This window comes from Pongo abelii, chromosome 11 (genome assembly GCF_028885655.2).
Source record: "Pongo abelii isolate AG06213 chromosome 11, NHGRI_mPonAbe1-v2.0_pri, whole genome shotgun sequence".
Lineage (NCBI taxonomy): Eukaryota > Metazoa > Chordata > Mammalia > Primates > Hominidae > Pongo > Pongo abelii.
Window position 1 is genome coordinate 59,991,464 of NC_071996.2, and position 144,179 is coordinate 60,135,642.

The window sequence follows — 144,179 nt, forward strand, 5'->3', positions numbered from 1 at the left end:
ACTTAGGGGAAAGTATAGTCTTTAACCATTAGGTATAACTGTAGGTTTTTCATAGATTTGCTGTGATTTACAGAAAACAATGTAAGATTCAAATATACACATGCTTATTTATTTATCCCAATTATTCATCTGAGTTTAAGGGAAATAATCAAAGTGAAGGTCCTCATTTTGGCTGCACTAGCTTTGCACCTCCCAAGTAAACCATCAACACCTAGACCCTTCCTCAGACTCTCTTTCTAGAAAATTCCGATTAAGACAGGTACCTACATCAAGAATGAATTAGTGAAATAACATTCAAAAGAAGATCATGTTTAAACTGAGCCTGATGAGAAATAAAAGTGAATCATGTGAGTTAGACAGAGACAGGGAAATTCCAGAAAGATGGAAAAATAATTACATGAAATCCTAGAATCACAGATGCACATGCAGTGTTTATAGCATTGCCAGTAGATCTAGTTGACAGGTATATTAGAGAAAGAGGTGAGGGATTAGCTGAGGGAGGAGAAAAGGAAGGAAATTGAGTTGCTATGAAATTCTATTTTTGTCCAGAAATAAACAGACAGTTTCAAATTAAGATTTAAAAATATTTTAAAGAGGAAAATAAGGTGATTATACTTATAATTTAGAACAATCACTAGTAGTTATCTGAAAGAGAGTAAATTAATAGGAGTGGAAATGGAGACACAATATGAGAAAAGACCATGGCAGACACCAAAGTAACAACTGGTAGGGGCCTGAAGTGAGACAGTGGTATGGTGGCATACAGATGAAGAGGAAGGATAGATATATTAAGGAAGAAGGGACAATAGGACTGGGTTGTTGGGTTGAACAAGAGGGATCACAGGCAGGGAAACAGGTTTGTCATGAAAAAAATGACTTGATATTTGTCAAATATTTGTATCCAGAATCCATAAAGTACACTTACAACTCAGTAATAAGAAAACAAACAACCAGTAAAAAAGTGGGCAAAATATTTTGATGTACTCCAAATACACAAAGTCAGTATTTGTAGGAAAAGAAGCTAAATATTATTAGTGATCACAGAAGTTCAATTTAAAATAACAATGAGATACTACTGCACCTCACCAGAAAAGCTACAATGAAAAACTCTGGAGCAACTATTACTCTCATATACTGATAGTGAGTATAAAATGGTACATACACTTTATACCCCTAAGTATTTACCTAATTCTACTTGTAAGTATTTACACTCCAGCAATTATAGTGTTAGGTATTTACTCAAGAGAATTGAAAACACATATCCACAAAAACACTTAAACGTCAATGTTCACAGCAGATTTATTCATAGTAGCCCCAAACCGGAAACAACCCAAATGTTCAACAGGTGAATGCATAAACAAATTGTGGTATGTTAATAGAATACAACTGTACCCAGCAATGTAAAAGAACAAGTTGCTGATACATTTAACAACATGACTGAATGTCAAAAACAGTATGCTAAGCAAAAGAAGTCAGACACAAAAAATTACATTTTGACATTGGAATCAGAAGTGACTATGTTATAACCAAGTGGATACATAAAGAAGAGGCTGGACATTAGGGCCTGGATCTTAGAAGAGAAGTCTGGGACAAATATGCAGGTTTGAACATCACCAGCCTTATTAAAGACAAAAGAGTAGATGAGATCACCAAGGAGGAGTGTTTAGGACAGCCAAAGCTAGACACAGGTAAATATTAGCATTGTAGGGACACAAAGAAAGGAAAATACCGTCCAGGCGCAGTGGCTCACACCTGTGATCCCAGCACTTTGGGAGGCCAAGGCGGGCGGGCGGATCGTTTGAGCCCAGGAGTTTGAGACCAGCCTGGGTAACATGGTGAAACCTTGTCTCTACAAATAATAGAAAAATTAGCCAGGTTTACTGGCACACGCCTGGTCCCAGCTACTGGGAAAGCTGAGGTAGGTGGATCACTTGAGCCTGGAAAGGTCGATGCTGCAATGGGCTGTGATCATGCCACTGCACGCCAGTTTGAGTAACAGAGTGAGACTCCGTTTCAAAAAAACAAAAAAACAAAAAAAAAGAAGAAGAAGAAGATGAAGTGCAGAATGCGGGGGAAAAGAAGAGGTAGGGGGAGGACAATCAAGCAAAGGAAAATAATTATGGGAGAGGACAGTCTGTTGCAAAGGCCAGAGGGGAACAAAGGAAGAAAAGGGTAAATATCCTTGCACTAGACTACTACAAAATACTTAGCACAGAGGAGGTCATTTTATAGGAAGAGTCAAAAGTTCCATTGTAGTGGGTCAAGGAGTGAATGGGCAGAAAGAAAATGGGGACAGAGAATGAAACCTACACTTACAAAAGTTTGCTTTGGAAAGGAAAGAACTACAAAGTCTATGTCTTTGCAAATGTCATATTTCCACCCAATTGTAAATTTTTGGTTATTTCACAAATACCTCACAGTGACTAAATTCTCAGTAAGATGTTTATGGTATCACCCATGTATTTCTGATAAAGGAAAAGCTGACATAGAGAAAAGTGCATTTTATGAACTAGTTCATGTATTATATAAAAGTGAAGATCCAGATTGCAGTAGAAAAATGAAATGTGTTTTGCAAATTCTTGCTTTTGCTCTATACAGAAATCCTAGGCTGTATTTCCCCTGTTCCGCTTCACTTATATCTTATATGATTGTCACCTTGTGTTTCTCCATTTAAAAATAAAAGGCAAACTCAGCAGTTCCTTTTTCTTAAACTGCTTCAGTAACCAGCAGTTGCCACATTAAAAGCTTTAGCTGCAGGACTATAAAAATAGTCTAATGCTCCCTAGCAAGTAGCTACATTTCAGCCAGTTCTCTTTTCAGGGATGTAGCAAGGTCAAATCTAATGGCCAGGGAAGGACAGGCTATGAGAGAGAAGGGAAAGCCAGTTGACATTCACAGAGCAAAAGTGCATTGTGCTTGGAATTTTTTGTGTAAATGTTAAACAGTGCCCACATTTAACCACCTGCTTGTTGTTTAGAAGGGTTCAAATGAACAATTTCAAGCACAATTGAATAACACTCAAAAGAAAATCAAGTGTAATTTCCTGAGTTGCTGAAGCAAGGATTCTTCTATGAAACACCATTAGTATTTCTAAATCTGATTTGATTATATTTGAAATTTAATGCATACAGTTCAGTGGCACCTAGAAATTTCTTTGTGCAAAGATGGAATTACAAGGTAGACCTTTATAAATGATTGTTTCTTTCTGTGTATGTATTTTTAAAATTCTTTGTGTCATAATTGTAATAAAACTAAATGTTAAAGATTAAATGTCATTTATTTTTTGGCTTCCTTATGACAATATTTTGCTTTGCATTTAAGATACATTAAAAAGTAGGGAAAATATACCACATAAAAACACTCACATCATACTGCTTGTATAGCTCATCTTGAAATTCTTCACCTGTGTACTATCTCTAAATATTTATCACTTAGGGAAGAAAGGGTATGTTGTAATCTTCAGGTTACTTTGATAAATCTCTTAAGAGGATAATTCTTTTACTGCCTTTATTAAATGCCACTTCACATGATCACTGCTGCTTTAAAACCTTCAGAGTTTCCCTCAATGACAGGATCAAGTTTAAATGCTGTAATCTAATCCTTACAGAATCCCTCAATCCCAGTTCTGTAGGTTACTCACTGCCATGAGCATCAGCCCTTGTTTTAGACACGTTTCCAACCAGTGACAACCTCTTCCTTGTATTCTACTTAAACAAATCTTTCCCATCCCACAAGCTTCAACATGTCAATTTTCTTGCAGCAATGTTTGATAAAGATTTGTTAACTAATATTTGAAGGAAAAAGAATATTAACTTCTTTTAAATATAAAAGTGATTGTAATTACAAGTTTGTTACATACATCATTAACAAGACACAAACAAAAAAAAACTTAAAGCAGTCTGTGGGAAAATGTTTCTAATAAATAGATTTCAAAGAAACTATTCAAATCAATGTTTTAATAACTCTCTGCCAAAATATGTATATTTCTTCTAAAAGTCACAGAGCATTTCTTGAAAATCACTTCCAGAACACTCCATAAAACAGCCTGGATTCAGTAATCCCCTAATCTCCAGGAATTTATCCTGATGCAAAAAAGTAACTATCCAATTTTATGTTCACACTGTAGGTAAACTGTTGCATCAATGTGAACATTTGCCAAAGTTTGCACATATTAGTGTTTTAAAATTAAGATGCTGAAATTGCAGAATTACAATTGAAGGAAGAAAACGCTATTGCTAATGCCACTGAAACTAAAGCATTCATTTTATTTCATGCATAGGTTTCACAATCTACACTGATATGAAATAAATATTTTGCCTTTCTCCGCAACTCCAAGCAGCAGCTAATAATGAAGCAGTTAAGAACTTGACTTAATGATTGTTAACCAAGAATATTTGGCTAGTGAAGCTGGTTAGTACTGACTTAATGCAAAATATTCAGGACACTTATTAACAAACAAACGAAACTGCCCCCAAAATGGAAAAAAAAAAAAAGATAAGCAAAAGAAGTTAAGAATCTATACCAAAAGTAAAACCAATTCGGTGTTCTGCCTCTTACGCTAAGTCTCAGAAAACACCAACTTTGTAGGGTTCAGAATAGAAACCAAACACCTAATCTTCTCATAATGTCATTCTGAAACAGCCATCATGAAGTAGAAATTAACCTGAACTATTCTTGACTGGGTAAGAAACACAATCCTAACGTTTATTGCAGATATTGGGGTGTGAATAATGAGTTTCATAGAGTATTTTTTTACTGTCCCAAACAATACATTACTCTTAATATTTTAAAACTATATCTTCAAACATAAGTGAAATGATCCCTAATTCCCAATTCCAGTGCTCAAGGATTTAGTCATTATGATACTACATACAAGCAGATATATAATTGAATGCCGATTAATGCTAAATGCTGTAAAGAAAAAATTACACAGGGGAAATGGGTAGTGAATGTCAAAATGTGCTACTTTTGAAAGGGTAGCAAGAAAGGTTAATTTGGTGTGATGGCATTCTTACAGAGACCTTTAACATTCCAGGAAGAACAAACAGTGGGAGCAAAGCCCCGGGACAGGCATGTGTTTGGCAAGTTCAGGAAACAACATGAAGCCAGGGTCTGGAGAACAGGTGGGGATGAATGTGGGGACACTGGAAATGAAGGTAGAGCAGTTGTCTGGTTCCGTGTCTGAAAAGGCTTGTAGACCACGTGCTTGTGATTTTAAGTGTAATGGGAGCTATTTTAGGTTTGAGAGCAGGTCAACTCAGCAGTCATTTAGTAATTGTCTAAAAAGTGCAAAAAAACAGTTGCTTGGTAGAAAAAAAGAAACAAAAACTATTGTCCTAAATGCCATGTAGAGAAATGGCTATTGAAGAAGTATCCCTTCCAGCTCTGAAATTCTAGAATTCTATAACTCCTTGGTTGAAAGGAATGAAGGAAGTAAAATTTCAGTGCCCATTGGAGCCAACATTTAAGTCTCCAACACCCTCCGCAGACACTGCATACAAATAAAACACAATTTAAAAATAATAGAACATAATTATATAAAAACCAAAATACGACACATCTTCCTTTATTTAAAATAGAGTTCTATATGCTTCACAGAAACAAGTGCAAGAAGTGCTTGATTTATTATCTTTCCCACTTTACAAAACAATACATTTTCAGAAAATGCATACATAAAAATATAACATTTAGGCAGATAATTATTTACATCTGAAGACAGATGAAAGTTACACGATAATATTAAAAAGCTTTAAAATAAATACTTTTATGACTTGCTGTTGGTAAAGTTAAACATTTTGGTATAAAGGCTATCACTGAGTTTTTAATAAATTCTAAAACACTATTATTTCTAAATAAAATAAGTCTATACATATTACTATAAAATGCATATTTTCAGACTAGAAATTAAATTAATGAAACATCTGAATATCATTCATTTCTCTTTGGAGTTTGAAATTCTCTTCACCTTCAACATTTAAATTAGAACTACTAAAATCCATCTACATATTTTTGATACAGTTTATTGCCCAATTCCTATTTTAAAACCTAATTTATTTTTTCATATTCCTTCCTTATATACATTCCTTTGGGCCTGTCGGCTGAAAGACAATCTTTTTACATACTTAAGAGTATCAGCTAGCTTACAAAAAGTCTTTACAACGGTGATTCTTTTCACAGTAGTTCAAGAGTTCAAGGCATGTTTTGCAATGTCAAAATGCAACGGTTTTGACATTTGTAATATGTTCTTAGGTATAAGAAGAGTCACACTACCAAAAGAAAAGTATAATTAGTATTAGTACTTTGAAAGTCAATCCAAAATTCCTTTTTTGAGATCTGAATCTAATTTTCTGTTTTTAGGACATTTAAAAACCTGAAACACAGATCAAGTTTGAATAATCTTCTCCAGTCTAGAATCAGAAGAGTACATGAGCTTGACACTAGTCATTGCGGAAATGTACTAGAATTTAATATTTTGGCTCAGATACTCTCATTTTGTATAAAGAGAAAAAAGGGCTGGGTCCTTAAAAATACTTAGTTACTATTATTTAGCCTATGGAAGAAATAGAAATATTAGTAAATTTCATTCTATGCTTGCATTTGTTAGACAAAATTTAGGCGCACAATCCTTTCTTTACAGGCAAAGTCAGTAATTAGCTCCATGCATAGAATGAAAACTGTATGGACGATATCAAAATTAGGGTCCATGTGCCTTGCTGCAGATTGTCTGGGTTGAAAAATTAAACCAACATGATAAACAATCAATTTCTCTTCTCTAAGGAATGCCAGGATGAAAAGATAAAGTATTATTTCTTCTAAGTTCTTTGTTCAATTTGCAGATGTCCAGAATTATTTTGACTTTTTAATTCTCATTTTCTGAAGATGTATAAGCCAGACCATTCTTTAAACATATATAAGCCAATAAGATGCTTCTCTGTAAAATATAAAATTATGTCTGGGAGCCAATTGCAGTTGGATTTTAGCCCGCACCTGCCCCTCAGCTGGGAAGATTTGTATAGAGCACAACAGGCCTGACTGGATGTGATGGCAGTGGGTATAAGGGTAATCTCCTAAAGCACTCAGATTCTTAGTGGCCCTATTAAAATTCAGATTAACATAACCCACAGTAAACTCTTGCAGTTAAAACTGTTAAGTCTGGAGAGAAAAATTTCTTTTAGGATAACTTGGACCAATGATCAGGAAATACAGTCACATTTGAAAATATTAAAATCTAGGATGAAATAGAGCTCATATTTTCTCAAATGTATTCATCTACAACTGAAAGAGAAAAGTATGCTGGCAGTTCTATTATTGTTAGGGGAATTTTAAAATAGGGATTGTTACCTAATTTTGCTGTAGTATTATATTCCAAACTAATAGCATAATGGCTTAGTTTGTCAAAAGCAAAACAAAGCAATGGTATGGAACAGCAGAAATAAATTTAACAATCACACTATGGGGCATATATTTCAAATTGTCTTTCCCAGTCACTATTTCTCAAGTGGAATTTAGCATTAAAGCAAAAGTAGACATTATATGTTAGCTAAAAGCTAGAATACAAATAACAGCTAGTCTTTTTAGGTTTGAAAAGAAAAATCATCTCTGCCATTAACAAATACTCTATAGTGCCAAATGAAGGATTACTGGAGAAGTTATGAGGTGAAACCTCTTATACAGAGAACTTAAAATCTTGTTAAGAAGTTCATTGTGTAGAAGTTTGGACAGGTTAAATGATAACTAAAGAAATACAGGAATTATAGAGTGACTTGGGATTGATGAGATCTGCCAAACATTTTTTAATGCACTAAAAGAAGATGAATGCCAAAGACAAACTAATGAGAAACTGAGGGGGAAAAAAAGAGAAAGAGAGAAAAGTTAGATAATATCCCACTGGACATAGTCCCAAATTCAGCTATCAAATCACCTTTCACCCCCATTCCAAGGTACAAAGAGAAAGAACAATCCTTACAGAAAGGGTGGGGGATGTCAGGAAGCTTCTCTAATCATTACTTGCACTAAGAAATTCTATACTCTCACGGTTCCTAAATTTTATACATTAATTTGTCAGCACCCCAGTGGTGGCCTACTTAGCTCAACAACCATTCTACAACTCTTTCTTAGCCTAGTTTAGTTTTTCTCATTGACCTCACCCTGAGTGAGTAAATTATTTTAGTAGAAACACAAAGAGAAGTGGGATTTTATCATCATCATTGAATGGCACATTACGTTAGTGTGCATTCAAGGTAGGTTTAGATGCATGTGGATTAATTTTTAATCAGTAAAAGTTGGGGATATGGCAGGGAACAGTGCTGGGTGTCACCACCAGGCTTACATAAGAGTTCTGCTAGTAACTAGTAGTCATTTAATCTCTGATCCTTGGTTTCGTCATCTAAACAAAATTGGAATAAAGTTATATAATCTCTGAGAGTACTAAGGGGTTCTCTTTCATTAGAAGGATAAATTCCAGATGGTTAAGTTAAATAATAGTTATTTTTAAAATTAGGAACTAATAATAATGTTGAAAGATACTGAGGGAATATTAAGAAAAAAAGTGAGAAAAATAATGAAATATAAAGCAAGGCTAGATGGAAAAAAGAAAGTCAAATATCTATATATTTTCATCAAAATGTTTTGAAAAATGCCCGTATTATAAAAATTCTATTTAATATTAACATTTTTTAAAAACATATTCCAATTGACTTTTTTGTTATTTAGAAGCAGCTCTCAAGATAAAAGAATTACTGTTTTCACTAAAATAGCAGAAAAACTCCATGTAGGTATCAGCACACAGAGCTAGAACAAAGCATTGCCAAACAGAAATGGTATGTTTCACAAAAGATGTTTAAAATATCTTTGAAAACCACAATGGTGCCATTTTAAGATACGAATACTAAACATTTCTAAGTAGCTTGTAATGATGTGTTTGTGATTTATTTTAAAGGAATGATTATTGAAGACATCAACTGCCAGCTTTTATTCATTTGGTACTGTTACTTTCTTAATTTTCCAGTGGGAAATAAAATTTGTATATTTTAAATACATTTATTTAGCCAAATACATTCTCATACTTATTTCAATCAAAGACTATGCCCTAACAAGCAATTTTAAGTTGTTTACTCAAACTTCGTATAATGGCAAACATCAGCTCCCTGTTTTCAGATGATTTGCTAAGCAGGTTCCCTGGTACTTTTGCACAGACTCAAAGATAACCCTGAGTTTTCTCTGCCCCAATAAGTCACACGGTGGCAAAATTCCAGGAAAATAGAAGTAGTTTTGTTTTGTTTTATTAGTAATTCTACAATAGTAGGTGTAATAAAATAATAAATTATTCTGGAACTTCTAACCTAATGAATCTATTGTAGATTTTCATTTTTAAATAAAAGCTAATTTTAATTTTTTCAGATACTGCAACCAGGTTACTATTTTCATACAATCATGGAAATTTAAAATGCAAAGTTAATTGAAAGTATAAAGATGAAAAGCAAGTGCTATGCCTAAAATAGTGCACGACAGTCATGTTTCACTTAACTCTCAAGTCAGAACATAAATTAAGAAATCTAGATATGACATGCCAAATATTTTAGACATAGAAGAAAGCATACAACAGAATCTGTACCAATTACAAACTTAAAGGCAAAATTTACAAGGCAACAAGTTCATGCTGAAATACTGACAACAAATAATGTTTCTCTTATTTTCAGAAAGTGATGCTGCATTTAAATCCCATCACCACTTTATACAGTACTGAAAATTCGTAATAGTGTTTTCCCAAGTCTTGTATTATACCCCAAAGCCAAAATATCTGTAAGGAGTAAAGAACACTGATACTCTGAACCTAACCTAAGGAGAATTTTTTTTTTTTTTTGCTTATAACAAAATGTAAAAGAAATAAATATTACACAATGGGACTCCATTAAAAACAATATAACATTTGACAGCATAAGTATATACAAGAAGCCTGCCTTATGCTCTAAACTTCATCATCCTATTTTTGTAAGTGAGCATGTTCTATATATAATCCTGTTAAGAGTAAAGGAAATATTACAACTTTTAACATTTTCCTTATCATTTTTGCTGCTCTATTCCCTTTCTTAAAAAATGTATTTTGTAATTGAAATATAAGACTACTCAGTTAGGAGTCATAGTTAACCAACACAAGAACAAGAAAAATACCTCAAAATGTACAAACATACGGATTTCTTCAGAGTGAAAGTTGAACCAATAAAATACGAAATTATATTTAGACACCCTCAAATAAGCTATAAAACATAATGACAAGAAAAATGGAGATGTTAAAAAATCCTCTCTTAAAAATTCAATAAGCATATTTACCCAACATAAGTAAATAAAACAGGAAATATCATTCTTGTTTATTTGAGGCACGTACAACCATAGTAAATAAATAATTTCGTTCTTATATATGCAGAAAAACAATCTATGAGAAATTAGTAACAAGCACAAGCAAGATTACCCCTTCACATAGACTCTTTTTAAAAATCACTTCACATAGGCACTTTTAAAAACTGATGATATATTTAGATTGTCTGTAATATCCAAATAAAGCTACTTTCTAAATGTGTTGCAAATGAAAGCAATTTTCAGACCTATCCTAGAAACCCACTGTCATGCAGAACTCAAGACATCCCACTTCGTATTTTATCTGTCAATTTATTTTCTTCCCCCACACACTCACATCCCTATTCCCATTCCCAAATTAGACTTTAAAATCCCTGAGGGCAGGACCTATCTATCTTTGTATTCCCTCTTGTACCCGATATTGTGGCAAGCAAGATATGGGTGCTCTACGATTATTTAATAAGTGGATGAGAGCATTAACGAGTATGGAAGTACACGCAAACTCCATAGCTGTCAGTTTTTTGCCTTCCTTATTTCAACTCAGTAAAATGAAGATAGATTCAGTAACATATTTCCATAATGAAATGAAGCATAATCACTAAATTGTACTCTATGAGAAAATACAGAAGTATATCCTTCAGAACGCTATTACCCAAGCTGTGCTTTGCTTTACAGAACAGTTAAATATGGGATAGTAAAAGTTTCCCCTTCTCTTAATAAAAGGGTTCCACCATGATCAGGTAATCTGAGCAACCCAGTGTTAAAAAAAAATCAAGTAGCATTTCTTTACTGTTATTAGTTTTTTTTTTTTACTGTTATCAATAGCATTTACTTCACTCTTCAAAATACATTATATGCTAACATGTACTATCACTTTATAAGCAAGTATCAAAGAACACTTTGGTCTTGGATCATCTCAGTAGAAGAATGTTCTAAGGAATGGAGTTTGAAAAAAGATGTTTTAGGAGCATAAAAGACATCATGTTAAATCTCGTTTACCAAAGTAGCATTACATATTTGAAGGGCATATTTGATGTCCCATTAAATATTCATTACTCTGTGTCCACAGAAAGTAGAATGAAGGCAAAACTATCATGAGCATTCTTCTGTACTCACTCACTCATTGTGAAAGGGTAGAGGAATATCTATTTGCTGTTTCTGATACCGTCTGTAGGGTTTGGTTGTTACACTTCATTGAAGAGTTTTCTTAATTCTTCTCAATATATTCTCAAAATATTTCCTTCCTTCCTCTTCCTTTTCTGTCTTTTCTTTCTAAGTGTGTATGTACAAAGGAAATAGGGACCTCTGAATTGTATCTTAAAGACATTTTCAGACAATGAATATTTATGTTTGATTAATCTTTGGAAGTGTTCAGAAAACATTAATGCTCATTAACAAATGGGGTAACCATGATATTTCTATGAGAAAAAATGTCAACAGATATGGTTCTGAGATTTCGTGCGGGTCCATTATGATTCTGCAAATTAACTCAATATGCCTTCTGCATGACTAAACCACAAATATCACAATAAAAGATATTACATAGGGAGAAAAGCACTATTCAAGGGAAAGTAGGAAGCTAGCTAACCCTATGGTGTTCATTATCACAAGATTTGGACCTAGTGCCAGTTCTGCCATTAGCTGTGTGACTTTACGACATTTCTCAGTGTCTCAGGATGTCAGGTATCGCTTTTGTAAATGAAAGGAACAAGTTTAGTGGTTCAGGGACTGATGCAGTAGTGGATTATGAAGAACAGAACAGCAGAAGGGGAGACCAAGCACGTGGGACACCCACCTCACTTACATCTTCCACTGAGCAGCTCCACTTTCACATGTTTGATATATTAAAGTTTAGAGCAATATTTATTTTTAAAAGGTCCTGCTAACTTAAAAAGGGGGAAACAGATTGCATGACCTAAACTTCTATTTAAGATAGCATGCTTTAATTTGCATGTTTAATTAATATGTTTTCATCTCAGAAAAAAATGTTTTTACATCTTTTCCTGTTCATTCATGTGCTCTTGGTTCAAGTAAAATAAAAACTTAATGACTATATCATTTTTATAGAGCTTATTTTATACTTTTGTAATATATTTCTTCCTTATTAAACAAAAAGATGAGTTGGGGTGTTGCTTTCAAAATAAAATTAAATATAACTTAGAGATTGGATGAAGTCAACTCCTGCCCATGCTTAACTTTAGAGTTATCTTTTCATGCTGCCTTATGGGCACTTAAATACTGTACTGTCTCATCTTTGAGGTAGAACAAAAAAAAATGGCAAAAACATTCACATAAAGGGGAAAATGGAAAAGAAAGCTATGAGAGATTTCTTTTTAACGTAATTATCATCATTAGGCTTTGCAGTCTTCTTTGACACAAAGTTGAGATATAGTCTTCTTAATACGAAGAGCAGTTAGGCGGGCCGCTCCGTTGGCATACCAACACTCACGCATTATTCTCCCCATGACTCGGAGTGCCTTTAAGAGAGAAAAAAAAATATCAAAGACTTTAGCTACTCTACATAAAACAGAGCACAAAAGAAGTAAAGCCATAAATCCAGGAATTGATGCTAAGCTTATTTATTTATTTTTTTTTAAGAGATGGGGTCTTGCTATGTTCCCCAGGCTGGAGTGCAATGGCTATTCACAGGTGCAAGCATAACACACTACAGCCTCAAACTCTTGTGCTCAAGCGATATTCCTGCTTAATCTTCCAAGTAGCTGGGACACAGGCATGCACCACTGTACCTGCCATTGATGCTAACTAAGTTTTGATGAAGAAATAGTAAATTTAAAACAATATAAGAAGATTAGGGTCAAACCCCTTCAAAAACTCTACCAAAACTCAAATACTAACCTTGTAGAGACTAACTAAAAAATGTTTCAATCCACTGATTTCTGGGAATATGGGACATGAAAAACATCAAGGGATATGGGAAGGCTTGAAAATTCCCTGTATCTTGATGTTGGTGATGAGTACACAAGTGTAAACATACGAAAAAAATTCATCAATCTGTATACTAAGATTTGTGAGTTTTACCAAATGTAAATTATACTACAATAAAAATTATGATCCAAGTATAAATATCAAAAATCTTGGACTTTAAAAATGAACTAGCAAAGAGATAAGACAAATACTAAGAGGGGAAAACAATGAAAATGCATGAAACCAGAGAAATACAGGAAACCGCTGAAGCAAGTGGCTGCCATAGGGGTATCTGCTACTCTCATGGTCTAGAACTTCGGAATTGATGGATCGCATGTAATAGAGAGTACAGCCCAGAGCACACAGAAAGTTTCAGATCAAGATGCCAGCCAGGTGCAGTGTCTCATGCCTGTAATTCAAGCACTTTGGTAGGCCGAGGTGAGAGGATTGCTTAAGCCCAGGAGTTCAAGACCAACCTAGGTAACACAGGGAGACCCTGTCTCTACAAAAAATTTTAAAAACTTAGCCAGGTGTGGTGGTCCCAGCTATGCAGGAGGCTGAGGTGAGAGGATTGCTTAGGCCCGGAAGTTCAAGGCTGCAGTGTGCCATGATCACACCACTACACTCTAGCCTGGGTGACAGTGCAAGACTCTGTCCAAAAAAAAAAAAAAAAAAAAAAATGCTTAGAAAGCCCTCAATTTAAGGATGACTATTTCCCTGAAATCTTCTAAGGCAAATTGCCTAAGTCCTTCTAACGGAAATTGCCTAAGTCTTGGCTCTTGGTGAAGGAAAAAGCAAGCCCATGCCTTTAAACATTGCTGAGCTCATAACGAAAATTCACAAACACATGAGGAAAAAAGGTACCATAACCAAGAGTCCATTGTAAATAGTAGTTTTGGCCCATAAAAACATTAGATGCTAGAATTAAATGATATAAGTATATAAAATATGTTTTTAAAAGGAAAGAGAAATACAAAATATGAGTAAAAATGAGAATGTTTTAGAAAGTGAAAAAGTACCAATAAAATATCTTGATATCAAAAATATAACAATTGGCCAGGTGCGGTGGCTCACACCTGTAATTCCAACACTTTGAGAGGCCGAGGTGGGTGGATCACCTGAAGTCACGAGTTTGAGACCAGCCTGGCCAACATGGTGGCGCATGCCTGTAATCCCAGCTACTCCTGAGGCTGAGGCAAGAGAATCACTTGAACCTGGGAGGCGGAGGTAGCAGTAAGCTGAGATCATGCCACTGTACTCCAGCCTGGGCAACAGAGCAAGATTCTGTCTCAAAAAAATAAATAAATACAGTAGCTATGCAGGACCATGGACTAGAGTTCAGGAGAGCATGAATTCTGCCTCCAGTTTTAAGCAACATATACGTTGTTCACTTCTCTGCCCTGACTCCTCATTATCCTCTAAGTTCCGTGATGACAGGATTGTGGTCCCCTCATCGGCATATCCCTATGGACTGAGCCAGGCTTGGCACATACAAAGAGTCTAAATGCTCTAAGATAGAGGTTCAAAAATAAATAAATAAAGTAGAAAACTCAATGGAGGAGTAAAATGGCAAATTAGACATATCTGAAGGCAGAATTAAAGAACTGAAAAAGAAATCTTGAGAGATACATACCATAATGACACAAATATAGAAAATATGAGTGAATAAAAAAAGCAAAGTGTAATGAAATCTCTAACATGCATCTAATGAGTTCTCCAAAACTGAGTAATAGAAACAATGAGAGAAAAAACTATTTGAAGAAATATGACTCCAAATTTTCCAGAACTGAGGAAAGCCACAAACCACTAGAATTAGATAGTCCAAATATTCCAAGCAAGATTAACCAAGAGACATCTATACTGAAGACATCTTAGAGAAACTGCAGAATGCTGAAGACAGAGAAGTTCTTAAAAGTAGTCATAAAGAAAAGATAAATTAACCAAAAATTTATTGATTGATTATTGCTGACTTCTCAATAGCAATAATGGAAGATAGGTAATAGTGGAATAATAACTTTAATGTGTTTAGAGAAAATAACTGTTAACCTAAATTTCTATGGTTAGACAAACTATTTGTTCAAGATTGAGGACAAAATAAAGACATTTTGGATATCCCCAAACTGAAAAATCTTACAACCACTAGGCCTTCTCTAAAAAAATTAAATAAAATACTTTTAAAGGATTCACATCAGGAAGTCAGAAAATGATTTGAAAGGTAAGAAGAAATTTTGAGCAAAGAAAATGATAAACATGTGAATAAGTCTAAATAATGATGGTATAAAATGAGGCCAATATCTATTACATGAGATTGACATAAAACAAGACAGAAACAAAATACTGGACAAAAAATGCATATATCAGGAATGTACAAAATTGATCACACTAAAATGACTATGTTGGGTCTATTCCAAGAATGTATATTTAGTTTAACACTGGAAAATCTATAAATGTAAGTCATTGCATTAAAAAACTAAAGCAAAATGCTGTATCATCACCTCATAGATATAGCACATGCTTCTATTGTATGGAATACTACACAGCAATGAAAATGGACAGGTTATAGCTACACATATATAATGGAGAGTAAAAACATTTTGAAAAGAATATCTACAGGAAGTTTCAATCATGTAAGTTTCACAAATATGCAAAAGTAAACAACATATTGTTATTCTGGATATACGTATATATTCTAAAAAAAAAAGTATAGTAAAATTCAAAAGCAAAGCAAGAAAATAGTAAAGAAATAATTGATTATGAATAATGCGGCAATAAACATACGTGTGCATGTGTCTTTATAGCAGCATGATTTATAGTCCTTTGGGTATATACCCAGTAATGGGATGGCTGGGTCGAATGGAATTTCTAGTTCTAGATCCCTGAGGAATCGCCACACTGACTTCCACAAGGGTTGAACTAGTTTACAGTCCCACCAACAGTGTAAAAGTGTTCCTATTTCTCCACATCCTCTCCAGCACCCAACAATGATAGACTGGATTAAGAAAATGTGGCACATCTACACCATGGAATACTATGCAGACATAAGAAATGATGAGTTCATGTCCTTTGTAGGGACATGGATGAAATTGGAAATTATCATTCTCAGTAAACTATCGCAAGAACAAAAAACCAAACACCGCATATTCTCACTCATAGGTGGGAATTGAACAATGAGAACACATGGACACAGGAAGGGGAACATCACACTTCAGGGACTGTTGTGGGTTGGGGGGAGGGGGGAGGGATAACATTGGGAGATATACCTAATGCTAGATGACGAGTTGGTGGGTGCAGTGCACCAGCATGGCACATGTATACATATGTAACTTACTGCACATTGGGCACATGTACCATAAAACCTAAAGTATAATAATAATAATAATAATAATAATTACAATAAAAGAAAAAAAAATAAAATTAAATTAAAAAAGTAAAAAAAAAAAAAAAAAAAGAAATAATTGATTATAATATAAGTAACCTCTCAGAGGGGTAAGGAATCTTCAAAGGTATTGAAAATGTTCTATTTTTCCAACCTGGTAGTGGATTCACTAGTTTTCATTCTATTATACTTTAAACACTGTAAGTTTATATTGTGTCATGTACATAAATTATTAATATTAGAAAAATTTTAATTTAATTTCAATTAAATTATAAATGCTTCAAAATTTGCTTCTCAAGTATGTAGGTAAGGCATCTACACAAAATACAAAAATAACAAAACACAAATCTTGTGTTTTGAATTAGAAATTAGAAAAAGGGTTGAGAAACATGATTAAATTAGAAAAGGGTTGAGAAACATGAAGGAACAGAAAAATGAGGCAAAAAGGCAAATATATAAAATATTCCCTAAAACAAAGCCAGGCTAAAAGACATCACCTAAAAAATATCTCATTCATTACATTAAAATATGGCACAAAAAATAGACAGCAATAACTGAAATGAGAGAGATTAAAGTATCAGAATGGTTCTGGAACTAGTTAGATGATTTAGAGTCTTTTTCCCACCTTCTACTCTTTTTCCTTGTAAGAGCTAGAAAAAATCTCTATCTTCACATAAGGCATAACAAGCATTGCAATAACCATTTACTATTTGTCTAGTACATTATGGTTAAATACTGGTTTGCTGGAGATGACAAGATAAATGACAATGGAGTCTGATGTGAGGGAGCTTTTCTAATGAGAGAATAAGTTCAAACTTTAGCAGGTTAGAGATGAGGTATAACTTATTGAATGTAAAGATGATTGGAATTGTAATATTCTGTGTGGCAGAGACATTAACTACCCACTGAGTCTACCCATGTTCCCTGCAGTTCCTAGACCCCCTGCAGTTTGGTGGAACCATGTGACAAGTTCTGGTAGGAGCCATGAGTGGAAGAGATGTGTGTCACCTGATGCCAAAGCATTAAAGAGTCAGTGTGTGATCCTCCAGCTCCTCTCTTCACCTGACCTAGAGATCTGGAAACTATGTGTCCAAGGATCAAATCAGAGTGATTACTGAGTTACTACAATGAGAACAGGTGCCATGGAGAGTTGCCTAACCTGCAGAGCAGTTTGTGTAAGCAAGAAATAAAGTCTTGTGGAAAGTCACTGAGATTTCAGGATTTGCTACTGTCACGTAACCTAGCATTATGCATGCACAGCACTAAAGGGGAAAAAAATCCTTCTGAAGACTTATAAAAAGACATATGTCTACATATATGGAATGAATTGGAAAAACTATATGGTCTCTGAAAAGTCTCCCTGATATTCACCTCAAAAATTTAATAAGAAAAATATAGATAAAAACATGGCCTTACTTCACAACTGTGCCACTGGTTTGGGATACTTGGTCGAAACTTCTGGTCACAAACAACCTTTCTCATTTCCTCTATCGAGGGATCTGAAGGCACCATGTCATAATAAGGCAATTGGTACTCCTCAACAATTCCTGTAAGAAATTTGTATAATAAATTTCCATATGCAAATAATAAACAAAGATATCTATTTTAAGTAATACCAATTAAGTTTTCTAGGCACAAGTGACACCCCAGGGAACTGGAAAGTCAAGTTTATTAAAATAATGTGTCACTATAAAATCAGATATAAGTTTAAATCACCCAGTTGAATAGTTACATAAAGTTAAATTTTGTATTATAAATGTTTTCATAAATGTAAAATTTATATAAGATTATATAAAATTACAATATATAAAAACATAATTTAATAATTATATAATATATAACATTTCTATTTTATAATTATATAAAATAAATTTTATATTTTTCTATTATCAAAATTATGTAAATTTTTATTCAATTAAAATGCCATTATACAATTTAAAAGTAATGCCTACTTTCTTCTGATTATGAAATTTGTAGCACAGCTTCATTGCTTTGTGAATGAAGTACATATATTTTCCCATCAGATAACTTTTTCAAAACAAAACAGCTTTCTCTCTTTGAAAACTTTTAGGCAATCTTTTTAACGTTGGGTTTCTTACATTTAGACTTTAGAACTACTGAACCTGAGAATGTTCTGGAGAAGAAGCCAAAGGTAGTTGAAGATAGACAGTTCAACATGAAGATTAATATTTAAAGAGTCTCAAAGACAAAGAAGACCTCAATTATTAGAATACTACTTAAATTCCAGGAAATCCCTTATAAAATCTTTTTAATTAACTGCAGTGCTTTTAACTTAAAATATGTAAGACATGCCATAATACTAGACAACTAACTATAATTCATGTCTGCTAAATTACTATTTTTACAGTTGAAGAAAAGTTAAGGAAAAATCTAAAAGCAAATCTAGACTAATATCAATATGAAATTTTTACAAAAAATTATTAACATGTTTGAAATCTTGCTATTTGCCATGCATTGCCTTAAGGCCTTTACAGGTTTTAACTAATCAGTCCTCAAAACTACTGACTAAAGAAGGTACAACATTATTTCTGTTTTATAGACGAGGAAACTGAAGCACAGAATGTTATGAATTTTTTCAGAGACATAAGAGCTAGTAAGTGGCAAATCTGAATTCAAACCCTAGTGTCCATGTTCGGCACCACTATAATTCTATTGCTTCTATAAACAGTTTTAGATCCCTGAATGTTTTATAATATCATCTATGAATAAAAGAGAAAAAGTATGTATGTTTGCTCATTCAGACATAATTTTAACCTTAGAAGCTTTTCATAAAGTCTGCAAGGTTTTTTAAAAAATGAGATTAATGTAATGCAAAATGACATCAATACAAAATGAAAAAAAAGACAATAGTTTAATAATGGCAGGTCTTTAATCGAATGTTTACTGTGAACAGGCTCTGTACTAAAAGCTTCACATGAATTAATTCATTAAATCCTTAAAGCCCAAGGGATCAGTTTTTGTATTATCTTCATTTTCAGATGAGGAAATTACAACTAAGTAACTTGCCTGAAGTCGGACATTCAAGGAATTGCTAAACCAACGCTTAGTCCTAAGTCTGTCTCACTTGAAAGTGGAAACTCGAAATCATTTTCTACCAGCATTTAACTTTTTCTCCACTGATGCAACTGTTTCATCAGACATATTTACAGGGCTTCCCCCTCCCTAATTCTTCATTATTAAGTACCTTTTTTTTTGAGACAGAGTTTCGCTCTTGTTGCCCAGGCTGGAGTGCAATGGCGCAATCTCAGCTCATGAGCCACCATGCCCAGCATGCCCAGCTAATTTTGTATTTTTAGTAGAGACGTGTTTCTCCACGTTGGTCAGGCTGGTCTCGAACTCCCGACCTCAGTGATCTGCCTGCCTCAGCCTCCCAAAGTGTTGGGATTACAGGCATGAGTCACCGCGCCCAGGTGCATTATTAAGTTCTAAACTGCTGGGAGCAGTAAAGGTAGGAAGTTTGTCTTTGCCCACCTCTTCCCATACCTTTATCCAACCCCACAGTATTTATCATATCACAGGGAAGAAAAAGACAAGAAAAGCTTAAGAAACTGAACCCTTCAAGTCCTATTGCCTCAGCAAATCATTTAACTTATTTGGGATATAAGTTAGGAATACCAGCTTACAGCTTACAAACTCAAATAATTTTCAAGTACTTCATAAAGTGTCATATGGAAATAAAAATTATCAGGAGAACTGTCACCCCGCTAAGCAGTAATCACAATATAAAATCTCCATTATATGCAAGATATCCCACTTTTGCCACTGGAAATATATCACCAAAAGGTATTCTCTTAAATACTAAGAAACTGATTGAATATAGTGCTTGGGGAAAAAAGATAGAATATCACATCTTGTATTCAGAGTATCAAGGAAAGGCAAACACAAAGGATATTTCCAAAATTTTACCTCCGACTGAACACCTCCGGGCTATTTCCCAGTAAACCAGACCAACAGAATAGATGTCAGCTCGTTTGAAGGACTCAAAGATATTCACATTCATTGTATCATCAAGCATTTCAGGAGCCATATACCTTCAAAAACATGTACATTTCAGATTCTGTGTATGACTTTATAGCAGTCCAGTAAAACAATCTTAATAAATTAAGATAGCTTATGCCATTTTAAAAGGCAGATTTGAGGCACTATAATAGAATAAAATTAAAGAATACATTATTGACTCAACCATCAAGTGTGCTCAGCAGCACTCCACCCATACTTTCTCTCAGTGAACAATTTTATTACACATTGGCTCCAAAAAAATATAGCCATGTTTGAACAAGAGTCAGTATAAGAAATCTACAGTCCATGGGCCTGACTGAGCCTTGCTGTACTAGGGAGATTTTGGAGATTTCCCAGAATATTGAAGTGAGGATGCAACACCCTCCCAAGTTCTTGAAAGGGTGTGAGATCCTCTGAAGGAATCCAGCAGCCAAAGCTTCCCTGAAGGTTCCTGATGTGGGGATAATCAGATGGGCAAGGTACGGCTTTTCTTGTACAGGGAAAAGAAGTTCCTTAGGGCTGCCCAGTGTGAATAAACTGCCCGGAAGTGTTCCTGGGGCTTATGAAAGTCTCCCAGTGAATCACAAGAGGCATTCACAGGCACTGTCCTGGAATCTCAAATACGGCTTGAAGGCCAGCTATAGCAACTTAGAATTTCTCTACTCTCAAGGGCCTTTAACAACTCCAAGAAAATATTTTGGTTGTTTCTAATTTCAAGGTCAAGAACTCTGGAATTTTGCCAAAGTAATGTAGAGCCTGAAATTCAAGTAAAAAGAATTGGAACTAGGCTGGACATATGGCCACAGGCTGGCTATAACAAGAAAAATACCAGAAATCCCATTCCTAATGGGCCTGACCTGACACATGTGTGGTATATGTTGTTACTTCATGCTCATTCTTAATCTTCAGAGATTCTGTTCCTCGGAAGTGGGAATTGTATCCAAATTTATATTATCTTAATACATATCAATTTGGGAGATTTAATAATAAGTAAAAGTATAGGTAATACATAAATTGTTATATAATATATTTAAAGAATAAGGGAATATAGTAGCACATAAGTGTATTCAGCATATAGAATCCCTACCTATCTATTTCAACATATTGATTCTGTGTCTGTTGTATAGAACCTGAGTATATAGAACTAGTCCTGAGTTTCAGTTCATTTATGGGATATAAAGGCTTTGGAGGAGCTACATACTGCTGACATTTTTTTCTTATCTGTAGGAAAATGCATTCTCAGAAAATGGCACACTAAAAATAATACACCACTATCTCTTCCATCATTTCTCTCCACTGGACTCTGTACCTAAATGGCTGCAATCCATATGGCCCAAAATGCCAGCTGTCCTTGCTTTATAACCATTGCACCCACTAACTTCTCAGCGACCCAGAGAAGACTTCTGGATTTCTTGGGCCCAGTGGTTTCCTGTTTGGACCTCAGCCTCCTCCACACACATGAGGACATTCATGCTTATTGGGTACTCTCACATCTTACTATGCTACCCAAGTCAGTCATCTTACCTCTTGGTTCCCACTTTAGGATTCTGAGGTATGTCAATAGTGTTCAGTATTGAATCATGCTTCACAGCCAACCCTAAGTCCGCTATGGCACAAGTTTCACACTTTTTCACTAAGATATTCTTTGATTTTATGTCTCGATGAGCAATAGCAGGTTTACCTATGAAGCAAAGAAGAACATATTCGTTTTTTTCTTTACCGGAGACTGTTCAAGAGAAATCATCCTGAAGACTTAGCTCAAAATGAGCTAATTCAAAAACAGTTTTCTTCAAAGCTCTTGTCACTATCTAAATTATCTTGTTTATTTATGTACATGCTGAATCATCTGTCTCTCCCAAGTAAACTGTAAACTGAATAAGGACAGTAGCTGTTTTGTTCATCACCATGCCTCTATTGCTTAGAGCACTAGATGACTAGATCACTAATAAACATTTTTTAACAGATGGGGAAAGAATTAGTACTGCTATGTGCTCATAAGAACATGGCAAATATTCTTTTACAAAATAAGTCTGAAAACTTCTATTACCCCGCACCAGCAGTTCTCAATTGTAGCCAAAAGATCCCCAAGGTCCTTGCAACTCTTTTCTAACTACGCATCTGTGTGACGCCATCTTTTCTTCACATATTTCAACCAAAACAACATATGAGAACAGACGGAATGAAGAACAGGTATGAAAATCCAGACATTAAAACAGACATTAAAGGGATTTGCAACAATGTAAAACAAAACCATTATTTTCACTTAATCAGTTTTAGCATTAAAAAAATGTTGTTATATTTAAAATATTTATATTAACATTTAATTGGTTATTTTAAGCAAATTAATAAGTACTTTTAAATTCCTCAATTTTAATTTCTAATATTGTAAATAGTAATAGATATAAGCTACATACACAAAAACCTTTGTAGTCCTCAATAATTTTAAGAGTGTAAAGAGATCATGAGTTCAAATGTGAGAACCACTGCCCTGTCTAGAATAATTGACTCTCTAGAGCCAACCTCTTAACTCAACAAATAGAAATGGCGGTAGGTACTATTTAGCTTCAAGTACATGATATACAAATATTTTTTTCAAAATCATATTATACTTTCCAATTACTTTTTAAATTATCAAAGGTAAACATTTAAATTATTTGTATTCTCTGGATATAGGACATTTGCCACTAAAGCAAGATCTCTGGGTACATATGCTAAATGGCAAAGATAGAACCACTAGGAATAAATTTTTTAAAATATTATTATGGATAAGATACAAAATAGTGAGCAACTGATGAGAGTTGGCTGTATCATGACAACACCTTTAGCTTTAAAAATTACCTTTATTGTTTATTTATTTATTTATTATTTTTTTTTTTTTTGAGATAGGGTCTCGCTCTGTCACCCAAACTAGAGTGCAGTGGTGCAATCGTAACTCATTGCAGCCTGGACCTTTCAGGCTCAAGTGATCCTCCCACCTCAGCCTCCCAAGTGGCTGGGACTAAAGGCACATGCCACCACAACCAGATTTTTTTTTTTTTTTTTTTTGGTAGAGATGGAGATCTCACTATGTTGCCCAGGCTGGTCTCAAATTCCTGGCCTCAAGTGATCCTCTCACCTAGACTACCAAAATGCCGGGATTATGGGTATAAGCCACCATGCCCAGCCTAAAGAAATAATAATTAATTATTCCTAATAAATTAAAATATAACTAAGTACTTCTATCCTTATATTCAAAGTGGAAAAAAAATGAAAAGGAAATACATACCTTGTGTACCAACAATCTCCATATGAAGGTGTGCCAGACCACTAGCAATTGAGAGCGCCAGCTTGATCATTCCAGCCACGGTCACTATATTTCTATTCAAATAGTCATATAAAGAGCCCTGTTCATGATATTCAGATACCAGCCAAAGTTGGGTCCAAGTTCCATTATCTAACAAGAAAACATAATTTTGTTGTTGTAAATACATATTGAGAAAGAAGCCAAAAGCTTTTAACAAATATCAGTGTTTAATCTGTATTGTTAACAAAGCAAAGTTAATTGCTTCAGTGGTAATGCTTACAGTCCAAGTTAGTAAACAAAAAATTCTCAATGAATTCCTGAAGATACTGATATGTTGGAACTTGTTATATGTGCCCACCATAAAAATAGAAAGTTGTGAGGTTGTGATTGATTCTAACAACTGAACAACTCCTTTCTTATTTCCTCTCTATCAGTACCTGCTGGCAATAGTAACCACATTATAGGAGAAACCACTGAGAGATGCATTTAGGCTCAGTGTGTGTTATAAACTACTCTGAGCTTTTAAGAAAAATTATACCAATAAAGATCAGAAATATAACAAATTTATGCAAAGTATTATTTCTATCATAAAAGCTCTAACATTCTAAAAATGTTGATGTTATTCACCTTTCAAAATACAGAGTTGATTATTTTCCCCAAAAGCTTATAGTAAGAGCCAAACACAATTACTAGACATTTTCAAATAATTTATCTCATTTAGCCAAAACCTAATCCAGCTTGTAAAAGACTTCTAGAAAAGAAATTACCCTAAAACTTTTCTACATATTAGTAGAGTGAGCTTTAGCTTTTGAAATAAAATGTCTACAGTAACTCTGAGCAGTCCTGACCAGTTCTGACACTCAGGGAAAGGATCTATAATGAACATTTGCTAAGGACCTATCTGGCCAGATGCTGTATGTACAACAGCTCTTTGTTATCCAAATATTTAATTTCCAAATCTGGGTAGTGATAAAATTTCCTAAGAATTTAAAAGTCAACATAACATGGTAAAGCTCATTAATATACAACATATAAAAATAACCCTTACTCACACCTCTCTCCCTGATTGACACAAGTGGCTATCTTGCCCTCTCACATCAATGCTTTTGTCAGACAGTTGACTAAAGAGTGAAACTGTCAATGGTGCAAAAGGTAAAGGAATTAAAAAATGAAAGTGAAGTTAGAGATCATTTGGAATCATGCAAAAAGCCACTGACAAGTTAAGAGATGATAGAGGTAGACCAGTTAAACTCAAGAAGAGAAAACCAAGGATAATATGTCTTGTGCATATTATTATTATTATTATTTTATTTTTATTTATTCATTTTTTTGAGACAGAATATCGCTCTGTCGCTTAGGCTGGAGTGCAGTGGTGCAATCTCGGCTCACTGCAACCTCTGCCTCCTGGGTTCAAGCAATTCTCCTGCCTCCACCTCCTGAGTAGCTGGGATTACAGGCGTCTGCCACCAAGCCCAGCTAATTTTTTTTTTTTTAATTTTTAGTAGAAATGGGGTTTCACCATGTTGGCCAGGCTAATATCGAACTCCTGACCTCAGGTGATCCGCCCACCTTGGCCTCCCAAAGTGCTGGGATTACAGGTGTGAGCCACCGTGCCTAGCCAATGCATATTATTTTATAATCCAATAAACATCATGATTAAACTAGCCCATGAAGATGATCCATGTACAATCATAACTGCTTTGACAGCATTGCTGATTAATCCAACCAGTAGGCAGTTCAGCTCAAGATTAGGAGGGAAAAGAAAACATTCTTAACAGCTAAATGAGAAATGTCTCATCCTCAGTGATCTGGATATAGTTTCAAAGTATATGTAGTTACAAATTTGGAAAGAACTTTTTTTGTTAGCCATCTTGCCTTTACCCTATTTCTCCTTAGCAAATCAGAAATGGCAAATCATCAGTAAACATAATTATGGCCAAAAGGTATGCTAAATGCTAAGCCTCTCTTTTTCCATCCAATTAATAATGGATACTTTTATGATTAAGTTTATATTAGATAAAATTAACTATAGGTTCTTAATTTTCACAGGCAATGGTGGATCCTTGACATTCATAGATAATTTGTCTTAACCCTTTTTTAGATTGGGGTTACAATCTTGACTCTACCAAAGTTCTTCATGAGTATTACTAACTGGAGCTAAAGTTTAAAAGTTGACTGAATCAAGTTTTCCTCACTTTTGTTACCTATTAGGGGCACTAATGAACAGTTAGATGAGTAACAATTTTGTAAAAAAGAAGAGAAAAAGCATAGATAATCAATGAATTTTATATCAAATCTGTGATTACACAAGCATGGGTACAATATTTTATGAGTACTTATTTTAAATATCAGAAAGCTGATGCTCTGACTTGCTCTATGAAACTCAAAAAATAACAAACGCTACTTGGCACCGTTAATGGCGGCCTCAAGATACAAATCGTGCTCAAAGTAACATTAATAGAAAAGTTCACTAAAATTGTCTCACTTGCCAGCATTCTAATACAATCAAAAGAGATAATATTTTCAGAAAATTTGAGTCTTGAAGATGAAGGCTGTTATACGGATGAAAAATACAGCCCTAACAAAGCTGAACATTCAGCTAGTATTAATTGGTATGTCTGTATTGGTTATTAAAATATTGAAATATTTCTGTCTTGGTTGGTAAATAGCTGCTATTCAAAACTCCCGGGCCAGGCGGGGTGGCTCAAGCCTGTAAATCCAGCACTTTAGGAGGCCGAGGGGGGCGGATAACGAGGTCAGGAGTTCAAGACCAGACTGGCCAACATAGTGAAAACCCTGTCTCTACTGAAAATACAAACATTAGCCAGGCGTGGTGGCAGGCACCTGTAGTTCCAGCTACTTGGGACTACTTGGGAGGCTGAGGCAGGAGAATCGCTTGAACCCAGGAGGCGGAGGTTGCAATGAGCTGAGATCGTGCCACTGCACTCCAGCCTGGGCAACATAGCGAGACTCTGTCTCAATAAAACAAATAAAAACTCCCAATGATACTCCTTTGCCCTAGACACCCAGATGCCTCCATATCTCTTCATGACCAAGCAGCAACTAATGGGTAAACCTGGCGTGGCAGAGTTCTCCAGGATTCTGTTGCAGTTGAGGCTTTTGTTCTGATTAGTTGGTTCCTGCACCAAACCAGTCAGCAAACATTTTAAGCACCGCCCTGGCTATCTGGACATCATGATTTCCCATCACTCATTTGCCCTGCTTCATTGTATGGTTATGTACATTTATCCGTGAGAAAGAGGAAAGGACTTTATATAAATTAGACTTTCATATAGACTTTCTTAAAACGAAGAGATGGGCCGGGCGCGGTGGCTCACGCCTGTAATCCCAGCACTTTGGGAGGCCGAGGCGGGTGGATCACGAGGTCAGGAGATCAAGACCATCCTGGCTAACACAGTGAAACCCCATCTCTACTAAAAATACAAAAAAAAAAAAAAAAAAAAAACCAAAAAAAACATTAGCCGGGCGTAGTGGCGGGCGCCTGTAGTCCCAGCTACTCTGGAGGCTGAGGCAGGAGAATGGCGTGAACCCGGGAGGCGGAGCTCGCAGTGAGCCAAGATTGCGCCGCTGCACTCCAGCCTGGGCGACAGAGCCAGATTACGTCTCAAAAAAAAAACAAAAAGAAAACGAAGAAGAGATGAATTTATTTTTTCTTATCTGATACTAGACAACATTTTTTTTTGAGACAGATTCTCGCTCTAGACAACATTTTTTACTTGTTGAACACAATTAGATTAGAAATACCTTTGTTGTCAGCAGCAATGAAACCAAGGATGTTTTCATGTCGCAGCATGACCGTCTGGTAAATTTCTGCCTCACGAAACCAAGATCTTTCATCTCTGGAGGAGAATATTTTCACAGCCACGTCTTCCCCACACCATCTTCCATGCCACACCTCACCAAATCTACCTTTTCCGACTATTTCCTGAAGCACAATCGTCCTTGCAATTGTCCTTTGAACCAACAGAGGTAGACCTAGCCAAAGAAAAGATGGAATTGATGATTAAACACAAATGCCAGAAAAGAACTCTCATAATAATCACTGTTTCAAGATTTTAAAAAAGCAAACATTTAAGTGCTTTAATAATTTTATCTATTTTGAAGGAATAAGTACCACTATAGCAAACTTAATGTCAAAGCATGCTGAAAAAAATACTTCAACTTATGAATATGAATTTGTCTTCTTGTATTCACAAGTAAAAATTTTTTGAACATAGCCTGCTGCTGCAGATATCTGATTTCCAAGAATTGCTGCAAATCTCCTTCATTTGCCCATCAAAGCCAGTCAGGTTTACTAAGTACACAAGAGTAAAAGCAAAAAAAAAAAAAAAGAAGTGTTAGCCTCTAAAATAAAATGTATGGTTCCTGGTACAACTGGAAGAGCAAAATAATTATTTGTGAATTTTTTCAAAACCAAGCTGAAATTGGAAAGTGAAGAATCAAATACAATGATCATGTGAGATAATGACATTACACTAAAAGCAAGATATAGTCAAATAAGATATCAAATGAATATTTTCTGTGGAACAAAAAAAAAATTTCAAAGAAAATATATCCTGAATGTAGGTATAATGCTTATATTCTTTGAACTACTAACTCCACCTCTAGAATTCTGTCGCAAATACTTAATGCAAAATGTGGAAAAATGTATGTCAAGATGTTTAATATGTTATTATTATTTATAGGAATAAAATAAGTAAAAGTGTCAGGTAATGGAATAATTGTGAAATAAAGTGCAGAAATTAAGAGCACAGGCGGGTTCAGATTTCAGCTCTGCCACCTGGTAATCATGCGCAAGTTATTTTACGTGTCTGCGCTTCAGCTTCTTCATCTGAAAAACTGGGGATAATCAATATTACACATCTCATAGAGATGATATGAGAATTAATAAGCATGTTCAGCACCTAGCACAGTATCTGGCATATTACATGTTCAATAATGGTTAACATTATGTTAATCTTAGGATGGCATACTCAGAGCCAATAATAATGATGATGCTTATGAAGAAGTATTTAATAACATGAAAAAATACTTTTGCTATAATATTAAATAAAATCAGCATAGTACATTTTATTCTTATAAATATAAGTGTATCTAGCTATTCAAAATATGCACAGAAAATAAGACTCAAAAGGAAACATGCTAAATGTTATGATGGTTATTTCTCTTGGTGAAACTGGGGTGAGTTATGATAGTCTTCTTTCTAATTTTCCACATTTTCTTAATTTCCACAATTGATATTTATTACTCTTAAAATCAAAGGAAAAATAGTTAAAGAGGTTACAGTCTACGTCTATTCTGAAAAGTCACATTTAGTTACTGTTTTTGTACTCAGACAGCTAGGGAGCCCTCATAGCAATGACCCTGTCTTGCGGGGGCTTTGGTCCCTGCACCTAAAATGAGTCATTGTTCATTCATATGTTCTCATATGAACATATAAGCACAGGCTAAATAAGCACAGACTACAAATCTGCTGTTACGGATCTCAACAATTAGTCACAAAACCCTACAGGCAGAAAGTTCTTTTGAAATTATCTGGTTCAACCCTATCATTTTAGAGATGGCAAAACTGAGGCCCCTCGATAATCGAAGTCTTTCCCAGGATTATGCTGCTAGTGAGAGGCAGACCTAGAACTAAAACACTGATCTTCAGTGCAAACTCTTCCTCTCTAGAAGCAAACTATAAGACTGTTTTTGTTTGTTCATTTGTTTTTGTTTTTGTTTTTTTGTTTTTTGAGATGGAGTCTTGCTCTGTCAGGCTGGAGTGCAGTGGCATGATCTCAGCTCACTACTATCTCCACCTCCCAGGTTCAAGCGATTCTCCCACATGAGCCTCCTGAGTAGCTAGGACTACAGGTGTGCACCACCATACCTGGCTAATTTTTGTATTTTTAGTACAGGAGAGGTTTCACCATGTTGGCCAGGCTGGTCTCGAACTCCTGACCTCAAGTGATCCACCTGCCTTGGCCTCCCAAAGTGCTGGGATTACAGGCGTGAGCCACTGAGCCCAGCCTGGACTGTTTTTGCAGGCAACAATCAATTTTATTACTTGACCACACACTAAAAGTTATGCTAACAATTATTAGGCCAAATCTCAATCTCAGTCTCTCCCTTCCTCCTGCTAACCTCTAGTCTTATCCACACACATACATGCACACTCACAGAAACATCACTACCACCAACCAGCACTACCCAAAACACAACAAATGGATGGAGAGCTAGATAAGCTTATGCTTTCAAACTGCAAATTAATCAAGTACATAATCAGTGGTGCAGATCAGGAACAAAGACAACAATATATAAAGTACTTGAGACAGCAATTAAATTGAGACATTAAAACTCAATAAAACTTGCTTTGGTATCTTTCAAAGCAACCACCAAAATGAATCTAATTCTTCTGTTATGCACCTAGACATTTCATTTGAAGATACATGGATTTCTGCTTCTCCCTGTAGGTTCATTTCAATCTTTTAACCAGGGGTTGTAGAAGGTTAGCTTTCAATAATGTCACCATCAGTCAGAATTGTTACACCACAAGAGAAAAGCAGCAACCTACCCAGTTTCTTGGAAGCCATCTGAGACACCATCCTTTCTCATCAATCCATTTTCCCCTCTTGCAGGCATTATGCATGTCTTTGAAATTTGCCCCTGACCCGGTCAAGAATACACTTCACAGTTTTTGTTTCTCAGCATCTGACAAAACTGTCTTACATTTAAAGTTACTGGCCAATTAAGAAAAGCAGAGGGAATCAGACTCCCCACTCCTCCAATCCCCTCCCTACAGGTGAGCTTTTATGACTGAAGCCTCACTGCGGATACACCCATTCTCTGATTATCAAAGGCAGGGAGGCCTTCTGTTACTTTCAGCCACTGGTCACTGCCAAACGTATGCAACTGGCTTCAGGGGAAAAAATGCCTAAAGCTCTTTCAGATTGGTATTTAAAGAAATCATCCATGCTTGGACACATTTACTACTTTTTTTTTTTTTTTTTTAATGAGAGATCTTAGAATAATCTGAAAACGAGAGAATCCAGAATCAGTAATTCCAGATTTAGGTTTAAACATGTAAAAAACACCAGAAAATGTAACATTAATTTTTGATTTATGCCCTAGCCCATGACTACTTTCTCAAACTAAATCCCAATCTCTAGTATTAAAATCTGAATTACTTTCATTTGAAAGGAAAATCTTTGGTTATCTTAAATGTATTTAAGGAATAGCTCCAAAATGCACGTTTTTATCTAACATCTTCAGATAAATTAAAATGTTTTTGGGGATGGGGATTAAGCAGAGAGTTATTTAACCTCTTGAACCTTATAAAGAAATTATATAAGGTTTCAAGAAACTTGTCATAAATCAGTGGTCTCTGTGCCTAGAATGTTGTCAATATTCAAGAAATCAGGGCACAGTGGGCCTCAAAGTGTCAGAGTCAAAGAAGGAAACAATATTGAATATCAACAAGTTTTCATTTTAAAGAAAAATGTGGCCGGGTGCAGTGGCTCACACCTGTAATCTCAGCACTTTGGGTGGCCGAGGCAGGCAGATCACTTGAGTTCAGGAGTTTGAGACCAGCCTGGCCAACATGGTGAAACCCCATCTCTGCTAAAAATGCAAAAATTAGCCAGGTGTAGTGAGGCACACCTGTAATTCTAGCTACTTAGGAGGCTCAGGTAGGAGAATCACTTGAATCCAGGAGGGAGAGGTTGCAGTGAGCCAAGATACCGCCACTGCACTCCAGCCTAGGTAACAGGGTGAGAATCTGGGGAAAAAAAAAAAGAAGAAGAAAGAAAGAAAGAAAGAGAGAGAGAAAGAAAGAGAAAGAAAGAAAGAAAAAGAAAGAAAGAGAAAGAAAGAAAGAAAGAAAGAAAGAAAGAAAGAAAGAAAGAAAGAAAGAAAGAAAGAAAGAAAGAAGGAAGGAAGGAAGGAAGGAAGGAAGGAAGGGAGGAAAGAAAGAAAGAAAGAAAGGAGGGAGGGAGGGTGGGAAGGAAGGAGACGAAGGAAGGAAGGAAGGAGACAAAGGAAGGAAGGAAGGGAGGAGACAAAGGAAGGAAGGAAGGAGACAAAGGAAGGAAGGAAGGTGCCAGTCATCTAGCCAATAATTTAATTTAATTTAAATTCCGGTTTTTAAAACTTTGCAGTTTGGGGGTTTTCTTACCAGTATTCTTCCTTTGAAAGATGCTACCTAATGTGTACAGTGATGGTGTAAACATTTAGACTTCGTCAGTGGGAGGCCAGGTGATTTTGCCCCAGAAGGAGCGAACTATCTGTGTTTGATTATGCTTTTCTTTTCTGATGAATCCAAAGCAGCTTCATGCTAAATATAGATGCACATAGAGATGTTATCACCCCTCTGTCGCCTACCTCTGTTAATTGTTACTGCCTGGATTTTCCCAAAAGCCATTGGCAAGGGAGTTCTTCAAAATGTTGGGCTACTATCTTAATGATCCTTCCAAAACAAGAAGAGATGCAGGGGCCTCTGAAGTGGCTCACCTAGGGTTACTCTTGTTCATATTTCCGTAAACCATGAGCTGGCAGGATTTCTGGATATATATATATATGGAATCCCCTACCATTTTAGGGAGTTTCTTATTCTGGGGAAAACTGTCCCCCCACTCCCCCAACCTCCTGCCAAAAGATAAAAAAATAAAAAATAAAAATAAAAATAAAAAACCTTCAAATGCTTTGTGTTGTGAGAAAGGCTCATTTAGGCTATAATACAGCCTGGTACTTTGAATGCTTTACCGGGGGTTCTGGAGTTCCATTAAAGAGGAAGACAGTCATGTATGTAACCATTGCCAGCAAAAGCCAGCACAGGAATGCTGCACTGCTCTCTTTAATCTTCTGTTTCTTTGCTTTAAGAACATATTCTTGATTTAATTTCAGGTGAGTTCCCTGTTAGCTTCACACACATCTCAGGGCATGTCTATAGATTCTGAAAATCCTCATAACCACAAGCAAAAGTGCTCAAAGAACACTACTTTGTATAACCAACATCTTTCCCTCAGAACTCAACACCCTAATTACTACAACCCTAACCCTTTTGTGTCCATAAAACATTATCAAGAAAGCAACAGTGATTGTTCGTAACCATAATGGGGGGAAGTAGGGAGTAGAGAAGGGAAATTGCTTTTTTGCTTCAGAAATAAATTCTGAAGGAAAGTGAATGTAAGAATCTGAACACCTAAAGCTATAAAAAGCAACTGAGAAGACTTAATTCTATAGGCCACGATGGTTTTTCTCTTCCTCAGGTACTAAAAGCAGTTCCTATACCAGAGCTCACCGTGTATCCTTTCAAGATGGAATTCATAATATTTGGGCCCTTTTTGTTAAAAAGTTTTTCTTTACTTTTAAATAAAGAGTTTTCTTATTTTAAAAAAAAAATGGACAATGGTAACATACCAGAGCCAGATCCAGAGGCGGTCACATCATAAATCAGATCTTTCAGGGTTTTTCCAGCATTTACCAGATTGCACTCAGAGAGTGGTTCCTCCACATTCGGTCTCTTTTTCTTCCTGTAGGAGCACTGTCGACCCTGGCATGCCCATATTGTCAGCATTGCAGCTATGGACAGGAGGCAAACAGGCACAGTAATAATGATGGCCAGCTCCATGGGTCCAAGTTTTGGGGCATTTGGTGATGCTACAGTTTAAAGAAGAAAGAACATGACCATAAATCAACCCATTTTAAGTATTTTTGGAATTGGAATTGCAATCACCAAAATTTCACATCCAGAATATTCAGCTACACAGTATGCACTTACATTCATTGGTAAAGGCTCTCTGTGGTATAAGCAAAGATGGAGAAAAAGAAATAAGATTAGGCTGCAGCTAGGAATGGTTATGGCAGGTGACAATAAGAAATATGATTATGATAATGGAAACCAGCACATGGGATCTGTTTTAGGATCTCTGAAGCATTTCACCCTTTTCTGTCTACTATTTTCCCTCCATTATTCAGCAGTACACTTTTTTTTTTTTTTTTTTTTTTTTTTTTTGAGATGAAGTCTCACTCTATCACCCAGGCTGGAGTGCAGTGGTGCGATCTGGGCTCACTGCAACCTCCACCTCCCAGGTTCAAGCCATTCTCCTGCCTCAGCCTCCTGAGTAGCTGAGATTACAGGTGCCCACCACCATGCCCGGCTAATTTTTCTATTTTTATAGAGACAGGGTTTCACCATGTTAGCCAGGCTGGTCTCAAACTCCTGACCTCAGGTGATCCACCCACCTCAGCCTCCCAAAGTGCTGGGATTACCGGCGTGAGCCACCGTGCCTGGCCACAGCAGTCCACTTTTAAAGCATGTACATTCACTCTTTCATGCCAAAATAATTATTGGGCTCTTGCAATGTGTTGCTGCTATTCCAGGTGTTGGAGACACAATGGTGAGGAAAGAGCCCAAATTCCTGTTCTTGAGTCATATATGTTCTCATTCATCTACTAAACAGATGTTTAACACAAAAGCAAGAAAGAATGGTGCTACAGAAAAAAAAATGAAGCAGGAAAGAGAGAGGGAGTGATGATGGTGAGATGAAAAGGATTAAGGAAAGGACTGTGAATTTTATTTTAAAAAGTTGTTTCAGGGTTTGGTAGGTAAGAGACACGATCTAATTTTTATTCTGAGTGGCTGCTGTGTGAATAGACACTAGAGAAGCAAGAATAAAAGTGAATAGGTCAATCAGAAACCTAATGCAAGAAACCAGTTGGGAGACCGTGGTGTTGGCTGACAACCTTACCTAAAATAGCACTTCTTTCCCATTCCCTGTACACTCTCAAGACCCTTGTCCTGCTTGATTTTAATTCCTAGCTCTGATCACCACCTGACACATATACTCATTTATTGATTACCCAATTCCCTCCAGAGGACATCAGCTTCGGGAGAGGAAGAAGTTTGCCTGCTTTGTTCCCAGCCATATGTCCAGTGTTTACAATGATGCCTGACACATAGTAGATGATCAGTAAATAGTTCTTAAAGACAGAATCACTAAAAGTTCTACTAGTGGTATTCCTATAAGAGACAAGACTTTTCATTTTAGAAAAATAAATGTGATCATTGAAACCAAGTAACATAAGGATATAATTAAATTTGTGATTCTAATTTTAAAAACACATGAAGCCAATTTTTTTGCTTAAACTTCATCTTGCATTTAAGAAATCTTTTTTTAATTTAGAAAAAAAGTGATACATGAAAAATCTATGATGACAGATAATTTCCTGTGTTTTTCAAAGAAGTTATTTTGACACTTGAAACTGACACATTGTTCATTTCCTTTTCGTTGACTAAAGATAGCCTCTGCATCAATCCCATTTCATCCCCTTGTCCTACTACTGTGGTGTTGATTTTTGTTTTTAATAAATCTTAGAGCATATTTGATAGACTATGGGAGCAGAATTGAGGAGACTTAGGTTCTCAAACATCAAGGAGAAGGAGAGGAATCCAGGTTCTAGAGAGAGAGAAACCAGTTCCACCTGTGGGCTACCATCTTCTTGCTGTGAACCTTTGGCAAACTGCCTCCCCGGATGATTCTTCACAGGACAGAGAAAGAATGGGAGACTATGCTTGGAAAGCAATAGCCTGACACCAGCACCTTAGCATCTAAACAAATTGCAATGATAATGGGCCTTGATAGTTTCGCCATTCCCCAGATGTCCTCTTTGCACTGACGATGCTAAAGAGCTTAATATCTTAGACGTTCTTGCACTTCACCTACAATGTGTCAAAAAATACATGACTATCATTTGAAAACAAATATTATTTAATTCTGAAGGAAAAAGAATCAAATTCCTCACAAATGTGTTCATAGAAATTTCACTATAATGCCAAAGATAGTAGTTTATCTACTATCAGTAAGTAAAAGATTTAAAATTATTAAGTGAACTTCAGAAACAATCATAATCTGTGCTGTTCTACTACTTTGCCAGATGAATTTTAACTGATTACCAACTTTTCTTCCCCTGAGTGTTTCAGAATTCCTCTGAAATCATTAGTAGTTATACAGGTGCATATGAGGAGAAATTGGCCTAGAGTGTTCTTAGAATAGGTACTAAAAGAATTATCTGACTTGACTTTGCTTTAGTAATCATTAGCCATGGTACTTCCAACTTCTGAAGTTTGCTGTTATAAAATGATTTTATTGTGTATTTCACAATGATCTTTCAAACTGTCTCCATATTTTTATGTCTGCACAAAGGTATTCTAGTTTTTCTAAAAAAGCCACAGAATGCATTTAATCTCCTGCATCTTACATAAACATCTATTTAAAAAGTGTTTTTAAATACACAATTCCACTACTGAATACATTTACATGACTAAATTTTATTTTGATATGTGTTATTAGGAACTATCAATATAAACATTAGCATTAACAAGCTTATTGATCGTCATCATTTTTGTAAAGCTCTATTAAGCAGAGCTCAGATCATCACTATAGCAACTAATAAAAAAGCAAAAGGTCAGCAACCCTAAAAATAGAATAATCTCCATAAAAGTGCACTGCTCTAGTGATGGCTATGGCTCTCAGAGATGTTTATTATAGATGAACAATGTTTCTACTTTTGTGAACAAATTCACCAATGTGAGTTAGTAAGGAAAAAAGATTACTCAGCTAGAAAAAGTCTAGCAACACCATTCGGTAAGAACTCCTTAAACACTGAGGAATTTTAAAAGCAAACATTTGTAAAACTATGCTTTAAACCTAATGCTGATGATAATCACTAGAGGGGATAAATGAAAAAAATAAAACTGTAGTCTACATCCAGCGAATCAGGGTACAAGAAAACAATCACGCAGCTAAGAATACGTTTCAATAATCATTAACTTTGATGAACATATTAATTTTTCTAGCAGGTTTTACATTCTTGATCACAGGAAAACTCTTATTATTTGATGCTTTGCAATTTAGGGGATTTTCTGTGCCAAGTGAGATGCATTCTCCATGGAATTAGCAGCTCCATGGGGGGACACATTAAATCCCAAAAGTGAGGTGGGAGGAGTGCTGCATTGTTAATTCAAGTGATTTCACTCCTTAGAAAATTAGATTGAAGAGAATGGGGAAAATGAGAGAAAAGCACTAACCCAGAAAGGTGAGGGCCTGGCTGACAAATATTTCCCCAAATAAGCCCTACAATATGTCAAACTGAGAAAATGCAAGGGAAGGAATTATTAACAAGATAGCAGGAAGAAAAGGGGGAAGGGAAAGAAGGAGAGAGGGAAGGAAGGAAGGAAGGAAAAAGGAAAGAGAGAAGCAAGGAGGCAGGGAAGGAAGGAAGAAAAGAAGGAGGGAGGGAGGGAAAGAAGGAAGGAAGGAAGGAAATTTTAATTTATCTTTGTGAGTTTTGCAACTCTCCCTGGAGACCTGCGTGGACCTGGCGATTGTGAAAGTCACTGGTGGTTGCCACTGCCCAAGTGAAGACTTAGTTTAAATGCATCAGCTTCTCCCAGAACAGTTTACTATTCCCATTACCTCCTCACTACTTCCTATTTCTTGCTTTAAGGAGAGCCTCAAGATGAAAAGAAAAAGATAAGACAATGTAGGCATGATCCCCACATTTCCTTCTCTGCTCCTTCTTTATTGAAAGTATGAAAAAATATTGATGTTTATGAGATTTACATGACTTTCAAATTAATTAATTTACATTTCTTTAGCATATGCTATAAGAAGGAGATGGCTATGTGAACCTGAAAAAGTCAATCCCTCAAGATGAATCCTGAGTGGCAAACGGGGCCTAAATTTAAAATAGAACCAAGTGGCCATTGGCTGACTAGAGGTTACACACATACTCTGAGTTCCCAGAAAAGCCACACAACTGCTTAACTTTGAAACTTTCATGATTAACTGTTCTTGCCCATGTTACCTGAATCAACCAATAGGCTGTGGCCTGCATCAACCAATCAGAACTCAGCTGCATCAACCAATCTGAACTAAGTAAGTTCTAATCTTTCATTTTTCATAGGAGGACCTGACTGAAAACCTAAATGGGAACTTTCTCTATAAAAGCCAAACAAACCCTGCCTTTGTTCTCTGGAACGCACCTTCAGTTTAAGCTGAGGGCTATTTCTCCCCAGTTTGCAAACTGTTTACTAGAATAAAATATCTTTCCTTTAAATTCCTTCTCAGAACTTTTGCTCACACTTAGAAGTGGAGGTGTGTACTTGATCAATTGCTTCAAATAATTCATATGGACTACTGGCATGGAAATCTTCTGGTATAATATCTACATTTCAAATTACAGACACATTTCCCCACTATATTAAAATGGCAATCAGCTGACTAAAAACCAAGGCATTACAATGGAGTGACATATTAGAAACCCTCTGAGAATAGAGGGAGTGAAGAGATATGTCCTGCTGGAAAATTGTTTAGAAACAAACAAACAAAAAACAGAGCCCTTCATCCAAACAAAGTCCATTCTTGTAAAACCTTTCAAGATTAGTGCTTCCATCCCAAAAGTCACTGTCATTTTGCATTAAAACCACTCTCCCTCCTTTTATTAATAGTTTTTCCCAAGTAAAAAGATAACATTTTGCAAGGTCCATTTCATGAAGGTATAACTATTAATATCAAGTCTTCAACTGCTTTCTCACTCTCCTTCACGCATAAAAAAGAAAGCATTTCTTTCTCCAGCTTATGACTTTGAAATGTTCTCAGGTAACACACCAACCAAAAGGGGAATATTGCTGGAGATGCTTTTTGATGGGTCTGTTTCTGTCCTGGCACCGGGGAAAAATGCTACCACTGTCAACTGAATGACGTGATGATGTTCTGTCCATCCACCCCTATAAACCTGTGACACACTCCTGTGAATTCAATTAAAGAGTCTTTATTTACTTCACAGGTTTCTGGGGGAAAATAAGTGGAAATAATATGTACAGCTGAAATAGAAGAGAGAATACACTACCACTACAACATTCAAAGCTAGCTCATTTATTAGTTCAATAGGAATAATTGCTTTTGTAAAAAACAGAGTGACATGTTGAGCAAGGAGAAATCTCCTAAATCATCATGATGAACCTCACTTAACCTGCCACTTCACAGCATCCTAAAATGTGGGTACCATTTTTTCCAATATTTGCTAGATGGTAATGAGAACACATTTCTAACTGGTTTCTTGATGCTTTACTAAGTTGGCTCAAAGATTAGCTCCAAATGGATTGCTTTGTATGCACTGACTGAGAAAAATTCTCTAGAGGAAACGCCAGAAAAGCAGAGCAGAGTCCACAACCTTGCAGAATTTAAGATCTACTATTTAATATATGACCCATCTAGAGAACAATTCCCAAGCAACTTCACAAGTAAAAATATGGAGAAGGCTGGGCGCGGTGGCTCACGCCTGTAATCCTAGCACTTTGGGAGGCCGAGGTGGGCGGATCACGAGGTCAAGATATCGATACCATCCTGGCCAACATGGTGAAACTCTGTCTCTATGAAAAATACAAAAAATTAGCTGGGCATGGTTGGCGCGTGCCTCTAGTCCAGCTACTCGGGAGGCTGAGGTAGAAGAATCGCTTGAACCCAGGAGGCAGAGGTTGCAGTGAGCTGAGATCGCACCACTGCACTGCAGCCTGATGACAGAGCAAGACTCCGTCTCAAAAAAATATATATATAATAAATATATATAATATGTAATAAATATATATAATATATAATAAATATATATAATTAACATATATATTTATATATGAAGAAAACTTTAAGATTGGGGGAGGAGGCCCAAGACTAAACCAGGAAGAAGTTGAATCCCTGAATAGACCAATAACAAGTTGTGAAATTGAGGCAGTAATACATAGCATACCAACCAAAAAAAAAAAAGGCCCAGGACTAGACGTACAGAGAGGAGCTGGTACCATTCCTTCTGAAACTATTCCCAACAATTGAAAAGAAGGGACTTCTCCCTAACTCATTTTATGAGGCCAGCATCATCCTGATACGAAAACCTGGCAGAGACACAACAAAAAAAGAAAACTTCAGGCCAGTATCCCTGATGAACATCAATGCGAAAATCCTCAATAAAATACTAGCTAAGCAAACTGGCAGCACATCAAAAAGTTTAACCATCAAGATCAAGTTGGCTTCACCCCTGGGATACAAGGCTGGTTCAACATACACAAATCAATAAATGTAATCCATCACATGACAAAAACCACATGATTATCACAACAGATGCAGAAAAGGCCTTCTATAAAATCCAACATCCCTTGATATTAAAAACCCTCAATAAAGTAGGTATACATGGAACATATGTTAAAATAATAATAGCTATTTATGACAACCCCACAGCCAATATCATACTGAATGGGCAAAAGCTGAAAGCATTCCCTTTGAAAACCAGCACAAAACAAGGATGCTCTCTCTCATCAGTCTTATTGAACATAGTATTGGAAGTTCTGGCCAGGGCAATCAGGCAAGAGAAAGAGATAAGGGGTATTCAAATAGGAAGAGAGGAAGTCAAACTGTCTGTTTGCAGATAACATAATTCTATATTTAGAAAACCCCATCATCTCAGCCCCAAAACTCTTTAAGCTAATAAACAACCTCAGCAAAGTCTCAGGATACAAAATCAATGTGCAAAAATCACAAGCATTCTTACACATCAACAATAGACAAGCAGAGAGCCCAATTAAGAATACACTCCCATTCACAATTGCTACAGAGAAAATAAAATACCTAGGAATACAGCTAACAAGCAATGTGAAGGACCTTGAAGGAGAACTACAAACCACTGCTCAAGTAAATAAGAGAGGACACAAACAAATGTAAAAACATTTCATGCTCATGGATAGGAAGAATCAATATCATGAAAATGGCCATGCTGCCTAAATTAATCTGTGGATTCAAAGCTATTCCCATCAAACTACCATTGACATTCTTCACAGAATTAGAAAAAACTACTTTAAATTTCATATGGAACCAAAAAAGAGCCTGTATAGCCAAGACAATCCTAAGTGAAAAGAACAAAGCTGGAGACATCATGCTACCTGATTTCAAACTATACTGCAAGGCTACAGTAACCAAAACAGCATGGTACCAGTGCCAAAACAGACATATAGACCAATGGAACAGAACAGAGACATCAGAAATAACATGACACATCTACAACCATCTGATCTTTGACAAACCTGACAAAAACAAGCAATAGGGAAAAGATTCCCTATTTAATAATGGTACTGGGAGAACTGGCTAGCCATATGCAGAAAACTAAAACTGGATCCTTTCCTTACACATTATACAAAAATCAACTCAAGATGGATTAAAGACTTAAATGTAAAACCAAAAACCATAAAAACCCTAGAGGAAAACCTAGGCAATACCATTCAGGACATAGGCATGGGCAAAGATTTCATGATGAAAATGCCAACAGCAATTGCAACAAAAGCCAAAATTGACAAATGGGATCTAATTAAACTAAAGAGCTTCTGCACAGCAAAGGAAACTATCATCAGAGTGAACAGGCAACCTACAGAATGGGAGAAAATTTTTGCAATCTACCCATCAGGCAAAGGTCCAGTATCCAGAATCTACAAGGAACTTAAACAAGTTTACAAGAAAAAAATCCCATCAAAAAGTAGGCAAAGGATATGAACAGACACTTCTCAGAAGACGACATTTATGCAGGCAACAAGCATATGAAAAAAGGCTCAACATCATTAATCATTAGAGAAATGTAAATCAAAACCACAGTGAGATACCATCTCATGCCAGTCAGAATGGCGATTATGAAGTCAAGAAACAATAGATACTGGCGAGGCTGTGGAGAAATCAGAACACTTTTACACTGTTGGTAGGAATATAAATTAGTTTAACCACTGTGGAAGACAGTGGGGCAATTCCTCAAGGATCTAGAACCAGGAATACCATTTGACCCAGCCATTCCATTACTGGGTATATACCAAAAGGAATATAAACCATTCTACTATAAAGACACATGCACACATATGTTTAATACAGCACTATTTACAATAGCAAAGACATGGCACCAACCCAAATGCCCATCAATGACAGACTGGATAAAGAAAATGTGGTACATCTACACCATGGGATACTATGCAGCCATAAGAAGGAATGAGATCATGTCCTTTGCAGGGACATGGATGAAGCTGGAGGCCATCATCCTCAGCAAACTAATACAGGAACAGAAAATCAAACACCACATATTCTCACTTATTACGTGGGAGTTGAACAATGAGAACACATGGACACTGGGAGGGGAACACACACACACCGGGACCTGTCAGCGGGTGGGGGGTAATGGGAGGGAGAGCATTAATACAAATAGCCAATGCATGCGGGGCCTAAAACCTAGATAATGGGTTGATAGGTGCAGCAAAGCACCATGGCACACGTATACCTATGTAACAAACCTGCCTGTTCTGTACATGTATCCCAGAATTTAAAGTAAAATTATTTTAAAAATAAAAAAAAAGAGTGGGGGAGGAGGGAAATAAGAAAAAGATTATCACTTCTTCGTAGTGACCATTGTAAGTTTCACCAAGAATCATCCAATTACAAGTTAATTCGCTTAGATCCCTCCAACATGCTCCATTTGCCATGCAGCAAATGGCCTCCCTTTTGCAAACAGCAAACATAATTATGTCAGAGGGGTTATTTGGGATCAATATGAACCTTATATACTGAATATGGGCAGAAGATTTTCTAATCCAGAGATCAAATCAAGCCATGACAGAGGCAGAAATAACATGACAATTATCTCTCCCTTCTAACTGAATCAAACGAGCTATTGATGGGCCATTCCATTGTTTGGTGCTCAGTCTATAAATGGCTATTTGCATAAACGATCTTCATCTGGCAGGTTTCATAATTTTATAGCTGACAGGGAGTGCCACACATAAAAATATTTCCTGGACATGTTCTCCTTGTGCGGCTGGTTTTCTGGGAGTAGATGACGAACATCAAGAGGCTGCAAATCTTCTTTTATCCATTGGCATTGGAATTTAAGAAGAATAACATTTTTACGCTTTAAAGAAACAAGAATCTTGGATTAAAGAATATGATCGCTGTCATAAAAAGTATAAAGAACTTGCACTCAAGCAGAGGTAAGCTTAATAAAATGTAAGCAGAATATAAATAAGTTCCATAATCAGTTTTCTTAATTTCAGGACACATACCTAGCAGAAATGATAGTCTCTTAATCTCTGTTATCAAAACACATATTCTCAAATAATGCATGTCTGTAAAGAACTTAGATAGTAATTATTCAAGAAATATTTTAGAGTTCTTTTTTTCTTAAATCAACCCTTTACATAAAAAAATGAAAGTCTTTGGAAGCAGCACCCATCTCTCAATCTCTGTTTCCCCAGCACATAGTACAGAGCTGTATTCACAGAAGACACTGAAAATACTGATGACAGGGGAAAGTTATACTTCTCTGTCCTAAACTCTATGCTAGCATAACTTCTCCCACAGCTAATATATTCACACAAAGCAGCTTGTTCACTTGGAAAAAGCTGATGTGAAATAATCACATTTTGACCTAGCTCACATACAGCTTACATATAGCTCAATGTCCTATACGTAACAATCACCTCAAAAATATTTGAGTAAAAATGTAATGGTATTTAAATAACTGAGAGAGTAAAGCCTTATATAATATAGAATCCTCAATTTATAATTGGCTGTAAACTTTGCTTTCAATTTCCTATTACATCTCTATGAACAAAATTTCATAACGTAAATCAGTGTACTTGTTTCTGGAGACAAGAAATGCCTCCCATATGAAACTTTAAAACACAAGTCTGACTTTTAGATGCTTATATTTCAGAGCACTTTCCAAACAATAAAAATCATAGCACCTTTCATTTTAGGGGGGAAAAAAGCCTGTCTGGCACACCTGTCAGCTGTGCCTTGAGTCCCCAGAGAGTGAGCTATAAATGGATTTCTTCATGTGATGGCAGAACAATTCCACAAGGGGTCCGGTGAGTATTCCTCAGCATGCACATGTCACCTTTTCCTGACTAGAGCAATGAATTTATGTCTCAAATAGAAAACCAGAAGAAAGTTAAGAAACAGCAATGGGTCTTTTAAGAGGAATGAAAATAACAAGACTTTTAAACTCCCAAAAGAATAACACTCACTTTCTGAGTCTGCAATTCTTGTAATTACAGTTTGCTTTAAAATTATTAGTTTTTGATAAATTTGATTTTAATGTTTTGGCAGTTTATCTTCTTTCAAATGCAAACCTTTGGTTTGGTTTAAAAAGTCTAATTTAGACATGTGCCTAATCAATATGTATTATACACCTACCACAATTGATTAAATTATCAATTTTCCTTTTCCTCTTTATGCAATTCAGAACAGAACAGGAAGGCAGAAATTGTACTGAAGTTAATAAAGCGTCCACATTTTAATGTTTTGTCATATTTTCTTTATTAAAGTAATTATTTGAATTAGTGAAAAATATAATGGCATTATTAAAATAGTATATTGAAATCTGGAGGGAAAAATCAGAAATTATTACTACACTTACCCTTTTAAGCACTGTATGTTTTGGTAGCAAAATGTGAACAAAGATACCTGAAATTTGAAGGTTTTTTTTTTTGTTGAATAGTCTATTTCCATATGAAGGGCTGTAATTAGTGCAAGCATGAACTAAGTAGCAATTCTTATCAAAATTAACCCTAAAAAGTTCCAGCTTCTCTAGCCCAGACTTCCTGATCTTATTCTGGATGAATTTTCATGGACAATGTTAAGGTGCTCTTGGTGCTATTTGACATCATCATGATTTCTCTGAGCATGTCTCTGCTATCACCCAGAGTCTACAGAAATCAATTCTGTCACACACCAAAATACAACCCAGCCATAAAGGAACCAAGCAACAAAATGGGATTCCTTCACATAGGAAAAAAATACTTGTCTAATATTAAGGAAGTAAGATACAAAATTGTATTAAACAGAACAACTCAATTATGCTAAAATATAACTAAACTATTGATAGTGGGAACTCTAGGCCAGTGGATATAAGCACAATACATCATGAATGAATGAAATAAATAAGAAAAGCCCATGCCTGACACAGAAGAGTCAGTCACTACTCAGCTTTGGCCAACTGATAGCATGAGACTTCAAGGATGTCATATCTTCTGAATTTTCAAGACCAGCCAGGAATCTGGATTTTTATATTAAGACTTTATCTTCATCCATTCTGTAAAATAGCATACACTGGGTAACTCACAAAGAACAGAAATTTATTTCTCATAGTTCTGGAGGCTAGGAAGTCTAAGATCAACATGCCAGCGATTCCATGTTTGGTGAAGGGCTGCATTCTGGCTCACAGAAGGCACCTTCTCCCTGTGTCCTCTTATGGTGAAGGGAGCAAAGGAGCTCCCTTGCACCCATTTTATGAGGGCAGTAGTCTCATTCATGAGGGCTCCACCCTCCTGACCTAATCAAGTCAAAAGACTGCTACCTTCTAGTACTATCACCTTAGAGGTTAGAATTTCAGCATATGAACTTAGAGGGAACATATTTAGACCATAGCAGACTCTTAATGTTTAACATTATAAACAAATTCATTTTTCTTCCCCAGAAACTGTGTAGATCAAATAAAACCTGTCTAGGGGCCTATCTCATAGACAGGTTTTATTTGATCTACAAACAAAAATTCTACCTTCTATGGGCAGGTAGACTTGCTTTGCTGCCTCTCTGGATGACTTGCTTTGCAGCTTTTACGTTAATTAGAATTGGGTTTAACTACAAATAACAGAGGAAACCAAATAAATCAATTGTTTTTCTCCCTCATGGGAAAGAGATCTGAAGATGGGTAGTCCAATAGTAGCAGGATGGCTTCATAAAGTTTTCAGTCAGGCCCCTGTCAGCTCCCTTGCTGCTGTCCTACAGTGAAAACATCATCCTCATGATCCAAGGCAGCTGCTATAACTCCAACCTTTGCATCCGGGCAGCATGATGATGGTGGTATACTCTTGTGCCAATTCTGTTTTGTATTTTTTATTTAATTTTTTTAAGAGACAGGGTCTTGCTCTATCACCCAGGCTAGAGTATATTGGTGCAATCATAGCTCACTGCAGCCTTGGCCTTCTGGGCTTGAAGGATCCTCCTGCCTCAGCCTCCCAAGTAGCTGGGACTACAAGTGTGCACCACCATACCCACAGAGTTCTTTTTTTTTTTTTGACGGAGTTTTGCTCTTGTCACCTAGGCTGGATAGCAACAGTGCGATCTTGCCTTACTACAACTTCCACCTCCTGGGTTCAAGTGATTCTCCTGTCTCAGCCTCCTGAGTGAGTAGCTGGGATTATAGGCATGTGCCACCATGCCCAGCTAATTTTTGTATTTTTAGTAGAGACAGGGTTTCACCGTATTGGCCAGGCTGGTCTTGAACTCCTGACCTCAGGTGATCCACCCACCTTGGCCTCCCAAAGTGCTGGGATTACAGGCTTGAGCCACTGCGCCCAGCCTAATTCCTTCATTTTTTGTAGAGATGCAATTTCACCACCTGGCCAAGGCTGGTCTTGAACTAAACAGATTCTCCTGCCTGGGCTTCCCAAAGTGCTAGGATTACAGGTGTGAACCATTATGCCTGGCCAACAGTGCTGTTTTAATGAGTCTTCTCCAAAGTCCTCCAAAACACTGCCATTTATCTAATCAGCCAGAACTTAGTTACATCACCACATTTAGCTGCAAGAGTAGCTGAAAATATTGCCTGTTAGGTAGACAGCCACATAACCAGCTAAAAAGTCTAAGTTCTCCCGTGAAATGGGTATGGAAGAAAACCAGATGTCTTTGATACACTTATTTATAGTTATATTAACTTTTGACTCATTAGGGTTTTTTTATTAGAAAAAGAATATATGTGCAACAAAACAAGTCAGACACTACAAAAATTGACAAGGGAAGAGTTAAAGAATGTCCTCTGCCTGTCAGCTGTCTCCAGTACCTACTCCAGATATTAACAGAATGTGTGAACTTCCATAGATTTACCTATACTCACACATTACTTTGAAATTTGATGTTTTATTCTTCTTTTGTTGTGAAATATAATGAACATACAGAAAATTATGTACAATATATAGGTAGAATATAACAAATAATTATAAATGTCTATGTAAATCCCCCCTCTGCTCAACATTGGCATCCCCATTCTGAGAAATCCCCACATGATCACAACCTTATCCCTTCCCCCAGGGCAACCATTATCTTGGCTTCAGGAATAATCTTTTTTTTTTTTTTTTTGGTGACGGAGTCTCACTCTGTCACCAGGCTGGAGTGCAATGGCGCAATCTCAGCTCACTGCAGCCTCCGCCTCCCGGGTTCAAGCAATTCTCCTGCCTCAGCCTCCTGAGTAGCTGGGACTACAGGCATGCACCACCACGCCCCACTATTTTTTGTATTTTTAGTACAGACGGGATTTCACCATGTTGGCCAAGCTGGTCTCAATCTCTTGACCTTGGATTCCGCCCGCTTCAGCTTCCCAAAGTGCTGGGATTACAGGCGTTAGCCACTGTGCCCAGCCTGGAATAATCATTTCTTTGCCTTAAAAAAATAGGTCTACCATTGTGCTTGATCATTTTCTTGTCAACTTGGGTAAACTTGAACTATGGCTCCCAGAGTCTCATTTCCTATATGGTTCCAGGTCAAAGTTAGGATGCTTGCACATATGTTCATGAATGAGAATGGCTTGGACTTTTCCTTTTCTATACTGTTTTTGTTTGGTTTTGATATCAAATTTATGCATAAAATGAGATTCCTCCTTGTCTACGCTTTGGAAGAGTTTGTGTAAGAATTACCTGTTCCTGGAAGTTTAGCACAATTTTCTGGTAGAGCCTTTTGGGCTTTGAAATTTTCTTAATGAGAATATATTTTTACTGTCCATTTTATAACTGATTCAAGTTCTTTAATATCACAAGACTATTCAGGTTCAGTAAATTATAATTTTCTAAAAAGTAGGTTGTTCATAAATCATATTGTTTCAACCCTGTATATTCTCCTAATTTAAAAAAACCTACTGTAATCTCAATTACCAAGACAGTGGTACGTTGAAATCTCCCTCCAAGATTGTGGACTTCTCTATTTATCCTTATAGATCCGTAAATATTTTCTTTATTTTTGAGACTTCATTCTTAAGTACATACAAATTTAGATTTCTTTAAAAATCCCTGGTAAACTGAAACTTCAGCTGTTAAAAAGTGACATTTTTAAACTCTAGTAATTTTTTTTGCATTAAATTCTGTTTTGTCTTCTATTAATTTAAGTAAACTAACACTTTTGTTTGTTTAATATATGTATGATATATATTTACCATCACAATAATTTCAACATTTCTGTAGACCTTCGTTTTAGATACGTATTTTAAACATTTAATTGAATTTGTTTTCTACACTCTGATAATCATTGTTTTTTAACTGGAATGCTGAGTCTATCTACATTAAATTATTTACATTTAATTATTACTGATATATTTGGGTGCTTTCTCTTTGTCATATCTTCTGTGTGCTTCCTTTTCTCTCTTTTTTTGGCTTCTTTTGGTTTTTCTGTTTGTTTTGTTTTCGTTTTTTTGTTTTTGTTTTTGTTTTGGAAACAGGGTCTCATGCTCCTGCCCAGGCTGGAGTGCAGTGGCACCCAGGTTGGAGTGCAATGGTGTGAGCATGGCTCACTGCATCCTTGACTTCCTGGGCTCAAGCAACCCTCCTGCCTCAGCTTCCCAAGTAGCTGGGACCGCAGGCACACGCCACCACACCTGACTAATTTTTAAAAATTTTTTGTAGAAACAGGGTCTTGCCATGTTGCCCAGGCTGATCTCAAACTCTTGAGCTCAAGTAACACTCCCACCTCGGCCTGTCAAAGCATTGGGATTACAGGCTTGAGCCACCATGCCCAGACCTCTTGACATTTTTTGGATTTGTTTTTATTATTCCATTTTTCCGTACTGAAGATTAGAAAGAATATACTCACGTTCTACTCTTTTAAAAGTAACACAGAAATGACAACAGGCACATTTTAAAGCATTAATGCTTAAAAATTCTTTTACCCTTCTCCTAGACAGAATAAGGTCCTTAGAACATTTTAACTCCATTGGCCCCTCTCCTGACACATCCAGTATGCCATTATTACACTGAATGGTTTATATTAATATTTTTAAAGCCCTATATGATTATTACTGTTATTGTCAATAATGTTCTTTAGAATTAGTCACATGTTCTCACTTTCTTTGCTTTTCGTTCCTCCTTGCATGTCAGAACTTTGATGTTACTTTCTTTCTGCCTGAAGTACATCCTTCAGAATTTCCTTTATCAAGGGGTCACTAACAGCAAACTCACTCTATTTCTGTTACTTTACAAGGGCCTCTTCCTTACCCTCCTTCTTTAAAAATATTTTTGCTGGATATAGAATTCTGTTGCTAGCTATTTTCTTTCAAAATATTGCAAATATAATTACACTGTTTCTCTTTTCACTTCTTGCTATTGAGAAGACAATGTTAATTCTACCTGGGTTAACATGTTAATAAATGTTCATTGATTAACATTGAATTCAATTTAATTGAATTTAATTAAGACAATTCAAAGGAGCTGAATTTAATGTTAATCTATTTAGGTGAATTTAATGTTAAATTGAGTTTAATTGAATTTAATGTTAAATTGAACTTAACATTATATTCAATTAAATTGATTAACATTAAATTAAATTCAGCTCTAATTAACTTTTTTCCTCTGTCAACTTTTAGGACTTCCCTTTGTCTTTGGTGTTCTGTAGTTTTACTGTAATGTGTTAAGCTTTTTTATTCATCCTATTGATATTCATTGACTTTCTTGGCATTGGGGACGGGCGTTCTTCTCAATTCTGGAAATTTTTGAGCTGTTATCTTTGCAGACACTGCTTTTGCCCAATTTTCTCTCCCTTCTCTTTTGGACTCGTATGTGAAAGCATGTGTTAACTCTTCTTTCACTTTCCTCTATTTGTCATCCTCTCTTCCACATATTCCATTTGTATTCTCTATAGACTGCATACAAAATTATTTCTCCTGACCTGTATTTAAGACCCCTATTTCTCTCCTCAATCATTCTTATGCTAATTGTTCTTAAACCTATCCCTAAGTTTTGTAAGTTAGTTACTGTATTTTTAATTTTTAAGAGTTTTCTTCTGTGCTTGTTTAAATCTGCTAGGTCACTTTTTAATGGTTTCCTATTCTCTAAAAATATTTTCAAGTTTGCCTTTTGTTTCTTTACATTTGGAAAACATTTGGTCCATAATTTTTGTCTGTTAATTCCAATATGTGAAGCCATCGTCTGTTTCTGGTAGATGCTCTTTTCTGTTGTCCTTATTCATACCGCCTCACATCCTTGTATGCTTGGTTATTGGAAGTACTGAAATATGGAAGCAGGCTGGTGACATTGTCAAGCCTCTTTATTAACAAACAATAGACCCTGACTACTTCCAGATTTCTTGTCATATGAGTCACTGAATTTCCTTATTAAGATATTATTATCCAAATTTTGGATACTTTTATTTATAAACGTCCTGGCTGATACATTTTTTTAACTTTTGCCCATCTAATAGGTGGGAAAAATGGAATACCAGCTAATAGTGAGGTTAAACATCTTTTCAATATTTGACCATTTGGATTTTCTCCTCTATAAAATTTGTTTATGCCCTCTCATTCTTTTTCATTTAGCATTTCCCCTTTCTCAATCTCTCTCATGCACCCTCTCTCTTTCCCCAACCCCCGTCTTGCAATTAACAAACACACACACACACACACACACACACACGTGCGCGCGCACTATTTATCTTTTAAATAGTTATCTTTTTCCAGTCATATATACTACAAGTACTTCTACATTTCTACCCAATATTTAAATTGTTTTCTGGTTTTATTTATGTTATCTTTTATCATTCATTTTTATTTTAGTTTTCATCAAGTCAATTATATCTTTCTTCTCCTTTTATAGCAGCTGGGTTTCCTATCTTATTTAAGAACAGTTCCATACTATAAAGTCATAAAAAATCTTTTTTTCTAAATTTTTCTCTGACATTTAAATTGTTTTATATTTCACAATTAGATATTTAATCAAGCTGTAATTTATTTTTGTATATGGTATGACACTGTGGTACAGTCTTGTTTTCTTCCAGATGGATAGATAATTATGCCAGCATCATTTCAAAAATAAACTATCTTAGAATTTCCATTTTTTGCCAAGTTACACTTTAGATGTCCACAGAAACCCTTCTTGCTACAGTACACATAAAAATGCTGAATAAAATATCAATAATTTTTTTCTATTTTATGATAAAGCTGGTGCGAAAATAAATGAATTGCTCGACAGCCAAGAGTAAAGTACAAATCCAGAGAGGGGATTGAGCACTGTGGCTGCCTTGACCCTGGAGGCATCTGCCAGCTCTTGGTGGTGAAGTGCTCAGTTTACCACACTGTATCACGAGGCTGGGAAATAAAATATGGTTCCCGAAACAGTGAAAGGTCAGATCAGCGATTCTTGCATAAATCAGGCAACTAAGAATGGCACTGCCATGAAAACAAAACAAGACAACAAAATAAAAAGTTCTACAGAGAGAGATAGGGTATATGCTTGTGTGTCTCAAGCCCAACTTTGGGTAAAGCAGAAAAAAGACCAAAAAAAAAAAATCTGAGAGTTCCTCACTACAAGTGTGTATCCTCTACAGGCAGGCTTAGTGTCAGAATTCACTCTATTACTTTGGCCCCAAAAACCTAATCAAAACACTGAATGGTTTTGGGTTGGTAACACCCCCCAAGCAGCTGGCAGAAGCTAATATACATCTTCTCTGGAGGAACAAATTTTAAATACAGGCTTCAAAAGTTTCCTCCAGATAAGGTTTCCCAAGACCATGAGCTCACAATAAAATAAATCATTAAAAAACACAAGGAAAGAAGTCACCAAGAATATGAATCAGCAGAATCAAAAACAGCAGAACCAAACCCACAGAGACTATAGATATTGAAATCATCAAAGATTCAAAACTTAGAAAATATGAAAAAAAAGGGTTTAAGAGACATGTTGAATAGAGACAGAAGGCCGAAATTACACGAAATCAGGAAGGAATTGTGAGGAGAATTGAGGGGGACTGATTAGGGGGCTCACAGACAGAAACCACTGTAAGGATACACACCTACTAGGGGGAGACGGGAGGGGAGTCATGAGCTCTAGTCAGGAGAAAAATTTTGTCACACACACAAAAAATAAAACAAAGGCCCAACCATAACAAATAGGATCTAAGTACAGAAGACAGGACCAGCTGAAGCATGAGACTGAGTTACTGCACTTACATCAAGTCAGCTACCCAGAAATGACCCCACCATCTGGGGTGACTGATGAAAGAGCCAGAGAGGCAAGGATCCACTTGGCTTTCAGGTAAAACTGTAAAGGGAAGTCCGAGATTTTGTCCAACCTCTTCTGGTCACCTCCCGACCTTTCTTCTACTGTGTAGTACATGAACATGACGCAGACTATCAAGTACTGTAGAAATATCACACTGTCTATTTTTCAGAGTACATTTCTATATTTCCTGTTTTGTGATCACTTTGAAATTGACAAATCCCTACAGGCAGAGGGGGAGATGTCAATCACACTCACTGATGACACAGAAACAGTGGAGTTGTTGGCACTAGTTTCATCATCCAGTGCTCAGCCTGAAAGTTCCCAGCTTTTTCAAATAAAAAGGTTTGCATCTGGCCAGGTACAGTGGCTCGTGCCTGTAATCCCAGCACTTTGGGAAGCTGAAGCAGGAAGATTGCTTAAGGCCATGAGTGATAAGCCTGGGCAACATTGTAGGACCCCATCTCAAAAAAAAAAATTTTTTTTGAAATTAGCCAGATGTGGTGGCATGTGCCTGTAGTCCCACCTACTCAAGGCGCTAAGGTAGAAAGATCGCTTGAGCCCAGGAGTTCAAGGCTGCAGTGAGCCATGGAGCAAGACACTGCCTTAAAAAAATTTTTTTTAATTAAAAAGAAGCTTAAGTTCAATTAAATGTTCCATAGCATTTCTTGTAGATATTAATTAGTGGCCAGACAACACATATCTTCCCTATTATAGATAACATTTGAAAACCAATTAATGCAATCCATCATATGAACAGACTAAAGAAGAAAAATCACATGATAATCTCAATAAACTCATGAAGCTACTTTTTAAAAATTTAATATCCATTCATGATTTTAAAGAGAAAGTAGATGAACATCTTTTGGCATAGAGGGTATAAGAACCTTCAAGTTTATCTAACATTAGCAACTTGTTCTTTAAGGTCATTGTAATGATTTACCTCCCATCAGCCTTGTACAAAAGTTGCCATTTCTCTACATCATCCCTAAAACTTGACATTGTCATATTTATTGATAGAGTTTTGACAATTTGTTACATGTAAAACTGTACTTCATTATTGTTTTAATTTTAATTTTTCTGATTATAACTGAGATGAAACATGTTTTCACAAGTTTATTAGCCACTCCAGTAAACTCTTCTGTAAATTTAAAAAAATTAATAAATAAATAAATAAAATAAAATAAAGAGAAACTTTCACCAAATTAGGAATACAAGTAAATTCCCTCAACTGATAACAGGCATCTACAAAAAACCCACAGTTAACATCATACTTAAGGGTAAAAGAATGAATGCACTCCTCCTAGAATCAGGAAAAAGGCAAGGATCTTCACTCTCACCTCTCGTATTCATCATTATATTGGCCGTCCCATCCAGTGCAAAAACGCAAGGAAAAGAAGTAAAATTCTATATCTTCTACATATCAGAACAGAAGATATAAATTGGTCTATATTCATTGATAAGATGATTATGTATGCAGAAAATGCCAAAGAATCTAGAAAAAAGCTACTAGAACTAATATAAGTTCTTTTCTTTTCTTTCTTTCTTTTTTTTTTCTGAAACAGTGTCTCACTCTGTCACCCAGACTGGAGTGCAGTGTGGCGCAATCTCAGCTCACTGCAACCTCTGCCTCCCAGGTTCCAGCAATTCTCCCGCCTCAGCCTCCCAAGTAGCTGGGACTACAGGCGCGTTCTAATTTTTAGTAGAGACGGGGTTTCACCATGTTGGCCAGGCTGGTCTCATACTCCCAACGTCAAGTGATCTGCCTGCCTTAGCCTCCCAAAGTGCTGGGACTACAGGCGTGAGCCACTGCACCCAGCCTATAAGTTATTTTCACAAGCTTTCAGGATGTCATAAATAAAATAAGAGGAAAATTAATTTTATTATCATATACTAGCAATTAACATTTAGAAATTGAGATATTAAAAATACCATTCACACTAGCATCAAAAACATGCACTAAAGTCAACAAAATATTTATAAGACCTGTTCTCTGATAACTACAAAGCACTGCTAAGAGTAACCGGAGAACTAAATAGGTGAAGAAAAAAAAATACCATATTTTGCACACGTATGTTTATTGCGGCACTATTCACAATAGCAAAGACTTGGAACCAACCCAAATGTCCATCAATGACAGACTGGATTAAGAAAATGTGGCACATATACACCATGGAATACTATGCAGCCATAAAAAATGATGAGTTCATGTCCTTTGTAGGGACATGGATGAAATTGGAAATCATCATTCTCAGTAAACTATCGCAAGAACAAAAAACCAAACACTGCATATTCTCACTCATAGGTGAGAATTGAACGATGAGAACACATGGACACAGGAAGGGGAACATCACACTCCGGGGACTGTTGTGGGGTGGGGGGAGAGGGGAGGGATAGCATTAGGAGATATACCTAATGCTAAATGACGAGTTAATGGGTGCAGCACACCAACATGGCACATGTATACGTATGTAACAAACCTGCACATTGTGCACATGTACCCTAAAACTTAAAGTATAATAATAATAAAATAAAATAAAAAAATACTATGTTCATGGATTAAAAGTTCAATATTGTGAAAATGATTATTCTCTGCAAATTAATCTATATACTCAACTCAGTTTAATCAAAATCTCAGCGTGTGTTTTTGTAGAAATTGTCAAGTGGATTCTAAAATTTAAATAAAAATGCAAAGGACTTACAATAGGCAAATCAATTTGGAAAAACAAAGTTGGAGAATTCACAAAACCTGATTTCAATACTTACTATAAAATTACAATAATCAAAACAGTTTGATGATAGTATAAGGCATATAGAACAACTGAACAGAAGAAAGAGGCCAGAAATATACCCACATATATAGTTACTTTATTTTCAACCAAAGTGCCACCATAACTCAGTGAGTAAAGAATAGAGTTTCAAAAAATGATGCTAAAAGAACTTCAAATCCACATGGAAAAAATAAAACTCTACCTTAACCTCACATAATAACACAAATTAAGTTGAAACTGAATGCAAAGATTGAAACTAATTGTAAAAACTGAAATATTAAAACTTCTGGAAGAAAACATAAAAATACATATGAATTTTGGGTAGACAAAAACTCAGGACATGAAACTAGTAAACTATCATAATTTTTTTAAAAAGATAAATCAGACTTCATCAAAATTTCAACCTTGTGCTCTGTAAAAAATACCTTCAAGAAAAAAAAATGGCAAACCACAGAAAGGAGGAAAATAGTCACAATTTATCTATCTGATAAAGGACTTGTATTCAGAATATATAAAGAACTCTTCCAATTCAACCAGAAGAAGATAAAAAAAAAAAAACCCACCTCCTGGGTTCACGCCATTCTCCTGCCTCAGCCTTCTGAGTAGCTGGGACCACAGGCACCCACCACCACACCTGGCTAATTTTTTTTGTATTTTTAGTAGAGACGGGGTTTCACCGTGTTAGCCAGGATGGTCTCGATCTCCCGACCTTGTGATCCACCCACCTTGGCCTCCCAAATTGCGGGATTACAGGCATGAGCCACCGCACCTGGCCAAAAAAACTCAATTTTTAATAAACACTCAAATAGACACTTCATAGAGGAAGATACATAAATGACCAATATGCACATGAAAAATAATTTAACATTATTAATTATTGGGAAATGCAAATTAAAACCACAATAAAATACCAATACAAAAACCACTTGAATGACTAAAATTAAAAAGACTGATTATACCAAGTGTTGGCAAGAATATGTACTAACTGAAACTATCATACATTTCTGTTAGGGATATAAAATATTATAAGCAGTCTGAAAACTATTTGGGAGACTATAAAGTTAAGCATATACTTATCATGTGACCCTGCAATTCCACTCTTAGGTATTTTCGAAGAGAAATAAAAGCACATATCCAAAGACTTGTATGTGAATGCTCATTAACAGCTTTGCAAATAACAGCCCCACGTGGAAACAACCTGAATGCACATCAATGGATGAATGGATTTTTAAAAATTGTAATATATCCATAGAATGGGACATTATTCAGCAATAAAAGGAGTAAACTACTGATAAACCCAGCAACATGAATGAATCTCAAAAACATTATTATGCTGACTGAAGAAAGCCAGTTCCTCCCCCCCCCTTAAAAAATGTTTCGTGATGACTCCTTTCATGGGAAACTCTAGGAAAAATAAATCCAATCTACAATGATAGAAAATAGATCAGTGGTCTAGCCCTGGTGGAAGTGGGACTGAGAACATTTTGAGGTAATGGAGATGTGGTGGTGGTTACATGGGCATATGTATGTGTCTAAACTCATCAAACTACATAGTTAAAATGTGTGCATTTTAAATGATAAAGGTTTGAGATTATGAATATGCTAATTACACAGATCTAATCACCCGCTGTCCTCCCACTGTTCATCACACATATTCTCGATAAAGAAATTATTTTTTGTAAATAAATAAATAAATAATAAAACCTGTGCATTTTATTATACCTAAATTAGACCTTAATAAAGTAGATTTTTGAAAAAGAAAGACTGGTGACTGATTAACTTAAGGGTAGAACATATAGACCTCTCAGTACTTTGGTAGAGCTTACAGTTGGGCTGGGAAGGACCTACATTCTAGCTGCATTAAATACGTTTGATTTGCCCAATTGCATATGAGACATCTTGCCCTCTAATACCTTTTGTTATAGTCAAAGAATGTAGTCTTGAGGATCATTCACTATTGGGAAGACACATTACAAGTCACTGCCACAGCTAAAGAGGAGACTCTCCTTTTTACCCCTAAAAACCTTTGTATTTGGCCATGGAGAAGACCATTAAACATAAGGAGCATTCACTTTAAGGTGTCTCTGGTGCACAGATAAACTGGGGGATAAAATATAAGGAAACAAGTGCCCATAATAGATCCCAGATCACCACCAAAGCAAGGAAGTCTATGGCATCTGAGATAGAGAGAATAAGTGTGGTCTAAAATCCACGACTGCAAGTAGCATTCAGGGATGAAATATGCCAAGCATAACTTTTGAGGTTGCAATATACATGATAATGCCTTACAACAGTGTTTCCAAGGACTGGGACAAGTACTAGTGCTGGTACATGGAATTACTTTAAGAGCTTTTTTCTGAGATGAATTGGGATGGCAAACAAACATGATATTACATAACACTGAGTCATATTATGATTCCTTCTCTTATTCTCTTAGTTTTTTTGGATTTTGTAAGAAAAAGTCTCCTTTCCTGCTAGTATGTCTTTTACACTTCTTCTCTCTTTTAAAAAAGAGAAAATGCAAAATACCTAACTGAAATGCAGGAACATTGTTTGTTTGTTTACATAGTTATCTTCTATTTAGGGCAAGTACACTGGTTTTTAATTTGTGATAGTGATACTATATTTTATAAAATAAATGCTTTTCAATTAAAAGGTGGTTAATTTAAAAAATAGGTAAAAAGTACTTTAGTGGTATACTGATATGATGACATATGAACAGCTGAGATTGGATAACATTGCCTTAAAATGTTAATTTGTAAGGAAGTATATGTATCTCTGTATAGATACATCTGTATTGATAATCATTAAATTATTGTTATATTAAAAATCTTAAAGAAATTCAATAGCAGGACAATTTTCACATCATAAACTACTTTTAAATTCAGAATTACATGACCCTTAATGTCTCCCAAAGTTTCAGATCCCAGGTTCCTGATAAAGGGCCAGATCAGGATTTTTAGCTTCTTATAAGTTGGGATAAAGCACTGTATAATACGACAAAAGGCAGAAATATATCTGAACAATGATGAAGGGTCGAATTCCATTCTGCCTCTATTTCTTTGGGGTGTGCTCTCACTTGAATGTGGGTAGATGAAGAAGATATGCAGAGGATATCCCTGAAAAAAAGATTCTGTCCCCAAAAAAGTTGGCAATCTGCTATTTTTAGTTATGCTCTTTTTCTTCTCAGTATATATCTCAATGTCTTTTACACATGATCTTAGCCAAAAGGCCAAGAAGCAATCTCAATTTCTTTTTAAAAAATCCATAAAAATTTACATTTGACTTTAGGTTCATTAATCATTTCAAAAATACAATTCACGTGGACAAATTTCTTCAAAATTGTTACGTTATTGTCAATGTTTTGACAATGATGTGCAATTTTTAAAAAACTCAACCTCAGCTAGACTCTAGAGAATTTTACCAGCCAAAATCAAAAAGAGAACTGTAAAACAGATTTTCTTATTTAAAGAAACATAAGACAGTTTGATTCCTACCATTCTTATAGTTTCCCAAGAGTAAAATTAAATTTGGAATGAACAAAGATAAACCCCTTACCTGTTGGAAGGTGCAGTGTTATGTTGTTGCAAAAATCTGTGAAGCAGCATTCGGTTTTGGTAACATTGTTGGAACTATGACAGAAGACTTGAGCATTCAGTTCTGGAAGGGAGACACAGGATTTGATCACCTGCTCTTTTCCATTGGTTAGCATGACTGATGCCCAACATGCTCCTTCTGTTTGGCAGGTAAAGTTTGAAGAATCACACAAAAGACATACACACTTCAGTCCTGGGAAGAGTAAGGCAAAAAGATTTAAAATACAAAAGACATCATGCTACTTTATTTGATAATACCTGGGAATATAAATTCAATCTTAATGAAAATGGAAAAAGGGTTTAAATAAAAACACTTGCTAAACACATGCTAGCTCTTACTCCCTCTCCATCATGTATTTCACTAAACATCCTGTCCAATGATCATTTACTATTGCTAATATTTTTGTGATTTATTCAGTTGCTACTATATTTAAAGCATTTTCCTCATCCATGCTCTAAATACCCCTATATTAAGTTCAACCAGCTCATTCCTAAATCAATAGCTCCTAGGAAATGCTAGGAAACAGTATCACAGCAACCAAGGGGAGCTGTCCAGCAACACTCATAGAACATTAAAGTGGGGTTATGGCAGCTGTGTAACCAAACAATTCAGTGTGTTCTGTTCATTTGCCCTCCTTCCTTTAAACTTTTAAGCAAATGTGCTAAACGCAAAGCTAACCATAGATATTTATGTCTCTAAAAAAATAGTTGTGACACTTTATTTTCTGTGACACTTTAACACAATTGTTATTGTCGTAGTTCCTTTAAGGCATTGGTGAGCCACTATATTTCCCCTCTTCACTAAAGAACGTATATTAGAATGAATCATTTGAACAGACACCATGACCTTCAGGTAATTTTCTTTAATGCACACATCTAGTCCATAAAGTAAGGCAAATCAATAATAGAATTTAGAATATCTATACCAATACAACTGTGAAAAATTACACTTTGTTAAACTAATCTGTTCACTATCTACACCTCCCCAACATTCTCCACTTACTACACACACACACACACACACAAACACACTCACCACTAACTCACATGTCCAAAGTGGTGCCTATTTATGTTTTGATGTAAAACATTCGTCAGCATGAAGCGTCTAGTGGTTGAGTTATTTACTCAAATTTCATTTAAATATATTGTTTCTAAATAGCATAATACTAAATAAGCTTTATATTATTTTTTAAAAATTCTTTAAATTTCAATAGCTTTAAGAGTACAGGTTGTTTTGGGTTACATGGGTGAACTGTATAATGGTGAAGTCTCAGCTTTCAGTGTACCCATCAACCGAATGGTGTACATTGTACTCAATAGATAATTTTTCATTCCTAACCTCCCTCCTACCCTCCCCCACCTCCTGAGTCTCCAATATCCTTTACGTCTCTCTGTATGCCTTTGCATACCCATAGCTTAGCTCCCTTTTATTAGTGAGGACATGCAGTATTTTGTTTTCTGTTTTTGAGTTACTTCACTTAGGATAATGGCCTCCAGTTCCATCAAAAGTCGCTGCAAAAGACTATTTCATTCTTTTTTATGGCTGAGTTGTATTCTATGGTATATATGCCACACATATATACACAGATATATACACAAACACACACACCATATATATATATATATGGTGTGTGTGTATATATATATATATATATATATGGTGTGTGTGTGTATATATATATATATATATATATATATATATATATACATGCTCGTACACACACACCACATTTTGTATTCATTTATCGGTTGATGGGCACTTAAGTTGATGCATATCTTTGCAATTATGAACTGTGCTGAAATAAACATACACCTACACGTATCTTTTTGACACCCAATTATGGGATTGCTGGATCAAATGGTAGTTCCATATTTAGTTCTTTGAGAACTCTCCATACTGTTTTCCATAGACACTGTAATAATTTAAGTTCCCATCAGCAGGGTATAAGCATTTGCTTTTCACCATATCCACACCAACATGTATTGTTTTTTGACTTTTTAATGGTGAACATTCTGGCCGGGGTAAGCTGGTATCGCACTGTGATTTTAATTTGCATTTCCCTGTTGATTAGTGATGTTGAACATTTTTTCACATATTTGTTAGCCATTTGTATGTCTTCTTTTGAGAAGTGTTTGTTCGTGTCATTTGCCCACTTTTTAATGGGATTATTTGCTTTTTTCTTGCTGATTCTCTTGAGTTCCTTGTAGATTCTGGATATATCCTTTTTTGGATGTATACTTTGCAAATATTTTCTCCCATTCTGTAGGTTATCTGTTTATTCTGTTAATTATTTCTTTGGTTGTGCAGTGATATAGATGACACAAACAAATGGAAAAACATCCCATGCTCATAGATTGGAAGAATCAATATTGTGAAAATGACCATGCTGCTCAAAGCAATCTACAGATTCAGTGCAATTCCTATCAAAATACATCATTTTTCACAGAATTAGAAAAAATATCCTAAAATTTTTATGGAATCAAAAAAGAGTCTGAATAGCCAAAGTAATCCTAAGCAAAAAGCACAAATCTGGAGGCATCACATTACCCAACTTCAAATTATACTATAAATATAGGGCTACAGTAACCAAAACGGCATGGTACTGGTATAAAAGTAGACACATAGACCAATGAAACAGATTAGAGAATCCAGAAATAAAGCTACGTACTTACAACCAACTGATCTCCGACAAAGCACACAAAAACTGACACTGGGGAAAGGATACTCTGTTCAATAAATGGTTCTTGGAAAAGTGGATAGCTACACATAGAAAAATGAAACTGGATCCCCCTCTCACATTATACAAAAATTAACTCAAAATGAATTAAAGACTTAACTCTAAGCCCTAAAACCAGAAAAATTCTAGAAGAAAACCTACAAACTATTCTCAACATTCCCTAGGTAAAAAATTTATGACTAAGACCCCAAAAGCAAATGCAACAAAAACAAAAATAAATAAATGTATTATTAATGTAATGAACTTTTCATTAAATCACAACTGCCCTCCCATAATTATCTAAATGTTCAAATTTTTACCATATAATCATTGTTAGTAAAATTAAAGTCTTTAAATTGCTAATCGCTCAAATTGGAGTTGCTTTTGTACTTGTAAAATATTTGATACACAAATGACAACTTTTACTTAACTTCAAATACCGATATGGGAGCAAAAATGGGTACTATTCCTATATAACAATATTTAAGAAAGAACAAATTCTATGTCAATCATATAGAAATTATTCTCTTCTATCAATAATTTTTCTTAACTGATGAAGCATCATTTCTAAAAACATTTTTATTACTGGTATCCTAAGGGAAATGCAATCCTAAAATAAAATACTGTTTTGTTATCAACATTGAACCAAGCATAACAGCTCACTTTCCTATTCATTCTAGTGGTGACCAACATTAATAAATATACTTTTTCATCAATATTTATGTGATACAGAAGAACCATATATTCTAACTTGATTGGGATTCTATAGAGCTATATAGATAAAATCTAGTGCTTTAGAACATGTTTCAAGGCACTTTCCTTGCAAAAAGAGAAGTCATATCATGGGCAAGCATTCATCTAGGTTTCTACTGACAATGAAATCTTTCTAGTATTCTCCAGTTCTAATCTTACAAATCTGATTATACTAGCTTTGTAATCTTAGGCATTACTTTGTCTCCTGTACCTCCATTTTCTTATATGAAAGGCAGGACTAATAATAATATATCTCCTTATAGTGTTGTTGTGGAGAATAAATTAGTTAACCTACATAAAGCCCTTAGACCAATGTCTGGCACATAGAAAATACTATATAAAGACTTAGGGACTATCTCTCCTACTACTGAAGGGGATAAAGTCAGTTGCTTTATACAAACAAGCGAAACAATCAAAATATATTTGTAATCCATAAAGGAATAGCCAAATGAACTAGGGTGCAGAGACCGTTTAAAAGGCATAATAAAGAAATGCATCTCTTTCTGCTCTGTCAAGAGTGATTTGACTGCTCTCCTTCTTTTAATGACCCAGACTAGATTCTAGACGGTCACACAGCAGGTAGTATCTGGTGATGGTCCAGCCAAAGAATTCGGGAAAAGACAAAGGTCTCAGCCCTCACTCTGTCACTAACTTGCTGATTGACTTTGGAGAAGACATTTAACCTTACAGAGCCTCAATGTTGTCCTCTGAAAATAGAAAATGAACAGCATAGGGAAAGTGGGTCCAAAAATGTTAAACTCTTACGTAACACCAATAGTTTATGACCCTACTTATTTACACCTTATGGAAATCTACAATTACAAAATAGGAAAACTCATTTAATGTTAAGAAACTTGCTGCACTATGGTTATTCTTCACTTGTATATTTTAAGGGGCTAAAGGCAGGAAAAAGAGTAACTCTTCTGACACACAACTTCAAACCATTTGTCACTAGACATTTCATCATAATCTCCTTGTACGCTCTATTTCCAAGAGAAGCTTAGCAACTGACACAACTAACTAAGGAATATGAATCCACTGACTGAAAACAATCATAAAGCACTCAACAATTAAATATATGTTAGTTTCACATGCATTCGTCATCTCATATAATCCTACTGCAACTGTGGGAGTTAGTTGTCACTATCTCCATTTCATACGTAACAAAATAAGGCTCAAAAAGACAAAGTGACTGACTTACGTAACAGTCTCTGGACTACTCAAGCAATGGTACCTTTCATGAGTAAGGTGCCATAAAATAATGGGTATGTGAACAAATCTCCCACCCCACAAATTTCTAGCAATTGTGAATAAAAAGGAATTCTAATACAGCAGAAAGAAGCTGATAACTAATTAACAATTGAAAACTAGGATTCTGATCTGTATTATTCTAATAGCCTTTAAAACACAGTTGGTATTTTTGAAACGAATTCTACCTACCTATTTTCTGAGGGGACATGCAGTCAAATAAAATTCAATATCATGTGCCTTGCATCTAAAATAAATAATCTCACCTTATAGCTTTATCTAAATTCTGTATTAAGTAAGGCTCTGAGTACATAATCTGATACTTTCTCTTTGAAGCACTACTGTCTCCTTATGAAAATGATTACATAATAGTTCTTACCAAGGAATTATGCGGATACTCACTGAATGTTTAACAAGCTATAAAAATTTACTCTGGTTAAAAGTAAAAGGTACAAATCTTAAGAATAATATAGACCTAGGTGATATAGTTAAGACAGAAAGTGACACCTTACTTTAAATCTTGCACGATGAAAAACACTGGCAAAATTGAGGATTTGTTAATGATAATAGCTTCAAACATCTGCTACATGTTCCCATTTATTCCAGTTCAACTGGCAGTATGATAGGACTGACAGCGAACAAACAGCAAACTAAATAGGACCTAAGATGAATAAGTAACATACGACATACTTAGCCTCTCATATTTCATTTCCCACCAGTCCACTATATCACTGCATTTGACATATAATTCAACTATATTTATATTAATCATCCTCAACATAGAACCTTTGTGCTGCCAATTACAATGTAAGTTGCCATTAGTGATTAGACATGATTTCATATTTTGTCTTTTTCAAAAAAATCTGATGTTCATTGAGTCAATTATACTACAATATTCTGTGACAGAACAAATCTGGTTGTTAGTAGGCAGTAGTCTTGTCTCATGTTTATTCTATACTTTCCCATTACAATGTACTTGAGTCCTATGGAAAGGGACAGCAAATGAGGTTGAAGAAGGAAAACAATTACCCATAATAAGGAGCTTTATTAGATTTTTCACCACAAGGAAGATTGTACTTTGCTTTTGTCTCCTCCTACCCCTTTAATTATCCCCTTTTATCCACTCTTTGCCAATTCGTCTCTAAAAGGCAAGACATCTGTTACCCACAAGACATCTGTTACCCACATCAACTAAAGGATGTGCACATTCTTAACCAACCAGAAAATAAATATTCATCCATATTTACATGTGATGGCTAGCACACCCTGGTGTCCAGAAATATAAAAACCATCTGACTACAAAAAAGAACCAAATTTGTTGATCTGCATTTATGTGCTATTCTTATTAGAAAGCCAAATATTTATTTGGCAAATATTAGGTGTTTTGAATTAGACAGTATTCTCAATATGTTGGTTACATATTACTATGTTTCCTATGTTTGGAGTCTATATGCTAAAATTAACCAGTGCTTAACATAAACATCTGACATAAACTCTTTCTTCTTTTCCAGACATTAGTTTATTCAATTTCTCTAGTTTTAGACCAGGCCATGAAACACAAAATATTTTTTTTAATTCAGAAAACTGTCTCAGATTTGACCTGCTGAATATGTAATCTTTTCATCATTTGCAGGCTTCTGAGTTAACAAAGGGAACAATTCAAGCTTTTCAGTGTGCTGAATATGAAAAGTACAGCAGCAGGAAAGAAGCCAGGAAAACTAGCACTAGCAAATCTGAAGGAAAGCCAGACGGGGTCAAAGGAAATCGGGCAAAGATCTAGCTTCCTTTTCTATTCCTTGTCAAAATTTTATTTTCTTGTCATGTGGTCATTTCAAAGCATTTGCCTTTCTTAATGGTAAAGAAAAACAGAAGAAAGAAAGAAAGTAGCATTAATAAAATATGGGCAATATAAATGCAAACTTTTTGGCCAAATGAGCTTTCAATAAAGATTCAGCTGGTAGAAATACTACTTCTCAGGCTGCAACCAAAAAAATTCAGAACTCCACAAATAAGGGAAAACACCCATCACAAAGAAAAACTGTTCCTTTGCACAAAGTAGCAATTACGTTCCCTGTTAAAGAAGGCCTCACCCTTACAGCTGAGAAGGAATGAAACCACCCTACCAACAGGGATTCTGTCCGGGAGAACTGCTTAAACTTCCAGCTGTAGGGCTCAATTTAGTTAGAATTCAGCATATTGTAAATTATTAGTACTAACCATTTGGAATTTTCTCAGTCCAAAGGCAACACTGACTGAAACTGGAGGTTTTATTTAGCTCACCTGACCACCAGCCACCTGAGACTTTAGACATGTCCCCCAATTTCTCCAGATCTTATCTTCCTCACCTGTAAAATGAGGAGGTCAAGAAGCAGGCTAGAAGACTTCTAAAGATCCCTCTGGGTCTATAGTCCTCTGCTACTCTGAACTTGTGTCACAATTCTCAATATAAGTGACTTAAGGATTACCTATGATAGATGAAGAGAGAGTTGGGGTTGGGTATGTGAACAGGATAGGTCTGTGCCCCCAAATTCACACCCTGCTATTTCAGTGGGTGAGAGAATTCTACTGGTTTATAAATCAACAAAACATCTCTAATTAATGTTAAAAATTATTTATCCTGTACTATATGTATTACATGATAATTGAACGTTCTTTCCAATATCAGCATGAAATTTGGGGGCAATGGGGGAAAAGTGATAGAGGCCTGAAAATGTTCATAGCCTCTCTGAGTTATGTGAGACATCCAGAGACTGTTGATGAGTCCCTCAATCTTAGTGTCCACAGGATTACAGAAATGGTACGCAAGACCAAAAGCGACTCAAAACAGCACCACACTTCAGCAATCTGAATAGTCTACATTCTACTAAGTAGATATGAGAATGTTTCCCAATAATATTTCAATGGCTGACAGCAATTAGAGCTTAAAACTGGCTAGAAGAGTGTTATTTATTTACTTACTGCCTCAAAATTTTGAATACATATGGAAAGGACACGTATGATGACACAACGTCATAAAGCTTTTAGTGCAATTTAAAAACTTAAAGGAAAATTTCTCAGTTTAGCATTTCTGCTTATCAGTGTGGTGATTAACTGAAATTTTCACCTTTCAAAGAAAGCTTTTTCCAGAAATACCATTAATAACCTTAGCTGCTAAGCTCCTCCAGTGTGGGACAATTATTAATCAACCATAAAGGGATACAACATAATCAAAACGGTTCACGACAAAATTATTTGTGTGGATTCTCTTAAAACATCCCTTTGAAAGGATGAAAATGCAGGATTCTTAGATAGGAAGATGGCAGCCTTCTCCTTCCTGCTTTTGGAAGTCAAGGCATGAGTGGGCAACAGGCTAGCAGGGGTAGCAGTTGGTGATAACTGCTCTTGGGTATATAGCAGTGTCTCCAAGGCTGAATCTTTGTTTCCTTAGGGAGGATACAGACTACCTGGAGTCTGCTGGCCCAGTTTAGACTTTGCAGCCATGTAGGGGGAAAAAACAGACCCTATTTGAAGTGTCAAAGAAAAGAGTATTCCCAATCACAGGACACATTTCCTCTGCTACTCCTCACATATAATCCTTAATTTGAAAGGTTATTTTCTTACCCTGGCAGCCTAAATGGTTCCACATCAAACTGTTCCCCAGTAATTGGGGTTTCTTAATCTATTGTCTCCTGCTTAGGAGAATATTGGTGTTTAATGGATTCCAATTACATTTAGAATAAAGCAAAATCCACAATTGTTATCATGACCTGATAGGCTAATAGTCTGGGTTCTTCCCACTCCTCCAACCTCATCTCTCATAACTCAGCCTTCTGGAGCACTGGTCTCCTTTTCACAGCTTTGATATAACAAGTTTCCCACCTCACGGCCTTTGCTCTTCTTGTTCCCTTTGCCTGTAGTATTCTCCCCTTTCTTCTCATTCTCCAGGTCTCAGCTCAAATGTCACCACATCAGAGAAATCTTCAGTGACTCCCCTTGCTCAAGGATCTGCTCCCCATCCTTCCTGCTATGTATCACAATCTGTAATTCGCTTTTTAATTGTATTAGACCCACTAGAATGAAAACTTCATGAGGGCAGGGCCCTTCTCCTGTTTTATCTACCATCACATCCCAACGTTTAGAATAGGGTCTGGCAGTGCGGCAAAATCCAATAAAGATGTACTGAATTACAAATTGTAGAAAACTGCAAAGTACAGAAGAAATTTTTGTCCATGCTATTTATCTCTTGGATGAATTTTAAAGTTTCTTCTCAATTTGAAAGAGGTTTTTATAAAGATATAGAATAGAACAGAATAGAATAGAAATAGATATAGAATAGATATAGAAATCCTTTGTCATATGTGTTACATATAGCTTTTCCCACTTTCATATTTATTTGCTTTTTTCCTAACACATTACCTTCATTATTTGGGGGGTGGGGGGCAGAAAGATACTTGCCCCTTGTCAAAAAGAAGTCAAGTAATACACATAAAGAAGGAAGTAAAATAAAATACATCACTCCTAATCCCATAATCCCCAAACCAGTAATGTATACAACCTCTCCAAATATTACTCCGTGGAGTTTTACACTAGATATGCATAGTGATGTTCTCATTAAAATCCTAATAACATGATAGACATAAACTGTGTCTATCAATATTTTACTCTGCAATTTATTTTGCTTTAAAGCTTAGAAAATCTCCCATCCAGATATTTTCTAGTCAATATTTTTTTCCAATTTATGATTTTTTAGACACTTAAATATATATGCAATTTTGATATGGATCATCCAAATCATAGATAATATACAAATCTCCTTGACAGTAGTAAATGAATTACTTTATGGCAAGTCTTTAGATAAGTTTTTAAAATCATTATTTAAAGAGTACTTTACTATATGCCAAACTCTTTGGCAAAGAGTCAAGGCAGGGAGGGAGGGAGAGAGGAGAGAGAAAAGACATGCACTAAAGGAACTTGGCCGTGTAGGTTAAAGGATGTTAGGACAGTGTGGTAAACTGAGTCAGGGACACATGTAGGAGCTGTGAGCTGCGTTGGGACACAGAGGTGGAGCACTACTGAATCCGGCTGGGGCTGCGGGTAAGGGATGGGGCAGGGACGGGAAGGTTTCTTGGAGGTGAATCTTGAGAAGCACACCTGTTCAGCCTTCCTGCCGTTCGGAGGACGAGTCCCAGCCCATCCTCTCAGTAGTCCTCCAAGACAGTCCAGACAGCACCCACCAGCCTGAGGAAACCGCTGCAGTCCTCCCTCACCAGGCAGTGTGGAAATACCTCCTGCTGCGAGGCGGCACTGCATGTGCACTAACCTGCCCCCACTTTGTCAACGGGTTTGGTAACACTGACTGCCCTGATGGAACTCCATTCCCGGTCCCCAGCGCGCTCCCCACCGCAACAAGGACCTTGGCACCCCGGCCCGCCCCCGGGGAGCTCCCCTTGCCTAGACTTGCAGGTTGGAGCTCGGAGCCCTCCCCCAGAGCAGCGGCCAGGGGCTCCGCCTTCCCTTCGCCTGATGAATTTGCGAAGGGGCACCCTGGGTCACCGGGACGCCCTAGCTTTCCGCTGGACCTTGGCGCAGTGAATTCGGCCCCGAAGACAGCTCCCGCGGGGCTCGGCCTCCTGCCCGACGGCAGCGCAACCCCAGGGTGACGTTCTCCGACGGCTTCCCGGCGCACCCGGGTACCATCTAGTGGCAGCAGAAGCAGGAGGCAGGCTATTTTTTACAGAATGACCTCCACTCCGGATTAGCATTTCTCAAGCATTTTTAAAACCTGTGTGTCTTTTAAAATAATCATAAAATGTCGCACTCTCGATTTTCTGTTATTTGAAATTTTAAAATAAAATGCGTTGTCTAGAAGCAAATCAATGCAGTGATGATTTGATGACGTTTTTTCATTTGGAAATAGTGGCCCTCCACTCGTGAACGCCCTTGAAAATCACCATTCTAGCCTGGGAGGATTTGCTAGACCGGTATTTATTGAAAGAAATCTCTTATTTGAACCAAAAGATTCCACCTATCCAAATATTGCCAGTGAAGTCTTTCTAAATTGTAAGAAGAAATGAGAAACTGATAATTAAGCCCCTAATGTGTATTATAATTTGCATATTCACGTAGGTCCTATTGGTCTTATAGATGTAATATTTATGCTCACATAAAATCATACCTGATAATGGTGGTTACCAGATTTGGAAATTTCACTGACCAGTAAAATTTCAAAAATAATCTGGGGACCCAACCAAGGGTTACACCAAATTTTTGTGTTGTCAAGGAAGAACACTGAAAAAAAAAAAAAGCATCCTCCATTACTATGATTTCAAAAAAGAAGTCAATTCACATGATTTAATCATTTCATACTGTATACATATTAAAACAACACATTATACCTCATAAATATATACAATTATGATTTGTTAATTAAAATATTTATTAAAAGAATAAAAATAAAATAGCTCACATTAAAAAAAGAAAAAAGAGCATTATACTACCAATCAAGAAAGTAAAGACATAAATCCCAGAATTAAGGTCTGACTTTACCAAAATCAAGGCTATCTTTTAAAAATTTCAAATGTGGATAAACATAATTGTATTTTATAATGTTACTTTTTTTTTAATAGTTTTTTTTTTTTTTTTTTTTGAGATGGAGTCTCACTCTGTCACCTGGGCTGGGGTGCAGTGGCACAACCTCGGCTCACTGCAACCTCCACCTCCTGGTTTCAAGTGATTTTCCTGCCTCAGCCTTCCGAGTAGCTGGGATTACAGGCGCTCACCACCACACCAGGCTAATTTTGTATTTTTAGTAGAGGCAGGGTTTCCACCATGTTGGCCAGGCTGGTCTTGAACTCCTGACCTCAAATGATCCACCCATCTCGGCCTCCGAAAGTGCTGGGGCTACAGGCGTGAGTCACCTGCCCAGCTTTAGCAGTCTTTTTCTAATACAAATTATTAATCTGGGGGTTGACTGCATCAGAAAGTGGAGCTGAGTGTCCAAGCTGTTATTATTCCAACCTATTGTATTAACAATGAACGGCCATACTCCACATGGAAATGTTGTCTCAAGTGGAAGGGGCAATTTTCTGTAGTGCTATTTTTACTCAATATGGAATATTCTGGAAACTGAAAAAAGCTGAATAGGCCGGTCGCGGTGGCTCAGGCCTGTAATCCCAGCACTTTGGGAGGCCGAGGCAGGCGGATCACGAAGTCAGGAGATTAAGACCATCCTGGCTAACACAGTGAAACCCCGTCTCTACTAAAAATACCAAAAATTAGCCGGGCATGGTGGCGGGCGCCTGTAGTCCCAGCTACTCTGGAGGCTGAGGCAGGAGAATGGCGTGAACCCGAGAAGCGGAGCTCGCAGTGAGCCAAGATGGCGCCACTGCACTCTAGCCTGGGCTCAAAAAAAAAAAAAAAAAAAAAAAAAACCTGAATAACAATAGCCACCCACTCCCAAGCTACAGAGAAAGCTAATAATGGCAGACCAGGTGTCTAGCTAACAAGGGACATCTCTGCCCAGGGAACAGGGCTGTTGAGCTTTCCTGGTTCAACAAGCTCACTCTAGATAAGATGTTCACCTACCAGAAATTCATTTGGCAATGCCTCCATCAGTACTGGAGCACAAATCTTAACACTGTATTTGATCAGCCTGCACACTTTGGTCTATTTTATAGGACTTGGAAGATAGTATGAATTTTTCGAATTAGTACAGTCTTGGGTTCAATATATTGTTTGTCAAATCTATGATTTACTTGATGATTAACTCTGGATCAAGAATACACCGTACACTTTAAATATTGTTTCCATAGGAAATGATTACCAATTATAATCAACTCCTGAAGGATACTATTTCCAGCAATATCTTGCAGTGATAAGCAGGGATTACTACTCTGTGGCATGGAGAGGTGAACCTGTGTAAAGAAAAAACACCACAGGATCCCTAATCCAGTCCAGGGCATTTAGGGAACAAGTTAGGAGACTTGGGGTTCTAATCCTAGTTCTAGTAATATGGCCTCTGGGCCTCATGTGTTCAACTGATCTGTTTAAGAAAGAATTCAATTAGATGATCTCTAATGTGCCTTTCAGTTGTAACGTTCTCTAACCCTAAAAGCAGAAGGCGTCAATGGCCACCATCCAGTATCAGAAAGAGCAATAGGAGTGACAGCATACCCAGAAAACCAAGTTGTTGCCCTAGAATCACAGTTAAGGAAGAAAACTGTTCAGGAGAATCATGTATTCTTATAAAGACTGACATGAATAATCAGAATTCATATTTTGGAGGTCTGTTAAGTCACTGAAATCTGGTTTTGTGTTTTCAGTCTCTATTAAAGTAGAGAAGATAGAAACCAAACGAGAAAAGAGCAGAGTTCAGTGATGAAAGGACCACATGGCATACTCAATCTATTTGGGAAATATGCCATGAAATACAAAAAATTAATGACAAAAAACATTAAGTTCCAAACTAAAAGCTAAGAAAGCTCTGACTTGTTAAAAGGAAACAATTAAAAGTAACCAGTAAGTAATAAACAATTAATAGTCATATTACACAGTTACAAGATTGAAGAGATAGAAAAAGACAGAAATATCTGTCTCAAGTTTAGAATGAAAATAGCAAAGAAAATTGAAAAGGTAAAGTCCTCAACGGTTCTCAGGGGCTCACTTGTCAGAAATTTTTACCACAATCCACAGTTACATATTTATATATGATCAGATATGGTAAAGAATAGATAATTCTCAATGTAGAAATAAAAGGAAACTATCCTAAGTAAGAAGCTGATCTAGCTAAAAATAGACTGGCAAGCTCAGAGTTGAAAAGGGAAGAGAAGGACAAGTGATTTGGAAGGATCTTTTTGTTTTATCAAGGCTGATCCTAGCTGAGCATCTTTCCAACACTGACCATGAGGCTCAAAAGTTTACCCTGGATACTATGAGGAATTCATATATTGTGCAAACATAAAAAGGGCACATCACCTACCCCTCCCTTCAAAGAATATGGGTGGGAAAGGGAGCTGATGAATGGGGAGCACATTTTTAAAATCCATAATGCTTTTTAAAGATATAATTCTTAGACTTCTAGGAATTATCATAACTTTTTCAGAAGGTAGGTTACCGGCCGGCCGCGGTAGCTTGCACCTGTAATTCCAGCACTTTGGGAGGCTGAGGCGGGCGGATCACTTGAGGTCAGGAGTTCGAGATCAGCCTAGCCAACATGTTAAAACCCCATCTCTACTAAAAATACAAAATTAGCCAGGCTTGGTGGCAGGCTCCTGTAATCACAGCTATTCGGGAGGCTGAGGCACGAGAATCACTTGAACCCGGGAGGGGGATGTTGCAGTGAGCTGAGATTGCACCACTGCATTCCAGCCTGGGCGATAAAAAAAAGACAGTCTCAAAAAATAAAAATAAAAATAAAAAAATAAAAAAGAAGGTAGGTTACCTGGCTTCTCCTGGTTCCTTTTATCTATCAAGATACTGTTAAGTAAAATAACTGCCTGTTTCTTTTTTGCAGCTCCCCAAATATATTTCAAGACATAAACGTATAAAAGTGAGGAAACATAAGAAAGAAGTTATAGGACCTCCAAAAAGTCTCAAAGAATTCATATTAACCAGAACGAAAGGAAAGGCTAAGGTAGGTCATCTGAGTCTTGCTGCTTCTTTTATAGTGATAGAAAACAAAACAAAACAAAAAACTATAGCAAAGAAACAAACGAAAACCTTGTTTGTAGCTGTGTCTGAGTTTAACATTGTTGGAATTCAGCAAGGTGCAGTAAAAAAGATCCTGCGCTTTGGAAGATGCGTATCTGTAGTTCTAATCCTGAGCCACCTCTAACCCTGCTGTGCAGCCTGAGAGGTTACCAGACCTCTCTAAATCTGTCCATGCACTGATGAAGTAGGGATAATAATTCCTATCTCACAGGATTATTATGAAAATTTTAAAAAGAGATATTCTAGATAACACATTTAACACACCACAGATGTTAAAAGAAAAAGAAAAAAAAGAACACCCGAAAATTAAGCTCCTGCTATTACAAGTTATGGGCTATTCAGAGCTCAACATTTAAGGCACAAACCACACTCCTTAAAAATAACTTTCAGTGTTTCTCACAACTTTCTGGTTCTGATTAACGTTTCCCTTGGTAGTGACACTGCCACACTAAGGTGATAAAATCAGCAGCTCCAAATCAAGATAGACATTTTTGTTAAAATAAAAAAAAAATTGGCATCTGTACATAACGAAGGGGTAGATGTAACTGGAACATTAACTCCCATATTGGTTACTACACTAATTTTTCCCTTTCAATCAATTATTTCTTGGGCCCAATAATTTCAACAGAAAAATGAACAAAGTAGATGAACAGAGAAAGAAAAGCTATCAATAAACATGAAAAATTTAAGTCTCACTAATAATCAAAACAGAAAATTAATGCAAAGACATAACTTTCATTTGCCAAATTGGAAATGATTTTGTAAGTTATAACACGCAGAAATGGTTGGGGAGTTCGTCAATGAAATTTCATCTTCATACACAGTTGGTAGAGTATAAGTTGGTACAAACTTTTAGATGTACAATCTGAAATGTTTATCTCAAGTCCTAAAAATATTTATGACATTTGTGGTTGTATTTCTACTTCTACATGAAATAAACACAAAAGTTTCTTTAAAACTTCCATTACAGAGTCATTATTCACAAAAGTAAAAAACAGAAATAGACTAAACACCCCCAAATCAAGTAATATCCTCCTTTTTAGTAATATTTATTTAGGTTGGAACTTGCTCACTATAAATATGAAAAGTAAAATAATTAAACATACAGGATATGAACTCAATTTTTATATATGCATTGAAATAAATAGAATGAAACACATTCAAATATTAATAGTGGTTATCTCTGAGGTATGAGAATAAAGATGATTTTTACATTTTTCGACACTTTTTCCTAATTTCCTATAAAGAATATATTAATATGCTGTAATTGGGGATGAATATTAATTTGTTAAAGTCATTTCTTGTTCCGTCAAAGTATTTAGTTCACAGGGAGTAGCTAAACATATCACAGAGACATCTTCAGTCAGCTTTTCAGCAAAGGCCTCTAAAATAATCCTGATGGTGGGGTCTGGGTAAACACCCACAGATTTGACTGCCATACTACACCATAGCTACAGCAAATTTGTTTTCAAGTCCAAAAATTGGAATTTCTGGTCTGAAATAGGCTAGCATACTTGAAAGCAGGGCTGTCCCTGAAAATTCAGATACATCATCATCATAAAATGACTCCTACGCTACATGGAAACTTACCTGATCTCTGGGACATAAATAAGACTAGCCTAGCTTGATGATCTTTCCATACTTTTCCTCTTACCTTTTAATTGTTGAGAGAGGGTTACAACAGACACAGTGACTATCCCTGACTGGAGAAGATAATCAAGAAAATGCTGACTGCCCACTATGTGCATGGCACTGTACTCAACAAGGGGTACCTCTAATCTGACTCAGCAAAATAGGTTTGTTAACACATTAATGATCCTCTGTAGAGACTGCAGATGCAAGCAAAATTCTCCATAAGCAAGCTTAATTCTATAGTAAAGCAAGAAAAGGAGTCCAAGTAGCCCATAAGTGTTCTCCTGTAGGTAATAAATGACCTTTCAAGTCCAACCAAGTGCTTTCACCTAAAAGAACAGGTGAGCAAATGTTGCATTTACAATGAGCTTTATCTGTGTACGGATAATGTCCCTGACTGCAATTTCCTTTGCTAAGAGAAGAAATCACTATTCCATGTTAACAAATTAAACATAACCTAATTTATCCTAATTTGATTTCATTTCTATCTACTTAATACCATTTTGCAGAATGAAGATTACACAGACAAAAACATTTTAATATGTACAGAAATTCCTTACTTTCAAAGAAGTTATAAAACTTGGGTAAATTTTAATTATTTGTAATTTTCAAAATATTTCTATTGAATTAATGTTATAACTGCACATGGCAAAAAAATAGTACAGGAAGAATTTAAAAGAAAAGCATCCATCTGGTGACCCACATCTCCCCACTCCCACTTCCCAGAGGTACCCACGTTTAACTATTGTTGTTATTCTTTGGGACATTATGTTAGGACATTAATTCTAAAAATATACCTGATTAACCAATTTGAAACATAATCTGCTGACTTCCTGATCTGTATGACTTCTTAGTTTATCTATAGGATCTCCAATTTGGGGAGGAGAGCCAGGTTTACTGAGATGTAATTTACATATAGCAATTATTACAGTAACTATTTTAGTGTAGTTGTATGAGTTTTGACAACTACAATTCCATAATCCCTCCTGCCAAACTTATACTACTTTTTAGACATTTTCTCTCTCTGTCCCAACTGCTGGCAAGCAGTGATATTTTTCTGTTCCTACACTTTTGCCTTCTTCAGAATGTCAAACGAATGCAGTCTTTTGAATCTGGCTTTTGCATTTGGTTTAAGGTATTTGAGATTTATTCACCATGTTGCATACATCAGGAGCTTTTTTGAATGCATATACAACCATTTGTTTGTCCATTCATCAGTTAAAGGACATTTGGTTTTTTCTCGTTTTTCTGGATTAGAAATAAATCTGTAATAAACATTAATATACTGTTTTTATGTAAAGTAAGTTTTATTTCTCTTCGCTAAATATCTAGGAGTGGGATTACTATTTTGTATAGAAGATGTACATTTAACTTTACATAGAATTGCCAAAGTGTTTTCCAAAGGGCTTGTATCATTTTACATTTCCACCAGCAATGTATGAGAGTTCCAGTTACTTATATATTTTGTCCACTTCTTACTGAGTTGTTTCCTTAATATTGAGTTCTGAGTATTCTTTATATTTTTTGGATACAAGTGCTTTATAAGATATGTGTTTTGCAAACATTATTTCCTGGCCTGCATCTTGTCTTCTCATTCTCTTAACAGCATCTTTCAAGGAACAGAAGTTTGTAATTTTGATGAAGTCTAATTTATTCAATATTTTTCTTTTACAGATCATGCTTTTAGTACCCTCATCTAAGAAATGTTGCCTAACCTAAGATCAAAATGTTTTCTTCTATGTTTTCTTTTAGAAGTTTTTATAGTTTCAGATTTTATTCTTAGGTCCATTTTAGTTAATACTTGTAAACATGCAAGAGATTTTGATGTTCTTATTTATTTATTTTTGCTTATGAATGTACCCATGTAATTTGTTGAAAAGGCTATTCTTTCTCCATTAAATTGCCTTTATAATTTTGCCAAAAAAATCAATTGACATATATATATGTTGGTCTATTTCTGGTTATTCTATTCTGTTGATCAATGTGCCTCTACTTTTGTCAATACCACACTGTCTTAATTATTGTAGATTTATAATGAATCTTGAAATAGGTACTACGAGCATTCCAACTTTGTTCTTGTTTTTCAAAATTGACTTGGGTATTCTCATTCCTTTGCCTTTCCCTATACATTTTAGAATTACCTTGGTGAATTCTACATAAATTCCTGCTGAGATTTTGACTGAAACTTTGCAATCTATAGACCAATTTGGAGAAAATTAATAAACTGACAACACTGAGCAATTGATTCTGTGAATATAGTACAATACATCCTCAATATCTGTAGTGAATTTGTTCCATGACTCCTGAGGATATCGAAATCCATGGATGTGCAAGTCTCTTACATAAAACAGCATAATATTTGCTTATAACCTATGGACATCCTCCCCTATACTTCATTTTTATTTATTTAAATATTTATTGACACATAATGTCTTATTTATGAGGTACATATCAGTGTTTGTTACACGCATAGAATGTATAATAGTCAAGTCAGGGTATCTATCACCTTGAGATTTATCATTTCTTTGTGTTGGTAACATTTCAAGTCCCCTCTTCTAGTTACTTTGAAATATACAATATATTGTTGGACAGTACAGTGCCCCTAATCTGCTATCAAACATTAGAACTTATTTCTTCTAAATAATTATATGTTTGCACCCATTAACAAACCCCTCTTCAGCACCCCCTCCCACTTTCCCTCCTTCCCAGCTTTTGGTATCTATCATTCTATTCTCTATGTTCATGAGAGCAAGTTTTTTAACTCCCACATATGAATGAGAACATATGGTATTTGTCTTTCCGTACTTGGCTTATTGCACTTGATAAAATGACCTCCAGTTCCATCATGTGCAAATAACATGGTTACATTCTGTTTTATGGCTGAACAATATTCCATCATGTATATATATATCACATTTTCTTTATCCATTTCTTTATCCATTCATCCACTGATAGACACTTAGCCTGAATCCACAATGTAGGTTTTGAGTAGTGCTTTGATAAACATGTGAGTGCAGGTATCCCTTTGATATGCTGACTTATTTCCTTTGGATAAATACCCAGTAGGGGGATTGCTGGATTGAATGGTAGTTCTAATTTTAGTTTTTTAAGGAATCTCCATGTTGTTTTCCATAGTGATTGTACTAGTTTACATTCCCACCCACAGTGTATAAGAGTTCACTTTTCTCTGGATACTTTGCCAGCATCTGTTGTTTTTGTCTTTTTACTAATAGCCTTTCTAACTGGGATGAGATGATATCTCATGGTGGTTTTGATTTGCATTTCCCTGATGATTAGTGATATTGAGCATTTTTTTCATATACTTGTTGGCCATTTTTATGTCTTCTTTTGAGAAATGTCTATTCATAATCTTTCCCCATTTTTAATAGGATTGTTTGTTTGTTTGTTTGTTTTTACTGTTCAGTTTTGGTTCATTTAATATTCTGGATATTAATCCCCTGTCAAATAAGAAATTTATTAATATTTTCTTTCATTCAACAGGTTGTCTCTTCACTCTGTTGATTGTTTCTTTTGCTATACAGAAACTTTTTTTAGTTTAATATAGTCCCATTTGTCTATCTTTGTTTTTGTTGCTTGTTCTTTCACGGTCTTAGCCATAAAATCTTTGCCAAGACCAATGTCATGAAGTGTTTCCCCTGTGTTTTCTTCTAGTAGTTTTATAGTTTCTGGTTTTAGATTTAAATCTGTAATCCATCTTGAGTTGATTTTTGTATACAGCGAGGACTAGGGGTCCAGTTTCATTCTTCTGCATATAATTATCCACTTTTCTCAGCATCATTCATTAAAAAGGGTGTCTTTTCCCCAAATGTGTATTCATGGCAGCTTTTTTGAAGATCAGTTGGCTGTAAATACATGGATTTATTTCTGAGTTCTCTATTCTGTTTCATTGGTCTATGTGTCTATTTTTATACCAATACCATGCTGCTTGGTCACTATAGCCTTCCAATATGTTTTGAAGTCAGTTAGGATGATGTCTCCAGCTTTGCTCTTTTTGCTTAGAATTGTTTTGGTTATCTGGGCTCTTTTTGGTTCCATATGAATTTTAGGATTCTTTTTTTATATTTCTGTGAAAAATGACATTTGGTCACTATAGCCTTCCAATATGTTTTGAAGTCAGTTAGGATAATGTCTCCAGCTTTGCTCTTTTTGCTTAGAATTGTTTTGGTTATCTGGGCTCTTTTTTGATTCCATATGAATTTTAGGATTTTTTTTATATTTCTGTGAAAATGACATTAGTATTTTGATAGAAACTGCATTGAATCTATAGATACTTTTAGGTAGTATGTCATTTTAACAATACCTACTCTTCAGATATATGAGCATGGAGTCTTTTCATTTGTTCATGTCCTTTTCAATTTCTTTCATCAGTGTTTTCTGGTTTTTCTTGTATAGATGTTTCACATTCTTGGTTAAGTTTATTCCTATGTATTTTTGTAGCTATTTTAAATGAGATTGCCTTCCTGATTTTTTCTTAGCTATTTCATTATTGAAGTATATAAATGCTACATATTTCTGAATGTCAGTTTTGTAGCTTGCACCTTTACTGAATTGAACAGTTCTAGGAATTTTTTTGGTGGAGGCTTTTGATTTTTCGAAACATAAGATCATGTCCTCTGCAAAGAGGGATAATTTTATTTCCTCATTTCCAATTTGAATGCCTTTTATTTCTCATTTCCAATTTGAATGCCTTTTATTTCTTTCTCTGGTCTGACTGCTGTGGCTGGGGCTTCCAGTACTATGTTGAAAAGGAGTGGTGAGAGTCAGCATTCTTGCCTTGTTCCAGTTCTTAGAGAAAAGGCTTTCAATTTTTCCCCATTTAGTATGATGTTAGCTGTTGGTTTGTCACATATTACTTTTATTATTTTGAGGTATATGCCTCCTATGCCTAGATTGTTGAGAGTTTTTTGTCAAAATGAGTTGTTAAATTTTATCAAATACTTTTTCTTCATCTGTTGAAAAAATCATATGATCTTTGTTCATTCTGTTGATATGAAGTATAACATTTATCAATTTGTGTATGTTGAACCATACTTGCAACCCTGACATAAATCCCACTTGATTATTATATGTTATCTTTTTGATGTGCTGTTAGATTCAATTTGTTAGTATTTTGTGGAGGATTTTTGATCTTTGTTCATCAGGGATATTGGCATGTAGATTTCTTTTTTGGTTGTGTCGTTGTCTAGGGCTATCAGGGTATTGCTGGCCTTAAAAAATGAGTTTAGGAGAATTTCCTGCTCTTCCATTTTTTCTAATAGTTTTAGGATAACTGGTATTAGATCTTCTTTATATGTTTGGTAGAATTCCACAGTGAATACGTCTAGTCCTGAGCTTTTACTTGTTAGGAGACTTTTCATTACAACTCAATCTCACTGCTTGTTATTGGTCTGTTCAGGTTTTCTATTTCTTTCTGATTCAATCTTAGTAGGCTGTATGTTTCCAGGAATTTATCCATTTCCTCTATGTTTTTCAGTTTGTTACTTTATAGTTGTTCATAACAGTCTCTGATGGTCTTTTGTATTTTTGTGGTATCAATTATAGTATCTCCTTGTTCACTTCTGATTTTGTTTATTTATGTCTTCTCTCTTTTTTTCTTAGTCTAGTTAACAGTTTATCACTTTTGTTTATCTTTTCAAAGAGCCAATTTTTCACCTCATTGATTCTTTGAATTTCTTTCTTTTTTTGTTATTTAGTTCATTTAGTTCTGCTGTGATCTTTATTATTTCTTTTCTTCTGCTAATTTGGGGTTTGGTTTGCTCTTGAGGTTCATTGAGGTGCCTTGTTACGTTATTTAAAATCAGGTGTGGTTTTTTTAGTGTGGGCATTTATTTCTATAAACTTCTCTATTAGCACTGCTTTTGCTATATCCCACAGGTTTTGATATGCTGTTTTCATTTTCATTGGTTTCAATACTTTTTTTTAAATTTCCATTTTCATTTCTTCTTTGACTCAATGGTTGTTTAGGGGCATGTTGTTTAATTCCCATGTATTTGTATAGTTTCCAAATTTCCTCTTGGTATTGATTTCTAGTTTTATTCCATTGTGGTCTGAGAAGATACTTGATATGAGTTTAATTTTATAAAATTTGTTGAGACTTATTTTGCAACCTAACACATGATCTCTCCTGAAGAATGTGTCATGTGTTGATGCAAAGGATGAATATGCTGCAGTTGTCGGATAGAATGTTCTGTATATGTTTGTTAGGTCCATTTGGTCTAAGGTGCAGTTTAAATCCAATGTTTCTTTGTTCCTTTTCTGTCTAGATAAACTGTCTAATGATGAAAGGGGGATGTTGAAGTCTCCCACTATTATTGTATTGCAGTCTTGCTCTCTCTCTAGAACTAGTAATATCTGCTTTATGAATCTGGGCACATACATACTTAGAATTGTTATATCTGCTTGCTGGATTTATCCCTTTAAAATTATATAATAACATTCTTTGTCTTCTTTTTTACTGTTCTTGACTTAAAGTCCCTATTTTCTGATATAAGTATAATGGCTCCTGTTCACTTTTGGTTTCTATTTGTGTGAAATATCTTTTTTCATCCCTTTACTTTCAGTGTATATGGGTCTTTACTGGTAAACTGCATTTCTTGTAGGCAGTGTATAGTTGGATAATTTTTTGTATCTATTCAGCCAGTCTGTATCTTTCAAGTAGAGAATTTAATCCATTTCTATTCAAGGTCATTATTGATATGTGAGGTTTTGTTCCTGTCATATTGTTAATTGTTTTCTAGTTGTTTTATAAATTCTTTGTTCCTTTCTTTTTCTCTTAATATTTGTCCTTGTGGTTTAGTGGTTCTGTAGTGGTCCTATTTATTTCTCTTCCAAATATGTGTGTGTTTGTCATGTCAGTGAGTTCTATACTTTCATGTGTTTTCATAATGGTAATCTTTTTCATGATGGTTGTCTTTTTGTTTCCAGGTTTAGGACTCCCTTGAGGATTTCTTAGAGTGGTGATAAATTCCCTCAGCATTTGTTTGTCTAAGAAGGACTTTATTTCTCCTTCATTTGTGAAGGATATTCTCACTGGATATAGTTTTCTTGTGTATCAGTTTTCTTCTTTCAGCATTTTAAATATATCATTCCATTCTTTTGTGGCCTATAAGGTTTTTGGTGAGAATTCAGCCTTTAAGAAGATAGGAGTTCCTTTATAGATGACGAGATACTTTTGCTATTTTTAGAATTCTGTTTTCTCTTTGACTTTAGACAGCTTGATTATAATGTACCATGAAGAAGACATTTTTGCACTGTATCTGTTTGGGGATCACTGGGCCCTGTATTTGAATGTCTAAATCTCTTGCTAGACTTGGGACAGTTTTCATCTATTATTTCACTGGATAGGTTTTTAAACCCTTTTGGTGTCTCTTCGCCTTCTGGGATACTAATAATTTGTATATTTGGTTCCTTTATTGTGTCCCATATATTATGAAGACTTTGTTCATTCTTTTTTATTATTTTATCTTTGTTTTTGTCTGACGAGACTTTTTTGAAAGACGTGTCTTCAAGTTCTGAGATTATTTCTTCTGCTTGATCTAGTCTTTTGTTGAAGCTTTCAAATGTATGTTGTATTTCATTCAGTAAATTCCTCAGTTCCAGGATATCTTATTATATCTTTGATAAATTTCTCATTCATGTCCTGAATTGTTTTACTGATTTTTTGTACTATTTTTCAAAGTTCTGTTGTATCTCACTGAGATTCTTTAAACTCAACAATTTGAATTCTTTATCTGGGATTTGTAGAATTCCTTTTTGATTGTTATATGTTGCTAGAGAATTATGTTCCCTTGAAGGTGTCATATGTCCTTGCTTTTTAATGTTTCTTGTGTTCTTACATTGATATCTGCACATCTGGCATAACAGTTACTTCTTCCAATTTTTCAAATTTCCTTTTGTATGAGAGGACTTTTTCCTGAAGATGTATCTATGACATTGGTTGGGTAGGGCCCTTCCTCTTTGATTTTGGGTGCACGCAGTAGTGTAGTCTCTGTACAACTTTTTTGCAATAAACAGCATCAGTGGTATCTGTGATTTCCTCAGTGAGTTAGAGTATGGTTATGAGTGGAGGCTGTGGTGAAGTTGTGCTGATGACAGGAATTCCAGGTGGGCCAGTCTTTAGGCATGAGTGGTGGCAGCAGTGGGCTGAGCATGCCTGTCGTTAGAGCCCAGGGTGGCATATGTTGACTATGATGTTAGTGGGTCCAGATGGGTCCATTCTTGGGCCTCCAGGTAGCTGCTTGGGATGCTGGCAGGGTGGGTGGGTTCTTGGGCCCCTGGGCAATAGGCTTGTTGTGGGCAATGGCAACAGCAGTTGTAGGACATCTTTCTGGGTCCTGAGCAGTGTGTGCTGGTGTTGGCAGTATCTGTGATGGGCTGGGTAGACCAGTCCCCAGGCTCCTAGGTGGCATGTGTGGGTATATTTTGTCAGTGGTGTTGACAGCAAGCTGGGTGGGCCAGCTCTTAAAGTTCCTGAGGGAAGTGCACAGATGCCAGAGGTGGTGAAATGGGCAGGGTGATCCCCAGGTTCTCAGGCAGCATGCTTGGGCTCTGTGGTTGTGGTGCCAGGGTGGGCAGGTCTGACATTGGTCCCCTGGTGATATGCAGGGGCATGGGCTGTAGTAGACAAGGTGAGGTAATCTGTGGTGAAGGGTGTGGAGAACATGACTCCAGGACTCATTCTAGAGCAGAGCATTCATGCTATTGGGATAAATGGAACTGCTTTTATCAGTCCCCTGTGGGTAGCTCTCAGGGTCTGAGAAGTGCACACTTTGTCTCTGGCAATAGCAGTGGCCACAACAATGTGTGGGGAGCCTGTATTCAGGCCACACACTAGAGTACAGAGGCTGTGCTCCTGGTGTGGGCAAAGTTGGTGACCACAATCCCAAACAGGGAGCTCTTAGGTTCTGGGTAGCACTTACTTCAGCTCCTGGCTGCAGGAGTGACTGCAATGTTTTGGGGGGTTAGTGGGGAGGGATCCTGCCCTACTTGCATGGGTCCCAAAATAGAGGCTACATTGAGAGTGGGGGCTCAGTCACCACCCACAGCCCCAGACAGGCAGCTCCAAACAGGCAGCCCACCCCAGCCTCTGGCAGCAGCAAAGGCAGCTGTGTTGCAGTGGTATGAGTGAGGGACAGGACCTCACTCTTCTATGTGCTAGCCTGAGCACAAGGGCCACATTGCTAGCGGGAACAGGGTTGCTACTCCCAGTCCATCAGCACTCAGGCTCACCCACCTCAGCTCCCAGTGGCAGCAACTTGCTGCAGCAGTGTGTGGAGTTGGGAAGGGGTCGCACTCTCTGATTGCAAGCCCAACGTCAGAGTCCATGCCACTGCTGGGGACAGGGTTACTTCTCACAGCCCCATACAGGGAACTCTCAGGCTATGGAAAGTATACACTCTGGTTTCCTTTGTGCCAGGAGCCACCTCCTTGGTGTGCTGCACAGTTCCTTCCCCAGAGAGTAGTACTCCATGTGGACTAGAGTACTAAGGACCACACAACACCTTTGGGTCCAGCCAGCACTGTGCCCCTGTAGCCCTTTAGCTAGACACTGGGGAATGTCAGTGGAGGCTTCCAGAATGTAGAACTATAGGGGCTATGGTTACCAGGGCAGGATGAATCCAAGTGACAGCAGAACTCTCACAATTATGCCATTTTGCAGCTGCTTAGGTCTCAGGGATGTGTGTGACCCAGTACAAGTTCCCTGTCTAGTGTAATGTCCCCGCAGAGTCTCTAAATCATTGCCCATGTTAGTCTAAGGGTTCATACAGGTAGAGGAGCTCTCCCATGGCAACAGTCTAGTGAGGATGTGAACTGCTAAGGGTCTCTCACTTATCCATTCCCTGCAATAGGAAGCCCCTCTGGGCTCCCACCCAATCTCAGCCACTGGCTGCTCACTTCCTTTTTCTTCCGTGTCTCAGTTGTTTCCTGTGACTTTTCTGTTGATCTCCAGTGATCTCTCCTAGATGTTCTATTCAAGGTGTGATTATCTCTTTGCAATTTTGGTTCTTCTTTCTGGGGAGGGTGAGTGTCTAATGTCCCTAGTCAGCCATCTTAACTCCTCTATACTTTAAATAATCTCTAGATTACTTATAATACCTAATGCTATATAAATAGTTTTAATACTGTATTGGTTTTTTATTTGCATTATTTTTATTGTTGTATTGTTAATTTTTGTTGTGTTTTTTTCCAAATATTTTCAATCTGCCGTTGATTCAATCTGCAGATGTGAAACCCACAGATATGGAGGGCCAACTGTATAGGATTCCACTCATTTAGGTTTACTTTAAATTATTTCAACTGTGTTTTATAGGTGAGTGTTGTCATCTGGTTTTAAATGCATCTGTTGATATTGTCATATGGTTTTCTTTAGTCTGCTGAAATGGTAAATTGAAATATTAGATTTTTGAATGTTGAACCAGGCTTGCATTCCTAGGACAAACTCCACAGGAAAATAATGTATTACCCTGTTGTTATATTTTTGTTCAATTTAATAACATTTCGTTGAGGATTTTTGCATCTCTATGAGAGATACTGGTCTATAGTTTTCTTTCATTGTGATGTCTTTACCTAGTTTAGGTTTCACTGTAACACTGGTTTCATAAAATGAGCTGAAAGATGTTCCCTCCATTTGCACATTCTGGAAGTTCATGTAGAATAGACATTATTTCTTCCTAAAAATGTTGATAGAATTCACAGTGAAGTAATGTGAAATTAGAGACTTTTTTGTTAGATGTTTTCAAGCTTTGAGCTATAAAATGAATGTCTTTAATCTCTTTAGGACTATTCAGGTTATTTATTATTTCTTGATTAGTCTTTGGAAGTTTATATCTTTCAAGAAATTTGCTCATTTTACCTAAATTTTTTAATTGTGAACAAAATGCAATATTCCTTTATTTTTAGTTTTATGTCTGTGGGGTGGATAGCAATGTCCTTCTTTCATTTCTAACATCAGTAATTTGTGTATTCCCTCTATTTTCTTTGTAAATCTAGCTAAGGTGAACCACTTTGACCTACGAGTATTTAGAAGTTTGTTGCTTAATAAGTTCCTGTTGTTGATTTCTAGTTTCTTTCCATTATATTCAGAGAACATATTCTGTATACTTTAATTTTTTTAAAATGTATTAGGTTTGTTCTATGCCCCCACAATATGGTCTATCTTGGCTAATATTCTATGCACACTTTAAAATATGTGTATTCTGCTGTTGTTAGTTGGAATGTTACATAAATGTCAATTAGGTCAAGTTAGTTAAAATTATTTTTTAGATTTTGTATATCCTTACTAAAGTTTGGTTTATTTATTCTATCAGATATGAGAGAGGAGTTTGAAGACTCAAAACATAATTAAAGATGTGTATATTTCCCTTTCAGTTCTATCCATTGTTGTTTCATGCATTTTGAAGCTCTATGGCTAGAAGCATACACAACATTATGATATCTTGTCAGTGAAGTGATATTTCTATCACTATGGAATATCCCTTGCAGCACCTTATCTTTTGATGTCTATTTTGTTTGTTATTAATATAGCCACCCCAGCTTTCTTATAGTTAGTGTGTGCATGGTATAATTTTTTCCATAGTTTTATTTTCAATCTATTTGTCTCTTTATATTTAAAGTACATTTCTTATATTAAAGTGGATTTCTTACGATAGCATATAGATCTTGCTTTTTTACCCAGTCTGACAATCTCAGTCTTTTCATTGCTGTACTTAAACCATTTACATTTAATGTAATTATTGGTATAACTGAATGGAATCTACCATATTGTTCATTGTTTTCCATTCATTTTTTTTGATCCCTTGGATATTTTACCCTCATGCTCTTGGATTAATTGAATATTTTTATTCCATTTTATTTACATTATTAGCTTATTATTTTTACCATTTTAAAAATATTTTTAAGAGATGCCCTTGCAGCTGGGCACAGTAGTTCATGCCTATAATACCAGCACTATGGGAGGCCAAGGCAGGAGGATCACTTGAGGCCAGGAGTTCAAGACCAGCCTGAGCACTGTAGTGAGACCCTGTCTCTACAAGTAACAATAATACAAAAAAAAAAAAAAAAAACACACAAAAAGTAGCCAGGTGTGGTGCATGCTTTTGAGGTTTTTGTGGGTTTTGCCTGTTTGTTTTGAGATAGGATTTCACTTTGTCAGCCAGGTTGGAGTGCAGTGACATGATCATAGCTCACTGCAGCCTTGACCTCCCAAGCTCAAGCAATTCTCCCACCTCAGCCTCCCCAGTAGCTGGGACTACAGGTGTGCACAACCATACCTGGCTAATTTTTTTCATTTTTTGTAAAGACATGGTCTTGCTATGTTGCCTAGGCTGGTCTCAAACTCCTAGGCACAAGCAATCCTTCCACCTTGGCCTCCCAAAGTGCTGGGATTACATAAGTTCTTATTTATTGGAAAATGTCTATTTCTCTTTCATTTAAAAAAACTTCATGTAGTATGGAATATTGGGTTGGCAATTTTTTACTCACTGCATTTAAAGTTGTCACTTTATTGCAATAGGTCTGTTCTTGTAAAAAAATTAAAAATTAAAAAAAAATAAAGTCCCTTCATTGGTTCGTGTTTTGCAGTTTCTGCTAAGAAGTCTGCTGCAATTCTTAATTTTGTTCCTCTTTATGTAAGAGGTATTTTTTAATGCAAGCTGCCTTCAAGATTTTCTATTTATCTTTCAATGTCATCAGTTAGAATATGACAGATATGGTCTATTGGTGTAGGGTTTGGGAGGAGAGAAATCTGTCTGGATTGGGCTCTCCGAGCTTCTGTGCTTGGTGGTTTGATGTCTTTCATTATATCTGGAAATTATTAACCAATATCTCTTCAACTATTTCTTTTGTCCCATTCTCCCTCTGTTTCCTTCTAGCATTCCATTTACACATATGTTATATTACTTGTTATTACCCCATACCTCTTGGATGCTCTGTTGGGTCTTTTTGCTCCTCCCTCTTTATTACCTCTGGAAGCTTCCCTCTTTAGTGTAATGGCTTTAAACAAGTATAAGTACACTATTATGAGGTAATTTCTAGTGATCCATCTTCAAATTTATGATTCTTTCTTTGGCTGTGTCAGGTCAATTGATGAGCACACCAAAGGCATTCTTCATTTGTTTTTCATATTTAGCATTTCCTTTTGACATTTTCTTACACTCTCTACCCTTCTACTGAAATGCTACAACTGTTCATGCATATTTTCCACATTTTCCACTACGGTTTTTAATCATAGTTATTTTAAATTCCTTGCCTAATAGTTTTAAAATCTGCATCATATCTAAATCAGGTTCTATTGAGTGCTCTGTCACTTGTGAGTAGGGTTTCTTCTTAAGTATCTCCTCATAATTATTGGTTGATGTAAATATAACTATACTATTAGTAAATTTAATCATACTATTACAAGGTCTTTATACTAAAACTGGAGGTGTCAGGGTAAAGAGAGAAGCATGAAGTAAGAAGAATGAAGTGTCGGGTGTGAAGAGTAATGAGTGAAATTACACAGTATTGATTCAAAAGGAACATTAAGAAAGAATACAGTTAAACATAGAGCAACCAGTTAAAAATAATAATTAGGAGAGAGAGTTAAGAAATCCATAAAGAAAGTAAAATGAAATACTCAAAAAAATTACTAGTCAAAAAAAGGGCCAAAAAAGAGGAACAGAAGAATGATAAAAAGAAAAATAAATAGCAAGATGGTAGGCTACCAATTACTATACTAATTGTTAATGGACTAAACACCTTAATTACTATCCGAGTGTTAAAAGGTAAAAGTTAAGAACTAACTATATGCTGTGTACAAAGGATGTGCTTTTGTTATAAAGACACTGATAGAAAGGAAAGGAAAGGGAAAAAATACATGCAAATAATAAACATAAGAAAATTGGCATGGTTATATTACTATTAGAGTAGACTTCAAGACAAAGAGTATTACTGAGATAAAGAGGGATGTCTTATATTAATTAAATAGTCATTGCATCAGGAAGGCATGGAAATTGTAAATGTGCACGTGCCTAAGTATTTCAAAATATATAAAATAGAAACTAATGGAACTAAAGGGAGAAACAGACAAATACATAAGTATAGCTGCACACTCCTCTCAGTAAGAAATATAGATGATGAGAACAACACTATCAATAAACCTCACCTAATTGGCATTTACAAAACAATACACCCAACAGCCAAAACTAATCTACGGTGGAATAAAGAACAGCAGATGCCTTTGGGAGTACCGCATTGAAGAATAACTGGGTAGAGACATCAGGGAGCTCACTGTGATGATGTTTATCTTTAATATCTTGAAAAAGATTAGGTGAATGTATTTCTCAAAATTTCATGAGTACACACAAAAGACTTGTGAATGTCATTATATATAAATATTTTATCCAAAAAGAAAAGTGTTGAACTCTGTGTAATAATATGCTTGCTGAAGTATTTCAAAGGAAATATACTGCTATGTGTAATTTACTTGGAGATGCATCAGAAGATAACATATATTAATGGATAGAAGGATGGATATATATGTGATAAGGCAAAATTATATAATAAAATAATAATGGTATAATCCAATTGGTCAGTATATGGGCAATAACTAAAATTCTTTTAATTCTAGTATATATTTGAAGCTTAAAAATAAAAGTTGGGAGGAAAAGTAAAGCAAAATCAAACTTTCCCTAAACAAAAATTAATTAGAATGTGTTGCTGTCAGAACTGAACTATACAAATTGAAGGAAGATCTTCAGGTTGAAAGAAAATGACAACAGATATAAACTTTGATTTATACAAAGTAATGAAGAGTACTAAAAGTGATAAATAGGTGGGTAAATGTAAAATAGTATATTCATTTTTTAAATTTCTTTAAAGGTAATACGTAAAGCCAAAATAATAACTATAAGTTTCAAGGTTTACAAAATATTTAGAAGTAAAACATATGAGATTAATAGCACAAAAGACAAAGAGAGGGAAATGGAGGCATATGATGGTAAGGTTCTTAAATAAGCTATGGTAATATGATCAATTTTGGAACCATCACTAAAAATAAAGAGGCATAGCTTAGAAACTAATAGTGAAAATAATATATAAAGCTAATATTTAGTCAATTCAACCAAATGAAGGCAAGAGGGGGAAATGAAAGAGGATATATAAAAATAAGATGACAGATTTATTATATACAACCATATTGGTAAATATATTAAATGTGTATGTTGTAAATGCTCCAGTTAAAAGACAAGTATGTAAGACAGGATTAAAAAAAGCAGGACCCAAACATATGCTATCTCTATAAGAAACCCAATTTAAATGTAAAGATATATATGAGTTAAAAACCACAATGAGATACCATCTCACACCAGTTAGAATGGCAATCATTAAAAGTCAGGAAACAACAGGTGCTGGAGAGGATGTGGAGAAATAGGAACACTTTTACCCTGTTGGTGGGACTGTAAACTAGTTCAACCATTGTGGAAGTCGATGTGGCGATACCTCAGGGATCTAGAACTAGAAATACCATTTGACCCAGCCATCCCATTACTAGGCATATACCCAAAAGATTATAAATCATGATGCTATAAAGACACATGCACACGTATGTTTATTGTGGCACTATTCACAATAGCAAAGACTTGGAACCAACCCAAATGTCCAACAATGACAGACTGGATTAAGAAAATGTGGCACATATACACCATGGAATACTATGCAGCCATAAAAAATGATGAGTTCATGTCCTTTGTAGGGACATGGATGAAATTGGAAATCATCATTCTCAGTAAACTATCGCAAGGAAAAAAAACCAAACACCGCATGTTCTCACTCATAGGTGGGAATTGAACATTGAGAACACATGGACACAGGAAGGGGAACATCACACTCTGGGGACTGTTGTGGGGTGGGGGAAGGGGGGAGGGATAGCATTAGGAGATATACCTAATGCTAAATGACGAGTTAATGGGTGCAGCACACCAGCATGGCGCATGTATACATATGTAACTAACCTGCACATTGTGCACATGTATCCTAAAACTTAAAGTATAATAATAATAAAATTTAAAAAAGAAGTTAAAAAATAAAAAAACTAAAAAACTAAAACAAAAATAAATAAATAAATAAATAAGATATATATGAGTTAAGCATAAGAGAATGGAAAATTTATAATATGTAGACTTTCAGCACAAGAAAACTAGAATAACAGAGTAACTGTATCAATAGTTTAAAAAAGTAGATATATAAATATTAACCATAAGAAAGGTGGGATAGTTATATTAATATCAACAGAGTGGACCTCAACGCAAAGCATATTACCAGTAATAAAGATAAGCATGTCATAATAACAAATATTGCCAGGGATAAAGTAGGAGTTTTCCCAATCATAAGTATGAATCAAGAGGACATAATAATCCTAATTGTGTATGTACCCAAAAACAAAATATTCAAACATAGGAAGCAACAATTAGAAAAAAACAAAAAAAGGAAATACATAAATCCACAAGTAAATTAGAGATGTCAACAATCCTTTCTCAATAGCTGGTGAAACAAGAAGACAGAGAATCAGTAAAGATAGAAAAGACTTCAATAACACTGTCTAGCAACTTGACCTAAATGACACTTACAGAACACTCCACTCATCCAAAGTGGAATACACAGTATTTTCCAGTACATATGGAGTATTCACGAGGTCAGACATGTGCCAGGCTATAAAACAAACACAAATGAATTCAAAATAAATGAAATCATATATATTATGTTATTTCAGCCCAAATGGATTTAAAGTAGAATTCTGGAAGAAAAAAAGCTCTGAAAATTACTAAAATATTTGGCAGTTAAATAACAGACATCCAAATAACACACAGGCAGCTCCAAAAAAATTACAAAGGAAACTAGGAAATATTTTTAACTCAGTATAAATAAAAACACAATACCACAATTTATGGATGAGCTGAAGCAGTTGCTGAGAGGGAAACTTAGAAGTTAAATACTTATATTAGAAGAGAAGAAAGGTCTTCAATTAATAATTGAATGTGGTCAGCAAACTATGGCCTATTGGCTATAAATAAGGTTTTACTGAAATACAGCAACACCTATCTGTTTATGTATTGTCCGTGGCTGCTTTCATACTACAAAGGCAGAGTTAAGTGGATACAACAGTGACTATTTGTTTCACAAGCCTAAAATAGGATAAACTCTGGCCCTTTGAGAAAATGTTGCCAACACTTGATATAATGTACCTGCTAAAGAACCTGGAATAAAAAGCAATAAGTTAAACCTAAAGAAAGTAGATGAAGAAAATAATGAAGAGAAGAAAATAACTGAAAACAAACAGAGAAAATAAATAAAACCAAAAGCTATTTATTTGCAAGAAATCAATAAAATTGATAAATCTCCAGCTAGACTGATCACGGTAAAAGAAGAGAAAATTCAAATTCCCTATTTCAGAAATATTAAAGGGGCCATCACTACAAATCCTATAAATATTAAAAGGATAATAAGGAAATATGGCAAAAAAAACTTCATGGTAATGGCAATATCCAAAGCATAGTTGAGTAAAAGCCATTCTGGGGAACATCATCTTGATTTGGCACAATAACTCTCTATACTTCTAAAGGGGTCCAGTTGTTTTAACGAAGTCAACTTTCTTCTCTCTACAAAAGGGAATGCCTTTTAATAGAACATAGCTAAAGAGTAGCTGTAGGAAATAAAGATTTTCAAAAAGAGTTTCATTCAGTTACACATTTATTATTCTATAGGGAATCTTCTGCTAATTATATAATTATTCTGTATTCAACCTGTCAAATTTTGTGTAATGTCTATTTTCTGGAAATACAAATGACAGATTGCAAGTAGAATTTAAGTGAGAACACAATCTCACCATGACTATCAGAGCAAGCAAATGTCCACAGAGTAGAATTTTTACTCTTGGAGAATGAAAATGGAGATGATAGAGAAAAAAAAGATACACTTCCAGGGGAGTAGGCCAGGAAAATGCCATCAGATAAAGTTGTGAGACATGATTAGTTAATACTCTTTAATATATTTTGGCTCTGTTGTAAAACAATCTGGTTTTTTAAGCTGTATTAATCCGGATTACCAGTTTCTGAATTAACATCTCTTGGATACATATGCATTAAAAAAAATTTATATTTGTTGTTTTGAATTATTTTTTAATTGACACATAATTGTATATATTTATGGGATACAATGTGATGTTTTGATACATGTATACAGTGTCCAATGATCACATCAGGAGAATTAGCATATCCACCACCTCAAACATTTATCATTTCTTTATGTTGAGAACATTCAAAATCTGGTCTTCTAGCTATTTGAACATGTCCACATCCTGATGAGTTAGATTTTTTTCTAGTCCTGTTTTTGATCATAGAGTCTTTATTTCAGTCAATTATGGAGTTGCATTAAAAAAAAAGTATAAGGTGCTTAATCAATATGCAGAGATGTAGCATCCATCCCTGTCTTTTTATTAACCATGAGATAACAATGACAAAATAGATTGGGAGAAAATGTGTGTTTCACTTTCAAAATGGGAGCATCCTAATGATTTTCTTGAAGTGAAAAGTTTAATGAAAAAGTGGAATTGATCTAATTTGGGATGTTTAAGTCATTGGCAAATTTAAATTGTTTTAAAAAAAATAATAATAAGCCAAGCTCTTGAGTCATACCTAGTGAATCACCCATGAATTCTTGAGATTAATTTAAAACAGCTCCAAAGAAACAGTATCTTTGCATGCCTACTGTCTAAAAGACAGAAGAGAACAACAGAAAGTAGAAGCTATTCTAGAGGAAAAAAAGTGAAGAATCAGGACATAGCAGAGCCGTGTTAGCCTGGCTGGCCAATCAGAGCAGTGAATTCAAGGGGCACATCATGAGGCAATGGTAGCTCCTGAGAAGAAGCAAAGTGTTGGCTTCTATGGAAATAAGGTCTTGCTTGTCTGTTTCATACTCCCACTCACCTCCTCCATCCTTTTACTTTTTACTGGATCCCTAAGTAGGAGGAGTAGTGATTTGTATTGTTCGGGTTTCAGGGAACCAAGTGGCCCACATGATTTAGGGATCCAGCTTTCAAAGAACAAGAAAAACAAGGGGCTCATGGTCATGGCTATGTCTTCCTTCTTTTCCACAGCAAGTGTGGGAAGGGTACAACCTGCTTCCTTGGTAGAAGAGATCCCGCCACCTCTTTCCACAGACTTTCTACTTTTTCCCTCACCTAGCAGTTGCCCCTGAAATTATTGCCTGGAACTCCTGCCAGTTTCCATGAGACCTGGACTAATGTGAGGTATTGCAAATAGAGGTCCCTTGCTCCATAGCCTCTATGGCTTCATTTTGCCAGGACTGAATAGCCTTTCAATGGTTTCCTGGAGTTAGGATCCAGGGTTCGGGTTTATCACAGCTCCTCTACCTTTATCCTTGGGCTATTTAGTTGTTGAAAAGAAGAGCGTATTCAAGTTTGCCATGCTACTGGGGACAAAAGCTCCAGGTAATAAGAAAAAGTTACTTTGCCTTGTTTCACCTCCTTTTTCTAGATGTCACCTCTTAACTGAAGATGAGACTCAGAAGACAGTGTTTTGGTATTCCTAGGTCCCATTACCAAAAGAGTCATTTGTGTATCATTTATGAACATATCTCAATTTCTTAAACATACTATCCCAATTTCTTCAACAATGTAAGGATAAATCTTGAGATTTTGACTATTGACTGTGAAAAATATAAGACTTAGAAGACCAAAGCAATGGAAAACCAAGAAGATACTATAAGGTCTAACTAATGACATTCTTCATAGAAATAGGAAAAAAATCCTAAAATTTATATGGAACCACAAGAGACCCAGAATAGCCAAAGCTATCCTAAGGAAAAAAGGACAAAACTGGAAGAATCACATTATCTGACTTCAAATTATACTACAGAGCTACAGTAACCAAAACAACATGGTACTGACATAAAAACAGACACATAGACCAATGCAACAGAATAAAGAACCCAGAAAGAAATCCACACACCTACAGTGAACTCATCTTTTACACAGGTGCCAAGAACATACACTGGGGAAAGGATAGTCTCTTCAATAAATGGTCCTGGGAAAACTGGATATCCATATGCAGAAGAATGTAACTAGACCCCTGTCTCTTACTACATACAAAAAAAAGTCAAATCAAAATGAATTAAAGACCTCAAACTATGAAACTACTACAAGAAAACACTGGGGAAAATCTCCAGGACATCAGTTTGTGCAAAGATTTCCTGAGTAATAGCCCACAAGCACAGATGCCCAAAGCAAATATGGACAAATGGGATCACATCAAGTTAAAAAGATTCTGCATGGTAAAGGATACAATTAACAAAGTGAAAAGACAATCCACAGAATGAGAGAAAATATTTGCAAACTACCCCTCTCACAAGGGATTAATACCTAGAATATATAAGGAGCTAAAACAACTCTGTAGGGAAAAAAATGTAATAATTCAATAAAAAAATGGCAAAAGATTTGAATAGCCTTTTCCCAAAAGATGACATACAAATGCCAAACAGCACATGAAAAGGTGCTCAACATCATTGATCATCAAAGAAATGCAAATAAAAACTACAGTGATATCATCTCACCCCAGTTAAAACGGCTTACATTCCAAAGACAGGCAATAATGAATGCTGGCAAGGATGTGGAAAAAAGCGAACACTTGTACACTGTTGGTAGGATTGTAAATTAGTACAACTACTAAGAAGAACCCTTTGGAGGTTCCTCAAAAAATTAAAACTTGAGCTACCATATGATCCAGCAATCCCACTGATGGATATAGCCCAAAAGAAAGAAAACCAGTATATGGAAGAGATCTGCACTTCCATGTTTGTTGCAGCCCTATTTACAATAGCTAAGATTTGGAAGCAACCTAAGTGTCCATCAACAGATGAACGGATAATGAAAATCTGGCCTATATACACAACGGAGTACTATTCAGCCAAAAAAAGAATGAGATCCAGTCATTTGCAACAACATGGATGGACGTGGAGATCATTATGTTAACTGAAATAAGCCAGGAACAGAAAGACAAACACGACATGTTCTCACTTATTTGTGGGATCTAAAAATCAAACTCATGGTCAGAGAGAATAGAAAGCTGGTTAGCAGAGGCTGGGAAGGGTAGTAGGGGGTTGGTGGGGGAGGTGGGGATGGTTAATGGGTACAAAAACATGGAAAGAATGAATAGGACCTACTATTTGATAGCACAATAGGGTGACTATAGTCAGTAATAACTTAATTACATATTTTAAAATAAAGAATGTAATTGGATTGTTTGTAACTCAAAGGATAAAATGCTTGAGGGGATGGATACCCCATTTTCCATGATGTGCTTATTTCACACTGCATGCCTGTATCAAAACATCTCATGTACCCCATACATATATATATATCTACTATGCACCCACAAAAGTTTTTTTAAATAATTTAAAATTTTTTAATGATAAGGTATAATACATAGTACACTCTTTATGCTTAGAATTTTTCCTTTGTTTTGTTCGGTTTACTAAATATATTTGAAAATTAATTCTCTTGTTCTATTATTTATTAAAATATATAAAGAGTCTTTATATATATGTCAACATAATCTGAGCTTTTTAATGATCCATGCCTGCAGTTGTCCATTTATAGGACACTACAGATCTCAAATTGAAGATAACATTAATCATTTGGTAGGTCAAGACTGAGCTAGAGCAGGAACTAAACAGCTTCAGGATGACATTTATGTATTCAAGCCCCTTCCCCAAAATCTTGTCATTGCTCTCTTAGGAACATACTCTAAAACTTCAAACTATATCAGAATAACAGGTCCCACAGGGCTCAGCAGCCTCCTTATTCCTGCCTCTATCCAATCTCCTCTCCTCTTAACCTTATTTACGGCAAGAGATGCAAGTAGTGCCAAGAAAAGTACAACAAAGTGGGTCTTGGCTACTGCCTGAAAGCATTTCCCCTAAAAGAGAAACATGAAAGTGTATTCAAAAGGAAGCTACTCCAAAACCGCATCTGAAAATAACCACTTCCAAAATACAGCAAACTTGGGAAAAACCAACGGCTTTCATACAACAATCAAGGGAATCAAGAGTTATTCTAGTTTCTTTCACCCATATTTTCATGTCTAGATACTCATGTACGATTGGAGAAAACTAGGTATCCTTTCAGGTTCACACAGAAGAAGAGAGATATCCTGTGCAAAGAGTTGGGAGTGACACATTGGGAGACGCAAATGAAGACAGTAACGGAGCTAGAACAGGAGAGGTTTTTAGAGCTGAGGACTAGAAAATAGGTCTTCACTTCTCTTTTTAATAAAAGAGCCAGAAATACATGCATCAGGAATGGTTTATCTCACAACAGGACTTCTTTTATGTTGGTTTGCAAGCTAAAAGTACAGAACACCCAGTTAAATTGGAATTAAACAGCGATTAATTTTTAATATATTTGTGTTCCATGTCATACTTGTGACACACTTATACTAAAGAGGTATTCATTGTTTATCTCAAATTCAATCTAACAAGGTATTCTCTGCCTCATTTGCTAAGTCTGTGGCTCTATTTAATGCGTCTTTGAAAAGTTATCAGTAAATGCCCCTGGCTCTCAATTTTTTATCATCAGTCCAGATTTATCCCCGGAACTTCAGACCCAGAAAACCAATTGCTTACTTGACATCTCCATTTCAGCATCTGAGAGGCATTTTGAACTCAACATATCCAAAACTGAGCTCCTGTGATCTGTCAGCACCAACCCTTCTCTCCCCAGACCAGCTTTTCCTGCAGTCTGCCCCACCCCAATTAAGGGTCCATTCTTCCATTGCTTGGGTCAAAAATGTAGCATCATCCTTAGCTACTCACTTTCACACCTCAAAGTCCTTTATTTTTTGTATGAGTTTAGCAATTCAGAGGAAATCTCTAAGCATAGTTTCTCCTGGGCCAGAGATGTCTTCCTTGGAACCAGGGAGCCTCTTGCCACATCTGTGTCAATCAACCAAGAAATGTCTATGCTTAAAGAAGGGCAAAGGTGGCAACATCTTTTGCATTTATAAGCTCAGTCAGCCCTGAGCTTTCACTTTCACTTCCAGCAACACTGTGGAAAACTCTTAGTGGAAACTGCTAACTATTGTTAGCGGTGGGGGTGAGGGGGTGCAGGGGGTGCAGGGGGGTGGGGGGAAGAATTTCATTACTTGAAACCCCCACTCTCACCCTGGTTATTAAGGAAATATTTATTCAATTTTTGGAGTAACAACATACGGCCTTCTGGACTCTTAATAATCCTTTCTGGACCAGAGGACAAAGGAGTTTCAAGAAATTAGAAGAGAATGCACAATATGTAAATCTATGTAACATCCAAATCACAGCTTCAAAGTAGAGAACTCCAGGACATTTTCTGCCACTTCTTTTTTGGGTACACATGATGAATGTTGTGAAGCCATGTCAGGTCTCTCTTATCAAACATCAAGGCATCCAGAACCTACATAATCAGAGCAACTCAGAGGAGCCTGAGTTTTTCATTTCTCTTGTTTTTAGAGACGGTGCCTCACTGTGTCACCCAGGCTGGAGTGCAGTGGTGTGATCATGGCTCACTGCAATCTTGAGCTCCTGGTCTCAAGCAATTCTCCTGTCTCAGCCTTCCAAGTAGCTAGGACTACAGGTGTGTGCCACCAGAACTGGCTAATTGTTTTTAAATTTTTTGTAGAGACGGTGTCTCACTATGTTGCCTGAGCTGGTCTTGAACTTGCTGGCCTCAAGCAATCCTCATGCCTCGGCCTCCCAAAGTACTGGGATTAGAGGCATGAGCCACTGCACCCAGCCAGCCTGATTTTTTTAATTCCAGTCCAGACCAATAAATAGTTTTTCTAAGTCTCTACCAGCTGTTATCTTCTGAGATTCTCAAAAAGGAGCAATGGACACCCCTAAGGTGACAACAATGTGGGGAATGAGCAGCCAAAGTAAAAAAGGTTTACTGGTTTATCATGTGTTCAGATATTTAAAGTCCTAGGCCTGCTCTGCAGATCCAGATGAAAGGTGGTGCCTTCTGTCACACAGTTTCACTGACTATGTCATTATATCAAGAACAACTTCTCATATAACATTCCAACAACGGCAAGTACATGTCATAAATGGCCAATATGATTAACAGTGTAATTTGTAAAAGTGACCAGGTAAAAATACAGTTGGCTAACCATGTGATAAAACCAATTGAAAAAGTGAACAGCAAAACAAAACTACCTTGAATCTTTCTACTAAATAGCCAGAGATTTATATAAAGTTAAGAATAAATACTGTAAGTAGCAATATACATTGTTAACGTGGGACACAGAGGGGTAAAAACTTCTTAAGGAGATTTGAAAACGATTGCACTTGACATAGAAAAGTTTTTCGTAAAAGTTCAACTTCAATAAATACGTCTCTACTATATTATTCCATATCATGCATTTTTCTTAGACTTCAAATTTTAAGTGAGCGACTTTGAATGGATTATCTTTTTTTTAATTTTTTTCATATTTCAATGTCAAAAGTTCCCATGCCTTTTCAAGAACATGAGGCATGTTGCTATGCTCAAGGTCTCTGAAATTTTCTAAAGATTCTGGGTATACAACAAAATATACCCTTGAAGCTACATTAAAAAGAATTGAATCTGTTTTGTAAAAATGTGTGCAGCCAAGTTATCAGCTCCTCCAAATAAAAAGAGTTGTACAGACAGCCTCCAGAGGCAGTTTCACCCCATCAAAATTGTGATACCTTGAAGACTTTTTTTTGTAAGCTCTATTAAATTGTCAAGAGCACTTTCAGTATCCCAAGTTAGCAGAGTTTTCACCCATTTTTTAAAGACTTTCCCGTAGTTGGTTTTCTCCCACTTATAAATTTATTAACTCTAAATGCAAATATTTCACTTCATCCCATCATCTTTCCAACAGTCTTGGGCTGTTTTCCTAAAAGATAACTGGAATGCTTTAATCCTCAGATTTTGTCAATTAATTCTTTTCAATAATCAAATTTATGTTTGAATATTGTATTTAGTGATTCTCTCAGGCCACTGAAATCTGTTCATGACAGCAATCATATCATTCAAATCATTCTCTTGCACATGTCACTAAGAGGAAAACGACCCACCATGAATATAGCTATTAATGTCAAACAGATTGTCATCTGGGAAAACAAAATGCATCAAAATCAGCTTCGGACAAAACACAGCTCTATGGGAAAACACCAGATTTTTATGTGCAAATGTCTTCAATGTCTGATAGAAATTTTTAGAGAATGAGTTAGCAAAGAATCTGCTCCTCCTCTGCATAATCCAGGACAATGTAATGAAAATAGTTTTCGAGGTAAAGGGCTTTTAGTCACAGCATATTATGATTTTACCAAAGATGCATTTGCCCCACTTTCTAGTAAACATTATAAAGAAACGTCTGGCTTCTAGATTGGGTAGAGGGCTCTATTTAGCCTATCAAGGCACAGACCTGTTATAAACTCTGGGGCGCTTGCCAGAATTTTTTTCCCCAGGAACTCTGAGTAAAGATCGTACCTCGAAAGCAATGTGCGTTGCAAACCACACAGATTTAAGCTCCCACTCTCGCCTCCATAGCTTGGCATCTGCGGCTTTTGGGGTATTCCCCGCCTCCTAAAACTCAGACTAAATCACCACCTCCCACCACCACCATGCCACCATCCTTGAGCAGCTCTCAGGGGCTTAGCACAGAGCGCGTCCGACGCACACCTGCAGCCCTCCCGGTCCCTGCAGGGTAAACCCAGCTCCCAGCCATGCGCGCACCCACAAACGCTCTCCTATTTTCTTCGCTGCAAACTGCCCACAAATTAGTCACCCACCTCACCCCTACTATTTATTCCCCCACGTCCCTGCTGCCTTTTCCCTCTTCCGGTGGCTTCGTCCCCAACACACCTGTCTACCCCTACGGCTGCCAGACGTCAGGTGCCCACGCTGCACCCTATCCCGCGCCCCCTCAATCCGACTGGCGCTTCCCCGTCCGCCCCGAAGGTCAGTTTGCTCGGAGCACCCGCTGTCCCCCACCCCCGTGCCCACCCGCAGACCTCCTCCCAACTCCCACCCTCGCGGGCATTGGGAGAGAAACCAGCACCGTACCTGCCGAGAGCTCGGCGGCCGCGGCGAGCAGCAGGAGAGCCTGGCGGAGCGCTGAGCAGAGCGCCCGGGTCATCGCCACCAGGCGGCCGCGCCGGGGCTGCGAGGCCCCAGAGCAGAGCGAGGCAGCCGGGGCAGCACGGCCCGCTTTGAAGTTCCCGGGCCGCGGGAGGGGAGCGCGGCACCGACACCCTTTTGAAGTGCGCGGTTGGCTCTAGTCACTGTGGGCGCCCCCCTCCCCGGCCGCCCCCATCCCACGCCCCCCGCGGCTGGCGGTGCGCGGCGCTCCTGCCACTGGCCCCGCAGCCGGGCGGGGAGGGGGTGGTGGGGCGGGCGGCAGAGCCCGCCCCTGCCGCGCCTCCGCCCCCTGCGCCCTCTCGCAGCCGCCCGGGCCTGCTGCTGCAGGGCAGGCGGGCAAAGGCGGCCCTGTGCCCGGCAGTGAGATCGCCCAGAGCTGGGGCGAAGAAAGAGGGGGCGTGGGGAAGCGGCGCGGAGCCTCCGGGACTAGATACTCAGGAACGGGGCTCCTCACGGGAGGAAAAGCCCCACTGAGACTTTAGGGAAACTTCAACTACGCGGCGATTGCGCCCAGGTGATCCGCTCTATAACCTCCCGCAGAAGAGCCAGCCTCCTAGCTCTCCTGACGTTTGTTGTCCAGGGTCCTTAAGTCCAACCAGGCTGCGCTGTTAGAGCCCCGCGGGCTTCCTACTGGCTTGTCCCACCCCTGCGTCCTGGCCGTTTGTGCCTCTGGGGAAGGGCGCCCTCTCTGTTCATCCCTGGAAATGACCAGTTGTCCGACTGCCTTCTGGACCTATAAGCTTTGGTTTAACAAACTTCGTCTCTTCTTGGGTGCCTTTTGGGAACCCTTCCCTCTATGAATGGCAACCAAAGCTGGAACACCTGCGCCAGGTGATGTGGCCATCTACAATGTGTGACCCACGTCTGGTGGTAAAAGACCTCACCTATGGAAGATAATTTCGGCAGCTACAATTTCAGCAACTGAAGAACTAAGGGAACATGAACATACACACACGCACACGCACACACACACACGGATTAAGGGAAGGGGAAGAATTGTTTAAAGTAGTATATGAAAAACTTGTTTGAGTATTGTTTAATCCCTAGAGGCTCACTGTCAAATGGGTGTGTTTCCCAGGTGGATTGTGCCTGAAAATATAAGGACAACGGCAACATTACCAATTTATAGAAATTAAATTCAGTTCACCTATGGAGCCTGAACATTAAAGTGAATGGGATTATTTCAATCTGAACAACGCGAAAAAGCAAGAATACAATACTGGTGTTATTATTACTGTTAGGGGGTTCCTTGAAAAGTGATGGCGTCATAAAAATTGCTTTAGAGTAAAACATTGCTTGCTTCTTCACCTAGCTCAACACTAAATTATATGCTAGGTGTTCTTTCTAAGTTCTATGAAAGACCTATGGTGAAATGTTGTATGTAATTGACTTTATTATCAAAGGATTACAGTATTGGAGATGAGATGGTTGCTGGACTTTGAGATGTGGGTGGCATCCTGAGGATCTTTTCTGCCACCATCTTATATTCCTAAGCACAAAAAAACTTTGTTCTCGTTTTATCCTGGATCCAAACAAACAAAAAACTGGAGATGTGGGACAAATCTGAGCCCTTTCAGACACCCACAAAACAGATGCTTTTTTAAAAAGGCAAGAAAATGCTAGGACACATTATATTTTGTCTGGTTTGGCTTGCTAATTATTTGATAACTGCACCTTAAATTGTGATCTGCCAATAGATCATGATACCGGGAGCCTAAATAGCAAAATGTAGTGAACTTTCTGGGTCTGCTTCCTCAAAAGTAAATGGAACTTAATTCCTCCCTATTTCCCAGAACTTTGACCAGGATCAAAAAGGGTAGTGTATGAGAGAGCATTGTTAAACCATACACATTACAACAATGGCAGGGATTTACTCCCCACATACTTATTTTGTCTCTAAAGCAACATCCTCTGCAAGTTGTAAAGCTCTCATTTGAAAAAAAAAAATGCCGGTCGCGGTGGCTCACGCCTGTAATCCCAGCACACTTTGGGAGGCCGAGACGGGAGGGTCACGAGGTCAGGAGATCGAGACCATCCTGGCTAACACGGTGAAACCCCGTCTCTACTAAAAATACAAAAAATTAGCCGAGTGTGGTGGCGGGTGCCTGTAGTCCCAGCTACTCGGGAAGCTGAGGCAGGAGAATGACGTGAACCCAGGAGGCAGAGCTTGCAGTGAGCCGAAGTGGCGCCACTGCACTCCAGCCTGGACGACAGAGCAAGACTCCGTCGCCAAAAAAAAAAAAAAAAAAGCTTATTATTCCAAGAAGTCAAATATTGAATAATTTCAATATTCTACACAAACTCAATGCTTTCCTCTTAGTCTAATGGTGCGTTATCAACACGGTAGCCACTAGCCACATGTGAATATTGAGCCCTTGAAATGTGCCTAGACGGAATCGACATATGCTGTAAATAAAAAATACATGCTAGATCCAAAGATTTAGTACAAAAATAAGAAGGTATAAAATACATTACTAATAATTTTATCTTGCTTAAATGTTGCAATGATAGTATTTTGGACATAGAGTTGAATAAAATATATTATTAAATCAATATTACCTATTTCTTTTTACTTTTTAGTGTGACTACTAGAAAATTTTAAATTACACAGGTGGCCCACATTACATCTCTACTGGACAGTACTGGCCTAAAGAATCCTTATCAGATGGCAAGGATCCTTACCTTGTCTTAAGAACAGTATATATATAGAAAAAAAAAGAGTAGTTAGGTATCTTGTCAGTCAGTATATGGCCAGCCAATAAAGGAATCAGGATCTTTTAAATTATTGGTTCAAAGTTCTGTAAAACATCAAGAAAGGTTAGTACATCAAAAATCTAAGTACTTTATTTGTAGGAATATTTTAAACTAGGTCTTAAATACCATTTTCCCCACCCTCTTGTGCATGTTCCAATGTCAGTACCATGAAAGCTTTGCAGTAAGGTGTTAACCACTCTCAGTGTATGGAATCCTAATAGCTAGCAAAGTGTACTCTTAGGAAATTATAAATATTCGTTATATGCTTGAGTTCTTAATACCACACTCATGGCAACCAAGAAAAGATCTTAATCCTTATAATGTGTCTCAATTATACTTTATTTACACACACACACACACACACACACACGCCCATGGAAATTAATCCGGTCTTAATCCAATGTCTTTTAAAATGAACCATTAATAAAAAATACTCTTTGGACCATGTTTAGTTGTTCATGTCATCTAATATAAACAATAGAAATGCATTATTCAAGATGTGATATAACACGTCTTTCTTTCATATTTTTGCACATAACAGAAAAAGATTTACATGCAAGATTCTTTTATTTCACTGGAAAGAATTTACATGCAAATGTGTTTTTCAAGATTTAACATCCCCCCCGCCACCTTAATCTCTATTTGTACATATTCATTGCCATAGCAACATTACATCATGACTCCTGTATTCTCGTAAACCAAAAGAAAACAACAACAAATAATTGAGGGGTTCATAGCCCATCAGCAAAACAGATTTTGTCTGAGTAAATCTTATATAAGCAAGGAAACCAGGTATAGGAACTGTAAATTGTAAAGATTTGATACATTGCAGAATAACATCCCAAATTAATAAGGCAGAGAATGGTGTGTAATAATTGAGCTTTGAAAAAGACTATCTGTTGGGTGTGGTTTTTTGTTTGGGATTTTTTTTTATCATGCAGGTTCCTTTTATTATTATCCTTTCCAGAATCTCCAAACCCATGCATCTTAATTTCTCATTTCATCTTGGAACATGAATTTATCATGGAATGAGCATATGGTGAGGAGGCATGCTACAATAATTTGCTATGCACTATCAAGGCCTAATCTTTTCTCATTTTACTGCATTTTTCCTTCCCCAAACTCACATTACCCCTAAAGAAGTGCATGGCACACTCAGCTTCACTCATCTCATCTCATCTCTTAATCCCAGAAATCTTTGCTTTGGGAAATCTTGGTTTCACTTCTATTCTTTTTTTTTTTTTTTCTTAATTTCCATTCCATGAAAATACTCATGTGTTTCAGGACCTTTATTGAAATTTTGCAATATGTGTCCTCAATGCATCTACCTCATGAGGCAGCTCTGGTTTCATAAAGAAGAAAAATATGGACCCCTCTGTGGACATGGTTAACGAGCAGATATCAAACTGTTTCTTAGCTCAACTGCTGCTGCTAAATCTTAAAGTCTATTTTCAGTACTTACATTATCTGTTTTCACCACCTTCCAAAGTGGTTACACTCCTTCACTAATTTTCTTTTCTTTATTTTTAAATTATTTTTATTTTTATAGATTCAAGGGATGTAAGTGCAGTTTTGTTACATGCATGTAATACATAGTGGTGAAGTCTGTGGTTTTAGTGTACCCAGCACCTGAACAGTGAATACTGTACCAAATAGGTACTTTTTCAACCCTTACCACCAGGCTCCTTCATCCGCCCCTCTTTGGGAGTCTCCAGTGTCTATTTTTCCCATCTTCATGTCCATGTGTACCCTTTGTTTAGTTCCCACTTACACGTGAAAACATGCAGTATTTGATTATCTGTTTCTGAGTTATTTCACTTAAGATAATGGCCTCCAGCTCCATCCATGTTGCTGCAAAGGACATAATTTCATTCTTTTTATGGCTGATTAGTATTCCATGATGTATATATAGCACATTTTCTTTATCCAACCATCTGTTGATGGACACTTAGACTGAATCCATGACTTTGTTATTGTTAATAGTGCTGTGATAAATATACAAGTTCAGGTGTATTTTTGATATAATGATTTATCTTCTTTTGGGTACATACCCAATAGTGAAATTGCTGGGTTGAATAGTAGTTCTATTTTTAGTTAAGAAACCTTCATATTGCTTTCCATAGAGGTCATACAAGTTTACTTTCCCACCAACAGTGTGTAAGTGTTCCCCTTTCTCCACCTCTTTGCCAACATCTGTTGATTTTGACTTTTTAATAATGGCCATTCTGACTGGTATAAAATGGCATCTCATTGCCCTACTGATTGTCGTAGCCTTTTAATACTATTGATAGGGTATTTTCCTATAACTCAAATTTTGTCTGTTTTTCCTTTCACTGATCAATGTCAGTATGCTGGGCTGATAAGCTATATTCTATATAGGCCCTATAAAAGGCAGGTCAGAGATTCAGTTCCAAGTAAGCAAGTCACACCACTTGGATCATATTCTTAGAATGGGCCCATAATTACACCCCACCCGAATGAGGTCACAAGGATGTAAGAGAATTAGATGGCATAGTATAAGTCTATTACTTCCTGGGAAGACTCAAAGAAGGTAGTTATTAAAAACCCCAGACAAAAACGTGAGGGTTCTGATTATCTTGACTGAAGTAAATGAGTAGTTTAAAGCTGCTCTGTCAAAGGTGGCAGCCACCAGCCACTTGTGGCTACTGAGTACTTGAATGTCACTTGTCTAATTTGATGTATACTATATGAAATGCAAACTAGATTTCAAAGACTTAATACCAAAAAAAAGAAACTTAAAGTATCTCAATAATGTTTATATTAATTACACGTTGAAATGATAATATTTTTGATATTTTGGGTTAAATAAAATATATTATTAAAATTAATTTTACTTTTCTTACATTTTAATACAGCTATTAGATTATATATGTGGCTCTCATTATATTTCTACTGGATAATGCTGATCTAATGAATCCTTATTCAACATTAAAGATTATTTTTCCTGTACTTGAAATGTACCAGCAGCAAGACTGTATGAGTCCATTTTCACACTGTTATGAAGAAATACCCAAGACTGGGTAATTTATAAAGAAAAGAGGTTTAATTGACTGACAGCTCTGCATGGCTAGGGAGGCCTCAGGAAACTTATAATCATGGTAAGGCCAGGCGCAGTGGCTCACATCTATAATCCCAGCACTTTGGGAGGCCGAAGAGGGCGAATCACCAGGTCAGGAGATTGAGACCAGCCTGGCCAACATAGTGAAACCCTGTCTCTGCTAAAAATACAAAAAATTAGCCAGGCATCACACCTGTAATCCCAGCTACTCTGGAGGCTGAAGCAGGAGGATCGCTTGAACCCAGGAGGCAGAAATTGCAGTGAGCTGAGATTGCACCATTGCACTCCAGCAACGGTGACAGTGCAAGACTCCAACTCAAAAAAAAAAAATTCATGGAAGAAGGCACCTCTTCACAGGGTGGCAGGAGAGAGAATGAGTGCCAGCAGGGGAAATGCCAGACACTTATAAAACCATCAGATCTCGTGAGACGCACTCACTATCAAGAAAACAACATGGGGGGGAAATTGCCCCCATGATTCAATCATCTCCCATCGAGTCCCTCCTGCAACACATGAGGATTATGGGATTACAATTCAAGATGAGATTTGGTGGGGACATGATGCCAAGCCATATCAAAGATCTTTCTTCCAATCACATTGCTCCAAATGCAGTTATCTATTACTCTTTTCATTTATTCAATAATAATTCATATTCTGTCAATAAGCAAGTCACATTTATTTTTGTTTTCTGTTGTCTATTATCATGTTAGCTGTTATTACCATAGTTGGAGCTGGAGTAATTTCATACCCGAATTGTTGTAATTGCCGACTAAATCAACTCTGTATCTTCACGTTATCCCAATCTTAATGTATCCTCGAGGTTGCCATCAGGACAACTTTCTATTAGCACGACTCTTATTATGTTATTCCTTGCCCTCCAGTCTTTGATGATCACCCTTGCCTATGGAATCAAGGCAAAATTTTCTAGCACAAAGGTTCTTAAATTTTGTATATCATTATCCCTTTTCACACTTCAGAAATTTTAAGGATCCCTAAGAGTTTATGTTTAAATGGGTTACATCTATCAATATTTGCTATATTAGAAACTAAAACTGAGAAATTTTTAAAACAAAGGAATATATGCAAAGACATATTTCATTGACCTTCAGATCAATGACATGATTATACATCACGTAGCCTCTGAAAAATTTCAATATATACTGGTGTGAGACCAAGAGAGGAAAAGGCAAATAACATCTCGGTATTACTTACAGAAGTAGTTTTCACTTTGTGGACCCTGAAAAGGTCTTGAGCACCCTCAGGGGTATCTGGGCCACATCTTGTGAACCACTGCCCTAGCTCATTTCCATACATTCTTCCTAGATGATCTCCTCCACTCCCACAACTACAGTTTTGATTTCTGTTATGTGCTTAAGACACCCAAATCTCTGTCTCTAGCCTCGATCTTGCTTCTAAACTGCAAATCTGTATATACTATTATCTCTACCTAAATAGCCCAAAAGTAGTCAAACCAAACATGTGTCAAGCAGAACTCTGCTCCCCAAACCTGCTCCTCCTCCTGTCTCTTTTATTTCAGTAATTGTCACTAAAGAAGCCAATTACCTTATTTTTCTCCTTATCACTTTCCTCTCCCTCAATCCCTCATATCCAGTTAATCAGCAGTTTCTATGGATTCTAGTCTTCATAAAAGTCTCTCCAGTTTTTTTCATTTTTCTCCACCTCACGGCCACTAGCCTAGTTCCATAAAAGAGTCTTGCTCTATTACCCAGGCTGGAGTGCAGTGGCACTATCCAGCCTAGTTCCATGAAAGAGTCTTGCTCTATTACCCAGGCTGGAGTGCAGTGGCACTCTCAGGGCTCACTGCCTTGACCTCCCAGGCTCAATCGATGCCCCTGCCTCAGCCTCCCAATTAGCTGGGATCAGAGGCGTGCATCACCACACCCAGCTAATCCTCCCTTTCCTGAGGCTCGCTCCCTTCTGACCCATTCCACAGCCATAAGCCAGAGAGATCTTCTTCTAGCACAAATGTGAGCATATCACTAAAAACCATCCCATCTAAAATATAATGCCTGATCTAACACTGGCATTATTTATTATTTAACCTCCCTAAATTCTAGTTTGCTTATCTGTAAAATGAAGGTAATATTTGTAGCTGCTTCCTCCGCTTGACGTTAAGATTAAATGGCATAGCATGCAAGTGCCAAGGGGCATCTGGCACATGATGAGCACCAATCCACTTTAGCGTGTTGAGTTATGAAGGTGATGTTCATGATCCTGAGGCCACTGAACACCAACTTAAAAAAAAACCCTTGTACCCCAAACTCCCAACTTGATCATTACATATTCTACACATATAACAAACACTCATATGTAACCCATAAATATGTAAAATATCATGTCTCAATAAAATAAAAACAATAACAAAAACATAAAACCTTCCATGGCTTAATATTACCTTCAGGTAAAATTGCAAACCTCCTTTTTTGGCTTAAAGGTCCTTTAACATCCAGCAAAATGGGAAAAATCATATTTTCACACACACAAAACATTTGATAATGAGGTAAGATTATGGGAAAGCCTTTTTGAATTAAAAAAATTGGACAAATACAAGGAACAGGTTCTTAATTACTTATGTGAGAAAAAAGAGAAAAATACTAAATATAATTAAAATTTACAAGTATTTAGTTATGTGGTTGATAAACGTCTTTGAAAAATGCTAGATCTCTGTTTTCCTTTTCTGATGATAAGAGTTTATGTACAGATATTGGTTGCCATAAATGACCCATTTCCAAATGAAAGGGACCACACAATTGTGTGTGTTCTCTTCTATTTGCCTGTTTTTGTTTTTGTGTTGTCCGGAAGGAACTTGGTTCTCCATGTTTTTCAAAACAAAATGTAGAAAATGAAACAGATTACAAATATGAAACCTAGTAGGAAAATAAACTGAAAAAAAACAACAATGATAGAAAACACTACCACTTGAGGTTCCAGAGGTGCAAATTTGAGAATGAAGAGAAAGATGCTAAGAGATCTCAATAAAAATTCAAATCTAATAATATCCGGTTTGATTACCATGTGATCCGATATCTTTTCCCATTCTACTGCCAAAAAGGATATCTTTCTTCTAATAAGAGCCCCAAAATGTGTCTCTGCTCTTAGGAATTAATAAGTTTATAATAAATCATTATCAAACCACCCATTTTTATTTAGATCAGTCCTACCTTAAAATGATGAACTACTATATACAGCACACTCTGACATTTTGGAAGATGAGTGTATTATTTACTTGCTCCCCTGTCTTTATCTGTTGTATAGAGATGTAAAATAACTCTGATACCTATAGTCATTAATTCTCTGAGAATCAAGTTTTTCTTAAGAAACTCTGCTGTGTTTGGGAGAAAACATTGCCCAATACTTGATCCACCACTCAAAGCCAAGTTAGCTCAAAGTTTATCATCCCCTATACCTCAGCTACACAAGGCCAAAGGACTTGGGGCAGGGCCTGTTGGCCCAAATCTAGTTAAAAGAAAATATGCCTCAGCCCATGCAAAAAAGTTAAGTAACCCTAGCCCATCTTTGATTCTTTCCAGCCTTTCTTATTCCATATTCTTTTACTCCTTCCTCCCATACAATGGCCTCCTGATCTCTCACCCGTTCCTCCCATGCGAACAAGAAATGTTCAGAAATCATATGTTTATTGTTGATCAATTATATTTCACAATAAACAAGATTCTGTCAGGCTATTACTATAGCCAGCTATTTGTATATTGTGTCTGTAAGCCTGTTTTGAAGAATGAAAATTTATTCTTAAAAGACTTTCAAGAAATAGCAATCCCATTAGACAGAAATTTGAGATCTATGGAGAAACTTGAAATCTCACTGTCAAGAAGATGTCAAAGGTATTCCTGTAAGAAGACCAGAATCTGCCTTAATTGAGTATAATATCTTCTGAAGTTTCAATGCAGAGAATATTATCCTGTGGGGGAGAGGTAGATAAATAGACCTCTCAATAATTCATTCTGCCACCAGTACATGAGCCCAGAGTGGGGACATGAGAGACCACAAGTAGAAGAAAATGTTCACCCTCTAATACTCCAGCTCCAATGTCGTACAAAATTGTTTTCTGAATTCCTAGTATTAGAGTTAACACGGGGCTGGAACATGTCAACAAACTCCATTTAAAGCTCACAGATAATAAAGAAGGAAACAAAACCAGATAGGAACACATAACCAGGAAATATAGTTCATAAAATATAATTTGCTCATGATTTATCTTGTGTTCTTCTAGACAGGCATCTCCTCCTCTGCTCCAGGCTCATTCTCCTGTGGCCCAGGCAGCAAAGGCAGCCTCTAACATGAATGGGAGGCTAATTTCTGAGAGCAAGAGGCATTCCCTCTTGCCTCCTTAAAGCCCACCTTCTAAATTCTCATTCTTTTCCAAGAATCCACCTCTTCACCACATGATTGGACCCAAAAATATCCAACTCTCTCAAGTGAGACCCCTCACTCTCCTCCACCCAACATGTGTGGCCTTACCACTTCACAGAAGAACCATATCAGAATAAAAGAAAAGAACACCAAAAAAGGCTCAGACATACACACCCCCTGCCCCCACTATGACACTCCCCATCCCCACAGTAGCAAAGTACCCAATCCATTGCAGCACTAGATTTATGTCTTTGTGGATGATTGACAGTCAAGTTTGCATGCAAAAGCACCAGAGATGAGTTGCCCCTGAAGAAGGTGGCCTGTTCCATCACCCTGCTGCAGCTGTCCCTTAAGAGACCAAACCTAGAAAATAAGGTAGGAGCTGAGAATTGGACAACCAGTTGTCATCTGCTTCTTCAAAGTCCTGGAACATATGCTATAGCACTGATACACCTGTCAAACTCTATGTCCTTAGGAAAAATGAAATGGAGAAAGATGATTTTCCACATTATTTCATAAACTTCAGAGGTCAAACTATTTGACAGGCCATGGCACAGAGGCAAACAGAAAAATTATGGTTTTCTGTATTGATTTGATTATTTCCATAAAGTCTCAAAGTCTTATATAAATTGTAAGTTTTCAGGGTCTTTATACATCTTTAGAGTATATTGAAACAGTATTGCTAATATCTTTCTTTTCTTCATTAATTCCATAAATGAAGAAATATTACTGTGTGAAGGGAATCGTTTCTTGACACATACATCAAACAGATTTAGGTCATAGTGTCCCCTTTTGTTAACAAAATTTTAAAAAATTGACATAATTTTTCAGACATATTTCTTGAATGCCTTCCACATGGAAGGTGTTATCATAGCCCTGTCATACAGAAGGAGATATGTCTGGTCCTGTTTCAAGGGAGTGGGCTTATTTTTGTTAAACTATGGAATTATTGCCATCTCTACCATGTGATAATTGTGTAACTATGGTCAGTTTACTCCTTGGGTCTTTTTACTTTCCCATTAATTCACAGTGAATAATTATAAGAATTACATTAGAATTAGTATTCTTTGAATTACTTAAAGGCCTTGTACATTGCAAGTACTCAATAAATATAAATGTTCATCCTCTTAATTCCTGGTTTTTACTAAAATTTGTGCTTAGAATTAATTTTCCTATAATTAAATAGCAGTTAAAAGTTAATTTTTAATAATTTCCACAAGGTAAAATCATATAACTATTTAGAGTGGGATTTTCTAACTAATTTGAATGGGTCATCTTTTATTACCTAATTCGTTTATTAATTTTTTCAACACCTACTATGTGAAATGCAATATGCCAGGCACAGGGTACATAGAGTGAAAAAGAGAGATGCCATTCCCTGTTCATGGAATTTATGTCAAACAAAAGAGAAATATCTTAAACAAGTAGTTACACAATTTATTAAATTACAATAAGTATTACAAAGAGCAAATACAGGGTACTATAAAAACCATAATGGGCTGAATCTGTCAGAGATGGCATGAAAGATTTTTCTTAGGGAGTGAGTCAAACATATCTTGACAGTAGAACAGACATTAGTTAGGCATCAGGAGTGTGTGTGTGTGTGTGTGTGTGTGTGTATAAATGACTCAAGGAAAGAAGGCAGTTGGTTTTAGAGGAAGCTAAATAAGGCCAATGTAGCAAGATAAGAAAAGTGCTAGAGATGACTCCAAAAAAGTATTCAGATCAGGCAGGCAGCTTTTAGGCCATGTTAAGGATTTGAGTCTTAATTTTTAAAGTAATGGGAAGTCATTGAAGAATTTCAAGCAAGGAGATGATATAATTAGATGGAAATGTTAAAAATGTCACTCTAGCTTCTGTATGGAGAGTGGGCTGTGGCTAGGCAAGAGTGAAATCTAGGCCACTAGCTGGGAGGATTATGCAGTCATCTGGGAAAAGAAAAACGATGTTAACAGAAACCAGTATGAGCAGGGGTGATGGAGAAAACAGAATTATGTTGAGGGAAGAGGAGGAGGTAGGAATCGAGTAGAATGATTCAAGGTATCCCCCAGGATTCTAATGTCTGCACTAGGTGGACAAAGATGCCATTCACTCAAGAGGGAACACTGAGAAGGGTCAGGCTGGATATGTACAAAATCCTTTTCCGACCTTAAGTTTGGAACGGCTGTAGATGCCAAGTACAGCTAAGTCAGTAGGTAGCTATATAGATCTAGGGCTTAGAGGATTGGATGTGGCTGGAAGTAAAAATTTGTGAGTTCTCTTATACAGAAGGTAATTAAAGCCAAGATTATGGGTAAGATTTTCTGGATACATGTTTTTAGACTAGACCTTCAATGAAACTGTCTTGAAGTGCTCCCTGATTTTTTATAGTCTTCTAGCAAAGCTCACAATTGGTTCAACCTGACTTAAAACATTACCAAGACTCTTGCTATGGCACCAAGGTTTAGACTCTTAACCAATTACTTATGGTAACTGTCTAAGACAATTTAAAATTCTTTCCTAAGAAAAATGTTGACTCTATGTGTAGATACCACTGTATTGGCCAACACCTGTGCCAGTGTGTTGATTTTTTCACTGAGATAGACTTCAATTTCATGTACTCAAGGGTACACAACTGAAAGAGAACTCTGTCCCTTTAATGCTGGAGTTTAAACCATATGACTTTCATTCCATTCACAACACAAAATAGCTACAATACAGCTATTTCCTAGAAAACCCAATCATGAAAGAAATAAGTCTATTTTTCCTTGAGAAAAGTATTTGTCTGGGAGGAGGGAAGCAAGATACATTCCTCTACTAGTTAAATTATCAGCAAGAAAAGTAGCGGTGATTGAAGATATCATTTTAGTCTATTATGTTGTCCTAACTGGGGATTGTTTCCTTGCATCATTGAAGGTTAAGGTATTAAAGAACAAATTTCTGCAAATTTCAAAACTCTGCCTCTTTTGAAGCATGGCATGGTAGAAGAGAAAGATGGAGAAAAAGTTAAATTTTTATTTGTATTTCTATTTGTTCCACACAGAATTTGAGATGCTTTATAAGAATACATGGAATAAAATATAAGTATGTATATTCAGAAAAAGGAAAATACAAATTGGAGTAGATGGTTATGACTGAGGGAGAAGTGAAAATGCAACATGTAGGTCAAAGACTCCTACATAGGTACTAAAGTTGGATTGCAGATTTGAGTCTGAAATTTTGGCTTTTGAGTAAAGAGAAACACCATTGTATTCTTTATTATGCATAAGGATTTTTTTTCTCCTAAACACAATTTATTACTTGGAATTTTGTTTTGAAGACACTGAAAGATACAGTAAGAAACATACTCAAAAATGTTCCTGAAGTAAATACAGTAGTAGATTTTGTATACCTTTTTCTGGTAGAGTTCCTTAATTCCAGACTTAAACTTGATTCCAAAACAACTTAATAACAGCAATTCTGTGAGGTGAGAGGAGTGGAAGGAAGAGAATCAGTGTGACCCAATGATGTGACTGTGTAAACGACTAACTTAATTCTGAGCTAAACCCCGGAAGAGCTAGATGACTGATTCTTTGCTGTTTTAAATGAGATCTTCTAAGGGAATCCGATGAAAGCTATGGACCCCCAAAAACACACTCATACACACATATAGAACATAGCATATAAATGCAGATGATTCACAAATCCCTTAGAGCCCAGGTTGAAACATGTGATGTCAAGTGTCTATAAAAAGTAATTTAGAAGTAGCATAAGGGAGTACTTGAGAGTATATGCTAGGCATCAAACAGATCTCAGTCTGATTTCGGGTTTTGCCAATTGCTAGCAGTAGAGCAAGCTACTTAACTTCTCTAAGCCTCAGTTTTCTCATTCTTAAAATGAGGGTCAATAATATTGTTTATTTCATAGGGTAGAAGTGAGGATTAAATGAGATAATGCATATGAAGGGCTTTGCATAATGTCTTTAACACAGTAAGGACTTAATAGTAGCTATTAGTTACTGTTAGCTTTATGAATTCATAATTAATTGAAGCTATTGTTACTGGCTATTAGTTATGCTGTCTCCATTTCCCTACATGACCAAGAACATTAGAGAAGGGGTGATCAATTCACAAAACACTGTGCATATATGTATATGTAAATGTAAACTACTTCTCTAGGAAGAATATGTATAATCTCTTTCTGATTTTCAATGAGGCCCATGATTAAAAAATGCAAAGACACAGTGAAAAGAGGCAAACATAAGTTGGCTCTGTTCTTCGTGAAGGTACTGACATAGCCACTGTTCCCCACTCTCAATTTAGAGAGAACATTCATGTGCTCAGGGCATGCATCTATCTTCTATGTTGTTCCCCTAAGAAATAATAGTGGCCTCATTGGCTGTTAATGGCCCTAAGCGTTTATTGTTCTGATTCCATTTCTGGACACTCTGTTGTTGACTTTAATGCTCCTGACTCACCCCTTATGTCCTTGGTTGAGTCAAAGATATGTTAATATTAGAAATGATAGAAAATCTCCCAGGTAAGTTACTGAGCTATGCAAAATTACTTTAAAATCCCTCCAAAAATGCCAGTAGTCACCATTGCTTCCTCTGTTTTTGTCTGCTATCTCTCCCTTCCTATTCCCTGAGTTATTTTTCCCCACACCTTTATTGACCTTATTTTGGCCTAACCCTGACTCCCCATTTTTGTCCTTGTTAAAGCTGGCATTTGCAATAAGAATATTCTTTTTTGTTGTAGTTCAGCAGACAACCAGAGTAAATCTTCAAATCTTTACTCTTCTTTACAGTGTTCATTGTATCATAAAGATTCTATTTGGTTTGTTATTGAACATACAGCATGGTTTCTTTTACTCTTTTCCCAATTCAGAACCATTTTGGACACTTGTATGAGTTTCCCTCCACACAGCTAAGAAGGTACCCTTTTGACATGAACATCGTAAAGCTTTAGGAATTGAAAACTTTTCAAAAGCCTTACAAAATTAGGGTTAGAATCAAGATGAGAATTGAGGATCTAGAGGTCAGTGAGCTTTATTTACTGAAGCTTTGCTTTGCTAATGTGTTTACACATTATGTGGCTCCAATAAAAGCCATCTCAGGATAACGCCATTGCTATTTTTTTCTTTGTTTCAGTGTCATAATTTCTGTTTTTAACATTTAATGTAAATATTATAGCCATGAATTTTTCAGCTCAAGTAATTTAATTAAAATAATCAAATAATTTAATTAAAATAACTCAAATAATTTAATTAAACATAAATTTAATATTTGGACAATATCTTCACTGCAAATAAATCAAACCCCCTTATGAGTGCCTATGATAAAGAATAAATATAGCACACACCATATGTTAGTGGCATGCTATGATGCTGTCATACATTATCTCATTTTACCTCTACCACATTTTTCTGAGGATAGTTATCCTTCCCATCTCACAGGTGATATAAACTAAGGACCAGAGGATTTGGGTGACTTGCCCTTGCTCAGCGAGTGCAAAGTTTTAATTTTTAACTCAAGTTTGTCTGACTCTAAAGCCCTTGCTTCTCTGACTAATCGAGAAGGAGCCAATTAATTTCATCAGAAACAATGAAGAAACTTTACAAAATTATGTATTCTGAGCTCTTCAAGCTTCTAGTTCAGTATATCTGGGTGGAATCTGGACCTGGAATACTTGTAAGAACTCAATTAACAGTATCTATTGTTAGTTATTAGTGATGCTGCTTTAGTTTTTCTAATAGGACCAAGAACATTAGAGAAGAAGTTATTAATATTCAAAGCATGTTGTAAATATGCAAATGTGCATCTCTCTGGGAAGCATTCCATAACCTTGTTCAAATTCTCAATGAGGCTTTTAAACCCAGAAGGTTAAAAACCACTGGATAGAGGCAAACACAAGTTGGTTTGCTCTATTTTTTAATGAAGGTTTCTACTTACATCTGACCACACCTTATTCACCATTTAAGAACATCAATGTGCTTAGGGCATGCATGTTTATTTTATATACTGCTACTCTAAGCTGTATAGGTCACTAAATGTCTCTTAGCTTTTTATTGTTCAAATTACAAATACCTTGGGCCATTCCATTTTTCACATTTGTGCTATTCACCCATCCGTAGCCCCTCGGAATTTCTAAAGCCCATGTGACTCAGAATCATAGCCAGGTTTGAGAAGAACTAGAATTTATTGAATATCTTGGTATAATAATAATCCTACTTATTAACTAAAATCTCTTTATTAACTGGCACCAGTTAATGGCCTGAAATAATGGAAATTTTTCAAAATACATCCCATTTGTGCACAGATACTAGAGCGTCTTTAAATAGAATATGTCTTAACACCACAACTGAATTCATAGTAGTTATCACTCCTGTGCATCTTCTACGCTCCAAGTTGTTTATGAACATGAATCTCTAATCTTTAGAAATGCCATCCTTGGTGTGAGATGGCACTCAACATCCTAGCACTAGGACCTGTTCTTTGAATTGATTTCTAGATATGATGTAGCACACACTGTTGGTTATTTCCTCAACACTCACTACCCTCTCCTTTCTGATGTGTTGGTTACAATGCATTCAGCTCCATGGAGTAAACTGCCATTGGTCCAGTTCATTCCCTTTTGCCAATGGTTAGGCTTATGACACAGTTTTGTCCAATGATATATAAGGGGAGGGCAGCTAAGCCTTCAAGGTTAGTCTTATGTCCCTGATATGAGACTAGTGCTCAAGGAGAAAGGTTCTCTTTGCCCCCACTCTCTGCTTTCCTGCCAGGGACACTCTCATGAGGAAGTAATGTTTAGAGCAGGGCAGCCATTCTGAGACCATAAGGAGAGACAATGCTGACCCACTGAGCATGGCAGAAGAAAAAGAAAAGAAAAACCTTGGTTCTTTATGACAATGTTGATCTACCAAACCAACACTGAGTGCTCACCTCTAGTTTCCTGCAATAAATAGTACATAACTATATAGTTTAATCTGCTTGCTTTCAATCAGAAGCATCTTAATTGATGCAAACAGTGACAAACTGTTTTGAACTATTCAAATAGATATTCACAGACATGCCACTTCTCCTCAAAATTGTGACCGACAAGACAGCCTGAATGAGGAATGTAGAATAGCCAGTGGACAGATTGGAATAAAAAGGTCTTCTTAGAAATGGGATTGACAGCCCAGGAAAGAAAGTGTTTTTCTTCCTAGCCCAATACTTTAATTAGACCAACACCTACTAGATGAAAATTTATGTTATTCAAGTCTCAAAAACTTTCCAGAAATCCAAGTTTAGAAACCTAGAAGTAATGGTTTGGAGTCCTGATTCCAAACATGCTTTTCATGCATGCTCTCTCTCTCTCTATCTCTGCCTTCTCTCTCGCTCTCTCTCTCTCTCAACACATACACACAAACTTCTTAGGGAAGAAGGTGGGACCATATCTTGGTGGGACACAAATATTATTTGAGCATAGATCCTATACTATGGATCTATGCATAGATCAGAACAGAAACTGCACATGTATCACCTCTAGCCACTCTATCCACTTGCCTGTGCCCAAGATAGACATTACTAAAAGATCACCAATTGGTTTTTCCCCTCAACCTGGGGAACAGTCTGACAGTCCTCCTCAAATCAGTGTTCCAGGCAGCCACCATTAAAGGATGGGAATTTGCCTTTCAGATAGATCCCATCTACCATCCCAATAATAGCTGATTGAAAGCTAGCCAGAAGCTGTGTTTGAGCTAACTGTATACAGACATTGGGGAAGCTTGTTAAAAATATTGTTTTGAATTTAGTACATTTGAGTGGGGCCTGAGATTCTGTATTTTTAATAACTTTTACAGGTTGCAAAATGGTGCCCACCATTTGGTTTTCACGTAAGTTTTATAGGGTTGACTAAGTTATTTTTATATTTTATATTTACACTATCCAATATTTAAAAATTGAGGGGAAATTATATAAAATCAAGAAATTTTTAATTTGCTGCTCTTTAAAAATTAGAAAATCTACAACACTGGGCTCTGTTCCAACATGATAACGACCAACTGGAGCTGAACAGAGCTGCCTTCTTTGGATGGGGCATGCACTTACCATTTTATCACAGTTCTCTTCATTCTCTGATGCCTCCCTGACACTGCGAATGAATATCACTGATGTTTACCATCGTGTTTGCACTGTCGTTTGCTTATACAAATAGTTGTCAAAAACAGGAAAACAAATGACAGACCCAAAGGGCCAGTCTAAGAGACAGAAAATTTAGTGATATTAGGGCATCAATCTCTTTCTCATGAAATTTCAAGAAGGAAGATTAACAAGGTCCTTGAGCAAGGGCTTTGCCAAACAACTGTAAGTCTGTTTCACAATTTCAATGACAGCAGGGAAACTTTATACTGCCACTGTTTTTCTTACATGTTAAAGAGCAAAAGCTCCATAGGATTACAGCAGAGAGAGAAAGTCCATTCCAGAATGTGACACTACTTGCTGCAGAGCAGAATTTAGTATGATGGGGCTGGGTGCAGTTTGTTGGTGTTGGCAAAAATCACCTCATTATAACCCATGTTCCACTCTAATGAGGAGCTAGGCATTATCTTAAAATGTGCTGCAGCAAAACCAGCACCTATATTTGGTGGTTTGTGAACAATCCTGTTATATGCCCTGAGTATTTGTAATTTCACAATTGATTCTCCAATTGTATTCTGAAAATATAAATTATCCTAGGCTAAATTTTAGAAGCAATCACTCCATTACACATCACAGCAAACAGTATTATGTAAGGTTAACCATGGTATCTTTTTTCCAGTTTATTTACGGAAGCACACATGAATACGTTCTAGTTATAAATGTTTTTAACAACAAAGAGGTACAGAGAATAAAAAGCGAAAATCTCCATATTCTTTTACCTCCCCACTGCCCTGCCCTCCTCGTTCTTCCACTCTCCTTATTAGAAGCATTCTAAATTAACACTTAGTTGTATGTTTTTCCAGACATTTTTCTACATTTATATATATATGACACGTACTTTTGTCTGGAGGATTTCTCATCACTTATGACACTATCACACTATACATTCCTCATCACATACATTTTGTTTTGCAACTTGCTTTTTTATATAATAATATGCTTGGGAAATCTTGTCATATCAGAATTTACTACATGCTTTTTAACCATTATATAGCATTCCAAATCAACCATTCCTCCATGGATGAATATTTAGATTGTTTCTTCTTCTTTATGATGTTGCAATTAATTCCCTCAGTCATATATCTTAATGCACACACAGAAGTATGTAGAAGAGATGTCTAAGAGTAACATTTGTCAGTTCAAAGTATACATATATCATTAATTTTTTACTTACTCCCAAATTGCATTCTACCTGCAATGTATGAATACCTAATTCCCCATGCTCTTGGCTATTATAAATATTTAAAGTATTTGCCTATCTGAAGGCCAAAAACATATCTCTGTTTTAATTTGCATTTAAACATTTTCACATTATTTATTAGCCATTTGTAATTCTTTGAATTTCTATTAGGTTGTCTTTTTCTTCTTAATTTGCATGAAATCCTTAGATATTAAAGTTGTTATCTTTTTATGTATATATGTTGCAAAATTTTTTACCAGGTTGACAATTGTCTTTTAACTTTGTTCTTTCACATCAATTGCATGGAAATATTCTGAATTTTTAAATATTAAAATCTGTTGAGGCTTTCTTTTATAACTTCAGAATTTTGGAATTCCCAGGAAGGTTTTACCTACCTCATGGTTATAAATATATTCTCCTTTATTTTCTATACCTGTTACCCACCAGGCCTGCTGGCCTGGATTTGGATCTCACAGTTAGATGGATGTGAGTCTGCAGGCTTCTTGAAAAGCTTCGTGGACACTGGGCATAAGCAGGACCCTTGAAAGTCAAATGATAATGTGCAATGCACAATTAGCGAACAGGTCCTAACCAGCTCTAAAATTCTGTGGCTTTTGTAGTATGGCATGACTAGAGACAACACCTTAGACAATAACATTCCCACTAAGTGCACTTTTTTTTTTAGACAGCATTTTGCCATATTGTCCAGGCTGGTCTCTAACTCCTGGGCTCAAGAGATCCACCCCTCAAGGAGGCAGCCTCCCAACATGCTAAGATTACAGGTGTGAGCCACCTTGCCTGGACACTAACTGTACCTTTGACATCACTGAAATCCTCTCCAGATCAGCAGAGAAAGCTACCTCATTGAGACTCTACTGGCAATTAATAACAAAAACAGTATTATTAATTATTAACAAAAACAACGTTAATAATAATGATGATGAAGATAACAGCTAACATTACCACTTACTTACTATATACCAGGCATTTAGCATGTATCATCTCATTTAATCCTCACAGCAACCTTATGATGGCGACATGACCACTACTATGGTCATTAGCTTCTCCTGACATTTCCTGAAGGTGCCACAGCTAGTAAACAGAGTCATAACTGAAATTATAACCAAGGAATTATTCTCTCTCATACCAGATAGTTTGTGAAGTAACCCTTTGGGAATATCCAAAAAAACAACCAACGGAGACTAATGGAATGGCTGATATAATTGGATCTGGTAAATAGGAGTTTGTGTAATGTAAGTTGAGCATTAAATCAGTATAAGTAGATTTAAAACTTGGTATGTAAAAATAAACCAAATAGTTTTCAGACAAATGTGAGAACTAAAGGAGAAAAAACTAAGCCACAGAAGTACTAAAAAGATTAAGTGATTTTTAAAAACAAATTGGAAGAGGAAATTAAATATCAAGCAAAACTCAGAAACCACTAAAAATAGATGATAAAATCTACTAGATAAAAATGAAAACTTTTTTCATTGCAAAATAATCACAAAGCCAAATGGTAAATGATAAATTTTGCTTGAGGGGGCAGGGTAGGTGAATTTGCTATTAACATCACCAGTAAAAGGCCTTGTATGTGAAGAGTTTACATGACTCTTCAATGTCCAAGAAATGTCCAAGAATCAAATTGGGAAGAAAAGGAAAAAATATGTATACATATATATAAATAGAAAAGATAATACAAATGGTTCTAAAACACATGAATTATTTTTCAGCCTCACTGATAATTTTAAAATATGGAAAACAAAATCATAATGAGGTATCATTTTTTAATCTCTCAGTTTGGACGTCATAAAAAGAGAGGGAGAGAGAAAAAGAAAGAGAGAAATTGTGCCAGACAATTGTAGGGAAAATGCTTTTATACATTCCTGTTACAAAGGTATACCGTTACAACTTCCCCATACAAAAGGTTTAAAATCTGAAATTTTCCAAAACAAAATTGCATATAGTTTTTGACCCGCCAATTCCACATACAGCTGATGCTACAGACATATGGTCATCTGTGAAAATGGCATATGTATAAGGTAATAGAGAAGATGGAAAACAAATTAATACGGAACTATTTAATATGTAATGGGTTAAATAAATTACACTATAGCCGTATAATGGAACACTTCATAATAGAAAGAAAAAAGGGATAGGCGGTTTAAACCAATTGATCTATTATTAAGTTAAAAAGCAAGGCACATAGGAGTATATAGATTATGGTAGCTTATGTGCAGAGAAATTTTATGTACATATATACACACTAAATAATCCCCAGAAGAACTCTTTAAAAGCTGAGTGGCTAGGAAATAGGAGTGGGAGGGAGACTTATTTCTTACCATATATGTGTGTATCTTGCATTTTGAGTCAAGTATGGATTTTAATCAAGTATAAAAATTATTATTAATGCTATTGGGAGATCTACAAGAATCTTTTCACCAGGAATCATTTTATAGAATATAATTTAGAAGATGATTTCAATATCTATAAACATGGAAATGATTTTTTAAAAGATGATAGATGGAATAATATTTAGCTGTTAAAAAATTAATTTGATCTTTATATGTGGCTAAATTTAAGATTTAAAAAACAGGTTACCATACAGTGAGTATAATCTGATCTCAATGTTTATAAAACAAACATTTTAAATGTGCCTATAGCTGCATATACATAGATATGTTTGTGAAAAAGACCCTGGAATTTCATACACTATGGATACCTAAGAAATAGGGAGTGGAGGTGGGTAACCACTTTTTTTAATTCACTTCTGTGTTGTTTGATTTTTATAAAGTAATGTGTTACATTCATGGTTAAAAATGTATATTATTCATAATTTAAGTCATGGAGACATTATTTGTATTCAGAGGATGGATAAGTTAGGGACCCAGTGATTATATAATATTATTATTTTTGTCTGAGTTTCTATGGTATTTTCTACTTGATATACTCAAAATACTCAAACATTAGGAAATACATATCAAATAACTGAAAAATATTTACTTGCGTACCATATGTTAAAGTTTATATGCTGAAATTAACCTATAGTCAACATTTAGACCTCGATGAAAAAGAGCTTAAAATAAAAGACACTTGATTCAGTCTCAAAACAACAACTGGGATTTCAAATTAAGTTAAGCAAACAGCCTCAATTCTAACTCTGAATTTTTTAGTATGTATTTATTCTTTTGAAGCTCTATGTCAGGCCAATTTACAGATGGTCTGGTGGGCCACAGGAAAATAACCCTGTTTAGCTCATGAATCATAAAGAGTTACTCTAAATAGTTATTAATGCAACTTCTCAAGTCATCTGCCTCAACCCAAGGGAATATTTTACCCTTAAGTTTAAATCTTGCTCAAAAGCAAATAGGTAGATTGATGCTCTGCTTATAAGTGAAACTGTCTCATAATGAAGCCCTTTGGGTACTCCATAATCTAAATTCCTCACCACAAAGAAGGATTAAAATTAATTCATTCAAGCCAGATTCTGTTCTGTAATTAATAGAACTTATAAGAAGAAACATGCTCTTTAGTTTTCCCAATTGAATACTATTGAGCACCCTAAAATACTAGAAGACCTTCCCTTCCATATTTTTTAGAATGTCAGCTATTAAGAAGAAGAAAGCTTATTTTCCACATGTTCTTTCATGTACTTGAATCTTTAGTTGTATTCAACACCTATTAACCAATAATAATGTTTCAGTTTTCAAAACAAGCAACTTATTTTTCTTGTATACACCTAAGGAACTAATCATGAACTGGAATAGAATGGGGCAAGGACTAAAAAAGGCAAGCCAAGTCTCGTTCAAAGTTACTTAAGCACAGTTCAACTTTGTTCTAGGACTGTGAATATTTAAATTTATTGTTATTACATATTAGAAAGGTACGCTATGATTTTGTGATATAACTCAATATTACTCAGTTATGAATGATATGAAGACAATAGATATAAAAATACTGGACTACAACCCTCCAGAATTAAGGATGCTGGAGATAAAATGCCTTCCCTAAAAGGTTAAAAATGAATCATTATTCTATGCTATTTATGAAATATCTTGGTTAACAGGGCCTCACAGGTAGTAATGGATATAAAAATATCCCTAGAGTCCAATTTCATCAATAGGCTGAGTCCCCACTCCTACCAAACTTTGTATTTGTGAAAGAGTGTAAAGCTTTGGTTTCTACCTTTTTTCCCTTATGAAGTGGACATTCTGTTGGAGATTATATTACCTAGAAAATAGGGGACAAAGCATAATACTAGATCACTGGACTAAAAGTCAAAAAATGTGAATTCTAATCAAAATTCTATCAAGAATTTTGAATGTCAAAGAAAAGCCAGTTCCTTTCAATGGGCCTTAGTTTGCTCATTTTGCAAAACCAAGGACTAAAATTAAAATTGCCTAAGGTCTCACCAGGTCAAAGGCAATATAGAATAATGTTTAAGAGACTGTCTTCAGTTGTATATACCAGGTACGCACGTTTGGGTAAATTATGAAAATTTGCCTCAGTTTCACAAAAATAATCAGGATAATAATATCCACCTCATTGGTTTATTGAAAGCCACCAGTGAGTTGATATGTGTTAAGTTGTTAACACATGCTCAATAACAATAATGGTGTCTTTGTCTGTCTTGTGCTGCTATAACAGAATATCTAAGGCTGGGTAATTTAAAATGAACACAGATTTGTTGGCTTAAAGTTCTAGAGGCTAGAAAGTCCAATTTCAAGGTGCTGGCATCTAGCAAGGGCCTTCTTGCTGCGTTATAACACAGTAGAAGACAAGAAAGTAAGAGAGAGCAAGAGGGTCCAAATTCATTCTTTTATAAGGGTATGAACCTCACCCATGGGGTGGAGCCCTCATGGCCTAATGTCTTCTTAGAGGTCCCACTTCTTAATATTGTTACAACGGCAATTAAATTTCAACGTGAGTTTTGGAGGGGACAAACATTCAAACCACAGCAGATGATAATGATGGAGAAGGTGATGATGATGGTGATGAAGATGATTTTATGTACTCAATGTTATAATAGAAGACTGTAAGGTAAAGAAAATATTTGGATAATTTACAAACTACGTAACATTCTACAAAAGTACAAAGCGTGATTAAATATAGTGGTCAAGAAAGAAAGTGAGTAAATAAACTTTGTTATATATGTCTAATGTATGTTTATCATTTTTAAGGCAACTTTTGCCTTAAGCACTTAATCATTGGGTAAATAAGTCTCCAATTCTATGAATTTCTTTACGTATAAAATTACACCAAATTTAAGCATTTGACTGTATGTATAGGCATTGAACAACAGACAACCTTTTTATTAGAAATAGAGATTTGAGAGTGAAACCAAATATATTATCTGTGATGACTAATACTGAGTGTCAACTTGATTGGATGGAAGGATGCAAAGTATTGATCCTGGGTGTGTCTGTGAGGGTATTGCCAAAAAAGATTAACATTTGAGTCAGATGTTAGGTGAGGGCAGACCCACCCTTAATCTGGTTGGGCACCATCTAATCAGCTGCCAGTGCAGCTAGAATATAAAGCAGGCAGAAAAATGTGAAAAGACAGGACTGGCCTAGCCTCCCAGCCTGCATCTTTCTCGCTGTGCTGGATGCTTCCTGCCCTGGAACATCAGACTCCAAGTCTTTCAGTTCTGGGACTCAGACTGGCTCTCCTTGCTCCTCAGCTTGCAGACAGCGTACTGTGGGACCTTGTGATTGTGTGAGTTAATACTTAGTAAATACTAATATAATATACTACTACTAATATAATATAACATACTACTACTAATACAATATAATACTTAGTTAATACTAATAATACTTAGTTAATACTAATAGAATATATACATATTCTATTCTATATATTATATTCTATATTATATCTATATATATTCTATTCTATATATATTAGAATATATATATAATATATATATTCTATTCTATATATATTAGAATATATATATTATATATTCTATTCTATATAGATTAGAATATATATATATTATATATATATAATAGAATATATATATTCTATTAGCTCTGTCCCTCTAGAGAACCCTGACTAATACATTATCCCTTGTCTTGTTCTTATCCAGTGGTATCCCTCATACCATGCTTCACTCACCATCTTAACCTAGAGATGGATACTTCTCAGTAATTTGGTCATAAAATGTTAATCTTTGAAGACTGAGCCACTCATCCAAATGGATTACAAAAGCATGAGACTAGCACATGCAAACATGTAGATGCAAGTCAAGCAATCTTCATTGTATTTGCAGCTCTCCCCATTTTGTTACTTACTCTGCTACTCTTGGTCAAATTCTCAATTGCTCTGTGTCCAAATATGGGATTCTTAAAATTGACTAAAGCACTATACGTCCCTTTCCTATATCACTAAGAAAGACCAGAAATTTATCATCGATATCTCATCTTTAGCATCTTTAGATTCAAAGATAAACTTTTCCTTAGGTAACTAACATATTACAATTGTTTAAAATGTGAAAATGAAGCCCTTCCTTTTTACTGCCTCTTTCCTCCCCTCACGAACAGAAATACCATTGGATGGTACTTTATAAGTCCACTCTCAGAAATATTCCTAAAACATTCCTCCAATAAATATTCCCACATATTCCTACAATTAAAAAAAAAAAAGTCCTTAGAAGTCAATGAAGTAACCACGTACCACCTGCAAAAGGAAGTTTTTAATGCCAAGATCCATAATCTCTCTGCCCAGATGACCAGTAGTAGTTTCACCCCAGATTTGAGTGTGCCCACTGGTTCCCCTACTGATTCATAGAGCCTCTTTCTCGTTACTCTTGCTGTTCTCTGGAGAAGCCTAGTCTAGCCACTGACATGATGCAACTTAGGCAGCCTCCAGGAAGTACTCCTTTGCCAAAAAAATGGTGTAACTCCAATTTGAGATTTTCCATTTGAAGTCCAGATCCTCATTAAACTATGGGGTATAAGATTAAAAGCCACTCTCTTTTGGTTTGCAGGAACTCTGTAGTTGGTAATTGACTGGACCTGTTATCAATGCACTAGAACCATTGTCAGTTGCACACACAAATGGAAAATGAGAGGGGATGAAGCAAAGGGTAACGGATGCAGTTGTTTTCAATAAAAGGTATGGTGGCTTTGAAAACAGACTTAAGCTCAATCACATCCTTCACAAGAAAGTCAAATCAAATGTGTTTGTTTTATGCTTCTTGCATTTCTAAAAGCATTTTCAATACTATCTCCCAATTCAAGTGAACAGAACCAGCCCTCAACAAAATTATTAATATTTTGGAGGGAAATCTAATCTCTTCTTTTGACTAATGCCCAAGGATAAGTAGGTTTCTTTTTAAATTTGCTGTGAGCTACAAGCAAATACCCAAACACATTAAAATTTTGTGTGAGATAAGAGTAAATTGGTTCAAACAAAGGCCTGAACTGTTTTTCTGCAAATAAAGCACATGAGCTTTAGTTGATAGACCCAGTGACTTCTATTTTAGATGCTCAGAGGCTCATTTTTACTTATTGGCTTGCTGTTATTTTTCAAAATTTGAGATTCTTGAATTAATGAGCTGTTGCACCTAATGAGCACATTTGTCATCACCCATACAGTTGTTCAGTCATCTCTGTCAGTCTATTATATCTGCCATGAAGTATGAACATGCAGAAAGCACAGGCTCTGCCTCAGCTCTTTCATACAGGTCCTACGTGGCATGGGCCATGTGGCACTTCTACCACCAACTAAAAGCAGCAAAAGAGATTGAAAAAACAACTTGAGTTTGGAATAAAAAATGAAATCCATATCTTCCCGTTTGGCATAGGGTCCATGAGGCCAAAAACAGTGATGCATTTACCTTTGTATCTCCAACAAGGAATGCAGTGTTGGCATATTACATATTCATTGCCTTAATCATTACTTGATGAAAAAATAAGTAAATAAATAAATAAAGCCTTTTAAACCCACTCATAAAACAATGCAGCATGGTGGAGTGGCGGGAACAGCTTCCCTCTGTGAGTCTAGTTTCTTCATCCACAATTTGAGTGGAATAATGCCTGTCCTATAAGGTAATGGTAAGCAGTTACTGAAACAACCTGTGCTGACACAGGACTTGGCCCATAGAAGATACTCTGAAGCTATTTGTGGAAATAGAATCATAGATATTTTTAAGTGAGTTAATAGACAAGGAAGGAGCATGAGTTTCACCCATTCACAGAGTTTATTTGGATCAGAACAGCTCGCTACAGAAGGAGGAGGTAAACTTTCCTCCATATGGAGAACATTTATAGATAGCCCCATTCCCTAGATATGTAGACTGCATTTATAACAGTGAAGGATTTTGACAAGAGCAACATGCAACAATCCAGAATTTTAAATCTGTATAATTGCCCCATTCACCCTGTGCTCCTGAGCTATGGGGCATCAAGTCATTCAAGGGTAGTATGGAATACAGCTAAAATTTAGAATTGCAAATCTCCTTGGGTCAGCATCTCCAGCCCTTCCCAGCTGAGAGACTACTTCAATGAATCTACATAACCAGCTTCATATTTCAAGGGCCTGAATATCCACTTTGGAACATTGAAGTCTCTTTTGTTTCTCTTTTTTTCTTTTAGACACAATTTTTATTTTAATTGATTCATTTGAAACTGCATCAGAGATATGGTAAAGTGAAATAAAGAAAAATTTCAAAACCAATCAAAGATATTATTTATTAGCTATAGAAATGGTTTTAGTAAGGGCAGAAAAAGGTGACATCAAAACCATGGTTTTTAGTCCATTGCCATCTCCTGTTACAGTTATGAATTGAGAGTGCATAGAACTATTATCCTCAGGTTCCAAATGATACAAAGTGTACTTTTACATAAATTAATATGGTAATACATTTAGAGCATGTTTTCCTCTTTAATAAAGGAATCTGAGCCCAAGGTTAGCGAAATAAAAGACTTGAGCAAAACAACAGCAACAAAAACAGACAAACAAAACCAACTTCTGTGTCTTCCTCACTGCAACAAAATGTTATAGTGATGGAGCTAATGAGGAGATTTATTAAATTTCCTAGGTGGACACACTGGGTCTGCCCATTTACAAAAGAGTACTCTGTGTCCTTGACTTTAGGTTTTATTTTGTATTATTTTGGAAGGGTAAACAAATCTCCTCCTCTAAAGGGGAACATCATGTGCTGCTGGAGACACTATCTGCCTTACCATGTAACTCACTTACAGAATGTTTCACAGCCCTTGCTAGTAATCACATGGAAGCTTTGTTTGATGGCAAACACTATCACACTGTTCCAGGATTCTTACAGGGTTCCAGGAATTGTCCCCAGTGTAATGTCTCAAGAATAATAAAAAAATAGCCTTCTTTTGCATGACTTTTTAAAAAAAGTTAGAGCCACCAAAATAAATTATGAATAGCAAATGACAGCTTTTTAGAAATTCAACCAAGCCTCTCTTACTCAAAGCTCAGAAACAGTGAAGTGGACGGAGAGTGGGGGTATTTTTGTCGTTGCAGTAAAATGGAGCACTGTGGTGTGTAATAAAACAGCAACAGCTTCTGACTAGCATCACTAATGCTCCACAGCCACTCCTGGGCTCAAAAAAGAAAAAAAAAACATGCTCAGGGTTGGCCTCCTTGGCAAAGTGCATGGCTGCCTAATGGTGTGATTTGAGGCATACTTAGAGTCCTCCCATCCTCCAAAATATTCACTTTGTCAGTTTCCATAGTCCTAAGATTCCATTACCAAGGCTTTATTTCTTGCAGTTAAGACACATAGCCTGTTAACGTAGTGATACTCCTGAAACCCATTAATGTTAGGCCACCATCCAAACTATTTGCACATCCTAGAAGCAATGCATTCTCAAGAGTGAGTTCTATTGGGGGTTCTCCTCAGTCTCCAAAGATACTTAGATCAGTGTTTCTCCAACATCAACATGCATATGAATCACCCGAGGATCTTATTAAAATACAGATTCTAATTTATTATGTTTGGGGATGGACCTAAGATTTCTGTATTCATAGTAAACTCCTTCAGTCTGATGCTGCTGGTCCACAGACCACACCTGGAGTAGCAAACTCCTAGACTTTACCCAAGATCTCCTAGATAAGGACTCAAGACCAGGGGTCAGCAAGCTTTTATTATAAGGGGTCAGATAGTAAATATTTTGGTTTTGTAAGCCACAGGGTCTTTGTTGCAACCACTCAGCTCTGCTATTATAGCAAGAATGTATCCATTGACAGTATGTAAATGAATGGATATGCCTGTGTTCCAATAAACTTTATTTACAAAAATAGGCTGCAGGCCAGATTTTGCCCACAAGTCATGGTTTGCTAACCCCTGCTCTACCTATGCCTAATAAAGGTAAAGAAAAAATACATTAGGAAGCCAAGAAAGCAATCAGGAAGCAACCTAGCTTTGAATATCTTTATAGAAAATTTGGAATCCCCTTCAAAAGCCAAAATTTGGTGCTCTAGACAGACAAGACATGAAAGGTGGAGGTGCAAGAGCAGCAACCACTTACCCTACTTCACAATTTTACATATAACCTGCCTGTGCTCATCTTGGGCTTTCACTAGGAATGGGAAAGGAACAAAGCAAGTTTATATTCTGTGAGTTTATACTCCAACAACTCGCCTTTTGTTAATACAGACAAAATCACACAACCTTTTTTTTCAGCAGCCAGGAGAAAAGGTATCCCTGAAAGGCAAGGTCTGGGTACAAGTAACACAGATGGCCCACCCCTTTGTCTCATTGTTAAACACCCTGTACCTATCCACTCCACTACTGAGGTCTTCCATGTGTTGATAATCTACTAGGCATTCTCATATGTCCAAATTTATGCATTTACTCATAAATATTTCCTAAGCATCTATTTGATAACTGAGAGAGCAATAATTCCTGAGGAAAACATGGAAAAGACATCCCTGATCTTTGCCCTGAGAGTTTATGGTATAGGGATGGCCTCAGACAAATATATGCACAGTTAAGCTTCAATGTGGAAAGAACCGTGAGGGTAGAAATACTGGTGTCTGAGTGATGGTAGAACAGACATATAACAGAACTGTGCCATGACCTGAATAATGACTTGCCTTTAGCTAGGGTTAAAAGAAGATAAAAAATGACCCAGGAGGAGAGAAGAATATGGGCAATAGACTGGAAGCCAAAACAGGAGTATGTGTCAGGCATTTATGCAGCCAACAAACATATGAAAAAAAGTTTATCATCACTGGTTATTAGAGAAATACAAATCAAAATCACAACGAGATACCATCTCACACCAGTTAGAATGGCAATTATTAGAAAGTCAGGAAACGGCCAGGCGCAGTGGCTCAGGCCTGTAATCCCAGCACTTTGGGAGGCCGAGGCGGGCAGATCACGAGGTCAGGAGATCGAGACCATCCTGGCTAACACAGTTTCTACTAAACACTTTCTCTACTAAAAATACAAAAAAAATTAGCCGGGCATGGTGGCAGGCACCTGTAGTCCCAGCTACTCAGGAAGCTGAGGCAGGAGAATGGTGTGAACCTGGGAGGTGCAGCTTGCAGTGAGCCAAGATCGCACCACTGCACTCCAGCCTGGGCAACAGAGTGAGACTCCATCTCAAAAAAAAAAAAAAAAAAGGAAGTCAGGAAACAACAGATGCCGGCGAGGCTGTGGAGAAATAGGAACGATTTTACACTGTTGGTGGGAGTGTAAATTAGTTCAACCATTGTGAAAGACAGTGTGGTGATTCCTAAGGATCTAGAACTAGAAATACCATTTGATCCAGCCGTCCCATTACTGGGTATATACACAAAGGATTATAAATCATTCTACTATAAAGACACATGCACACGTATGTTTATTGCAGCGCTGTTTACAATAGGAAAGACTTGGAACCAACACAAATGCCCATCAATGATAGACTGGGTAAAGAAAATATGGCACATATACACACCATGGAATACTATGCAGCCATAAAAAAGAATGAGATCATGTCCTTTGCAGGGACATGGATGAAGCTGGAAGCCATCATTCTCAGCAAACTAACACAGGAACAGAAAACCAAACACTGCATGTTCTCACTCATAAGTGGGAGTTGAATGAGAACACATGGACACAGGGAGGGGAATATCACACACTGGGGCCAGTTGTGGGGAAGGGGGCAAGGGTAGGGAGAGCATTAGAACAAATATCTAAAGCATGTGGGGCTTAAAACCTAAATGACAGGTTGATAGGTGCAGCAAACCACCATGGCACATGTATAACTATGCAACAAACCTGCACGTTCTGCACATGTATCCCAGGACTTAAAGTAAAACTAAAGAAAAAAAAAAAAAAAAAAAAGGAGTGTGTGACAGAAGAACTGAAAGGCATTTAGTGATACTGGAGCAGAGTTCAGTTAGGGAATGGTGAGAGATAGGCTAAAAAGGTACATAAAACCCAGATGATAAAAAGCCTTATAAGTATAGTAAGCATATAATCTATTGACCAGTCAAGGACAGTTGTCAGAACTGTTAATAATTGTGCTGAAATAACAGGCATAAATTGATACTTAAAAACCATATAAAGGAGATAGGTCTACGTACAAAAGGCAGTGGGAAGCTGTTGAGTATTCAGAGTGAGGGGTGACATGACAAGATTTGTGCCTCAAACTGATCATTGTGTCTGCAGTTGCAGGAAAGCTGGAGGGAGGAAGATCATTAGGCAACTACTGCAATATCCAAGTGCCAGAGGATGGTTGCCTCAAATAGGGTAGTGACAACAAAGATGAAAGAAGTAGATAGAGCCGAGAGCTGCTTCAGGCTTAGATCTGCAGAACTCAGTAACATTAGGCTGGCTGGCTGTCTGGGTGAGGTAGCAAGGGGAAAGAGGAAAGGAGGTGTAAGGATAAATTCTAGGTCTCCACCTTGAGCAAATGGATTCATAGTGGTGCTGTTCCCATAACATTAGGAAGCACGGTGGTTGTTGTAGATAAAATGGAATAATTATGAATATAGTTTTATACATACTAAGTTTGAGAGATTATGGAACATCCAGGTGGAAATACTCATTGGCAATTAGCTACATATATGGATCTGAAGCACATGAGAAAAGGTCAGGCTGGAGAAATGATTGGATTGTCACTGGCTTGTAGATGGTAATCACCTTTGTAACTGCAAATTGCCCATGGAGAATGTGCAATATGAGAAGAGAAAGTACCTTAAGACTGAGCAGATATGAATTTCACAAGCCCCAGATAAAGGCATGCAAAAATGTTAACTTTCCTTATTTTTGGAGGCATTGTGTTACATTTTTACTGCTTCTCAGATGAATGTCCTTGGTAGAGTGAATTCCTTTATTAATAGTTATCATTAAGTGTATATTCTACAGCAGGCATTTACGTAGGCCAGCACATAGTAGGCTTTTTATTGTATCTCTTATGCCAACAAATATCCAGACCACGTATTATTCACAGCAGTGGACCCAGTCATGATCAAATTAAAACTGCTAACTGAGGCAGATTCCTCCCTATAGATCTCCTCAACAGGGCCCACCACAGCAGTACTCAGGCCAGGAAGAATATTACTGTGTAGTTTCTCATTTCTAAGTTAGATGCTTTGTTTGTCTTTAGCAAATCTGCTAACATTTTGGAACCTACATTTCTGCAGTGGGGAAACACTAATAAATAATTTTATGATGCTAGTTATCTACTTAGATCCCTCTTATCCTCTTTTACTTTCTATTTCACTTCTAGTTCCCCGTTCCCTTGTTCCTTTCTTGTCAAGATTTGACAGAATCAGTGCCACATTTCACCAACACTGGGCAATTTGCCATTATTGTCCAAACCAATAAAACATGGGAGTTGTGTGTAATGACTCATATTTTAAAACATAATCCAAGCTAATACTATTTATTAGGTGCTTAGTTTGCACCAAGTATCGACATGGCGTAGCACAGAGTAGGCCTGCATCACCATTTGATGAGCTTCACACAAAACTCTCCTGGCCATTCTTACCAACCTAAAAGAGAGTTTTATCTTCATTTCACAACTAGGGAAATTAAGGCGTTGAAAGGTTATTTAACTTGTCAAACTCGCACACGCTAGAAATGGCAGAAACATGTCTGTGAGTCCCGGCTTAGGGCATCTGATACACCAAATAAGTAATTTTGTTGTTTGAGGTGTTTCTTTCTCAGTAACACTTATAGGAAACACTTAAAGGAACACATAAGTCACACAGTAAGACTTAAAGGAAACACTGTGAGTAACACTCTCAGAAGCAGTAAGTCCTTGTCTTCTAAATAGTTGTGTTTTTTTTTTTTTTCTGTTCAATTGAAAGTTTTTGGAGATCTTGATACCACGTGCTATGACTAAAACAAGAGATCAGCACTCCATGAATCCAAATGCTCCTCTGACCGATCATTATTTTATAATGGCAACAAGGACAAGGTTAATCAAAGCATATCAGGTAGAATAATAGACAGAAAACGCTATACACAACTCACTTTTAAAAAATCCATCCTTTATTAATTCAACAAATACTTAAGGAGTCTATTACCTACCAGGCACTATGCTTGGCACTGAGGTGCAGCCGTGAACAAGAAACAGTCCCCGCTGCCAATGGGCTTCCAGCTCATTGAGGAAGATGGCAAGGAAACAGGGGACACAGCACAGAGTGGCAAGTCCTGTGACGGAATTAAATTTGTGTTGCCTTGGAAACATTTAAGAGGGGATACCCAGTCCAGACTATGGGGAAGGAGACTAGTTCCTGATCTTGTCCCAGTAGTCTCAGAGACCACGCCCTTTGCCTCATTTCTGTAAGAGCATTTGTTTTAGATCACTGCCTCAGTTAGCAGAAGTTTTAATATGATAATGACTGGGTCCACTGCTGGGAATAATACATGGTCCATATGTCCACTGCTCTGTTCTCATTGAGGAAATTCAAATCCTTTTTATCTATTGGGTAATCAAGGACATTGTGATACAGTTTTGAGTAAAAAGACATTTTTTTAAAGCCTTCAAGTTTTGTGGATTTAACCTTTTTATAAAGATCATTTATAATGCTGTTTTAAAATGTGAGGCAATAAGAATTACTTTATGTTGGATCTGAGAAGCCTTTCGTAAAACAGTTTCATATAAAAGAAAGTGGCAATCCTCTTCTAAAATAGCAATAACTGAAAATGAAAGTGTTAATTTTACCTTGTTTAAGATACCAGGGAACTTAGTAAGTAATATCAAAGCATTTTATAAATGGTATCAAAGAAGAGTCAACATTGATCCAGTAATTTTATTTTGTAAAATTGAGGGATAATTGGTTATTAAACAGAATCGTTCAGGAGACTTTACAAATCGTTGTTTCAGCTTTCTTATCTGGAAATAATGTCATTTATAAAGGGACACTTTTTTTTTTCCCTTTTTTTATGTTGGTTAATATAACACAAAGAGATGTTTAGGAAAATGCTTATTGATGAGGTTTATTCTATCTGTTTTAAAAGCACAGAGGTTGAATTCTAGATAAACTTGTTTATTAGCATGGCATATTTTAACCATTATTCGAGACTATACTGTGCCTGATTATTTTAGCTAAATTCATGGAGATTGCATGGGACAGGAAAGCATGTATTGAAAAATTTCTATCCACGGTTATTTCAGCATAACCTGAAAACATCTAGCTCAAAGGTAAGTTGCTATTTTCATCACAGTTGCCTATGCCCAGGGAATAAACTGTATTCTTTATAATTGAATTGGTTTTTCCCACTTCTAACTGGAAACAAAAAAGAAGGGGTACCATAAATTTGAATAAGCAGAACATACTGTTCTCAACATACTGTAATCAAAAGGAGGAATTTCAGTGTGTCTCTGTGTGTGTATGAGAGGCTGTTTTCATGTGTTTCAAGGTCAGAATAGGTTTTTTTTCAACTTGGTCAGTAGAAAATGGACATCAAGTTTGAAAAGATAAAGCATGGACAGCCTTATTGTTATTGAAATGCTTGTAGGTTCTGTGCCAATTTTCCACCACTGTTTACTTTGTTGCTATTTAAAACTGTATCAACTCTAATGGAAGAATAAATTATTTGTGATTAAAATAAAAAGAAATGAGAAACTAAAGAGTAGAATTTGAGGTTTTCATTCTTTATGCATGAAGGAGTTCTCACCAAGAATGGACAGAATAAGGCCGGGTACAGTGGCTCAATCCTATAACCCCAGCACTTTGAGAGGCCTAGGCAGGTGGATCACCTGATGTCAGGAGATCGAGACTAGCCTGACCAACATGGTGAAACCCTGTCTGTACAAAAAACACAAAAATTAGCCAGGAGTGGTGTGTGCCTGTAATTCCAGCTACTCGGGAGGCTGAAGCAGGAGAATCGCTTGAATCTTGGAGGCAGAGGTTGCCATGAGCCGAGACAGTGACACTGCACTCCAGCCTGAGCAACAGTACAGACTCTGCCTCAAAAAAAAAAAAAGAATGGCCAGAGTAAGACTATATATTTGACATGTAAACATTTGGGTGTGTGCCTTGACAAATTCTTTACATTAAATCACGTGCAACCATTGACAGAGTTCCAATAGACTAGGCAACAGATGACAGACAGATTCTGGAGGCAATTAAAATAGCAATTTACTAGGTATGGAACACTAGAACATGAAATGGAAACAACAACTGTGATATTGCTGCTAAAGAATTTGGCCCACCTTTTTCTTCCCTAATTACTCACATTTCAGAATGAAAGAGAGATGCATCCAAAAGTACTTCAATACACCAAATCAGCAAGTTTCATTCCAAATAGTCTTTCAACCACTAGAGTGGGCTCGTTTGATTTGCTGGCAGGGTGAGCATTCCCATAGAGATGACCTCACTGATATAAAGATTAAACAGCCCCTCATTCCAAAATCTCTCCCCCAGATTATTTAGTGGTCTTAAAATATGCACTATTTGTTCAACTTTGTAAGAACTCTTTTAAGAAAACAATCAGAATAAGACAGAGCAGGTGCTTAAACATATATTGACTGAATAAATGCAATAATGAATAAATGACTCACTGAAAGAAAGAAAGAATGAATGAATGAATGAATGAATGAATGAATGAATGAGAGAATAAAATATTTTTGGCCAGAGTGAAGTATAACATAGTAAGGCAGAATGTTAGTTGTCCTAAGATCCATTTTACTCTCCTTCCTGTGCACATAGCCAAGATGTGGTCACAGCTAAATGAGATCATATGACCAAGTTTGGGCCAACTTCTGTGACATGCACCACTCCCAGCTTATTTTTAACCTGAAGACAAACTGTTTTCTTGATTTTTGACTTTTCTTTTTCACATGGCTGGAACTTTGATATGACAATGACCGAGGGCTGGTAAAGCTATAATTAGAAGAAATGTGGATCCCTGAATGTCTTTATGGAGCAGAGCTGCTTAAACAACTTAGACCAACTATGAAGACCATTATATGAGAGGGAATCAACCAATATTTTATTTAGCCCACTATGTTCTTGGAGTCTCTATTATACTAGCTAAGCCTTTACAAGTAATATAGTAAGCAGCAGTATCAATGAAAATATGGAAGGAGTTGAGGAGCATTGACGACAATCTTGAACTTTTTCACAAGTAAGCACCTCTCTAAGGTTCAAAGGAGATATAATTGATTGCAGTCATTTTATTCACATATTTTAAAGCTTTGATGAGAAATAGAATGGGTGAGGACATAAAACATTTTGAAGGATTTTGAAGAATCACTAGTATTTTTGTAGGAGACTTTAAATAGGGAATCAAATAAAGGTTCAAGATTTGGACCTGGAGAATTAAGAAAGTAATTTTACCAAATTGAGAAAGTTGGGAAAGGAAGACAGCCAGTTTGTGGCTGTCCCAACTGTTAACTTGGGAACATGAGAAAGGATTTCAAGCTTGAGTTCCTTTGGGTAACATTTGACTAACAGGTTTTTTAGCACAGTATTTTTCCATACTTCTAATATACTAACGTGCAAGAGGAATCCCAAGAGGGAAGAAATAGCATGATATCTAAACTTAGTTGATCACAGACCATCTCCTCAGAGAAGCTGAACTTGATGTTCCTTTTTTTTTTTTTTTTTTTTTTTTTTTTGAGGTGGAGTCTCGCCCTGTCACCCAGGCTGGAGTGCAATGGCATGATCTCAGCTCACTGCAACCTCCATCTCCCAGGTTCAAACGATTCTCGTGCCTCAGCCTCCCAAGTAGCTGGGATTACAGGTGCCCACCACCACACCCAACTAATTTTTGTATTTTTAGTAGAGACAGGGTTTCACCACGTTGGCCAGGCTGGTCTTGAACTCCTGATCTCATGATCCACCCGCCTCGGCCGCCCAAAGTGTTGGGATTACAGGCATGAGCCACAGCGCCCAGTCCGATGTTCTCTTGTTATATGTTACAGCCTCTACCAAAGTTCAAATTTCAGATGCTGTGGCAATACCAGTAAAGGGGTGTGGGGCCTGGCTTTGAAAATGGTTGGATTGATTTTAACATAGTCATATTTTAGGAGACTATTCTAACATTCAACAGTCTCAGTCCTGACCTTGAGAGAGCTATCCCTTTGTAAAAATTAGGCTCTGAGAGGTGAATGCAGGTATGGCAGTCCTGAGAAGAAAACCAGGCAAGCTCCTTGATGGCCCAAAGTGGTATTGTAAAGCACCAGCTAAGGATGGACTTAGAACTTTCTGGAGTGATGAAAATGTTCTGTATCTTGATCGAGGTGATGGTTACATGGGTATATACTGTGTGAAAAAAGTCATCAAGCTGCACACTTAAGAGCTATGCTTTTTGCTGTATGTTAATTATACCTCATTTTTTTTTCAAAAGGTAAGAAAAATGGAGGAAGGGGCAGATTGCTTCTGGTGAATAAAGAAAGCATTTAAATGGATTTTATATATTGACAAAATAAGCAAACCTCACAGTCTGTGATATCTTCTTCCACTCAAGTCTCACACTTGATTAACTAGGATGTCTAAAGTTACAAGGGTCTGAAATTTATCACACATAATGAGATAGAGCCTGAATAGGGATGCTAATACAATTTAGTCTTTGGACTTTAGAAAGAATGTATTGAGATCTTGCTAAGCACCAAGGAATACAGAGTTTGGCCTAGATTAACTTATTTAATCTTCACAATAACCCTGGGATATAGGTACTATTACTGTTTCCTATACTATATTACAGATGAAAAAATTAAGATGCAATACGTCGTCTACATTTATATTAAATCTAGGTAGACTGTCTCCAGAACTGTACTTTTTACCACTATGCTATATAGCCTCTCAATAAAGACGGTCATTTCTTTTGGAATCCAAATTTACATAAGAACTATAACATTATCTTTTCGATGAGAAACTTCTACCGCCTTCAAGTCTTCGTCATTTTGCCCCTGGATTGCTGCCACAGGTCTCGAGTTGATTTTTCTATTTCCTGTCTTGCCCTCCTCTAAATTTTAAAACATTCTTCACACTACTGTTATTCTTGTTTCACTTATCCGTGTCTTCCAATCAGCCAACTTTAATTTTCTTAAGAACAATAAAGACTTGGCCCTTTTTTACTCCAGATCCTCAGAGTCCATCACCAGTACTTTGCACTTTAAAAATATGCAATAAATATTTGGTAATTAAACTAAAGCCTGAAGGTGAATGGAGTGGGGTGGGAAGGGAGAATTTTGGAGCCAATAGCATTTAATCAACCGTTAAAGGCCTGTCTCAAATGTTACCTCCTCTGCAAAGTATTCCCTAGATCCTGAGGCTGGAGGAATGGTTATGATTAGGTTGGTGCAAAAGTAATTGTGGTTTTTGCTATTAAAAGTAATGGCAAACAGTGTGATAATTTATATATAAATGTGTAATATCCCAAATCCAATCCTCCACCTTTTCACCTATGCCAAAGTCAGTGACTCTTACTATATATACAACCTGAACTCAAGAAACAGATATATTTAATACATTGCTGACTCCAAATGGAGAGAAAATGTGTCATAACCAGCCTTGGATCCCAGAGCCTAGCACACCTGGAATGTAGTAGATTCTCAATAAATATTTGATTGCTTAATGAAGGAAAAGACTTTTGAAGGTGCTTGGGAAACTGTACTATCTTGTATATAAAATAGCAGCACTAAATTGATTAAATGGCAATCAAAACTGACAAATACACATTAAGATTAGTCAATGTCTGATTGCTAATTATCAGTCTGCTCTAATAGTCCTTGCATTTGTTTGGCTAAGCAAACATTGTTTCCCAAAAATTAACAAGTAATTTTTGAAATCATTAGCAAAATCACCTTTATGAGTTTTTCTGTCCATCCCCCCAAACTCTACCCTACAACCAACAATCTTGAGGAATCTACTAATGTGTTTATTTTAATTTTTGCAATACTTGACAGAGTAAAGCATTTTATAATTTTGATTTCCTGTTCTTTGCAGCAACCTATACATTAGTGTTTAGATTTGAGTTCTAGATATTTCCTTAGACCGGTCTACCAAATATCCTTGTGAGAATTACTGGGGCTATACATCTGCTTCCGTGCTCAGGGCTCCGGCTGACCTTTAGAAATGATTCAGCCCTTTTCCCTGAAGCTTCTGAATCCTCCTCCACACATTGTTCAAGACAGTCTCTACTAAATAACCAGTTGAGTCCTATGTGCTATTTCTGATGCCCAAGACTTATCTGCCCATACTGCCAGCTTACCTTCCAAGCCATGTTTTTCCAGTCATTGTCTCTCTCCCTCTCATTCTTTCATATATACCTGAATCACCTAATAATGCTAAATCTGTAAAGTTGCCATAGCACTCGATGTTCTACTCCACCCCAGAGACTTGAAATTTTCTCTGCCCCTTAAGCTCTTTCAGGTCTGAAGGCCTTGGTCTTCTGGCTAGATTTTGAATCACTTGCTCCCTTCTCCATTAGTATCTTTTTTTCCTCCTCACGTGACATTCCGAAGATTCTATTCTTAAACTCATCAATTAAGGTCTTCCAGACTGAACTTCAGTAAGTGCAATTTTCTATGCTTCTGAATCTCCAGGAAAAATAGAAAGTGTGAATACTCAGAAGAACCCTAGGAAACATTAACAAAGGAAAAAAACCCAGAAAGAATTCTAAAAGATCCAATAAGTCCTGTTGAACATAAATAGTCTTCCATCCCTTCATTAGCACACTATGATTGTGAATGCCAGATTTGCTAATGGTAATAATAGGAACTGGGCCGGGTGCGGTGGCTCACGCCTGTAATCCCAGCACTTTGGGAGGCCAAGGTGGGCGGATCACGAGGTCAGGAGATCGAGATCATCCTGGCTAACACAGTGAAACCCTGTCTCTACTAAAAATACAAAAAATTAGTCGGGCGTGGTGGCGGCTGCCTGTAGTCCCAGCTACTCGGGAGGCTGAGGCAGGAGAATGGCGTGAACCCAGGAGGCGGAGCTTGCAGTGAGCCAAGATGGCACCACTGCACTCCAGCCTGGGCGACACAGCAAGACTCCATCTCAAAAAAAACAACAACAAAAAAAACAGGAACTGGGTCTCCAATTAGTAACATAGTTTCATGAGTAGGGTTGTTGATGATGGAAAATTCCTAGAAGATGGGATAGTTTATATATAAATGCATAATATTCCCAAATCCAATCCTCCACCTATGTCAAAGTCGGTGACTCTTACTATGTATACAACCTGAACTCAAGAAACAGATATATTTCATTGTTTATTGGCATAAATTAAGCCCAACTGAGTTGTTCCAAGTCTGTAACAACACTTACTGTCTCTCCATTCCTAGTGCACCTTTTCGCTAAGGAACTGCTTTTCATTTATCCCATGTGATCAAGGCCTGATCAGTCATCCTCTTGCTATCATTATTGGTCCATAAAGTAGGCAGTCAGGGTTCCCTCCAGACTTTTTTTATATATATGGGCACTAAGACTGAAGCTTCTCTAATCTTCCAATATGAAAACTCTGTATGGGCCACAGACTCAAGTTGACCGTAATTCCCATCACATGGACAAAGTCTGACTAAAAGTCAGGCCAACACAGAGGAAAGCAGAGCCAGGAGATAAATAAATTTTTGCTGACATTATCTAAGCATCCAGATCCATTCATATCTGACTCATTCTACCAATGACTTTGTCAATCACGTAGGTCAGTAAAAATTTTTTTCTTGCTTAAAGTGTTTTAAGATGGGTTTCGGTCAACAGAAGAAATCTGATTAATATGTACATGTATATAAAATACGCTTTATATATATGAAATATGATCTTGAAATTTGGGAAACCCAAACTGTATATTAAAATATACTCATTGAAGCTGCCACTATTCTAACTTTCTGCATCTAAACTACTCCCCTGAGTTGCTACCACCAAAGACCTAAGGATGAGCTAAGAAACAAAAGCAAGAATGACTTCGATTTATTTCTCCTTTAGTTGGGTGACTCCACCTACCTCTTGAAGTAGGTAGGTGGCTCTCCTTTTTTTTTTTTTTTTTAAATTTTGAAGCACAGGTTTATTTTTCCCTCTTGCAAAATTATTATTTTTTTTTATTATACTTTAAGTTCTAGGGTACATGTGCGCAACGTGCAGGTTTGTTACATATGTATACATGTGCCATGTTGGTGTGCTGCACCCATTAACTCGTCATTTACATTAGGTATATCTCCTAATGCTATCCCTCCCCCCTCCCCCAATCCCACAACAGGCCCCGATGTGTGATGTTCCCCTTCCTGTGTCCAAGTGTTCTCATTGTTCAATTCCCACCTATGAGTGAGAACATGCGGTGTTTGATTTTTTGTCCTTGCGATAGTTTGCTGAGAATGATGGTTTCCAGCTTCATCCATGTCCCTACAAAGGACATGAACTCACCCTTTTTTATGGCTGCATAGTATTCCATGGTGTATATGTGCCACATTTTCTTAATCCACTCTATCGTTGATGGACATTTGGGTTGGTTCCAAGTCTTTGCTATTGTGAATAATGCCGCAATAAACATACGTGTGCATGTGTCTTTATAGAAGCATGACTTATAATCCTTTGGGTATATATCCAGTAATGGGATGGCTGGGTCAAATGGTATTTCTAGTTCTAGATCCCTGAGAAATCAGGTAGGTGGCTCTTCTTATCTCCTCTATATTACAACTAAAGCAATGCCATTAACATTCCTATCACTAACACAGCATGCACCCTCCCACTTTATACTCATATTTGTATATTAGGTGGTCCCTCCTTAGCCTCTGGGGTCTTAGATTCCAAGCCTTCCAGTGGATGCCTGAAACCATGGATAGTACCAAACCCTATATATACCATGTTTTGTCCTATACATATATAATTATGATAAAGTTTAATTTATAAATCAGGCACAGTAAGAAAGTAAAAACAACTAATAATAAAACACAACAACTATAACAGTATACTGTAATAAAAGTTATTTGAATGTGATCTCTCTCTCTTAAATATCTTATTACAATGTACTTACCCTTCTTGCAATGACGTGAGATGATAAAAATGCCTACATGATGAGAGAAAGTGAAACGAATGACGTAGGTGTTGTGATGTATGTAGTGTTAGGCTATTATTTACCTTCTGGTGCTACATTAGAAAGAGGATCATCTGCTTCAGGTGATCCTGGGTCATGGAGCCATGACGATGTTGATGGTCAGATGTCAGGAGCAGATGATGTCGATGACTAACCAACGGGTAGCATGTATAGCACGGATACGCTGGACAAAGGGATGATTCACATCCTGGGCGGGATGGAGTGGGAAGGTGTGAGATTTCACCACACTATTCAGAAGGGCACACAATTTAAAAC

At 36.5% G+C, this 144,179-nt stretch overlaps 1 protein-coding gene across 1 annotated transcript; it reads right to left on the minus strand.

Moving 5' to 3' along the window:
• Positions 1-5,550: 5,550 nt before the first annotated feature.
• ACVR1C (activin A receptor type 1C) lies at positions 5,551-101,115 on the minus strand. Its single transcript, XM_002812496.4, has 9 exons — positions 100,823-101,115; positions 58,617-58,847; positions 33,378-33,617; positions 27,723-27,953; positions 23,940-24,107; positions 22,199-22,355; positions 20,582-20,706; positions 18,071-18,201; positions 5,551-12,830 (listed from the first exon to the last, which is right to left on the minus strand). Exons 1-9 carry the CDS (start codon positions 100,893-100,895, stop codon positions 12,705-12,707), a joined length of 1,482 nt encoding a protein of 493 aa, XP_002812542.2. The 5' UTR covers positions 100,896-101,115; the 3' UTR covers positions 5,551-12,704.
• Positions 101,116-144,179: the final 43,064 nt, after the last annotated feature.

Excerpts from the sequence above, each read along its gene's own strand:
- ACVR1C (XM_002812496.4), bottom strand. The coding sequence starts at position 100,895 with ATGACCCGGGCGCTCTGCTCAGCGCTCCGCCAGGCTCTCCTGCTGCTC. Across the intron at positions 58,848-100,822 it reads GGCCGCCGAGCTCTCGGCAG|GACTGAAGTGTGTATGTCTT; the intron begins GTACGGTGCTGG and ends TACTCTTCCCAG. Across the intron at positions 12,831-18,070 it reads ACCAGTGGCACAGTTGTGAA|GCACTCCGAGTCATGGGGAG; the intron begins GTAAGGCCATGT and ends TCTCTCTTAAAG.